The following is a 144,179-nucleotide window of genomic DNA, read 5'->3' as shown; positions in this document are numbered from 1 at the left end:
TTTGAAGCGTATTTACATTTTTTTAAAATCATTGAAAAATTGATGTTTTAGTCACCTTTTAGAAGTGATTGTTTATTTTGTATTAAATCGCTACAATTAACATATTTTAAATTTTTCCCAAATCATTCTATCCTTGTTTTATAGTTTAAGGGAATCAAATACACTCTAAAATTATTTTCCTTAAAATTACACGGAAAATAAAACTTTCTGTAAGAAAAAATTAAAATAATAATATTTCAACAATAATCATAAAATCTCAAAATGTTTTCATCTCAAAAAATCCGTTCCCCAAATTGGCTTCCAGGAAAAATATAAAAGTGTGAGGATGTTCAAAAATAAAAATTAGACAAATCAAAAACTGAAATTGACGAAAGCGAGAATTAAAAAGAATCATCTTCCAAAACATGTTTAAATCGATTTTAGATGACGAAAAATGATATTTAGATCAAAATCAAAAATTTGGGTATTACAGGGTTAAATCCGCTTTCGTACTAGATACTACTGATTGAAAAAAAAAGACTGACTACATCCCGGGCAGCATGCAAATCTGTTGTTCGGCATGTTCTGGGACCGGATAGGTTTGCTTCTGGCACTGACTACCAAACCGAAACAATGCGGTTATAATAATAATTTGCTACAATTTAACATTATTCCTATTAAACCGTACCAGCTGGAAACGGCATCTACCCAGCTCGCATGACCTAGAACGGACGGACAGTGTTGTGGAAAAGGTGGCCAGGCCATTTCCAGTGTCTCATTCTAGGCAGGCAACATGCAGGATCCTTGTGTGGACTTTGTCGGTAGTAGGGACGTGAAACTTTTTCCACGACTCCCACAGGCGGCGCGTCGCTTTCCCTCAGCGTGTCGTCTGATCTGTTTGGGTCAGACCGAGCAAATCGAAAAGGAAGCAAATCCGAACATCAGCTGTGCGAGCATGGTTGTCTCGAACGCTGGCAGACGGTCCCCACCACTTCAGATTCGGAGGATGCTCTGGCCGGGAAGCGAAGCAGAACAAGAACAGACATACCTACCGATCCCGGTACGAGAGGAAAGTGTGGGTAAAATAGTTTTAAATGGAGTAGGGTCATGGGACAAATGAATGCTTGTTGCAGCTAATCGAGAAAGTGCTTTATCTAGATTGGAACGTGAATTAAAAATTGGTTTGCTTTAATTAGAAATCTGGTTGGAGGGTTTGTTCGGGTGCAAAAGAGATAGTTAAACTAGATTGGAATTTTCTAATAGTGTGAAATCAAAAGCCATTCATAACACGATTTGGAAATTAGAGCTTATTGTTTTAACAGGGCAAAAAGTAAGAGCAAAGAAGTTTGATTTGACTGATGATAGGTACTGCATTGTTGGGGCCCAACCGACACAATATTACCCTGTACATGACTACCGGTGTTCATTCGTTACTCGTTTTACTGTCATTCCGACATTTGCGCCCGTGACGGCTACGAATGAAAGCACAACTACCTACCATATCCAGAAAACAGACAGGCTGACAGACAGCGAACCGGTGTGTAAATTAAAATGGCTACTGGCAGTTGAAAAAATTAGTCTGTCTTGTGCTATTATTGAACGGTGGCAGGTCAAACAAGAAGCCGCGACAAAAGAGTGTGTCTGTAGATACCAAGCACTTATGAGCCGAGGTGCAGCAAATAAGCATGATAGGTACGGTAGTCCTAGGGATGGTCTGCCATAGTGGTTCTCGGTGGTTTTTCTTTTGGCGTTTCACTGTTAAAGCGTTCTTGTTACTTGAGTTTTGTCCATATAATTATAATCAGAGAAGTTCAAAATAAGTGATTGTTCATGGTTTGAATGAATACTGTAATCTAGTGTTTTTTTTTTTTGGATAAATGAAGAACATAGGGTCCAATAGCCGCAGTTGCATAGGCTGCGGAAGCTCTCAGTTAAAAACGATGGAAGTGTTCAGCTCATAGAACAAGCTGAGAAGCAAGCTTAGTTCTAGTCCCCACTAACGTTACGTCAGGATGAAGGACATTATGAAGAATCTGATAACGAGCAACGGATACGTACCACGTACAGGATCTGATAGGTGAATTTACGGCTACATGAAAGGTGAAAAAGATGTTAGCCAATAGTGGTTGCGACTGTGATGGAATGTAACTTTGGAATGGCTTTTTCAGTCTCGACAAAGTTCAAATTCTGTTCTTTAATCTTGTCCAACGTTTCGGTCGCATATAGGACCTTCATCAGGGACTCAATTATCACAGATTCTTCGTCTAATGTGTTCTGTTAAACAAGGGTTGTCCAGCGGATTGAATTTTCCCTCACAGCAGTTAACCGAAAACCAACCGTTAACTACTTTGAGGGAAAAGTCAATCCGCTGGACAACCTTTGTTTAACAGATCACACTTGACGAAGAATCTGTGATAATTGAGTCCCTGATGATGATCCTATATGCGGCCGAAACGTTGGACAAGATTAAACATCAGTACATATTTGAATTTTGTCGAGACTGAAAAAGAGATGTTCGCCGGCAAACCGAGATCAAATCACCATTTTTTCATCCGAATAAGTTGTTTAAATTCGATCAAATTGACCCATCCTTTTGGATTACGATACTGTTGTTGATAAATATTTTGGTATTTATGTGTTAACTATATGGTTTTGGTAACTCTGAATAAGCATGCCCGCTGCAACTGTCTGGAATCTGAATTATGTCTATCGGGTAGCTCTAGATGAGATCAAGCCTAACTTTACCAAACACCGTATCTAATAAAATCCACGAACGGAGAAATCGAAGGAAAAGTTCGCTGTTCCCATAGAAACTCATGCATTGAGCATTTCAGAAACGTTGGAAATCCGGATATTTTTTTCTCAAATTATCCCAAAAGATGAGTGATGCAAGTAGTCCATAACGAAATTCAGCGCCACATGTGACAATCTCTTTTTTGTTTACATATGTTACAGACGGTAAAGTTAAGCTTGAGTTCGGTTTTCAATTTTAATTATGTTATTATTAAGTTTATAATTTATTATGTTTATAAGCATTCATAAATGTAATGTTTTTTTTAGAAAGAAATAACGTATTTTAATTGATTATTTATAAAGTGTTTAAACATGTTTCACGTGTTATCAGAGTACAGCCCGCAGCTTGCGAACCCCTGGCCCACTCCGCCGAGTAGTTATCCAACCGGAATGGTTTTGTGGTCGCACAGTCAATGAGCGGCGAGCGTAAGTGAGTAAGTGGCCCCGAAACCGACAGTCGTGAGCCTAAACTGAAGCATACGTCGCCGCCATCATCGACGTCGTTATCAACGTCGTCATCGACCACTTGTCCGGGGTTTTCACTTCTGCTTCTTATTACCTCTGCCTGCCTACTACAAGTTGGTACACTTAGCGTTGACTTGTTAAAATGTAAGAGGGGAAAATTGAAAGATAAAAGCTAAGCTAAACGGTTTGCTTCTACATGTCGTTATTGACATGTCATTTAGTCGGGCTGATTGGCGTTTACCACATTGGTATTAATTGCCAGAGTCATGACTTTTAGTCATGCTTCGTCTATTTTTCCCCTTTTTTTCTTATTCAACTGTGGTATGAATAGAGAAACTAACCTTATCCTCAATATTGCAGTATGACACATGAATGCCTATCAAAAAGAAAATCAAACCAGAATACATAATTAATAATGGCATAATAATATTAGAACAAATTAATACAAAACCTCAAAACACTTCACTTCAGGAAAGCTTTCATCATACATTCCTAATCTTTTTATGGCTCGACGTTCGCATTGGAACTTGACCTGCCTCTCAACTTAGCGTTCTTCAAGCACGTCCACAGTTATTAGTTGAAGCGCTTTCTTTGGCTGCCATTGTGCGGCACGCACAATGATGCACTATGCTCAGAGAAGTCGAGAAAAGTTACCGATCGGAACGGAAATCGAACCCGCCGTCTCCGGATTGGTCATCGGAACTCTTATTTACAAGGCGAACTGCAGACATCTTCATCGATATTGAGTTGTCCAAAAAAGTCTCACGAAACCTACTGCAAGCCTATCCACATACGTGAGAACAAAAGATGTTTTAATACAAAGTTCTTACAGATACAGGGGATACTCAAAATGACTGGGACAGGTAAAATTTTCACTTTTCATAAAATGTTCAACTCGCTGTAACATTTCGAAAAGGGCATCAAATATTCTCAAATTTTTACTATAAGTTCATCAACTAGTTATGTATCAGTGGTCGAAATTTGGAAAAGATCGGGCTATTCTACACGAAGTTATAAAGGTTCTAGAAAAACGTATAATTATTCGATAGCCAACTTTGAGCCGTTATATCTCCGGATTCAATGAACCGAATGCAATGAAATTTTGATCATTTATGACTTATATAATGAGCTATTAAAAACATTTGACTAAACTTAAAAATTTTTACACTTCATCATCGTTTCAAAATTCTAGATAGTTATTATACTGCCCATAACTGCATATTTGTAACATTTGCAGTTTTTGTCAATATTAAGTTAACACCAGGGCTTATCTCCAAATCATCAGTACTTTCATCAATCCAAATGATCTTTACAAGTTTGTTCCACAAAATGTGAAAAAATACCAAGTCGTTTTGTCTCATTAACAAATATTAACGAATGTAACCGCATAACAGTCACACTGGGAATACAAACTGGCCTCATAGCGTACAACCAATCTTATTTTGCTCTAATATTTTTTTGATCTATTCGCTCAGCATACAAGAAGAGCTGTAGAAGATTTTATTGCGGAGAAATTAACTTTGATTTTTTTGCCAAATTTTTGAAGTTTAGATCCTTTTCCATACTAGTGCAAGTTGCAAACTTCGAGCTCAATTTTCTCCAATGCCTACTTTTGTCGAATGTGACTGTTATGCAGTTATGGGCAGTATGGTTCATTTAAATTCCCTCTAATTGACTTGAATATATTGATGTTTCAAAGGAAAGGAACCAAATAGCCGGCATTAAATTGAAAAAGTAATGGGACGCATATGAAAAATAGATAAATTTACTAAAAAAACATAGAAAAAATGAAATCGCTATAACTTTTTTTCTTATTAATAATTTCAAATTAAGTCAACTGTTTTTCAAAGTTCATTATATTTGTCATAAATGATCAAAATTTCATTGCATTCGGTTCGTTGAATCCGGAGATATAACAGCTCAAAGTTGGATATCGGATAGTTATACCTTTTTCTAGAATCTCTATAACTTCGTGTAGAATGGCCCAATCTTTTCCAAAGTTTGACAACTGATACACAACTAGTTGATGAACTTACAAGAAAAATTTGAGAATACTTGATGCCCTTTTCGAAAAGTTACAGCGAGTTGAACATTTTTTGAAAAGTGAAAATTTTACCTGTCCCAGTTATTTTGAGTATCCCTTGTAGATTAATACGGGAAATCTGAACACAAACCACTACCACACAGGGATTTGGATTGGTCAATTAAGAGTTGGATTGTGGTTTAATAGGTTGCTTTCATGGCGAAATATGATAATTTTATACTATTTACCTGATTTACTTGAATAGTACCGTAAACCGCGGTCAAATTGATCAGCGGGGTAAAATTGATCATTCGGGTACTACTTTGTAATTCCATACTAGGAACTCTTAAGCGTTGTAATGATCTTAAACTTTTTACGTCATCGGGTTCGTAAATGTCTAGAAATGAGTGTAGACTTTTATTTTTTTAGAAAAAAAGTTAGTTTTGTCTTATTTTTTTAGGAATTTGCAATGTGTTTCTCAGTGCGCTGAAATCATTGCTACTAAATAATCGATTGCTAATAAGACTTCCCGTAATTTCTCTGTTTTAACATTTTTGTGGAGCCTTGGTTGGGAAGTTATGTAGCTAATAAGAACATGAAATAGATTAAATAAAAAGCTCATTTTAATATGAAATAGTTATTTATTGTGATGAAAACCACTTATTCCAAATGAAATTGCCTACCTTTGAGCGTTTAAGGGGAATTTTCAAAATTTAATTTTACATTTAAAGTATTAAATTCACCAGTTGTAAGATTTTTAACGCGTTATTCGGTTTAAGAAGAGCAAAGTTAAGCGGAGAAGCAAAAGTTCCTTTCCAACCAATGTTTAACTGCATACTGATCAATTTCGTCCCAAAGTGGCATTTCCAATTTCTTGATTTTTGGAGTTATTTAACTTGAAGTTTAAATTTGTTGAACAAAATTTTGTCACATGGTTCACTGGAGATCCACTAGGTACTGGTTTGACAGAAATTATTTTGGCAATATTTGAATTGCCACTGATGTTATCCGCAAAAGTTGTTTTAAAGTGATCAATTTGACCCCGGATTACGGTACTGAAATTGACTATTCATGGTACATAAGAATAAATAAAGAATTATAGGCCGTTACAGAATAGATTACAATAATGGAAGCAAATATGCAGGACCTTATCGACTGAAAGTGATATGCTTTGGAAAGTCTAGGGCATTCAGTTCAATTTATTTGGTGAAACAAGTCAAATACATTATTTCGCAACGTCGGCCAACGCCAACCCAACTGTTTTGAGAAAATCAGAGTGAATCCTCGAGAACCGACATTATCCTTTCTGCAGGCACCAAAATGTTCGATTCGGTTATCCAGCACAGCCTACTATGGGTTCCATAAAAACCTGCGGTCAAAAAAGATTCACCCTCGCACCAAATGTACCTTGTACAAAACGCAGATAAGACCGGTGGTTCTCTACGAGCACGAGACCTGGACTGGATATAGTCACGAAAAAGGCATGCAAGCTCTCAAAGTAGTCGAGCGTTGGGTGCTTAGGATTATCTATGGAGGTGTGCAGGAGAACGGTGTATGGCCGTCTATGGCGAACATCCTGAATAAAAAATACAGTAGAAAAACCGAACGTTGTATTGTAACATTACTATTTAGAACCATATTTTACAATAGATACCACAGTAAAAATAAAAATATAAAAACAATAAGATGTAATGTAGACACCATACAGCAAGCCATACAGTGAATTGTAAATAAGATTTTCACAATATACTATACAGGTTGTTAAGTATCGTAACAATACAAATAAATATATTTCTCCATATATATTATTGCAAAACCATATATTTTATTGTAACTGAATTGTTCTAAATACTGATACGTGGGTTTTAATATACCGTACAAAATACATGTATGGTTTCAAACAACAAAATATACCGTAAATATATTGTTTATAATTGTAATTTCACTACTTAAATGTATAGCCAGTATCCAATGGTTTTGGAATAGTGCTCTTTTGTTATGTTGTGTTGTTTTACATTACATAAATCATATTGTTATATTATCTTGCCATTTTCCTCCTGTTAATGGCATCTTAGGCTTACTAGCCTTATTAGAATGCGCTTTGGGAAATCTCCAGAGCGTTTTGGATAACCCTTCATATATAGTATCGTCCACGTCTAAGTCTAAGTAGTCTCTGTTTGCATTAACAATTGAAGCTTAGGCTCCCATGCCCCACCAGCCAGATAACCGGGTTTTGCAAACTAAACATTATTAGTGGCAACACTTTGAGCGGCATGATGGAACTATGCCGTCATTGCCATATTGAGGTTTCAGTTTGACTTAAGTTTGAAATACTTAACAACTCCTGAGAAAACTGTCAAGTTCTATTCAAATATAAGTTAGGGTAAAAAGCGAACCCGCAGACAAACCTATATTAGAAGTCATTTCAGTGTTCAGTCCAGTCCATATGTTAAAGATGGCTCTACGTCAAAGATAAATTTTGTCAATCGCATTTGATTCGGTTGTGGTCAAAGGCAAGTTCGCATGAGAGAAGAGGATAAAACTCCCCTAAATGCAAAGAAAGAATAGTGTTGAACTCATCCACGGTAATCTGACCTGCGTCTTTCCGGGTTGACCTACAATCGTATTCCTCTCATCGCACTCTACATACCTAGCCCGCCATATCTCTTGGATCTGCAGTCCTTAAGACATATTTTTTAACACTTATTTAAACATGATGAACATTGATGTTTTAACCTATTCATTTTTTTCTCTTTACTTTCCTTTGCATAAAAAAAGTCACGAACATCAACAAAACAAAGCACGGAAAAAATATAAAACAGAACAAATAATTAAAAACGCATGGAAAAATAATGTTTCGGAAAAGTGAATGGCTCAAACGTAAGAAAGACAGTATACATAATATATTGTTACATAAAAATCGAATGTAAATGTATAGTAGCTACAATGTGCAAAGCTTTTAGCGAACCATTTCATTGCAATAGGGGAGACTGGGGAGACTTGATCCCTTTTTCTTAATTTACCTGAAACTTTAAGAAAAAACACAAAACTAGATCCGATTTCCGTACAAAATGGCAGGTAAACATGTATTGCAAATTAATACACAGCAGAAGGCCTTTAAATTATTGTTAAAGTTTTCAAAACTGTGTTTTTATGGAGGCATGTCTTATGATGTATTTTTCAAAAATGGGTGACACTTGATCCCCTTTCAGCACATGGTTTATTCAAAGGGAAAATCATTCCAGAGTCTTCCTATTCATTTTCTTTTCGAGTTTTCTTGTATTTTCGATGAATATGGAGTGTTTGAAATTGTAAGTTTTCCTTAAATTTTTAAGGATATGCCGTATTTTCAAAATGGGGAGACTTGATCCCCCTTTTTTTGGTTTGTACTAAAGTTATAATTATCTGACAAATTTTATCGTTGAATAGACTAGAATTCCAAGTAAATAGAAGCTTCCGAATAGAATTTTATTTTTCACATGTATAATGTGTATGTAATCGTCGAGGGATCAAGTCTCCCCATGTCACTGTTGTGTATACTAAGCTGAATTAATTTAAATATGTTAACAACAGCCTTGTTTGGATAAATAAGTTTGAAAGTATTTTATTTAAACTATGTACTGTGAAATTTTGACACGAATTGGTTCAATTTTCACAAAGTTATTGAGATTTTTCGGGATCGCCTAAAAGATTTCTGAAGGACTGAAAACAAATCATCAGCCGTTAAAAAATAATGCAATGTACAATTGAAATCACTTGTAGCCAAAACATAGTCGTTCGTCAAGGATTAGTTTTGGAAAAACTATGCTAGAAGAAAAATGTTTTTGATTCCGAGCAAATATGGGGGGAACAAGTCTCCCCAGGGATCAAGTCTCCTCAGTCTCCCCTACACTTTATTGCAACTGGTACACTGTATGGAATGGTTTTCACCATACACCCTATGGTTAGTTTTTATCCGGGATACCATACGGAAGGTAGCAAAACTTGCAAGGATACGATGAATAGGGCATGTTGTGAAAATGCTGGACAACAGCCCCGCCAAGCTGATGTTCGCAAGATATTCGGATGGACAGGAAAACTTGGAGGCAACGTGCAAAGTGAGCGTAGCGAGCGTAGAATAATCGTGCAAATGTGGGACGCAGCCGAGGATGGAGGACTGCAGTCGCGAACTGAGTGTTGTGACGAAGAATTGAAGATTCAGTTTTGATAAAATTGTAATATGATGCTAAATAAGACTCTAGGTTTCAGTTTTTTCCACAAAGAGCAGAAACTTCGTCATTGAGGATCGCAGTAGACCGTGGCGCCGGACGGACACATTTTTTCACGCGTGACGTTTTTACTTCAGCTAGTGAATAGTATTTTTGGTAATTCGGAGGTTCGCGATTAATGTATTTGCAATTTTCCATACTCTCAAGTGTATGCTTTGGTGTGATTCGGTCGACTCGCTCCATTTCCATGTCTCGTATTGACTAACGAAGAAAGAAGAGAAGGACGTTCCGCGTACCGTGTGTGTCGGGACTCACAAACTGAAGACGATGCGGGTCAAGAAGGAAAATTGACAAAAGTTGATGGTCGAGGAGAGCTGAAGGGGAACGACATGGAAGGGAGCCAGTGGGCGAACATCCGACGGCTCCTCGTGATGCTGAACCCTGCCGGAGAATTGATTCTGATGCATTTCTTCCCGGTGACTGGAAAGGACAAGCGATGACGACGAAGCTATTTTAAATTGGTGAGATTGTTCCTTTTGTATACCTATACTATTATTTTTTTCATTTGTCGAGTTTTTTCATTGAAATTGATGCTTTTTTGCGATTATGGGAGGAGGGTAACTGGAAGGGCATTAAACATGTTGTTGGCTGGAGGAGGGAGTCGTGGTCACCATGCCCAAATCACGGAGAGATCAAACAAATAAATGGCGTGGTTCGATGAGGAATACAATGTAATTTTAGAGAAGAAGAACGATTGGTAATGCTGCCGCATGGAACCCAAAAAAGTGTGCCGATATTCTGGCTTTTCGACCCACGTTATTGAATTCATAAGCATTTGGGCGAGTTAAGACTCTTGCATAGGCGCCAACTTAGGGGGGGCAAGCATAGGTTTGCCCCCAATAATTGACGATTTCTTTAATTTCCCATACAAAAAATCAGACAAAACAGGCCTTGCCCCCCCAATAATTTGATCAAGTTGGCCAGTCTGGACTCTTGCAAACCTCAGAGTCGAGTTTCAGTAGTAAAACAATGCGAAAATCACGATGTGAATAGAACGAGACAAATATTCCTACCGTTTTTGTTGTGAACAAACTTGGGAGCGATCTTTGTCATTATATCTGCTAAGGAAAAAACAAAGCATTGTTACCGTGCCTTCTTTGTTGCCTGTTTTTCGCTTGCGATATCATATTCTGCGTACACTGGCAGACTGACGTGTTGCCATTGCGAAGCAACGGTTAACGCTTGAATTTCAGCAATTCGGTTCGCTACGAACTTCTTTCAAATTCATGGAAGTGCTTTCATCCACTGAAGAACGATTGTTGAGTCGGACCAAAAACAGCTTACAGCAACCTTCATGTCACTTTAAGATATAGCAATATGGTTTCTTCGACAAAGTTGTTTAGAATTAAGGGGTTATACAGGGGGTGGCCAAAATGTTTGGGATAGGCAAATTTTTTTCTCCCATAAAAAAAAAAATCAACATGCTGTAACTTTTCGTAGAGTGCATCAAAAAATATCAAATTTTGACTGTTTATCAACCTGTTACATGTGCATCATTGGTACAAATTTAGGCTCTACTGAATAATTTTTCGCGAAGTTAGAACCGTTCGGGTAAAACATTATTTTTTAGACAACTCATTTTTGAGTTGCCATATCTCGGAAACAAGTGAACCGAATTGAATGAATTTTTTAACGTTTATCAACAATATATTGATACTTAATTCTACGTTATAAAATGTAATATTTTCTCACGGCGAATTAAGTTATACCGGGTTGAAATTTTTACCCATATAGAGGGAAAATAAGTCAAATTTACAATATCACACAAAAATTACTAAATGTGTTCTTCCTTTAATCTAAATAGGCTCTAATACAACTGATTAAAGATAACTTGAGAACAGAAGTGAAAAATCTTTGAACATCAACACTAAAATTTATTAACATTGATGTAAAAAAATTACATTTTTTTCGAGAAAAATCCAAAAAGTGTCAATCCATGATAACTTTTTTCCACGTTCAAAAAGTATCTATGTTTTGAAAGTTTGTGAAGCATTTGTATATTGTTAGTGTACGTTCAAAATTCCATTCAATTCGGTTCATTGGTTTCCGAGATATGACAGCTCAAAAATAAGTTGTCTAAAAAATAATGTTTTACCCGAACGGTCCTAACTTTGCGAAAGATTAGATTATTCAACCGAGCCCAAATTTGTACCAACGATGCACATATAAAAGGTTAACAAACAGTCAAAATTTGAGATTTTTTGATGCACTCTATGAAAAGTTATAGCATGTTGAACTTTTTTGTGAGAGAAAAAAAGTTGCCTATCCCAAACATTTTGGCCATCCCCTGTATATGTTGCGGTGCGCAAAAATAAGGTAAAGTTTGAACTTTTGTGAAAGGCATGTAATTATATTTTGAAAGCACAAACCCAAAATAAACCCGTTACTAGAGGACTTTGTGGTGTCCTTGACAGATCAGAATAATAAAAAATGTTTTTAGTTTTCAAACGGGGACGATTTTTTTTTTTCGAAAAAAAAAATTTCTTTTCATGCAAACAATTGTTATTGTTTCTGATACGGCTCTCTTTGCCCTCGATAAAACTTACCGGAACCCGGACACCGGGACACTGGTCAAAACCTCTGACCAGCGGCAGCCAGCGGGGTGGGCTCGAAAGATCGGATGATGCTGGCTTTCAGGCGGGTGAGGACGGTTGCCCTGCAACGGTGGTCTCCGTACTCCCGTTCACGGCAAACAGACAATATCGGCCAGGGGTGGCCGTCGAAGAAGCCCGGACACGTGGGCCGACGGTGTGAACTGGTGGCGGCGAGGGCTGGCGGCGGCGAGGGCTGGCGGCGAGTGGCCGACGAGGGAGCTCGGTGACGCAGATTGACGGTGGGCAGCGAGGAGGAGCAAGTGGGTCGACGATTGGGACCGGCGGCGATGCAGGCCAGGGATGTCAGTCGACGGTGGAGGGCGGCGGTTCGAACTGACGCGGCGACAACCGGCGGCGAGTGGCCAACGAAGAAGCTCGGCGATGGAGATCGACTGTGGGTGACGTGGCGAGTCTGCCAGGGAGGCGGGTTACGAGGATAGTGACGGGGTATGGGCTTGCCCGTAGACATCGACGACTATGAACATCACTGTGGTCAACAATTCGCTGGCATTGAGCGATTTAACGATGGAGACAACCTCGGGTATCGGGATTGTGGTAACAGATGTCACTACGCTAGATGGACCAGCCCCAAATAACACCGCTTGTTACATAACAGTTAAAAAGACACTTCTACAACTTATACAGAAGTATTTTTCTTGTTTATTTGACTTGAAATTGAACACCTATATCATCAAAACAGCGCAAAAAATGGCGGCTTATAAAACATCTTACAAGTTCTATAAGATGTATTCGAATACTCTTATAGTACTGAAAATGACGTCCTCAGTACGTGAAATTGGAAACTTGTGTAGTTATTAGTTGTAATAAAATAATTTGGCAGTATTAAAACTAGCAAAATCCATTCATAATACAATCATGTTTGTTAGTTGAAACTAAGTATATTTCATGTACTGTAACTTGGAGAATACACTTATATTACATACCATATGCAGATGTTGAGATTACGCTCATTTTAAGTGATATAACTAACTTTCATAACCAATTATGAAGAAAAACAAATGTCAAGCAAAAAACTGTCAGAAAAAAATAAACAGATTGTTTTTATTGATATGCATTTTTTTCAACCTGAAACATATTTTTTATCGCTGACCTCGATGGCTTTTGAAAACTCATCAGATAATTAATTCAGAAATGGGTGTTACTCAGTAATGACAGTGATTTTTTGCATGCGGTTAAAAATTTATCGTGAAACCACCGTTTTTACTCACCCATAAATTCAGCGCCTGTGATTTGAATTGATAACGCCACATATATCAACCAAATAATACCTCTTTGTGAGGATGGATTGTAAACCTTCCTGAAAAAGCAATATGGCAGCTGATCTGAAATAGTTACAGTACCGTTCAAAGTGTTATAAACTGTTCTAATCACAATTTTAATTTAATGTGCTACCCAAGTTGAGAAGATTATTATTAATATTGCCTCCAATAAAATTCCATTATTCCATTATTAGCATTAAGTTTGCAAATCCTGTTTTAACGCAATAGTTGCGTCCGCCTTAAATCAAAATCGTGTTAATGTTTGTGAACGGTACTGTAACGTTAATAATTTTACTGAAGGATTTATCTATGTCGTTATACTTTGATTAGAAATTAAGTTGAAATAACGTTCAAAATGCGTTATGACAGCAATCCATCGAAAAATTGTAGTTGTGCGTTACATGTACATTTATAATATGTCTAAAAAACATTTCTACAACATACGCACATAAAAGTGCGAACTTTTGATTTAGGACCATCATTACAACATTCAAATAACTATACTATAACTTATTCTTTGGTGAGGGTAGATCTGTCAAATGTCAAAGTATTATTGCCAAGAATTGTGTTGTTTACTTTTTTGTCAAAAATCTCGTCGTTTTTTAATAGTTTTTGTGGGCTTTCTAGTACATGTTACATGATCGGTGACGATTTTCCTGAAGAATGCTTTCGGAATAATCAGAGAATACTTCACAAATGAATGCAAAGTAAGATAATGGTAAGTAAATTGGCTAGCAGCATATGGACGCCCAGAATGGAGATAGAGCAGCTGGATGCTGACGAATTTACGGAATTCGATGGATGTAGATGTGCACTACAGGGTGGTGTCACTGCTAGTTCTGCATTTGGTGTCATTTAAAGGGAAAACAATATCAATATTTATCACACTCGAAGCCAAATAGTTTGCTGTAGTGCGATGGTTTCATGATGATGCGGATGAATAGCACTGTCTTTCTGGTCTTTTGGAACAGAGAGCTGAGCGTACCGAAAGTTGTGTTTGTTGAATGTCAGAAGAGAAACTTGGTGTTCTGTGTTTTGATGTTCTAATAATGTTATATTATAGTATATTTATCACATGTTATAACATGATGAAACTGATGAGCGAAGAACATTTATTTTGTATTGTTTGTAAATCATAAACACAATTAGAGCTTAAAAATAACACAAGATGTATTCTAAAACTCACATATGACATTTAAAAAACATCTTTAGTAGCTTTGATTTTAAAAGATGTTTTCTGTGTTACTTGGGAGGCGAAAGATTTTCGCTTCCTGCTTCGGGAACGGATTTCTCCATCCCTGTCGATCCGAGATGAATCATGGAGTGATGACGTCTCGAACAGTGCTTGCCGCTGAACTTTGAGCGACAGTTGCGAGCAAAATGGTCACTGCGAAAGCAATTGCTGCAAAGCTTTTTCTCCGTCCTGCAGACCTTGAGTCCGTCGGGAAGTACCGATGAGGTGCCGATGATCTCCACCGGTCCAGTCGCGTTCGGGATCTGCCGTTCAACAAGCCGTAATGAGATAGCCTACAGTGCCAGTCAGCAGTTAGGTGATCCAAGTCGCCATCAAAGTTAGATGTTTCTTATTTTTTTATCACTTACATTCCTTGTGCATAAGGGTCATTTTTGACCCCAACAGTCAGCGAGCTGTTGCCAACGTGATGTATTAAGAAAGTCAATACTAAAGTTTATAAAATGTGCGCGCAAAATCTAAACCAAAATTATAAGAACAGCTGGGATCCTACAATACAAAGTCACTGTAAGCATCTTCCATTATGCTAGTTTGTTTGACCTTTTAAATGGTAATTTCGAATGACTTATATTCTGGAGTTTCGGATTGTGTTTTGAGGGTGAATCGCGTTAGTCGGACCTACCCCAAGCGAGCAAACCGGGAAGGCTTCATCAGGCATCATCTTCACATCACACTTTTCGGTGTGTTTGCTATTTTAATTTCAGTTTGGGGTTTGTTTGGTCGAAGCCGGTTCGCGACAGAAGAAAAGCAGGTAACCGTACAGTCTGGTTGAGTTGGATTTGGTAAGTTGTGAGTGATTACCTGCCTTCCTCTGACGCAAACTTCAGTGACATTTTTGCCCACGGACATCACAGTTTGGCAGCAAACGTAAACGTGTCGTTGCACAGTGGAAGGGTTTAGACTGGGCGCTCATTTCTATTAGGTTCTCGAGCATTTCTTTTATTTGGTCATGTCAAATCTTTGTATGAAGTAGTGTATTTCGCTCGTACCTCGTGAAGTACGGCAGCCGTGAAGTGATAAGTCGACCAGTCAGCTTCCTCCCGTAGAACGGGTATACCCTAGTCTCCCCTTCAGGAAGGTCTCTAAGCCGGACAAGCTTACATCTGTTAGATGGTCTCCTCACGGAGTGGCGCTTAAGGCGAAACTGGAAGCATTTTCTCATTTTTTTTTGGTTTTTGATTTTTTATGTAATAACGAAGCAATATTTTTAAGGTGAAGATATGACGAAGCCACAGCCCGAATTTTCAAGAGCACAAATCTGAAGAACCACGTGTCGGTTTGTGCTGAAAAGTTGATCGTTTGGTAACCCGCTGGTGGTGACCAATCGATCAACTTTTCAGAGCAAACCGTCCAATGGTTCTTCAGATTTGTGCTTTTGAAAATTTACGCTGTGGCTTCGTTATATATTCACCTTTAAATCGGTTATTGTGCACATGTAGAGTAAGGATCAGGGTATCTTCTGATTTTTTTACGCGGTAGAAAATGTTTTTCGTTTTTGCAGAAACCATTTTTTAGTGATTTTTTGTTCAAAAATGGTTTCTGCAAAAACGAAAAACATTTTCTACCGCGTAAAAAAATCAGAAGATACCCTGATCCTTACTCTACATGTGCACGAAATCCGATTTTGAAAATATTGCTTCGTTATTTAATAAAAAAAATCAAGAACCATAAAATGAGGAAATGCTTCTAGTTTCGCCTTAAGCCATCTCACTGAAACCGGAAGTTGATAGGTAGGGTCGTTATAACAGTTATAACAGAAGAACAGCAGGTAACCGTACAATCTGGTTGAATTGGATTTGTGGTAAGATGTAAGTGATTACCTGCCTTCTTCAGACGCAAACTTCAGTGACATTTTTGGTCACAGACATCACAGTCTTTACTTCGTCTAGAATTTCAGTTCGTGAAATTTTATCGTATTGTATCAATGGGATTCGTTCAAACTGAGCTATCCTTGGCTAAATTGCCGTTACACACTTTCATGCGGCCTTTGAGATCCAGGTCGATGAAAACGGTACAATCGAAAATTGAGTTCCTCTGTTTCTCGCACGCAGGGTACATCGGGAAGGATTTCGATGAAACTTCGGTTGCAGCGTTTTAGAGCTCAATCTTGGCTGGCTCGGTTTCTTCTGGGATGAGGTGACTAAACTGTTCTGCGGGCGATTAATCGAAATGTTCTCGAATATACGGACGCATTTCGGCAAAAAATAAAAATACCATATCGAGCATTCGTCGCGGTGGATTCCTCCCAAGCGGTGAGCGACGCATCGTCTCTAATTAAAGTCGCCCCCGCATGGCCCTTTGAAACATACATCCTGATATGGATAGATATTAGAAGAAATACGTTTAAAAATATATTGTCGTTTGTTTTAATTTCAAAATGCCATCGATATGAACCAGTCTCGTTGAAACCCATAACCTGCAAACTATTGCTAATTGACCTTATCTGTTCTGGTGAAGGCCTGTTGAATGCACTCTCCAGCCCAATTAACCAGTTGAAAGTGTCAAAAAGGAAACGTGTAAGTCATTACAATTACACGGTATAGTGCCAGCAGGATAACCCCCGACCGACAAGCTCTAACTCAATTGAGAGCCCTGTCTGCTGCACGAGCTAACAAATCGTATACAACCGTGTTCGTTCTTCCAGTCACCCCAGTCCCGCTCTGCACTAACCGGTCTCCAGGCAAAATGGTTCGCTGCTTTCCGAACTGAATTGTGCACTCGTTTCGCTGATGTTTCTGACTGTGAGAACATTTCTTTCTATATTTCTGTGTGTCATCTCGTTTGCTCTGCTGCCGCATTAACTAACTCTTCTTGTGCCGAGTGCAGCACTCGTTCGCTTCTTGTGCTGTGTATTCTTGTATAGCATTTCATAATTTGAAAATGACACTTTTTTCATCACCAGCGCCGCCGCCGACAGAGAAGCATCCCATCATCATCGTCGTCATCCTGGCATGAAACATATCTCGCAAACATCTCTGGCTGGGGGAGGGAATGGGATCGAAAGGCAACGCGACAGCGAGAAACACGAATAAGCAGCATAAAAGCAGAAGCAACAACAGTTGACAGTGAAACGACTCAAGCCGCATATCATCAGCTCATAATTCGTGACATGAGTTAAAATTTTTTAAATTAATACGACGTGCAACAGCGTACACAGACAGGCAACCGTGACAGCTCCCCGTGAGGTAGGTAAACGACTGCAGCTTTACGGTTACGGTTCGGAGCAACCCATCATCAGGAAAGGTAGCAGCGCAGAATGAGAGGAACCAAGCCAGCAGCAACAACAACAACAACAGCAATATCCCAACGAAGATAGACGGACAGGCAGTGAGAGCCGAAGCAGCTGTTGATGCCACATTTCATTTACCAAAACATGTTTATTTTCAATTAATGGGAAAATAGAACCGATTTTTATTCAAGGGATGGAACATAATCCGTCCTGAGTAGGTATCCATCTCGTTTTGCGAGATTTCATTGTTATTCACAGTAGAATATCACGAACAAAATTATATGTGATTGTAGTTTTGTAGACTGTAGTATCTTTTTTTGACACGTGTCTCACATTTTAAATTTTGAAATGAATTCCAATAAAACAAACATGATTTCACAAAAAAAAAGTAAGTCTATGGGGTTGTTACGGAAAAAATACTCCAATGTTGTAGGGCCTCAGCATCTGGTTATCTTATTTTATTTCAGCATAACTTCTATACTACATATTGTTACATTGTTAAAGATTTACAACTGAAATGTCTATCTCAAATTTTTTTCTTATTTATCTATTACGCTCCCATTCTTATTTGATGCAATTCATTTTGTTTATTCAGTAACACAATGCTGAAAGTTTCTTATGTAACCACCCAAGTATCATTTTAAGTTTTGTTCGGCTCTATAAGACATCTTCATGACCAGTTTTATAAAACTTGCAATAAAACTACTTTATACATTAAAACCTCTTGATAACCTCTTTAAGAGAAGTTATTTTCAAGGATGTTCTAGGGTATCCAAGAACTTCCGCGAGTACAGGCCTTAAAATCTATAAGCGAAATTAATGGATTATTGTTACATTACTGATGCGTTGCCTCACCCTATATGTCCATGGTGCATGGTTCTGTAGAAAACTACTTTCCAAAGATGTTCTAGTTCTTCCAAGAATTTCCTCGAGAGTTTGATATCTACAAGCGTAATCGGATATTTTTGGTGTAACATCCTTCAAGTATATGAACCAAGGTTAAGCGAACAACTACTTTCCAAAGATGTTCTAGGTCATCCTTAATTTGATTGCATTGGTTTTGATCGGTAACGCTCACCGAGAAAAGCCAATACCAAGGTATTATGCTGAAACTGTCTGATTTTTTTTTGTTTTATTTATGTGTATTTTAACATAACGCTAATTCTACACTTCGTCTGGAATTAATTCCAGTACCCGAGCAGACGAGAATAGCAACAGCATAATAAAATGTGTTATTTTGGAAAAATAACTGAGTAGCGGAAAGAGTTATTTTCATGTTATTTACATAACATAACATTGTTCACCGGCTGTTCGGGTTCGTTTGGAAGTTGACCATCAATGTTAACTTCTTTTCCCGATCAGCCTAGATAGCTGTGTAGTGTCGGTAGCGGTTGTCTCAATTGGCTAAGAATAACACTACGGACCGCCTGATCCAGTGGTAAGAGTCCACTAAACAGGTGACCCCTAATTCATGGTGTTATGCGGCTTTATGCTTACCGTGCCAAGGAATGAATGGTTAGGGGGGTCTAATAAAAACCTAACCACAAACGGAGCCTGTGGAGAATTAGGGCGTCCTCCACAGTATTACGCCCTTACTGCGCTAACCGGAGCAATAGTGCAGTGGACCTTGCGTTTCTCCGAGATAATCAGTTGCCCTTCTTAAGTCTCAAATTTGGGGCTAAATAAGGGCGGGGTTATTCAAATGTTGTTAATTACCTTACATTACTGCCTATATGGGTTCGCTTAATGCGTTTTCGCCATTGGCGTTTTTCAATTGACCACGATTTGGTTCGTCGTTGATGTTTCCTTTTTGTGCTGTGATTGTGAAGTGCGTTATCCTGTCTAGTTTGGGTAGTGGCTACGGCAAGGAAACCTCAGATCAATTTTCAGCGTAAAAAGCGTATGTAGCCCAAGTGGATCTACTTCAAAAAGTTCATTTTCGTAGGGCAACTTCTGTTTAGGTTACCTTGTGAACCCAGCTTTGCTTTTTTCATTATACCGTCAAGGCGCCATTCACCGTGGGGGCTCCATTCACCGTGTGCTTTCGAACATTTTTTCATTATTTCCATATTATGATTGAATGATATGACAATTTCCCTTCAATTTCACCAATACAACACTAATGTATTGTTACCATGTCAAAACGCTCATTAGAAACATTTAAAAGTATCATTTTGACACTAAAGTGTGTTTACATGAAGCGGGTTTCTGCTCGTTCACTGCATTCATAGTGAAAAAACGAAAACTGCGCTAAGGTGATTTAAGCGATAAACTAAATGTAGTAACGTTTTTATTCCACCAAGAAGCAATTAAATTCACATATCAGGTATGTATTTTGCATTACCGAAGTAAGTTTAACAAGAAAGTACGATTACTCGTACTTTTTAAATGAAACAAAAAGGCACGGTAAATGGGTACCTTAAAAATCAATGGTCTCCATTCACCGTGCCCCATATTGTCCCATATACCTAGAAAAAATCGAAAATTTTAACATTCATTTTTCTAATAAAATCTTGCAAGTTATTACTTGAAATGAATTTAAACGAAGAAAATTCCCTTGGCTGGGTTGTTTTGATCATTGTTAAACAAAGTAGAATAAAATTTCTCATACACGGTGAATGGGTCCCTACTACCACGGTGAATGGTGACCTACCACGGAATTAGGCGACCCTACTACCCTTTACTAATTGAACTATATCATCAAATTTTGTGAAAAATTTTCTACTTCTGTGGATGTTGCTTTAATTTTAACCTATAATGAAGGCAATTAAAAGCGGCACCAACAATGTTTATAAGACTGGTGTCAAATGACAGCCCTTATTTGCCCCGAATCCTCTTAGATCCACGGTGAATGGTGCCTTGACGGTAGGTGAACTGTCGTGCCTCGAGCATGCTCTATTTTAGAATAACGTAAACAGTATGTTTCAACCTTTCCTTATGGATGCCTTCAAGCAAGCTCTTGTTTTCAGCATCTTTTCGCTGATATTTGGCATCTGAAGTAGCTCAAACATTGATTTGAGATGCTTCAGTTTGATGGAATACTTAGGTAGTACAGTTCATGGTTAACTTAACATAGAATTGCACCTAACCCAACTCTGCATGAGCAGAATTTGTCATGAGTTGACTGATTGGCATGTGTCAGATGAGGACTCTCCATTTGACCTTTTTGCACTTTGGAGTGTTCCTTCGCAAACTTTGCGTATTCAGGCGTCCCTGCTCAACAAACTAGGGAACCTGTAATAATTGATTGCGATCACATTTTATGGATAACTCGCTTCCATTGCTACTCCAAGAGAGTTTCATTATGGTTTTGTTATTACAACGCCCTTCATTGTGGTATACCATAGCTACTGCTTTGAAAGAAGCTTGTCCTCTGCGGTCTGTGCGGACCGCAAGAGGTATTCCTGAATGGAACTCGGACCTGTTCAAGTTCTAAATATCTTCGGATAAACCAGTCTTTTGTATAGCTACGAATCTTTAGCTTCTACCCCGAGGATTGTAGCTATAGAATCGATTTAGTGAGCACTAAAAAGCTCTGCTTACTTCAAATCTCCTGGAGCAAATAGGGCTTTATCCTATTTTTCTCCAGAGGGATTTGAGTTTTTCAAACATGTTTTGAACTCTTGTAGTTTTCTATTTGGTATTTTCATGGCATGAAATTACTCTGTAGTTTTATCCCGAAAGGGTGCGTGCGTTGTAAAAAGAAGGAATAAGTTCCAGATTTATCTGGTTACGTCGTTCTTTCTGAAATGCTCGGAACGCATTGTCGATTATCACATCTGTGATGTTCGTCTGGCTGACATGCCTGTTCATGTGAACTCACATGTCTCCCAATTTGGGATGTCCACAGTGACTCTTTTACATAAAGTTGTATACGTTTTCAAGAAAGCAGTCGCTCAAACGTAGTTTTTGCTTGGGTGATTTCTTGAATATTGAGGATGCTTTTGATGTCGTGCCTTTCTATGTCATATTGAAAGTCGCATGACGTCGCAAGCTACCTCCAATGAGCTATAGGCTCTTTGTACGCTTATGCGTTTTACAGTGTCCTTTTCAGGGCACTGATTAACCCCGTTGTGGTATGAGCTATGAGCGTTGCGCTTATGCGTTCATTCCCTCTTCTAGGGCACCCCTTCCTATTTCATCACCTTTCCCTTTCCCAATTCCCATCCCTTGTCCCATTCTCCCTCAGGTAAATGATGAAATAGGCTCATATGTATGGCGATGGCACAAATGTCCCAAATGGAGGATAACGTGCCTCTGGAGCCGGCCTTCTGATACCTGATAATAAAATGTGTTATTTTGGAAAAATAACTGAGTAGCGGAAAGAGTTATTTTCATGTTATTTACATAACATATCCTGTTATAAACTTGTCTGTCATAAGCGGCAAAATAACAAATATTATAACAAAAAACCCTAATTAATCCACCTAGCGGTGATGGTGCCTTTCTCGTGCTTTAAAATATCTTTTCAACAAATTTCGAGCAACATGTTGATGACATTGACATAAATACAAAATGAAAACTGCTTGCTAAATCTACTCTATATGGATACATTTTATATTAGCATAACATCCAATATTCAGAAAATATAAGACAACGATCCAAAACTCAAACCAAACAAGTTTCATGAAGCCGCAAAATTTTGAAACGTCATTTTAGATTTTCCGGTCATCATTTTATGACTCCGGATATCTACCCCAACTAAACTAACCGCCATCTTGAACATTGAGACACCATCCTGGATGTTCTGGTAGGTATTCATACTTGGACTCTGCACCTAAAATTACATAAAATAGTCGCCGTATTGAATTTTGGCATGTCGTTTATGATTTTCTGGTTACCAGTTTTGGACGAAGACCGGCATTCTTCTTCTTGGGTTTTCTGATTACAAATTTTGAATTCTGGACATATTTTCATACAAAATATGCCCATAATGCAAGAATTAAAAATCCTGTAAAATAGGCACTAACTTGAATACAGGGCCATTATATTGGACTTTTGACCCCTATCTTGGATACTCTGGTAGACTCCGAACATATTTCCCATACCAAATACACTTATTTTACATAGTTTTAGAGCTCAAAATTCCATAAAACAGCCACCATCTTCTGTTGACGCGATCAAATTCTTATTTTTCCATCTTGCTAAATTTACACCTTAGGAATCTGAAATGCTACGATTTGATGAGATCGCTTTAGTTTTGTCTATATTTTGATCTCATATATGTGAACTTAGACCTATTCGTCACTGTTGTTCATACCTAATGTTTATCAGGTCATTAAACAAAGCCACGATTTAATTTTTCACATGAATGTTGGTTCTGCAACACAACAGCTAGTCTCTAATGTAATCTAAGGCTATTTTCTTGCTAACCGTTCATTAGATTATCAAAAAATCTGCGATCTGATGTGTCCTATGTATGGGTTTGGTTCATTTTTATATTTGGTAATTTCCGATGGGATAGCCGGATCTGATTCCATGAGTCATGGACCATGACACTACCGGTTGTCCCAATTATGGTCTGAAAATATTTTATTGCTATTTATTCAGCTTTACCTAATCACCGCGATTTGATATATCGCATGAATGGGTTTGCTTCACTTTTACTTCTAACCACTTTCGAAGCCACAGCTGAACCCGCAACACTACCGGGAATCTAATGTGGTCTGACCCTATTTTTCCATCAGGTTGTCGATAAGTCGTGATCAGTCTTGTTAGAGATCACAGTCATTTGGATCTTTTCGTCGATATTGGGCCTCCTTTGTCTCCGACATTCGCAACACAAGCAATCAAACTACTGTTTGAAACAAAAATGTCAAACGAATGCACTTCACCACGATAGCGGCTTCGGGAGACGGTTCGGCTTTTGTTATTCCTGTCTTCTTCCATAATAAGAGCTATGTTGCCCATCTGCACAGTTAGAAAAAATCACCGACTTCGGTAATGTTTTACCGAAATCTCAACCGTTAAGTTTGTTTTACAGGAAAAATTCGGTAAAGGTAGCAACTTCTACCGAAGTTCGTTAGTGTTTGACAGATAAACGATAACATTTTACCGAAATTTGTTATTTTTTTACAAAATTTCGTTAAAAATCCATTACCGAACGCTCAGCGGTTGAGATTTCGGTAAAAATTACTGAACGCGATTAGCTGTGTGTGTGTCGTATTCAATGCAACATGCAATAATAAACTAATATTAACATTCATAATCGGAATAGGCTGATAATCTATGCGTAAAGCTAAAATTAGACACATGTCATCGTGTCAGATGACATTGATTTGACCCTTTCTTATGTTTATTGATCTTCGTTCTACTGCTCGTGTTGTGTGTAGGTAAGAGGTAACGATAGCGCACGAATGTAACAAAGCCAACTGACACCCGACTGCGGCAACGAAATGAAGGTAGTAAAAAGTGTCGAATGTTTACAAGACTGGTCGTGATTTGATGTATCGTATCCATGGGTTTGGTTAAATTTTACATTTTACTACCCGGATCTGATTCCGGGTAACTATCGGCTGAACCAAATATGGTCTATCATTATTGTCTTGTTAACTGCTCATCGGTTAACCAAAAACGCTGCAAATTGAAGGTGTCACATGCAGGGTTTGACAATTTCGACGGGACTCTCGGAACCAATTCCGGAACACTACCAGTTGTCTTTAGTGTGACGTAAGGCTATTTTATAGCTAACTGTTCATCAGGCTATCACAAAAGACACGATTTGATGTGTCACATGCCTGGATTTGGTTTACTTTTACATTTAGCCTCTTCCGGCCACTCAAAACCAATTCCGAAACACTTGCTGGTCGTTCATTGGGTAAAAAGCCGCTATTTGATGTGACGCATGTATGGGTTTGTTTCTTTTTCAGATTTAACCACTTCGGCGGGAACCCCGGAAGGGGTTCCGGAACACTACTGGTTCAGATATGGTCTGAGATGGTTTTCCTGCTCATTGTCCATCAGGTCATCGAAAATGCCGTGGTTTGATGTGTCGCATGTATGGGTTTGGTTCAATTTTATATTTGGCCACTTCCAGCGGGACGCCTAGAACCGGTTCCGGAACACTACCGGTTCAGATATGGTCTGAAATGGTTTTCCTGCTCATTTTCCATCAGGTCATCGAAAATGCCGTGGTTTGATGTGTCGCATGCATTGGTTTGGTTCAATTGTATATTTGGCCACTTCCAGCGGGACGCCCAGAACCGGTTCCGGAACACTACCGGTTCAGATATGGTCTGAAATGGTTTTCCTGCTCATTGTCCATCAGGTCATCGAAAATGCCGTGGTTTGATGTGTCGCATGTATGGGTTTGGTTCAATTTTATATTTGGCCACTTCCAGCGGGACGCCTAGAACCGGTTCCGGAACACTACCTGTTCAGATATGGTCTGAGATGATTTTCCTGCTCATTATCCATCAGGTCATCGAAAATGCCGCGGTTTGATGTGCCGCATGCATGGGTTTGGTTCAATTGTATATTTGGCCACTTTCAGCCGGACGACTAGAACCGGTTCCGGAACACTACCGGTTCAGATATGGTCTGAAATGGTTTTCCTGCTCATTTTCCATCAGGTCATCGAAAATGCCGTGGTTTGATGTGTCGCATGCATTGGTTTGGTTCAATTGTATATTTGGCCACTTCCAGCGGGACGCCCAGAACCGGTTCGGGAACACTACCGGTTCAGATATGGTCTTAGACTATTTTTCTGCTTACTGCTCATCAGGTTATCGAAAATGCCGTGGTTTGATGGGTCGCATGCATGGGTTTGTTTCATTTTCATATCTGGCCCCTTCCTGGGGTACCGATCCGGAACACCTAAATGGCCATAACTCCGGAACGGCTGGACCGATCCGAACCATTTTTAATAGGAAACAATGGGACCAGATTCCGCGTCGAATGAACCGTCGGTCGTTAAAATCGGTTGATGTTTACTATCTAAAAATGAGGTGACCTTTTTTGTACACATACACACACACACACACATACATACACACACACACACACACACACACACACACACACACATACATACACACAGACATCATCTCAACTCGTCGAGCTGAGTCGATTGGTATATAACACTTGACCCCTCCGGGGGCTCTATCAAATTTTCGTTTTTGGAGTGAACATATAGCCTTTCGGTACACCTTGGTGTACGAGAAAGGCAAAAATGTTCCTGGAAGACCTGTTTAATAACATGTTTTGTTAGTTTCAATAACAACTTAATAACAACGAATTTTGAAAATATTTTAATAACAAATTTTGATATGAATACGTTATTGATAACAATCTGAAAACAAAATTTGCTTTTTTTTCTGTTGCGGATAGGAACTCTTCCAAAGTCCCATATGCATTCAATGGGATACGCAACAAAAGGATCTATTGTTAAATTCATAATTGGGACGCTTTTTTGTCGCAAGCGATTTCTTATCGAAAACAGAGAGAAACAATAGTTCTCGTTTATTTTCAAAACAGCTTACGATGAAAAACTACCGTCGTTTTGAAACCCTTTATTAGGTGGTTTATTGTTTTTAAGATTAATTTACATTATTACCTCTTTGATTGACACATTTATCCTAGTTAATCTAAGTGGGCTCGATGCAGTGAAATCAATAAAAATAAAATGTCTAAAAATAATCAATGGAGTTCTTGATGACTTATTTTTTTTACATTTTTGTCGAAAATGTTGTTCGTCGTTGAATTCCACCAGTTGATCCAGAATGTTTTATAAAATGGCTAACACTCTATTACACTCTCTGTTTTCGTATTCATACCTAACTGAAACTGGGACAAAAAAACAGGTATACTTTTCAAAGTGCTTATAAAACAAAAGGCTGATAAGTTGGCTCTGTAACGTAATGTCAGTAAGAAGATGAACTGATGACAAAATAATATTTTCTCTTACAGTTCCTCACGGAATGCTGTGAACAACGAAAATCTCGAATGGTGTAGTTTTGATTGCAAAGCTAGTTATGTTGTAATATTAATGATCAAATATTTGTACTAGTCTCAATGACACAATAATAACTGAACTTGTGCTACAACAAAACAAGTTATTGAAATGTAATTTAAAGAAAATATACCAAGAGCACGATCATAACAAAATAAGATTGCCCAACAGAACATGTTATGGAAGGTGATGACTTAATAAGTTAATAATAACAAATCGAGATATAAAAACAGGTTTGGTGATTCCGTTGTTATTATTTTGATATTTTCCTCTGCTCGGGTACGGTCCGTGATCTTTTCGTTAAAAAAACTCAGATTAATCCATCTAGTGGTGATAGAGCCTTTCTCGTCGAATTATTCAAGATTTTTCCGTCGCCATAAGCCGAAGTGGTTCTAAATCCTGAGGATACTCTAGAACGGAACAAATCTCATTTTCTTCTTTTGTCACAGTGCTCGTTGACTTATCAATGGGAGGTGGAGTTGATAAATAATAAAATGTATTTGATGAAAAAATACCCAAACAATTACGCAAAACCGCTTAAGTCTTCGAGTTTGATTTGAAATTTTCTGAAGACTTTAATTTCACCTTAAAATTCAAAAACTTATTGGTTTATTTATTTGTGCCCTTCCTCAAAATGTTGAATTCCGATCAAAATTTCCAAGGGGGGCCCCTCTTGACTTAAGAGAAAATCGAAATTTGTGTCAGCCTTATTCAGAAAAGCAAGAATTTTATCAAAGCTATAATCGAAGTTGGAAATTTATCCATATTCCGATGTTAGGTATTATGTTAAAGGTGTAAGCTGAGCTGAAAAAATCGAACCTCTAAGTTGACTGCTTGACCACCTTCACTAGCACTGGATACCGATCATTATAAAGACATTTCGGCAATTTTTTTTCTGCACACTTTAGCCTTTTTTTAATTATCATTGGTTATAAGATTCATGTAAAATTTGACAAAAAAAAACAAGCAAGTGAAATTTCATATAATAAAACTTATTCAATCTAAAATGACAAGATCGCTTAAATTTTTATCAAGATTATGTTTTTTTTCGCATATTTATCGCTTGCATCGATTTTGTTCACCTTCGTAATTTCAGCGATGTATCCAATCCAGATTCTGCAACACTGCCGGTACATAATCTTAGGTGTTGTCAAAGACTATTTTCTTGCTGCCCGTTTATCTGGTTATCGAACATTTTTGATGATTTGATGTTTCGCATGCATGGGTTTGGTTCACCTTTTTAACAGGCCACTTTCGGCAGGACACCTGGAAACGGTTCCGGAATACAACCGGTTCAGATATATTATTTGTGGATTGATTGGTAATTATCGGTGACAAATATCGGAAACAGCTTGTTTAGCGTTACTATTTCCCTGCTTACCGTTCATCTGGTTATCGATAAAGCCGCTATTTGGTGTGTCGCATGCACATGTTTGGTTCAGTTTTTAATTGGCCACTTCCGTTGGAACACCTGGAATCGGTTCCGGGCCACAACCGGTTCAGATATGGTCTGAAACTATTTTCCTGCTTACCGTTCATCTGGTTATCGAAAAAACGCTATTTGATGTGTCGCATGCATGAGTATGGTTCACTTTTTTAATTGGCCACTTCCGTCGGGACACCTGGAATTGGTTCCAAACCACAACCGATTCAGATATGATCTGAAAATATTTTCCTGCTTACCGTTCATTTGGTTATCGAAAAAGCAGCTATTTGATGTGTCGCATGCATGGGTTATGTTCACTTTTTTAATTGGACAATTTCGGTGGGACACCTGGAACCGGTTCCGGAACTTAACCGGTTCAGATATAGATTGAGACTATTTTCCTACTTCCCGTTCATCAGATAATCGAAAATGCCGTGGTTTGATGGGTCGCATGCATGGGTTTGTTGCATTTTTATATCTGGCCACTTCCTGGGATACCGGTCTGGAACACCTAAACGGCCATAACTCCGGAACGGTTGGACTGATTTGAACCAATTTCAATAGGAAACAATTGGGAAATATACCCCGTCGAATGAACCATCGGTCGTTGAAATCGGTTGATATTTACTATCTAAAAATGAGGTGACCTTTTTGTGCACATACACACACACACACACACATACATACATACACACAGACATCATCTCAACTCGTCGAGCTGAGTCGATTGGTATATAACACTTGACTCCTCCGGGGGCTTTATCAAATTTTCGTTTTTGGAGTGAACATCCCAAGTAACCAAGGTGTTGAAGCCTTATTGCATGCTAATATAGGGTGTATTTAAAGCAATCATTACTTTACATGCAAACTTAAGATTGAAGTGGACATGGGCAATTATAGAATCAAATTACGATTGTACTGGTATAATCTTAAATCAGTCACATAATTGCCAATCTCCCTAATAAAGGAAAAAAAAATATATTATTGCCATTTCCACTTTAAATCAACCTTAAGTGTTCATGTAAAGTAATGATTGCTCTAAATACACCCTATATCAGCATGCAATAAAGCTTTAGCACCGTGGTTACTTGGGATATAGTCTTTCGGTACACTTTGGTGTACGAGAAAGGCAAAAATACATAAATAACGCTATATTTCTCAAATAAACTCCGACATTCTTGTGTCTTTTGCAGTATATTCGTTCATACTCAATTCAAAGAATGTTGTGGCTTTCATTTTGGAAGCTATTCCAAATTGGGGTACAATGCAGGCCTAAAAACAATCGCTGGTTCTCAATACTAGTGAGTGTACTAATGTACTGCATAAAGCAACTGGGTCTTAACACAATAGATCAATTAATGGTCGCAGTAGTTGTGTACCCCTACAAGGAAAAATACTCAATTCAATGCTTGTTACACTGTTGAAGAATCCCCTTTGCAACCACCCTCTTCCCGCATATCGGGCGAATCCTGGAAAATCCCTAGAGGGACCTTTATAGAATTCTGTTGGAATCTCGGCAGGAATTCTAGCAGGAATCCTGGGAGCAATCCATGAAATAATGCTAACGTAATCACGGAAATAATCTCAAGAGGAGTCCCTGATTGAATCATGGAGGAATCTTCCAAAAGATACCCGGAAGAAATATTTAGAAAAAAAGGAGGAATCCAGGAGGAGGAGAGGAATCCATGAAGAAATCCCTGAAAGAATCCTGAAAGAAATCCTGGATAAATCATTAACAGAATCCCAAATTCCCTGAAAAAGTCTTGTAAGAAATCCCAGGAAGAATGTTGGCGGAAATCCGGTGAAAATCAATGAATGAGTCGTGGGATAAATCACCGGAAGAAAACTTGAAAGAAGACTAGGGAAATCCTAGAAGAAATCTTTAACTAAATCTTAGGAGGAATAACTGAAATATTCCCGGAAGGAATCCCAAGAGAAATCTGTAAAGGAATCCCAGGTAAAATCAATAGAAGAATCCCGGAATGTCTTAGTGAAGGAATCCTAGTAGGAAAAAACTGAATGGATTCATAATGGAAATCCGAAAGACATTATTGAATCAATCCCGGAAGTAACTCAGGAAGAATTCTGTAGAAATCCCGCCAGAAATCCATAAGAGGATCGAAGAAATCCTGGGAGGAATTTATTAACAAATCCGGTAAGCATTCCCTATAGTAATCTCGGGAGTAAACCAAGAATTCCTGAGAATAATCCGCGAATAAATCCCAGGAGAAATTCCGGGAGGAAACAATGTAGAAATCAAGGGAGAAATCCCTGATGCAATAATAATAAATAATCTCACAAAAAGTCACGAGAGAATTTCCTGACGGAATACCGGCAGAAAACGCAATAGACAGCCCGGTGGAGATCAATTATGGAATTTCGGGACAAGTTCCTGAAAGAATCTTAAGAGGAATATCCGAAGGATTTCCTACAGGAATTCGGAAGAAATTCCTGACACTATCAAGGAGGAATCCCCAATGAAACCCCTAAATAAATCTCGGAAGGAATGCCTGAAAGAATATTGTAAGTAGTCCCGAAAAAAAAAATCCGGGTGAAATCATTGAAGAAATGTTGGGATTCCCCCGGGAGAAATCTGCAAAGGAATCTCGAAAAGTATTTTCGATCACTCGAGGAACTCCAGAATCCCGAAGTCAGTCTCGGGGGCAATTGCTGCAGGAATCTCGGGAAACATGATAGTATAAATCCTTGAAAGGCCCATTAACGAGTAAAAATCCCACGAGGAATTCTTGAAGGAAACTCAGAAAAAAATTGAAAAAAAACCTACGAGAGAATTTATGAATGAATTCTGTGAGAAACCAATGGAGGAAGCCCGGGAGAAATAAGAAGAATGGCTGTGAAAATATTGGAAGGAACTCCTGAAAGAATACCGAGAAAAATGTCTAGATGAATCTCTTGAAGAATGTTAAAAGGGATCACAGGGAGAATCCTGAGAGGGAAAAATTCTAAGTGAAATCTTCTGATGAATCCCTACAGGGTTCATGATAACACTGAGTGGGTCATACTATACGCTCGCGATAGCACCCTCCACCTGGGGCCCCCCCCCCCATCGTGCTCTCTGCGCTCCATGCCTCCTTGTGCCAACCAGATAATATTTTCCTCCCCTGTTTGGGAAATTAAGCCACTGCGTTCAATGAGCTGAACTTTTGTGACATGTCCCGTTTTGATATTCGAATCTAGCTAGCTAATTACCAAGTGTCAAGTAATCAGCTACTGCCACGATGTGTCGTCTCCCAGTCAGCTGCAATGGAATTTCTAAACCCCAATGCCTTCACAGGTTCTGCAGACCAGATCTCATTGGGTTGAAAGTAACCACTATTTATAAATCTTTGCCTGCGCGTGTATAAAACAGCACAACTGCAAAACAGATGTTTTAAGGTTTCACGTTATTACAGAAACAACAGATACCTACCACTCTGAATCTGGCCAATATTTTTCAAGTGATACCTGCTCGGGCAGTGTTTAGTTACTAGGCCAGTGTATGTACGTTATGAGGAACTCGGCATCGGAACTTTGTTCGTTAGCGATCAATGCATGGCTTGTACATAGAGCTCTCTTGAGCTCTAAGAGCTTTTTGATTTTATAAGCATCTGGAGTTATAAATCGTTTTGACTGCTTGCAATTTTTGACATCCATCCAATTGGATATCACCTATCAGCTCAGCCCAAAATGTCAGGTCCATTTTTATTGTACAGTTTGATATTCCGCAGAATGGTTCTGGGCCAGCAAACTGTAAATTGGAACTACTTTTAGGACGCTCGTCTGCCATTTCATTCCCTTCAATACCACAGTGACTTGGAACCCAGCATAAGTTTACTGAGTTCAATTGGCACAACCTGCGCAGTGAAAGTATGCATTCCCAGACAAATTTTGAATTGCATTTGTATTTTCTCTCAATGCAGATATTTGTGCATTTCAAAATAGCAAGAACCACCAGATTATTAATAAGCACCACCTTTACAGGGTTGTTATCCGGCATTCTCACAACATGCACTTCTACCTTATCCGTCCAGCTGGAGGTTCATCCACGTCACCAAGAATCGTCCTCGCGTCGTTCAAAAACTCTTAGGTAGTGCTTGCAAGCACGAAAGTCCTCCTAGAGCATGGTCCTAGTATCGTGTCCGTAGTGGACCACATGCCTTAGGGGCTGTCCATAAACCACGTGGTCATTTTTTGAGACTTTTCAAACCCCCTCCCCCCCCCCCCCCCCGCGTGGTCATTAGTCCATACATTTTTTTTTTATTTGTCCATACAAAATGATCATTGGCCGAACCCCCCCCCCCCCCCTCATGACCACGTGGTTTATGGATAGCCCCTTATAATCGTTTTTTTTTACATGGTACATGGTGCAGACACAGACAAATAGACGTCTCACTCTACTTACTTCTCATCGTTTCACTTTTTGACGGTTGATTCAAATACATAATATGTAGTTCGCAAATCGCTCGCTCACAGCAATGATGCAAAAAACGCAAGTATTATGATTTCTTGCCCAATTTGATGCTGTTTGAGCAAAAGTTTGGACAACTGTGTTAAAGTTGCAAGAAAAAATAATACGTAATACACAGTTGCCCAAACTTTTGCTCAAACAGCATTCAATTAGTCAAGAAATCATGATACCCACGTTGTTTGCACCATTTCATTGCAGAAATGGAGAATTTATAATCTCACCATACATAAATCCAGCTCACTACTTCCAATCTGATACTTCACCGATAACGATTTCGTGACGATGATTTCAATCGCAATTTGTTCCAAGTGATACGTCTGTTTGTCTTTGGTGCAGAGTTAATTTTTTTTACCGAAATTTCTTTTGAAGCCCATAGTGACACGAATTCCATTGGTTCCTTCGTATGGCTCACTTTTACCAATTCTTCGTATTTCATGGCTCACGTTATTGCTGTTTTGATAGCGCTCCAGCGTAAGAGGAGGGGGATACGCTATTGTTCAGTAGTGACTTTGGATGTAAGGAACGTGTTCAATGGCACCAGTTGAGCGGCTATTGCAGATGTGCTCCTGCCTCTGGGGATACCCGGTACCTGTACAAAATTCTCGAAAGGTACTTCCAGGACCGAGTACTATTTTATGACACCAGAGATGGCCCGGAAGTGCTTTCACATAACCTCCAGGAGTCCCGCAGATGAGGGTCGTCGAAAAGAACTGAGAAGGGTTCTCTGCGATGGAGGTGGCTGTGCGCTGCGGGGAGAAAATTCTGGTAGCGTTGCAAGTCGTGGTATCGGTATACTGGTTTGAATTCGAACCCGCGGTTGGAAAGGGGTTCCCGGCAAGGTGGAAAGCCCATGTCGCGCATCCTTCTGTGTGCTGGCAAGAAGGTTAAATCGCTGTGCACGCGGTATCAGTTCTTGATACTTGGCTGTGCATTTGGAAGCAGGCATGTTGTCGACCCTGCCTACCTTTCGAAAACAAAGGTAGTGGTCAGGGCCACTTGGAAAACTGGCTTAAAGCCAGCATGCTGCCTTGGTGGACTCCCCAAAGCGAGTCATTGATGTTTGTTGCTGCAGGCAACGCAGCTAACCTTACGAGAGCGAGGGGCACAGGTTCCTCTCTGATGCAATGCTTTCATGGTGGTTCCGGAGAGAATAATGGTTTGGCGACCATGGGGATGTTGTTTAGTGGGTTAAGAAAAGATTAGTTCTGGTTTCTACTTTTGCTGAAGAAGATGGTCTTTAACCCACAGAACCTGGACCACTCTGTCCAGATTATCTGCCCATGATTTAGAAGAAAAAAAATGGTAATGTTGAATAGTAATCAGGAAAGTCTATCACAGTCCATCGAAGTCGCAGTCCCCGTAGAGATTCGAATGAACCGGATAGTTCACCCGAAATCTTATGCAGTTTTATACACCGTCCATCGTTGTTTTTATCAGTCTGGTAAGCTTATCGGGAAAGCTGTTCTCGTCCATGATTTTCCATAGCTGTGTGTGGTCGATATTGTCGCACGCCGCCTTGGAGTTGATGAACAGGTGATGCGTTGGGATCTCTATTTTCTTGGCCTGTGGTGCCTTAGTTCTCCACGCCATTCAGGAACTGCTTCCTCTTTTCAATCTGACGATTGCCAGTGCCATACCGCTTACTAGTCTGGCAACGTCGCTTCGAGATCATGCGCGTATGCTGCTAAGACGACATTCATTTCATTTATTTGGTTAACATCAAATTCATGATAATACTGAATCAACAATTTGCCGCCATAATACTCGATTTTCAGCTGCAGCTCTCCAACGTCGGTCACGTCCAACACTCGCCAGATCACGCTCCACCTGGTCCGCCCATCGTGCTCTCTGCGCTCCACGCCTTTTTGTACCAACCGGATGGTTAGCAAACACCAACTTTGCAGGGTTGTTGTCCGGCATTCTTGCAACATGCCCTGCCCATCGTATCCTTCCGGCTTTGGCAACTTTCTGGATGCTGGGTTCGCCGTAAAGTGCAGCGAGCTCGTGGTTCATCCTTCTCCGCCACACACCGTTCTCCTGCACGCCGCCGAAGATCGTCCTTAGCACCCGTCGCTCGAAAACTCCGAGTGCTTGCAGGTCCTCCTCGAGCATCGTCCATGTCTCGTGTCCGTAGAGAACCACCGGTCTTATTAACGTCTTGTACATGGTACATTTGGTGCGGCGGTGAATCTTTTTAGACCGCAGTTTCTTCTGGAGCCCATAGTAGGCACGACTTTCTCTGATGATACGTCTTCGTATTTCAGGCGCTTGAGCCTAGCTATTTAGCACTGTAGTTGGAGGAAATGCCAATGCAGAACCCGTAGCTTCCGGGAAGGTAAGCCCAGCTCCCTGGGTTAGTGGGTTGGTGTCAGGCCCTGCGAGCCAGCCGTAAAAAAGACTAGCACCGGAAAATCAACAAGAGAAGAATGCGAACCGATACCAATGGCGACGACCACAGCGACGAAAAGGGACTTGCGATTGGAAGCTCGGTAGGGTTTGGGACCATTTGGGCAGGAGCACCTATTTTGGGCACTTGCTGCTCTAACTCAGTCAATTTCAAACCGATTGACTTGATTTTTTGTACTTGTCTAGATGCTGTGCGTATCTGATCGTGTCTCGAAAATCAAGTCAATCGGTTTGAAATTGACTGAGTTATAGCAGCAAGTGCCCAAAATAGGTGCTCCTGCCCAAATGGTCCCAGACCCTACGTGGAACTGCTAAGGCGACATCCTGTTGGTTTTACCGAGGCGGTCGCCGGTACAGGACATAAATCATTTCATTTGCTGTGGTGATCTCCAGCGGCAGCGAGAAGGGAGATTGAATTGGAAAGAGGTGGTCATGTATGTATTTGGAGACGACGAAATCCATGAGTCGCTCTATCCATATACAGTAGTATATACAACGCCGTTCATTCTCTTACTAACACTTGAGCTACCTTTCTTGTTCTGTGGGGACTTCAATGCGGCTCACGATGTCTGGGGCAGCAAAAAATCAAACTACAGAGGTGGGCTACTGTTGGAGTGTTGACTGTAGACAATGATCTCCTTGTGCTGAACGATGGGTCTCCGACTCATTACCATAATGCAACGGGTTCCTTTACTGCTATTGATGTCTCTTTTGCCTCCAACTCGCTGGCATCTAAACTGGCACTGTGAAAATCACTTCCCCATCCACATTTAAAAACCAAGAATCCACACACCAAACCCGTTATGAGAAAACATTGGCTTTATAAAGATGCTAACTGGGAAACATTTGAGCAGCTTGTGTCTCAGAAAATTCCAGCCCGAACAAACCCCGATAGCATCACTAGGGGCATATTTGAAGCGGCATTATAATGAAGCGGCCCAGAACCAAATGCGTACAGGGGAGGAAAAACCAAATTTGGTGGAATCAAAAAGTTGCAGAAGTGATAAAAAAGCGAAGAAAAGCCCTGAGGAGACTACGTAAAATGCGCGACGATGATCCAGCAAAAGAAGAAGCGAAGCTGCAATTCAACATCGCAAAAAGTGAAGCTAGAAGAGAAGTAGAAGAGGCCAAAGCCAAATCCTGGGATGACTTCCAGCAGATATTTACGAGCAACTCATCAACATCGGAGCTGTGGCAAAACTTTAACCGCTTAAGCGGTAAAAAGCGATCCAAGGAACTCGGCCTTATCATCGATGGGAAGCACTGCACTAATCCAGCAACAATTTCAGACCGATTTGCTGAAATATTCGCTGCAAACTCTGCAACAGCCAGTTATCCAGAATAATTTCTAAGGAAAAAAACAGCGATGTGAAGGAACTACAATTGAAATGGATGATAACGAAGACTCTCCGATCAACGACGATTTTACCATCCAGGAACTATTCCGCGTCTTAGACAGTACAAAAGGAACATCAGTGGGACCTGATGAAATAGGCTACCCTATGTTAAAGCACCTCCCTTTTCACTGCAAAGTGAATCTATTAGGAGCATTTAACCGAATATGGTGCAGCGGCGAAATTCCTGATAGCTGGAAGGAAAGGGTTGTCATACCAATTCCTAAACCAGGCGGAAATGCGAACTGTATCGATAATTTTAGACCAATATCTCTTACGAGTTGCATCTCCAAGACATTTGAAAAGATGGTCAACCATCGGCTTTTTTCCCACCAAGAAGATCAAGGTAATCTACATTATAGGCAATTTGCATTTCGAAGAGGGAAGGGCACCAGTAATCTTTTCGTTGAGAGAGATGACATTATAACGGAGGCTGCCAGGAAAGGTAAACATTGTGAAATAGTGACACTCGATCTTTAAAAAGCATACGACAGGGTTTGGCATTGGAATCTCATCAAGTCAGTGGTAAAACATAAAATGGGAAGTAGAATGAACAGATTTATAACCAACTTTTTGGAACACCGCACGTTCAGAGTGAGCTTTGCAGGACACACATCGAAAACAACCTTCCAAGTGAACGGTGTCCCACAAGGATCTGTATTATCGGTGAGCCTTTTCCTTATTGCCATGAATTCCCTCTTTTCGATAACCCCAAAAAATGTGCAAATATTCCTGTACGCGGATGACATCACCATCATTGCCACCAGAAAACGAGTAGGTTTTCTGCGTCGAAGGCTTCAAAAAGCTGTGACAGCGGTAGAAAAGTGGGCCAACAGCATTGGTTTTCAGATGTCTCCCACTAAATCAAACACTATGCATTGCTGTAAATTGCCACGTCACAAGAACTGGCACTTAGAAGGAGGAAAATTAAACTGTACAAAGAAGAGATCCCCAGGGTGAAATCAGCGAGAATATAGGGCGTCATGTTCGACAGAAAATGTAAATTCAACCTTCATACAAAGCAGACCAAAGAGGACTGCAGAAGCCGACTTAACCTCCTGAAGGCAATATCAAGGAAAGCAGACAGAAAAACCCTCATCAATAGGCTACAAAAACTTCTCTATGGCATCGAAATACTCAGAAAAGAAAATGTTACAGCTCTGACTCCGATCTACAACGAAATAATAAGGATAGCATCAGGAGCGCTACGGACCAGTCCGATTTTACGTAGAGTCTGGGTGCTTACCCGTCCACCTACAAGTAGCAATTTCGTTGATTAAAAAAGGCTGCTCCATACTTGAAAAGACATCTGGAAATACCAACGGACTGTGGTTGAAAGAAAAATCTATTTTTCAACACCTTACTGGTAAATCTCTTCCACTACTGCGCAACAAAGTATCAGCGCATGACAGGCCATGGTACAAAAAAGTGCCAAACATAGACTGGACAGTCAAATCCAAAATAAGAGCCGGGCAGATGCCCCAGGTAGCAGTTAGTACTTTCCAAGAACATGTGCAACGAAACTACCATCAGCACCACCTATGGTACACAGACGGTTCATTAGCAGATGGAAAGGTTGGCTTCGGCATAATTGGTCCAAATGTAAGGAAAGAAAGCAGTCTTCCATATCAATGCTCAGTGTTTTCGGCAGAAGCGGCTAGAACAGCATATGCAACTCATCTTGTTGAAGGTCCGTCAGTTATATTCAGCGATTCTGCCAGTTGTCTGATGGCTCTGGAAGTTGGAAAATCAAGACATCCATATATACAGGCGATAGAAAGAGAAGCGGAAGCAAAGGAAGTCACATACTGTTGGATCCCGGGCCACTCGGGAATTTCTGGAAATGAGGAAGCTGATCGGGCAGCAAACCAAGGAAGACAACAGGAAAGAGTTACCAAGGCCGTTCCAGCAGCAGACATAGTTAGATGGAGCAAAACGGAAATATGGAAGATACACCAGCAAACGTGGGACTCGGCGGACAGAAGAACGACAAGAATTGTTAAAACGACGGTTACAAAATAGGACGATTTGCCCAACAGGAGAGATCAAATCGTATTAACGCGCTTGCGATTAGGACATACGTGGAAATCGAAACACCATCTGTTTGAGAAAAAAACCAGCGAAAGTATGTGAGCCCTGCAGGAGAGTGAAAAACATTCACCATATTTTAGTTAGTTGTCCACAATTCACTACTTAAAGACAGGAAGTTGATCTCTCTGATAAATTAAAGGAAATTTTGAAAAATTGTAACCCACTAGCTCGGGGGAAGGGGATCTTAGGGTCGTATATTGACTTTTCAACCACATACATACACTAGAATCACAGTTTTTGTTCTTAATAGGAGTTGATGGAACCGGAAGTAACTATCCAAAGATGTTGAAGGGGTGGAGAAATGGTGAAATCAAAACACTGTAATCTATAAAGCAGACGATGTGATCACTCAAAGGCGAGGTGTGATGATTCTTTTCTGAATCCGGGGACGGGCATGCAAAAAGGGTGAAAATGGTTATATTCAGGGCAGTTTTTCCTCCTAAATCAACTATCTCTGTGGTTATTCTATTTACTGAATAAAAAATGTTTATTCATGTGACGTCACACAAGGGTACTTAACTGGGATTTTCTGTTGAGCCGATCCAGATCTTGAGCGGAGTCGATGGTCTTTCAAGCACGACCGAGCGGATCGCAGCAGGGCATTGGCGGCCTTGACGTTGGTGAGGACAGTACCCGTAGGTACTGAAGCTTCCTCCTGGCCACGGGGTGTGGTAACGTGTATGACATCCCTCCGCAGGACGGTGGGGGGGGGGGGGTGCTTGATGTTTGGCGGTGGCCCCGGCTTGGCGACCGTGTTTTACTGGTATCTGCTCGGTGTGACCTTACCGACGATCGGAGAGATATCGGAATATCCAAGGGGTTGGCTTCCAGAGGGCTGGTGGTTTCTGGTGGACCCGTGGCTTCCAAACAGTGTCCGGGAAGCGAGCATAATGATCGTCGTATAGCAATGGCGGAAACAACTCTCCACATGGCCACAAGTGATGGAGACGACGGCCATTGAGAATGTAGACTTTGGAGCCTATGCTACACTTCAGCTTCCACGAGGCACGCCACCGGGGATTTACTGGCAAGAAACTCGAAAAGGAGAACAAAAGAAAAAGGTCCCATGCGTGGACCTTTTCGCATTGGATTAATACCCGGTGATCGTCACAAACCTAACCTCACTATACACTTTTTCCGCTTCTTATTAACTTTTACCTTTTTCTTCGTGTTTAACTGTCGTATTCGTGGGTCTTCCTTTGTTTCGTTAAATCGGTTGTTTTGTTACTTTACAAATAGCTACAATTTTAACATATATAAGATTTTTGGAACTACTAACACATAAGCAATAGCACAAACCACACTAACAATTGTTTTAATCATAACATTTTCGTTCCACTAATACTTTTACTAACATTTTTCTAGCATAATAGTTCTTTATGACAAACAAGAACTAGGACCTATTTAAAAGAATAAAACGACACTAAATTATAACAATTTTCACACACAAAAGAGGCAACACAAACTAACCTCAAACTACTTTAGTGACCGCGCGCACTACGAACCGTTTGAGGATCACTATTACAAAGAGGCTGTTCCATCGAACGGCTCTGCTTTTATAAGGAATGCCTTTTTTCATTATTTTTTTTTAGATAGACATTTCTGCTTTGATTTTCACACCCTATTCTTCATTTCTCCCTAGCTCCATCTGTGGACCAGTATCGCGTAACAGGGCTGGGATTTATTTGCCTACTCAAACTACTCTAAACGTACTTCTGTCAAAACTAGGTACAAGTGGAAGTGGAACAAGCTCACACACTCGCAGTCAAGAACGAATGAGTGCCGTTATTCCATCATTGAATTCATTTTTTTATGTTTCAGGGTCGTATTCAGGAGGGGGTAGGAATTATTTAGGACTTGGGGTGGAGCCATCAAGTAAAACTGGAACCGAACGGTTACAAAATGATAAATAATCTGAAGCAAAAGTAATTAGTTATCTAAGGAAAATAGGAATGTATAAATTAATATGAAATCAATCACCATTGCTATAATGTAACAGCATAAATATGTAACAGGGAACAAGGAATAAAGTATCAGAGACGAATGCCTCAGAGGCAGTCTCTCTAAAAAAAATCTCTATTTTTAAAAATAATTTAAGTACCTTAGGTATTTAGGTGCAGGGTGAACCCAAAACCCATTTATTGTTTTTTTAGGTAACACGATTAAGCCAGGCTGCCAGGCAGATTTCAGAGGATCTTTAGAAATGTTATTACACTCAAATGAAATATTCAAGCTTTTATCGGTTAAGATCAGCTGTAAACTAATAGTACTAATTGTAGTTTCTTGGATTATGCTATCTCGATTTTTGTGTGTGTTGTGGTATCTATGCTCACGCCAACCCAGAAGTACATAACAAAATGATAAATAATTATAATGGCCATTGTTGCAAATAACAGACGTTGATACAATTTTGTTGTGAGGATTTTTCTATGTGATTCAAAACGAAATTGATTATTATTTCAGTAACAAAATTATAAGCCAGCGAATTTAATCTTGCAAGGTTGGTTATAATTTTGATAAAATTTTATTCCACTTTGTTATATTTTTGATTACATTGGAGGACGTTTTGTTAGATTTTTTTGTTCTTTTAACTCCAAAGATACATGTGGTCGGAAGTAGTTTGCACAGGCAGTGAGCAATCCACCAATACTAAGCTGAAACATATATTAAAATACCAGTATACATACAAGGAAAAAAATTGACCAAATTTAAAGCAATCCTCTAACATCGAGTTTTCATTAGTGAGAAACAGATAGGTATTTCCTGAGTTTACTTATCATTTGAACTGAGTGACGAATTTTCATTAAAATCATTTTAGGTGCTACGTTTTTTTTTGTCTGTGGTTTAACGTTTGCAATAACCTTTTAACAGGTCTACATATTAAATCTTCATCAATTCGAATAGCATATTTTAAAAACTTCTTCAAGTTCATACTTGTTACAAAGGATAAAAGGTTTCGAAGATTTGAACATGAAAGCAGTAATACTTCTATACTATTAGTATAGGATGACTATGTGTATTCATACGGCTTTGTACTGCGATTGCCCCAGCAGCGTAAGGAAACAATTAAAACGTAGCCACTCCCATAAATCATCCTTATTAGCTCTGCTTTTAACGATAACTCAAACAATCGATCCAAACTCGACTCTAATGACATACAACTTGATTTCCATCGAATAACAATGAGCGAACTGCGCCTCTATCCGCAGTTTATCACTCAACCCGTTTGAAATCCCCGGGCTCAACTGGCCGTGCCGACGGATCACCTTCTTATCTGGCTGCTTCGCTCGAAAAAAAAAGTTATAATTTACAACTTAATTGAGTCATAAATCTGTTCGGGTCTGATTTTTCCGCTTGATTCCCACCATGCATCGGGTTTTATATGCGACTGGCTGTTTCTTCACGTGCAAAAGGCCAGGTGACGTATATACGATGTAGCTCTTTATCGATGTGGTTTAATTTAAGGTTAGATAAATGCTCGAATTTGTTACCCGCGTAATCAGGCCTGGCCCAGCACCGAGGCAGAAGTATCGACAACGAACACGTTGGGTTGCCGGGGTTTTGTTATTATTGTTGCCTTTTATTACAGTCCATAAATTATCGTTCCGCTGAAGGAAAAAAAATGATAAATTTCAACAGAATCGGGTGCGTGGCGAAGAGTGAAAAATGTCGACCGACCGGTGGAATTGCTGCCCGAGTGCAGATAAACAACAAATATTTGTCATATCTAACTGATTCAATATTTTTTTCAAAAAGTGTGAAAACTCAACTAGGGGAGCGTGAAACCATTGGGCCAGAAGAATCAGATATGATCCCATCGATAAAACAGAGCATGACAAACGTATTCGAGACCAGCGAGGTTGCGACAGCAGTGGCGAAACACTCTGGCTTCAAAAGGATATACGGGAAAAGGTACGAATGATCAAGGTGGTTTTTATTATTTCAAATTTCGCACGATTGGCAAAAAAAAAATTCTGCGGTGGATGATGGAATGATTTCCAAAACTTATCAACAAAAATCTAAGATTTCAATAGTAAAAACAGCCAGAAAAAAACTGTTTTTTTTTTATTACTACAGACACTCAAACGTCTACTTGTTTAATAAAACTTATTATTTTGCCATTGTTAATCATGTTTTTATCCAGCGCTGTTCGGTCAAAGTTCCAAACAAAGACTGACCACCGGTAGAAACCCCGGCAGCCCAGGGTAGGCATATAACGCCGAAAACAAGCGATCTTTTTATGAAACTGAAATCCTTCCATTAGCACTTCAAAATAAGTGCCTTTCCTTAAATTATTGCCTAAAGGCTATCGGACGTAATTGCGAACGCTGAAAATCAGCTGCCTCAATTATAATGACAGGGAACGAAAGTGCACGTCGATCGGACAGCTTAGGGCCGCAAGGGGCACGAAATGAATTGTGTAGGAAAAGTGCACGACAGAGCAGAGAGAGAAAAAAAATCGCTGGAGGTAAGCAAATCTGCCGACGTTGTTTGTTTCCTCCTTTTTTCCACCTCGTATACTCGGCGGATATGGCAGGGAGGAAGGTCCGATTCCATTTTTCATTATTAAACCGAATGAACATGTTGGGTTTCAAAGCGAGTGGTGTAAGTTGACAGGCTAATAATAATATTATAAACTGTGCCTTTGAGTATCGAGTGGCAGGATCTCGGCCGGCCAACCACGTAGAATTTGTGTGTGTGCGAGGTTAAACGAGCCGGCAAAGGTTTTGCATTGACACAATAGAGGCCCTTGAATTTTCGGTTTGAAGGGTAGTTTGGTACCCATTCGTTAAAAAAATACCAGCCCTGACATGACAGACTGGGAAAACAGCAAACTGAAACGTGGTGAGCAGGACTAGTTTGAGGTTTTAATTTGACAAGGAGCGGTTGAAGAAGTGACGTGTGTCTCACGCAAAGGGACGAGCTCAATGAATCGCAAAAAGTGTTGTTTTCTTTCACTCATCCGTCCCCTAATTGGAATTCAGGTTTCATAAATCGTTTGACTGATTAAATATTATTTTTCCATTTTGGAACCATGGGAATGCAAACCTGTCTGCTCGGGATGGCTAAGCAGCAATTGATTTATATGTATATTTTTTGATGCTTACATTCTAATGGGCGTTAAGTCTTGAACTCTTCATAGATATGAACAAAAATAGATGCAAAAGTAATACTATGAACTTTGAATCTAAATTTGGACATCATTAACATTACACAATAGTCCAGCTATACAACAATATGTAGATGTATGTAGTTCCATCTAATAAATACATAAATTTAAATGATTTTTCCTTAATGTATTGATTTAAACAGGAATTGCATTGATAGCTACACTTGTTAAGATCAACCCAAATCCCTTTTCAGTAAAAAAAAAACCCAAATTAATCCACCTAGTGGTGATAGCGCCTTTCTCGTCGAATATGTTCTCATGATCCTTCCGTAGACGTAAGCCGATGTGTTCGTGAATCCTGAGAATACTTTATTTTGAAAAGCAAGAATTTTATCTAAGCCATCATGGAATTGTGAATTTTTTGGATGGCACATATTCCGATGTTATGTTCAACGTGTAGGCATTGTGTAAAAATATCTGACTTCGTCAAAGTTTTATCTGCACAATTTAGGCTATATTCAATTATAATTATAATTATCATAGGTTTACAAGATTGATATAAAATTTGAAATCAAATTTAAATGCAAGCATATGAAATTTCAACCATACTAAATCCCATACAAATTTCAACCATATTACAGAGTGCGAGTAATTTTAGATGCAAAAGGTGATTGAAAAAAAAACTGTTTTCTGAGTTAATGCGATTTAATTTTAATTTTCCCGTACAACGTTGGTCCATACTATTGTATATTTACACCCTAGGAGTCTGAAATGGCATAGTCGACGGTGTCGACTAGGATTGCACCTAGACCACAGAAAACAGACACCAGACAAGAACAAGTTTCATTCAGAAGGTTGTGTAAGGATTTGAGAAACACAAATTAAAAGCGAACAAGATCAAGTAAACGGTGACCAAAGCCATATCAAGAGCGATTCGTTTTCTTATACATTTATCCACTTCTAGCGGGAATCGGTTCTGTTGTCCGAAATATGGTCTGAAACTATTTTCTTGCTAATTGTGCTTATCATGTTATCGAAAGAGCCGCGATTTGGGTTTGGGTTTGGTTCGCCAAATATAAAATGGATACTTTCAGCGGGAAACTCGGAATCGATTCCTGAATAATACCGATTCCGGAGAGATAGATTCTAATGCGGACTGCGCGTATTTTCATGCTAACCGTTCATTAGGCTATCGAAAAAGCCACGATTTGATATTTTGCATGCATGGGTTTGATTCACTTTTATACTTGGTCACTTCCGGCAGGACACCTGGAACCGGTTTCGGTTCACTACCGGTTCAGATATGTTCTGAGAATATTTTCCTGTTAACCATCCATCAGGTTATCGAAAATGCCGCGGTTTGATGTGTCGCATGCAAGGGTTTGTAGCATTTTCATAATTGGCCTTTTCCCCGGGTACCGGTCCAAAACACCTAAATGGCCATAACTCCGGAACAGCTGAACCGATCTGAACCATTTTCAATAAGAAACAATGAGACCAGATTCCGCGTCGAATGAACCGAGCTGAGTTGATTTTTATATGTAACTCGACCCTCCGGGCCTACTACCAAAAAGTCATTTTTGGAGTGAACATATAGCCTTTCCAGTACACTTGGGCCGAATTTGTGCTCAAAATTGCGATATCTCCACTGGTTTCCGAGATATTTGAAAAATATCATATTTTGGTATCCAACCCAAAAACTACTAAAAAGCTAGTTTTTTTTTTAAATATCTCAGAGACCAGTAGGGATATCACAATTTTGAGCACAAATTTGGCCCAATTGGATTCTAGAATCGCCGATTTAGTCTATAAAAATTAAGTTTGAAAATTAAATTTGAAATGTTTTTTAAAAGTTTGTCCTAGCAAAAAAATCTGAACCCTTTGCGCCACCCCTAAATATAAACCGAAATCACTCATTTTTGTACAGCTCACTTATTTCGACAAGTAGCTCACTTTCCACTTGGGAAATCATGTATCGGAGAGATTTTTTGAAATTAGCCCCACCCTAGTGGGACACCCTTAACCGGTTCCGGAAAATTTACATGGTTCATTTTTACATTTGACCAATTCCGGCGGGACACCTGAAACCGGTTGTGCAACACTACCGGTGGTCTCTAACGTAATCTGAGCTGATTTTCTTGATTGAAAACCATTCATCAGCTTATCGAAAAAAAAAACCGCGATTTGCGCATGCATGAAGTTCGGTTCCCTTCTACATTTGACCACATCCGGAGGGACACCGGGAACCGATTCCGGGACACTACTAGTTTTCCCAAGCATGATATTTTTTCTTGGTAACCGTTCATCAGTATACATTAAAACCCATTTGATGAGTCGCGAATATTTTTTTGGTTCTCTTTTACATTCGGCCACTTTCAGCGAGACACCTCAAACCGATTTCGGCACACTATCAGTAGTTTCTAATGTGGGCTTAGCTTATTTTCTTGCTGATCGTACAAGTTATCTTAAAGGCCACGATTTGATGTGTCGCATGTATGACTTAGGCCCCTTCCGACCACTTCAGATATGATCTGAGGCTATTTTCCTGCTTATCATTCCACAGGTTATAGAAAAAGCGGCGATTTGATGTGTCGCATGCATGGGTTTGATTCACTTTTATATTTGACCACTTCCGGCGGGACACCCGGAACCGGTTCCGCAACACCACCGGCTCAGATATAGTCTGCGACTATTTTCCCATTTTCCGTTCATCAGGTTATAGAAAAAGCTGCGATTTAATGTGTCGCATGCATGGATTTGGATCACTTTTATATTTGGACACTTCCGGCGATACCCGGAACCGGTTCCGGAATACTACCGGATCAGATATGGTCTGAGACTATTTTCCTGTCTACCGTTTATCAAGTTATACAAAAAGCTGCAATTTGATGTGTCGCATGCATGGGTTTAGTTAACTTTTATATTTGGCTACTTCCGGCGGGACACCCGGAACCGGTTCCGGAATACTACCGGTTCACATATAGTCTGCGACTATTTTCCTGCTTACTGTTCATCAGATAATCGAAAATGCCGTGGTTTGATGGGTCACATGCATGGGTTTGTTGCAATTTCATACCTGGCCCCTTCCTGGGGTACCGGTCCGGAACACCTAAATGGCCATAACTCCGGAACAGCTGGACCGATTCAAACCATTTTCAATAGGAAACAATGGGACAATATTCCGCGTCGATTGAAACCAAAAGCGTTGAAATCGGATGATATTTACTATCCAAAAGTGAGGTGAGTCCGCTCTATAGACACCTAGACAGGACACCCAGGTAGTGTAGAGTCTGGAACCGCCTCTTAAAGGAAAAGTAGAATGCAGGGCTACTCGTATGTGGCAACCCCATTCTCATCTAATGGGTTTGACAGGATCCAATATCAATCGTGTATCCACATTGACAATACATTGGATACACAAATGTATGTATACAAGATATTGGATTCTAAAACATGGCGGTGGCGCACCCAGATGCAGGACTACACCCAAGACCCACTAAACACATTCCCAATGCCGTCAAATCCTTGTCTCTCAGCGACCACCAAGAAGGCATTGCTACTGCACATCGCACGTCGCACCCTCAAGGTGCGTTGCCATGCAGCAACGAACATCGACGTCACGCTCTCCAAGGTGGCATAGCGTATTGGCAAGTTGCTTGTTTCCGGGTGGCCTTACAACTCCCATTGTCTTCGGAATACTGACAGGGTTGACAACACGCCTGATTCCAACTGCACAGCAAGTATCAAGAACTTATAACGCGTGCACAGCGATTTGATCTTCCCCCGAGTAAGACCCTGTCAACTAGAGCACAAAAGGGCTTGACGACATGGGACCTTTCTCTGCCCCGATCTTGCCGGTGATTCCTTTTTAACCGCGGGCTCGAATCCAACCTAGTAGATTGCTGCCTCTGGGGCTTCTGAGACTACAGTCCCGAGGCCTGACGGAGCCCCTCGTTGATGCACGGCTCGGGCGTGGTGGATATCCTTTCTCGTGCAACTCGTGGACTAATAAACAAACAAATCAAGCAGGAGCTAGTGGTAGTGGCGAGGTGAACCCCTTCGAAGTGGGTAGGAGAAGCGAGGAGGCAGGCGCGGTAAGTTGCGCACGGGGGGGCTCCGATTCATTCCCTGGCTAGCCTGCCGATGGATATATTGGACGGAGCGTGGTTGATGAGGGCTATCAACCAAAAGCGAGCAGGGCAGTCCGCGATTGAGGTCGCTGAGCAACAGCTTGACAAGATCATTGAATTTACGTCCACGAAGTCCAACATAAGTAAGGACCAGAAAACGGCCCTGTTGTGACTTCGTAAGTCGATGGACGATGTCAAGCAGGAACACGTGTGACTCGTGAAGACTGCTGCAGCAGCAAAACCGGCGAAAGCAAAAGATACGAAGTGTACCCAGACCAAGGGCTTCGCTTTCGCTGGTAGCGCATAAGGTGTGGCGGATGCAATTGCTAATAATAAGTACTCGCAAAAGCGGGTGATGTAACCGTCAGGTGAGGAGCTGCCTGCCGATGCCCGCCAGGCTAGGCGGATACTTATCCCGACGGTCGGTAGTAATGCCGGCAAGTCGGGACCCAGTCACGCGTCCCGGAAAGCTGGGAAGAGTGGGCTTGAAAAGACTGATCCGTGCCGGATAAAAGTGGGTTGCGACCGTTGTTTGGCCCTCAGCATACACAGAGTAGGGCAAACCAAGGGGAAAAGAAAAGAAGACGCGGACACCGTCTTCAGCCAGAAGCTGCACAGACTGAATATGAAACTTAACACTAGACAAAGGACACACGGAGCATGCACCAGTGGAAACGGAGAAGAAACTATTGTCACGAAAAGTTTCATCGCCCGGAGCGGGAATCGAACCCTCACCCCACAGCATGGTGCGATTAGAAGCATGGTGACCCTAACCGCACGGCTACGAGGCTCCATCCCCCTTGGACGAAAACCGTGCGGAAGAGGAAGAAGAAAAATCGCAACTCGAGGAGATCAGGGACGCCAAACAAAGAAGCCGTAGAAAAGCGGGTGCTAAGCTTGTGAAAGGTGACGTGGTTCTGGGGGCCGACGTGCGCAGTATTAGACGTACCCGTACAGGTCAAATTATCTTAGAGCTCAAGCGCGACAAGGAACGCAAGGGCGCCACCCACAAGAGCCTAGCAGAAGAGGTCCTAAGCAAAGGGGTAGAAGTGAGGGCTCTTACAGCAGCAGGCGCTCTACAAGTGATGAACCTTGACGATGTCACTGAAGCGGTAGAGCTCGTCATGGCACTGTAACAACAGTGAGAGGTACAGGTGGCCACCGCAGCCATTCGGCTACGGAAGAAACCGGCAGGGACATGGGTAGCCTTAGTTCAACTACCCGTGGCAGAGGTAAATAGGTTCATTTAAATACGAAAGATCTAAGCAGGTTGGTCAGTATGCCAATTGACCTTTCATGAGTCCCCGGAGATCTACTTCAGGTGTCTAGAACCAGGACACAAGTCATGGGACAGCAAGGACCCATTTTTTCTGAACCATAGGGGGATAATCTGATCAACGGACACCCTAACAGGAAGGTTCATGTAGTAGTGTAGGGTTAAGGCCGTCTTCTACAACAAAAGTAAAAGCCAGGACTACTCTTTCCTCGACCCACAACATTCCTATGGTCGCTACACCCTACGTCTTTCCGAAACCACCAAGAAGGCATTACTTCAGAGAGGGGCTAGTTCACATCCCACCCTCAAGGTTATCTGCTTAGCCTGCAGCAACGAACATCGATGACTCGCTTTGGAGAGTCCATCACGGTAGCATGTTGGCGCTTAGCCAGTTTCCCGAGTGGTCGTCACCACTCCATTTGTCCTCATAAAGCGGTCAACCAACGCCCGCGCCCAACTGCTTTGAAGACATCAAGAACTGATGCCTACGTGCAACCAGATCTGACCTGCTGAAGGCAGGGGTATCACTACCCTTCAGGCCCCATCAGCTTCACTAGAAGATTGCTGACAGAAGGGCTTTCATCTGCCTTTACACCACGGCAGCAACGCTACCAGGAAGTTCTCTTTGCGGCCACTTAATCGCTATAAGGCTCGATTTCGACCGCAGGGCACCAGTATAACCTACGAATCCGACTCCGATCCCCAGGACCACCTCGTGTATCGCGTCTGAACTAGCCATTATCCTTGCACCACCTTCGCTGTAGATGTGAGACGATGTGGGTGACCCGTTGAAATGACATTCTAGCCAAACTCATCCCTACACATCCTCTGGACAAGATTGTCCGGAGTTATGTCCTTCCTGCATGTGAGAAGCATGCGGTCTCGCATTGTGCGACAATGCGGGCACACGATCAAAACATGTTCCGCCGTTTCCACAAAACCAGCACAAACCGGACATTCGGGAAAACCCGCATGACCGAAACGACGTAGATTAGTATGGGACACTCTTGTATGGAAAAAATTAATCCTCGCTCCAGTCGACTTTTAAGATCCTATTTAGGTCCCATATGAACTGTACAAAATTTCAGCGCAATCGGTGAAACTATAATTTAGCGCAAGCGGTTCAAAGTTTGCATAAGATTTACTATGGGAAAACTTACACTTTCAAAAAAAAAAAAATCCCAGAGGTCGCCCTTTGTCTCCTTAATTCAAATCGATCAACGTTTCTTGTAGAAAAATCATTTATGAAACTTTCATTCGACGTATTCACTATTATACCCTATTTTAAATGTTTTAAAGAGATGAACATTATTTTATGACTACGCCTTAAATAATCTATGTTCCTGAACTCGATTCCTAAAACTCTTTTACTGCACACTTTCAAGTTCTTCAAGAAGATCCCTTCTGAAAGCGGATATTGAAGATGATGACTTAAGATTAGGAGATAAACGATTCCAATAATAAATGCCTCTCACAAACAAGTATTGACCGTAGTATTAAGATGGGGTATTATTAGGGCTCATAGTTCTCGTATTTCTCATAAACTGAAGTTTATTTTAAAGATAGTATGGCATCTTATTGTTAATAATTGTAACAATTTGCAAACATGATCTATAATTAACAAAATTTGAAAACTGGCAACCTAGTAAAACATTTTGCAAATGGGAAACGTGAGAGTACCTTGAAAGATTAAAAACATATTTAACACAGGCATTAAGTTCCCGATCAGCCCAGATAACTGTGTAGTGTCGGTAGCGGTTGTCTCAATTGGCTAAGAATAACACTACGGATCCGCCTGGAAGAAGCGGAGTGCGAGTAAATGGAACTGCTGTGCCGTTCACAGGAAACACGTAAGTTCTACCAGAAGCTCAACGCATCCCGCAAAGGCTACGTGCCGCAAGCCGAAATCTGCAGGGATAAGGACGGGAGCCTCCTCACGGACAAACGTGAGGTGATAGAAAGGTGGAAGCAGCACTTCGACGAGCACCTGAATGGCGAAGAGAATGTAGGCACGGAGGACCAAGGCAGCGGAGGAAATGACTATGTTGGTGCAGCAGAGGACGGGAACGAACCAGCTCCCACGCTGAGGGAAGTTAAGGATGCCATCCACCAGCTCAAACACAACAAAGCGGCCGGTAAGGACGGTATCGCAGCAGAACTCATCAAGATGGGCCCGGAAAAGTTGGCCACCTGTCTGCACCAGTTAGTAGTCAAGATCTGGGAAACCGAACAGCTACCGGAGGAGTGGAAGGAAGGGATAATCTGTCCCATCCATAAGAAAGGCGACAAGTTAATGTTTGAGAACTTTCGAGCGATCACCATTTTGAATGCCGCCTACAAAGTGCTATCCCAGATTATCTTCCGTCGTCTGTCACCTAAAGTAAATGAGTTCGTGGGAAGTTACCAAGCCAGTTTCATCGACGGCCGGTCGACAACGGACCAGATCTTCACCGTACGGCAAATCCTCCAGAAATGCCGTGAATACCAGGTCCCAACGCATCACCTGTTCATCGACTTCAAAGCGGCATATGACAGTATCGACCGCACAGAGCTATGGAAAATTATGGACGAGAACAGCTTTCCCGGGGAGCTGACAAGACTGATAAGAGCAACGATGGATGGTGTGCAGAACAGCGTAAGGATTTCGGGTGAACTATCCAGTTCATTCGAATCTCGACGGGGACTACGACAAGGGGATGGACTTTCCTGCCTACTATTCAACATCGCCCTGGAAGGTGTTATGCGACGAGCCGGGCTCAACAGCCGGGATACGATCTTCACGAAACCCAGCCAATTTGTCTGTTTTGCGGATGACATGGATATTATTGCTAGAACATTTGGAACGGTGGCACAACAGTACACCCGCCTGAAACGTGAAGCAGCAAAGGTCGGACTGGTGGTGCATGCGGCTAAGACAAAGTACATGCTAGCAGGTGGGACTGAGCGAGACAGGACAAGCCTTGGCAGCAATGTTACGATAGACGGGGATACTTTCGAGGTGGTAGAAGAATTCGTCTACCTCGGTTCCTTGCTAACGGCTGACAATAACGTGAGCCGTGAAATACGAAGGCGCATCATCAGTGTAGGTCGTGCCTACTATGGGCTCCAGAAGAAACTGCGGTCAAAAAAGATTCACCCCTGCACCAAATGTACCATGTACAAGACGCTAATAAGACCGGTGGTTCTCTACGGACACGACACATGGACGATGCTCGAGGGGGACCTGCAAGCACTCGGAGTTTTCGAGCGACGGGTGCTAAGGACGATCTTCGGCGGCGTACAGGAGAACGGTGTGTGGCGGAGAAGGATGAACCACGAGCTCGCTGCACTTTACGGCGAACCCAGCATCCAGAAAGTGCCACCGAAGCCGGAAGGATACGGTGGGCAGGGCATGTTGAGAGAATGCCGAACAACAACCCTGCAAAGTTGGTGTTTGCTAACCATCCGGTTGGTACAAGAAGGCGTGGAGCGCAGAGAGCACGATGGGCGGACCAGGTGGAGCGTGATCTGGCGAGTGTTGGGCGTGACCGACGTTGGAGAGCTGCAGCTAGAAATCGAGTATTATGGCGGCAAATTGTTGATTCAGTATTATCATGAATTTGATGTTAACTAAATAAATGAATAAATGAATGAACACTACGGATCGCCTGATCTAGTGGTAAGAGTCCACTAAACAGGTGACCCCTAATTCATGGTGTTATGCGGCTTTATGCTTACCGTGCCAAGGAATGAATGGTTAGGGGGGTCTAAAAAAACCTAACTACAAACGGAGCCTGTGGAGTACTAGGGCGCCCTCCACAGTATTCTGCCCTTACTGCGCTAACCGGAGCAATGGTGCAGTTGATCTTGTGTTTCTACGAGATAATCTGCTATCCTTCTTAAGAATCAACTGCGAGGCTCAATAAAGGTGGGATTATTAGTATGTTGTTTATTAGCTTTAATTATAACCTATATGGCTCTTCGCATTATGCGTTCTGCACAGTATCCTCTGTGTATGTTCGTCTCTGGCGTTCTTCAATCGATACCGAATTGATTTTTATCACTGCTCTTTTTTCTTGTGTTGTGATGGTAAGAGTTTGTTCGTGCCTAGTTTGGGTAGTGGCTATGGTTATGACAGCTCAGATCAATCTTCAGCATGTAAGAACAGCTTTGGTCCAAGAACCTTACTTTCGTAGGGAAGGTTTCATTTATATATCTTAGCTGAGAATCCGACTGTGGAACTTTGAATCATTTGATATTTAACTATTTAAACACTTGATTAAGTGAAACTGACCTAAGAAGCCTAAATCTTCAGGATGTTCTGTTGTTCTGAACCCGTTGTGGCAAGTAGCTATAGCCTTACCACAGAGAAACAGACGTAACACTTAGAACAAATTTGATTTGAAAACATCGTCACAAAAACGTAATCGCCCAATGCTAAACGTACTGTGTTTGGCCGGGCCGCCACTAGATGGCGGTAGTGAGCAAACGTCAAACAGGAGCAAAAACGATACCAGCGCCGCGAGCGGTAGATCGACCTACTACTGAATACTTGAATCAACCGTTAAAAATGTGATCGATGGGAAGCAATGAGAGTGTGACGTCTGTTTCTCTGTGGCCTTACTTCACGCTTTATGCGTTTTTTTACAGTGCCCTTATCAGGGCGCTGTTCGAACCCGTTGTGGTACGCTTATGCACACTAAGATGAGCTCGGCAAACGTCGGCACCGCCGTGTCTCAGTAAATATTTATACTGAATCTCGGTAAAAAATAACACTTGTTAGCTGAATTTCGGCAAAACATCTTCTGAACCTCAGCAAACAAAAAACACGATTGCTGAGATCTCGTTGGAAAACGAGTTTGCTGAGCGCTCGGCGGTGCCAATCTCGGTAAAAAGCAAAACAAATTGCCGAGATTCAGCGAAAAAAATTAAGTGTGTGGGATTTTTTCGACCCTATTCCCTTACCTTCCCTGTCCCTATACCATCCCTTATCCCTCCCTTCCCTCTACCTCAGGTAAATGATGAATAGGCTCGTATTCATGACGATGGCACAAATTTCCCAAATGGAGGAGAACGTGCCTCTTGAGCCGACCTACTGATACCTGATACCATTCGGAGTCTATTAAGAGAAGCAGCTGATGCATTACTATACACAAAATCCCCGTAAATAAAATGTGGCAAAAAAATGATTTTCAGTTGAAGTTCGTATTATTCCAAGTATTGTTGTATTGCGAAGTGGTTTGAATGCCGAAAGTATGTCGCCCTCCGAAGTTGACAGTCTACCGCCGTTTATTGCGATCGACCGAAGGGTTATCAATCGAGACTTGATTCAAAATCACTTGATATGATTTTTAATTATTATTCGGTAAAGCGAATGGGACTCAATCATTACAAAGGAACAACATCAACTGTACAGAGTGCAGCTGTTAATTGAAATTGCTCACGTAGTGCCCTAGTGGACCAAAGAGTTGCAAACTAGGTTATCGCGCCACTTGGGCGGTGGCTTCTATATTCGTCTGTTTGCCACTATAACTCAGTCAATTTTGAACCAATTGCCTTGAAATGTTGTACACGGGTAGATACTATACCTATCTCACCACATTCCAAAAGTTGTGTCAATTGGTTTAAATTTGACTGAGTTATAGTGGAAAACAGACGAATATAGAAGCCACCGCCCAAGTGGCGCGATTCCCTAGGTAAACTATGCATCACAGGAAATATGAATAGTATCAACGTTTCTCCAATTTATGGTAGATCCTCAAATTTTGATTCACTGATCTGATGTATTCGTTATCTCCCTGCTCAAGAGTACTGCTAAAATTCGTGTTTGTGATATAATTTGGGCAGAAGCTTAACTTCTAACATAAATGCTCTTCTTAAGCGTACTTCAGTTTACCCCACCCATGTACCAGCAGTGTCTATCATTTTACCTCAATGTGACAACCGATTTAGAGTTTTTTTTTGTCATCATCATTGTCACTCTCCACGTCGGACACATTGGTGGATGGATGGATAGGACGAGACCTTCGTCGTTTCTTGTGACATTTCTCAATTCTTCATTCTCTATTTTTGCCGTGTTCCACAAAGCGACTTTGATTGATCGGTTAGTTACGTGCGGGATGTGTGATCAATTTCTGCTGATTAAATTTTCATTCTCTTTCAATCTCTCATTTTCTCCCGGTGTCAAGCCGACCAACCGACCGACAGTCAGTGCCATGCACCCGGTTTTTCCTGACTTGCCATTTTTTTTTGCTCCTTACTCTGCCGCTGTGAGCTGCTGCTTCAGTTATTTGTGCACTGTCACTCGTCGTCGTTGTCATTCTCCAACTTTGAAAAGGAGTTCATTTCCATATCCATTTATATTGTATCAGCCGGCAACTGTTGGTCGGAACGACAGCGACAAGGACCAGAAGGAGAAACCGAAGTCAGCCTAGAGAACAGCAGCTCGGTACATGAGACAGAGGAAAACCATGGAGGCACATGGATGGACTGTTTGATTGACATGATTCATGATGATGACATCGTTCATTCATGAGAGCTAGATTTTTCTACCAGATATGTGCGAGCGAACGGGTGTCTCCATCGGAACACAACAACGACGACGACGACCCGGGATCCGAGCCGTCTCTCCGTCTGTCGGGAGACGGAACCAAACTGTACGATGCAGCAGTGCCACATATTGTGAGAAAACGTGCGAGTGGTGGTTTTTCTCTGACACCCCTCACTCTGTCACGTCATCCAAGATCTTTGCCTTCCATCACTCAAGTGACGATGGGTTCGAGGTTGGCCTGGCGTTCGACCTGGTGCTGGTGAACCGTCGCATCACATCACATCCAACCCAGTCATCACCGGAGTGACAATTGCTTCATTTTCCAACGAGGAGATGATGACAAAGTCTGTCAGTGTCACATTAATCAAAGTTCATTTATCATGGATGGCACAACAATGCTGCCTTACCATGAAGGGATGGCACATGGAGAGAAGTTTGTATTTCGATGTGGCTGTGGTCAATGAGAATTATCTGAACAATTATGCACTACCAATGTTGTGTTACGTTTTAATCTTGTATTCCCATAATTGCTTGACTAGGGAAATTATCTGCTATGTAAACTATTGAAAATTGCACATTTTCTTAAGCCGTAATTTCATATAACCGATGCGGTAAGCGCACGGGTGTTCAGCTTGACACTGTTGAAGATGACGGGCTCGATTCCCGGTCGGTCAACACGCAAAAACGGCTACGCTCAAAAATGTGTTCGGCCTGCACATTTTTAGTAAACATCCATGCCGCACATGACTGTGTTCAAAACACACATGTTTTTAAAATTGCTCGTACGCTCATATGAGCATGTATTTTGCAATAATTTCGACATGGCAACCTCACTGGGTTTATAAACCACCTTCAAATACCGAAAAATATTGATATTTTGCAAAAATGTGAGCGTGCGAGCAATTTAAAAAAATGTGTGTTTCCAACTCAGTCCCTGTGCGGCATGGGCTCTACTCAAAAATGAGAGCTTTTATTTTAGAGAGAAGGAACTTTCCGTAAAGGAAAATTCAAGCATAACTTCGCAATCAAACTGGCACCATACAAAAGCGATGTACAGTACATATCTTGCATGACGCATCTGTAACCAACCCGGTGTATATGTATTTTTGTCAAAATTCATTGTGAAAATGATATGGAATGAGTAGATTTTTTGTTTCTTACCTGTTGCATGCTATATCCCTGGTGATGTACAGCACGAAAAAACTTATGAAAAGTCTTTTTATATAAAAACTATTTTAGTGAAATGGTTGTCAATATTGACCATGAATTTACTCAGATCAGTGAAAAAGTTAGATACGACGTCGTTTTGAAAAATTATGCTTGAATTCCTTAGCTATCTAGAACATAGAGTATCTTCGTGCCTGCCATACGATATACTTATGCAAAATGGACAATGACAGAGTTAACTACTGTGGAAGTTTCGGAATTCGGAATGTATAGAAAGTTTGTGTCTTCGGCAAAAGTGTTCAATACATCAAGGATTATTTGGTAATGAAAATTATTTTAAAGTTTTTCTGCAAAATGGCGCTAATTAGTTCGTATATGCCCAGCATCCTAGATTACCGAGTGGCAAGCGTCCTCAAATAAGTACGCTTCTTTTGAAGTGAATATCTTGAGAATAACACAATATAATTACATTCTGTTCACAATACCAATACTTCCAATTTGGTGGATAATTTACTTCAGAATTGACTCACCCGGATACCTCCAGGAATTCCTCCCGAAATTTCTGAAGGAACTCCTACCAGGATTCTTCCAGAAATTAATACAGGGATTCTTTCAGTAATTCCTCCCGAGGTTCCTCTACGATTTCATCTGGGAAATCCACTTAAAAGCCCTCCGGAAATGACTCCCAAAACTACTTCAGGAATTCCACCAGGGATTCAACTAGGAATTCGTAAAAGGATTCTTCCACAAATGCTTTCCGAGATTCCTCCCAGAATTTCTTCAGGAATTTGTCTCCGAATTGCTCCCGGGTTTTCTCCAGAATTTCCTCTCGGGTTTCCTGCATGAGTTTTTCTAGAAAATCAACTTGAAATTCCTCCTGGGATTTCTTCAGGAATTCCTCGGGGGGTTGCTTCAGGAATTCCTCCTGGGATTTCTTCACGAATTCTTACCGGTATTTCTCAACGAATTTCTCCAAGAATTCTTCCTGGCATTCCTCCAGCAATTCCTCTCGGGATTCTTTCAGGGATTTCTCCCAGGATTCTCCAGAAATTTCTCCCGGGATTCCTCTAGGAGTTGCTCTCGAGATTCCCCTAGGAATTTCTTCCAGGATTCCTCAATTCGGTCAATGACCATTTTGTATGGACAAATAAAAAAAAATGTATGGACTAATGACCACGTGGGGTGGGGGGTGGTTTTGAAAAGTCCCAAAAAATGACCACGTGGTTTATGGACAGCCCCATATGCTTTCCAAGGTGCAGACAACTGTAAGGGGCCGTCCATAGATGAAGTGGCATTTTAGGGTGGTGGGGAGAGTCTCTGATTATGCTACGAGCTATGTATTAGTAAAAAAAAATGCTACGCCATTTATGGATGGCCCCTAACCAAGCGATCTGTCAATTCGGTTAGCCAAACGAGATTTACGGAACGATAGCGACTGTGGGTTGTGTGACGTCATTTTCTATTAGTACACACTAAATTCACTATAAAACGCTCTAAAATTGCGTAATTCAACTATTTCTCCCCAAGTCTGTAGATTCTATAGTGTCTATATTCGGTAGGTCCATGTCCTGCCAAATAACAGCTGTAGACACCATCTCTATATATAATAAGCATCCCGCACCAGCGTCTCCCAATAGGAGAGTTCGTATCAAATGGCTCATCAACTGAACATTTTTGACCTACCCAACAACTAAGACACCATTTTTCTAAGAAATCAGGATCCTGAGATATTATGAGATAAAAAATTTGCATGCTATCTAGCACTGCCTAGTGGTGCAATATCGAATCAAACGGTCCATATCTATAAGTTCTTGACCAACCAAACAACTTTGCCGAAGACATCAACTATATAAGTAATCAGGATCCTGAGATATATGAGATTTAAATTTTAATAGTGTTACGTCTGTTTGTCTCTGATTCCTCTTGGGTTTATTCAAATATTACGAAACGCAAAATTTGACAACTTAAGGGCTCCTCTCTTCTCCGTGCAACAACTTTTGTATGGAAAATTTTGAATGAAACGTAACACAGCGCTAGACCACCTCCCACTCATTTGCGTTACGTAATATTTGAATGACCCCTTTTGACCCGCTGGACATATATGTCTACTCGTCTACAGCAGTGCGATTTACCCTATTGTTTCGGTACGTCTTGTCCTTGTCCGCTTGTTTAGGTACGTTATATCCTGTAGATCGGGGGCATTTTTCAATGCTCACTAGCACCACCTAGCGGAAACTTCCCGAACTAAATTGTTCATCACTAGATAGGCCTTGACTTTCCTAACATCTTTGCTGAAAACATCACCCTTTCAAAAAGTAAGGATCACGAGATACGCGAGAATATATGTTGGGGTCCAATGGAACCCAGGGTCCCAAAACGGACCTTCATTTAAGGTATCCTCTTGAGGGTTAAAGGCAGATTTTGGTCCAATATACGGATGCTTAAATGCTTGTCCATCAGGATCAGGCTATCGAAAATGGAAACGAAAATATGACTGGAATTTTTTTAGCTTCTAACAGAGGTAATTTATGCAGTTTTGGATGTGCTGGTCAATATTTTTTTTCTTTTTTTGCTTGAGTGCCCAATACATTATGCTTTTGAAATGCTACACAACAGCTGGGAATTTTTATTATTATCATAAAAATTGATACGAAGGTTCTCAGAATTTGATGAAATTTTTTTCATAGGTAGGTTTCATATACCGTGGTTACACACACAGTTAAGGATCACACACGTTTACGGAACAATTCAATGTTTTTTTTAAGTAAATTGAAAAAAATCAGGGTCGCCTAATTTTCCAGAAAACTCCAGTGGAAAACTAACATTTTCCACAGACACCACCTACATTGAAAAATCGTAACTCAAGAACGAAGCATCGTAGACACAATTTATGTGGAATCATAAGCAAATTTTCTCAAAAAAAAAACAAAAGAAAAATTGTTTTCCACAAATTTTTCCACTGTTGAGGATAATCGGTTGGAAACGTCGGAAAAACTATATTTGAAGTCTGGAAAAATTCCCAAAATAAATATTTTTGAAAAGAAATTTTGAAAGCTATATTCTGTAATATTTTCACGATGCGGTTTTTCTGCGTTCCTGAGTTATGACCAATTTTGTGGAAATTGTCCAGATGTGCTATATGAGCCGTTTGTTTAAAAAATCATAGTTTCACTGGCGTATAGCAGCACAGATTTCAGGTTCGAGTTGAAAATTCGGATTTCGGTTCGTCGAGTAATCTGTTAGTTTTTTCATACATTCCTTCATGGATGGAGCTTCGGTGTTGGCACGGATAATGCGTCGAACCCTTGGCGGATCATGCTGAGGTGTTGGTGGTGTGGCCGACACTTAACCCTTAAAAGCCCTAGACGAACCACTTTTTTCAACCGACTACTACTCAAAGACTATACAATCAAAAAATTGGAAAACAATTTTAAATTAAATGCGGTTAGTTGGTCTTGCAATATCTGAGTGTGGCATCCCTCTGACCCCTCCCATCTTTCTGGGTATTGTGAAATGCCTTGCCACGGGGGTATTTTTCGGCAATTTTATTGAATCTCACACATATTTTCGTTCTGAAATTTGTATTGTAAAATGTATTTGGCCATAAAATGATCGCTCTGTGCTATGGGCATGCCACCGCTACGGAACCCGTTCCGGACGTTCGGTTTTCCAGACATAATCTTCGGAGGAACCTGCTACATACTGTATACTTGGTTTCGCATTCACAATCCTTTATTGCGGCTTCAAATATTGAATTTAGAGGTATGATGTCTCTTTGTTCTATATACTTAACTCTTTATTTTGGAATTTTCACCTTGATGATGTTACGTTTGTAAATTGTTGTTAATCCACCTAAAAGTGCGATAGGAATCCACTTTTCTCAAAATTGAAGATAGAGTATTGGTGTCTTCTACAAAGTTGTAGAAAAAAGTATTATTGAAAATTTGGCCGAACAAACTATAATCTTATTTGCTCAACTTTATGAGTTATGTGTCATTGTTTGTGGACGACCCCTTGTAATAGGTTTTCTGATAAAACTTTTTCTATGGATTTTTAATATTTTTCGAGTGTTCTACAAAAATGTTCTTTGTGGTGGAATACATCTCCTTCTGCATTTTTCTTCATACTGGAATAACGCTCCAAATGGAACAGCGCCTGCATGTCAACTTGGGGTGAAATCCCAAAAAGACTCTCTGGAGGAGTTTTTGGTGAAATTCTCTTTATTTTAGATAAATTCCGGGAATGATTATAATACTCCTCCAGAATTACTGTAATCTGTCATGCAATTACAGCTGAGACTACGAGGATTCCTACATTTTTTGTTTCTTAGTATTTACCCAGTAATTCATGCCGGGAATCCACTTGAGATTCCTTCAGGAATTTTTTGTTAGGATTACTAATGGAATGCTTCTGGTATTCATTCAGGAGTTTCTAAAAGAATCCACCAGGAAGTCTTATTGGAATTCCTCAGCTAATTGCTGTTGGTAATCTATCAGGAATTCTTGGTGAGCTCCTAATAGTAATAACTAAAAAAATCTCAGCTGATATTGTTTGAGAAATTCCAGCAAAAATTCCTGAAAAAGAAAGTAGGAACATCTGAAGGAACCCTAGCAAGAATTTCAGGCGATATTGCAAGAGAAATTCCTAAAGGTATCCTTGACAAATCTTTGGAGAAATCACAAATGAAATTCCACAAATGAGCCCTTGGAGGAATAATACGCAGCATATGTGAAGGAATCTTTGAAGAATCCTCTAGGGCAATCCCAGCAAGAATTGTGAGAGAAATCCCATCATTAATTTGTGGAGGAATTCCAAGAGGATTTCTCAAAACACTTTTCCTTCGATTCCCCCAAAAGTTTCTCTTTGCATTTTTCTGTGCATATCATCAAGAACTTCTTCAGGACCTCTTTTGCGAAAAAAAAAATCTAGATTGCCCAGCCCACAGGAATTTCTACAGAAGTACCTTTTGGATTGTTTACAGGTTTTTTTTTATTCAAAACTTTCCTCTACAAGTTTTACTTCAAAATTCCCCAAAAATGCCTGCTATGTTTATTCCACGATTTTTTCAAGTTGTTTTCTAGTAATACCTCGTGGAATTTGTCCAAGATTTCTTCTGGAATTACCTCTAGACATTCTTGTTGGGATTCATTGAATTATTATTGATAGGATTCATCCAGCAACCACTACTATAACTTCTCTATGAGTTTCTCCAGAAATTCACTCGGATATTTTTTTCTCATAAATCTTTTCAGATTTTCTCTTGCGCTTCTTCAGGAATTCCTCTTCGTTTTTTTTATTGGAAATCCTCTTCAGATTCCTTTGAGAAATTATGTTGAAATTGCTTCAGATATCTCGAGGAATTCGTGGTGGGAAACCTCTTGAAAGTCTTGCTGGGATTCCTCAAGCATTTTATGATGGAAATTATTTAGCAATTCCTGGAGGATTCTTAAGAGCAATTACTGCAAATATTCCATCTGAAATCCCAGCAAAAATGCTTGGAGAAATTCTAGTAGGAGTTCCTGAAGGAATCCCAGCAAGAATTCATAAAGATATTCCGAGAGAATGTGGGTAAACTTTAGAATATTTTTTTAAGAAATTTCCAGCAATCTCATCAGGTATTCCTGGAAGGATTCTAAGAATATTTTTCAGAAGGCTTTTCCAGCAATTTTTGTAGGGATGACTGCTGGGGTTCCTCTGAAGATCCCTCTAAGGATCCCTTCAGGATTTCTTCAGCCAGAGTACCCTGGCTTCCTCCCATTACTAACAGATATCATTAAAAAGTTTTTACTCTGTATGTTGTATACAGTCAGGTTTTTTTTACGCGGTTTTCATTTACGCGGCCGCGTAAGTGAAAACTCCATACAAAAAAATTTCATCATCTTATTTTTGCATGGTTCATCGAGAAATGGTGAGACTTTTTTTACGCGGTTTTTTTTTTTTAAATTTTAACTGAGTTTTTTTACGCGGTACGCATTGCCGTCCTACGCATAATTGTCCCATGTTATATGGAAAACCGATAAACATGGAACAGTTATGCGTAGAACGGTAGCGTATCCCCCGCGTAAAAAAACCTGACTGTACTATTAAGCACAAAAAAGATCATCGGCTCCGTAAACAGTTATACGCGATTGAGCCCCAAATAAATGAACTAGATACAAAAAAATGTGACATCCAAAGCTTTTTGAAAATGTAGAACATGCACACGTGTTCCATATACATATTATATAAACCATACTGTCATTAACTGGAGCAAAAGCTAGTATTTATGAAGAAGACGCGTGGTATTTAGTAAATCTATCAAAAACAGCTTTTAAAAGCAACTCGTCAATAAACTGTTCGCTGAAGAATCGATGACTTCTTTCCTTGGACTGCGGTAACACATGGGTTCTTCTACTTAAAACCTGACTGTATACAACATACAGAGTAAAAACTTTTTAATGATATCTGTTAGTAATGGGAGGAAGGCAGGGTGCTCGTGGTTGCTCGAGGTCAGGTCACATTTTGAGGGATGGACAGGGTAAATATTGCACCAAAGGATTCACTTCAGCTCATTCGGAGCTGAATCACATCTTGCTAGCGTATTCGGTGCCTTGTGGTGTTAGTACCAACTTGTTGCGGGGCATGGTCTTCCGGATGGTTAGGATCCGCTTGGTAACTCAAAGAGGACAAAACAGAGAGAAAAAAAAAACTGGAGAAGAAAACACAAGCGAATTAAACTTTTATACCAGCAGAGCGAAGAACTTCGAAAATACATCCCATGTATGTGACATCGCGGGTCCCCAACACATCTCTCACGAGAACAAAGGGTTGTCTACCTCGGGTCTCAAGGGTATCCAATAGTAGCGCTCTGGAGGCGTCATTATCCGGACATTACCAAACTACGAGGTCGATGTCATCATAACCGGAACCGCACTTAGTACAAACATTGCTCAACGCGAGGTTAATCCTGTGTAAATGCGCGGTGAAGGTTGCTTGAGATCACAACAAATATACTGTCCCCTCTCGAAACATCCACCCAACCACCCACTCAAGATAAACAAATCAGGTGGTGCACATTGCTCCATAAGTTGGACAAAATGCACAAAAAATACTTCTAACAGTTTGATCAAATACAACTAGGAAGCACATAGTGGATACATTTGAATTTTTGAACACTCATTTTTGACTTTACCAGCTAATCGACATAATTTGTTATAAAAAAACGTATTTGGATTTATATGTAATTACCTTTCTGGCCAGTATTAGAAGGATTAGGGGCATAATGGACACCCTAAGCAAATGAGTATGTTTGGCCTGTATAACAGACACAAACTTGACATATTATCAGTTGGCCTACAACTTTAACTTGTTTCCTACGTATTTCAATCATTCACAGCTGGTAGAATGGCATTATTGAGAAGAAATATGGAATTGAAAACCGTGTGTTTTTTGGGGCTGGCAGGAAAGGTACGGGGCGAAGTGGACACCCATCGGGGCATAATGGACACCCCTGCATATTTTATGCTGTATCTTTGAGAATATCGACCAGTTAATTAATTTGCCTACGGAGATCAATACCACAGACATAATACTCCATCTTAGACGAGTTTCCATAACTTCAAAGCTAATTAAAAAAATATTAGGCTAAAATAATCAGATTGATTTTTTTCAAACTCTCTAAAACGCCTAACAGTATACAATGTGAGTACATCCATTCATAATTGCCAGAGTTCATTTCGCCCCGAATCGACTACATGATTGAAATTGCTATTTTTAGTAAGTTCTGATCAAAAATATAATACTTCATCCACTGTTAAATCTGCGTATACATGTAGATAAGCTAACAACTCACTTGTTTGTATGGTGGACACACTCAAACACTCGTAATGCCTTATTTGCTGCTGCTTCGAAATTATAAGAAATCTACCATATGAAAAACATACTTCAATTTCAATGATATTTTGGTTATTTCGGAGCAAAACAAATGGTAGTTTTGAAAAATAGAACAATGACTTGTTCCTTTACACTTATGCATTAAGCGTTTTACACAAAAGTCAACGGTTTCGGCAAAAACAGGGGTGTCCATTTCGCCCCGGGTGTCCATTATGCCCCTAATCCCCCTACTTACGTTCATCACACTATGCGTTGTTTATTTACGCTTTGATTTGACTGCTCTATCTTCTCTCCTCTCGCGACTCTACTCTCTTACCGCAGGCAACTACCGTGATACGGAATGACGGTAGCCAATGTAAAACAAATCGTAAACAGCAATAAAAATCTGATTCATCTTTATATCGCGCTTGAATGCATTTCAAGAACGAAATTTTATTTATTTTTTAATAGATATGCAAATAGACTATCCTTTTTCACGAAAAATGTAGACAGCGGTTTGACTAATTTCACGCCGCGCTGTACAACAGCACTCAGTGTAACGGTAGGCTTTCCAGTACTAGCGGACCGCGTTCGAAGATGCATCGGATTTGAAACCACAAAAATGAAAATTTGGTGATTTTTCCACGTGAAACAGACGAAAAAGGAGACAATTTTAAGTAATCGATCAAGTTTCTAGAGTGCTGGGGAATTTGGTAGTGCATTAAAAAGTGATTTTAAGAATAGGTGTGTCGTGCCCGTCGGTGAAAAAAAGTGAGGTGCCAGCTACATAATTGCACGAAATTGTAAATTTATTGTAACGACTGGATAAAAAATGCTTCGCAACGTATATAAAATTGAGTTACCTGCCATGAGTGAGTAGTAATCTCGGTAGGGTTTGAGCAGGTAAGATAGCATAATTTAATGATTTTTTGCATCAATATCCGATCTCATCGAGCACTGGGGTGGGGGGAGAGAGAGGTTGGGAGGCAAGTGACGGCCATGCTGGCTGCCATTTTTGTACTCCAGCAACTATGTCCTTAACGCGAGGTTAATCCTGTGTAAATGCGCTTCTAGCGAGTAATGGTTGGACATAAGTGAATGTCACATTATTTAACGACAATCATTGATAATATTAAATAAGAAATCCGTAAATAAGAAAACATATGAGAAATTTATTTTGAAGAATACGCCATTGTTAATACATAACCAAACACCTGAAGCATACAAACTTCTGTGAAGAGGTGACTACTGCGGCATTGAGTATACACATTTAACCATTTTCTAATCAGATGAATGTATCAATCTAACACTTGTTTCTAAAGATCTATATTGTATTAGTTGAATTTATCATCCATAGCAACTGTTGGGATGCTTATGACCCAAAATGAAATCCGTAATACGTCATTCAGAATAGTTAATTTAGAATAGTTGATTCGAAAACCACCTTAGTAACATCAAATATATTGCCCTAGATTCGTTTGAAATCAGTTGTAGAACACTTTACAATTACTCACATATTATTCTTTATAATATTTTTGACCTTACAAATGAATGTTTCAATGGTAGCGAAATTAAGAAAAAGCTATGCCGTTCAATTTTTAATGTCTAGTGTCCAGTTAAAGTCGTATTTTCATTAGTGGTAATCCTTATAGTACATATACCTTTATTTACAACACACATTTTAAGCGAGTTTGAAAATTATAAATAAATTTTTATACGGTTTGGTGATTTCTCAAAGTAGTATGTGAAGACGAATTCCTTAACACCCCATGAGTTCTTCACACCCCATTTTACGGTAATTATTTTTTTCCCACTAAAATACGGTCCATTGACCAATGAGACATTGCTGCCGTAAATAGCTAGATGGAGTCCCTTGGTATTTTATTGAATTTCAAAACGGGAAATGCCAGAGGTCGTTTTGCTCCACCTCGAGGTGCGTTGTGCCCCCAAAAGTTTTTCAGCACCTAAAAAGTAACACTTTTTATACAATAACCTTATTTTAGTCAACTCAATGAAAACTATACGAAATGCCAATGAAAGACTTGCGTGCCGGACGTAACGGACTTGAGACACATTTGTAATTATTACAAAATGATAAAGGACATCAGTGGTACGTGGTAAGCTTTCAATAAATACATTTACTTTTAAAATCTGGAATAACGATGGCAAATAAATTCAATTTGATTGTGTATTCAAACTAAACACTCTGTGTTTTATCATTTATACATGTAGTTTTTATTAGAAACTGCAACCGCCACATATATGGTGAATCTTTTTTTGTGCCGGTCACTGTACATCCTCTATAAAAACGACTGGCTTTTGTAATATTGGGGAACCTATTCAGCAAGGTGTCCGCCGGGATCAATAAATCATTTATATTTGATTGATGACCGGTGGGTGGTATTTTTATATGCTGTCATGAAAGCTTAGCTTAGTTATTGTGTATTTGTTCTAAGTAGCCATAGCAGCAAACCCACATTAGTTGGAGAACGATTCACAATGGTTCTTTGTTCCCATGCTCCTCCAATCATTTTGATGAGTGTTGATCAGACAGGACACATGCTACAATTTTGACACAATTCGATCAGTATCAGAAGCCCAACTCGTTCCCATCTCCCAAGTGCAGGCGCACCTTCCTCGACTAGCCATACGAACAACATCACGGCATTTACGCTTGATCGCAGATTGGACGCCCCACTGAGAAGCGAAGTGTGAGGAGGAAAACGAGCGCTCACTTTTGACGGCCTGTCACGATTTCAACATGCAATTTGAGCAAAATAGAAGCTGACACGTAAAGCCGCTGAAATCCGTCGCCATGCGCTTGAAAAGTAGGAGAGGAAACTGACATTATCTTGATATGAGATCTCTCAAAAGAACCACGTTAAAGAGTAACAAATGACAAGTGTCAAACTGTTTGAATGAAATACAGCTATACATTATTAATAAACAACTTGTGAGAGGCTCTAAAAGGCTTACCTCCTCAAAGCATCAACGAGTGAGTTGGATCTGCGGGTCCTCCAGAGAATCCGACACGATTTTTAGTCTCCTCATCTCTCCCGGAACTCTTCTAAATTATGCCTGCCGAATAACTCCTTCCAACGATGCACTAGCAACATGTTTCGTCATTTACGGACGCCAAAGAACCACCAGCAAAAAGCATGTATTTCAACTTCCTGCGCGCCTCTCCCACTGCGGCTGGTTGAGCATTCGTCAAAGAGCCGGGCCGTCATAAAATGAGTGAGCACAACAATATTTCTATAGCACTTTGGCTCCTCGGCCGCCATGGATGGCGACTGCGGCGGCAGCACGGTATGGCCCTGTCAGGCTCGTAGGGTAAAGTCACGCACACACGCCGCGTCTCGAGGGGAATTCAGTGCCGACTGCGGAGATCGACACGTCAAGATAATTCTACCTCCATTTAAATATGAGAAGTAATAATACAAATGTTAAAGAATAATAATGAATACATTAAAAATGTTGAATTATGACTGATGGTACTCTGAGTTGGAAACCATTTAGCCGAGAGTCGTGATTTATCGATAACCATTTGTTCTTTACTTAGTTCTAAATTTTCAACAAGTTATACATGTCGTTCATATCTGCAGTCTTTCGTTTGTAATTAGGGTTTCAACATTAATTTCAAGCTTCTTGCAAAAGGTATGTTATACTAGGCAATAAACAAGGAACGCTCTACATTCAATGCACAATATTTTAAAAAGGGCTTGAATTTAGTGCCTGGTAGATACTGACCCTCTTTCAGTCCATGACTCCTCGGATCCGTGTATGTACTTGGAGATCTACGAACGGTAACTCACAAGGGAAGTGAATGCATCATAGCGACTATCCAAGTAACCATTAGCACTATATTTCGCCTTTTCGGGCTCACAGGGCTATTACTCGGCCAATATAGAGTACGTCGGTTCTTATCAGCACTTATCAGCACTGTGAAGGCGAACAATAGTGCCTAGTAATTACATTGGAAGGTTCCCAAGTAACCAAGGTGCTGAAGCCTTATTGCATGCAGATATACGGTTTATTTAGAGCAATCATTACTTTGCCTGAACACTTAAGGTTGATATAAAATGGAAATGGCAATAATGCGACTGATTTAAGATTATACCAGTATAATCGTCATTTGATTCTATGATTGCCCATTTCCACTTTAAATCAACCTTAAGTTTGCATGTAAAGTAATGATTGCTCTAAATATACCCTTTATAAGCATGTAATAAGGCTTCAACACCGTGGTTACTTGGGTTGATGCAGCAGAAAAGAATACATTCAGGAGCTGTACGAAATGTGAGTGAATAAATCAATTGAAATGATTGACGCAGTTCCCTAATGAAGAGTTAAGTAGAGCTGTATATTAGCATTAACGATTAAGAATTAAGAAAAAAAAAATAACAAAACCTAAAACACAGCAGTCATGAAACACACATTCGTATTTGAATACCTTTTCTACTATTAATAAAAATTGTTTGATAGTATTGTTCTCAGATCTGTCATTAATGACCCTTCACGCTTGGCTTTATCTGAAATACCCATAACCTGATTATGCTAATCATAACAGACCAGAGAAGCACAAACCATTAACAGCATCGCCGTTCCCATCAACATTGTCGTCATCACCGTGAAGAAGCAGCCAGTTGACAGCCCATGGAAAAGCATACTTTCACGTCACCACGAGGGGTTAATCAATTATTATGATTGATGAGATAACATAAAGGCAGGGAAATTGCTTTTATAATTAGCAGGATTTTTGCCTTCCTCCTTGGACGGCGTTGCCATCAGCCCGATTATGGTCTCATATCTACCCTTCTTGACAAAGTGAGAATTTTCTCCGCAGCTTCTTTTGACAAACAAACGACTCTAACCATAAGGGCACCATCCCTCCACAAAACGCTGAAATCCATCAACGGCAACAAGAAAGCCGAACAACGCGCCTCCGTTGGCGAAGACGATGACGAATTAAACAAAAAGATGAAGAAGTAAGTGTTATGGATGGTACCCGTCATGATTAAGTGAAATTTTATATACCCACCGAGTTGACAGCGAATATCGCTACCCTTCCTTGCGTGACAGCCGACAACCCTCGATTGGCAGAAGTCGGAGCAGGGGATACAGAAGGGGAACTTTGACAGTGAAAAACGACAGGAAAATGAGTTAACGTTGAAGCCTTGGCCTCGATCTATCGCCTCGAGGAGACAAGCCGATGGGAAGGGTAGCAGAATCGATTGTTAAAATGTCAACCGATATTATTTTCGGTCTATCAACAGTGAAATGTCTTTGTTTTCCCTCCATGATGAATGATGTCGATGCTGAACAAGGGAACACCAGTGCTGGGTCTCTGGCTGAAGGAACAGGAAAGAGGATTTTCAAAGTGGCCAAATCAAAACAATGTCATTTTTTGTTTGACAGCTTTCAGCTAGATCGTTTATGATGAATTACTTCCATACACTCTTCAATATTTCACAAGAAGATGATTGATGACTGCCATGTTTGTTCGGCGTATATTTTACTAGATGCGATCAGCTGAACTCGACGGTGGGACGCGTTTTAAAATTAACTTTTTTATTAGATGATGTCTTTTAGAATTCTGTACATAAGCTGCTAACACTTAAAAATAATATTGTTACTACTTGTACATTGCAAAATGTATAACTACTCTTCAATTTTATGATGATTGGCACCATGATTGATTTTTTCAAAGATGGGGTGCAATTTCGACTGGTCTAGTCAATAGCGAAGTCGCAACTGTAAAGTGTACGGTCATCTATTTTATAGGAGTGACCAAGCTTATTTTTATTATGTGCAAAGACCTAAATATTCCCACGCCTTCCGATATTCAAAGTCAATTCAATTGAAACAAAAATGCATTTTCACCCCACATTCCCAACAGCTGCCCGGGGGATTTTAGATTCAATTTTCATCGTAGGGTCTACCTACCTCACGCGCGGCATATTGGAAGCAACGAAAATCGCACCATTCGTTACTGACCTAGTTTTTATAACCCATCATCGTCCGGTGTTGGCCGGGTGCGATCGTGTTGCACCGCGTTAGGTCCGGTCGGTGTGATGCAATTTCAATTACGCTTGGGACAACGATGGGTAATAAACCCGAAAGAATGATATAGAACCGCGACATCATATTGATCGCGCTGGAACAAAGATTGTTTATTTTTGTTTCGAAATCAAGGCGCCGAATTGGCCGGGTAAGGTTCTGAACTCAGGTGAACCTTAGCTGGAATGTTCTGAAATTGAGACACCGTATTGGCGGCATACGGCGCCGGACTTGTTTTGCACTCGATTTGTTTTGACTTCGAGTAAACTGAAAGAAAAGAATGTGGGGGTATAATTTCAACCAACATCCGCGGCCGGGGGCCGGCTAGGGTTCACTGTGCCCAAGTAAGGTACACTTCAATAACAAAGCGGGTGCTTTGTTTTGGAGAATTTGGTGCCAAATTCCAAAGACGATGAGGATAATGATGGTGACGATGATGATGATGGGGAGAATGATAATGACGTCGATGGTTGGTTCAATTCTTTCACACACCCAAGCCTTGTATACGCTCAAGTGAGGCGGGGCTAGATTCTCAGTAGGTTTTGTGCGAACACGCCCAAGTCAGGCGTGGTTAGGAGATTTAAGTTTTTCGTTGGTATTAATATTCTCGGTAAGGCTTGGGATACGCCCAAGATAGAAGAGTCGTGATGTTTTCAAGAAGAGAAGGATTTTAATCACGATGAGGACAAGTAGGATAGGTAGAGGTCTAGGTTTTGGACTTATTGGTATTTTCATTTGGTAGGGTTTTGGATACGCCCAAGTTGGTTCGGGCATTGTTAGGAATTATCATGACATCTTCGGCAAGACGAGAATGATCGTAGGAATTTTAGACACGCCCAAGCTGGTTCGGGTATTGCTAGGAAATTTAGGCTATAAATACGGAGGCTTTGGCTTCAGTCGGGGCCAGTAGTCGGAGAGTTCGGTGACAACGTTAACGCAGGCAGCACATCGGATAAGTCTTGAGCTCCCATGTGGGACACCTCTAGATACTGTCCAAATAAAGGCTGTAGGTAGGACGTAGTAGTCGGGTCAAGAAGAAGCTAGAAGTGTCTCTAGTAGTTCGATGAAGAAATACTGAAAATGTTAAGGTAATATAAGAACAAGTGAATCGTTGTAATATAAGTGATGGTTTGTGATACTTCAATATAGTTTATTAAAACTGTGTCGGACTGTAATGAAATGAAAGATATCACATTCCGTGTAGTGTTTAATGCAGCCCCTGGACGGTACAGGGCGCTTCATATGTTCACACTACGCACGGTACGTGATGCCACTAGAATCCCAAAATACCGTGATTTCGGGTGAAATTGATCGACATCAGTCTCATTTTATTTGCAAAAAACGCTTCAATTTTTATTTTCAACATATCTTTATTGGAGATATCGATTCTTGGAATGATTAATCCAAAAAACATTTGCACTATTTTTTAGCATTTTCGGTTCTTGAGATATTCTGGCAGCCCATGCCCTAACATTGGGAACTACTGATCTTTGCTACACAAACTACATTGTAATGAATGCTCTCCCCGAGGTGCAGAATCCGAGAAATATCTTTGCTTCATCGTCACACTCTCGGTTCTTGAGAAATAAGCTTGACCCTTGACCACAAGTTGGGAACCACTGAACTTAGCAAAACTGCTAAATTATTGAATTTAACTGAATAACTCAAATTAAAGTAACTTATCACAGGTTCAAAACTTGGTAATTTCGATCTTTACAAAGTGCAGTTCATGAATCCCGTAAATGCACTGCTCCGAAATGGCGCTCCCCCAATATGCGCTTCCTTAATTTACGCTCCCCCCGTTTTGAGCGTGAATTGGGGTTTTAGTGTACAAGATGTTGACAGGAGGTGAATTTTGAAAGACAATCTTTCATGGAGCTTAATTATGCGTTCAAATAAAGGCGAAAGTTGGAGAGTTATCCAGGATCCCCATGGTAGTGATCACCTGCCGATCGTTGCTTCTATTTCCAATCAATGGCTCACATCAACTTCCACCTATCGACATTGCCTACGACATCACGAAACACATTGATTAGGGGAAGTACGCGGAAGCAATCATCGACGGTGTGCAATCGGTAGAAGTCCTTCCAGCGCCGGAAGAATACAAGTTTCTATCAGAACTGATCATCATCAGTAGCACGCTTCGGGCACAACTTTGGCCAGTGCCAGGTCCATCGGTTCGTAGGAAACACCCCAATCCGTGGTGGTATAACCAGTGTACGGAAATCCACGGCGTTCAAAGAATTTCGGAAACACGGTTCGATCGAAAACTTTAAGCGGTTCGCGTCCCTTGAAAGCAAGTTTAAGCCGAAGAGTTTATCGCGCGAGACATCGATAAAAAATCTTTGGAACGTCGGGAAAAGAATGCGTAACGCATTGTCGGTTAACGAGGATCTAGACAGCTATCCTCGGTGGATTCTTAAGTTCGCAAAAAAGTTTGTCCAGATTCCGTACCCCTGGAGCGAATAATTCGTGACGTTTAGGAGGATAGGGACGACATGGATAGGCCGATTTCGATGGTTGAATTTTGACTTGCTCTTCCTTCATGTAATAGTTCCGCTCCAGGAGTGGATCGAATTGAGTTCAACTTGCTCAAAACCCTCCCCGACGTCGCTAAGAGGCGCCTGTTGAACTTGTTCAATCAGTTCCTGGAAAACAACATCGTTTCGGATGATTGGGGGCAAGTGAGAGTAATAGATATTCAAAATCCCGCGATGTTGTCTTGCCTACGGAAGTTGTTGGAGAAGATGATTTTCTTTCGACTGGACAAATGGGTTGAATCGAATGGCATGTCGTCACAACTCAATTAGGTTTTCGCAAAGGCAAAGGTACGAACGGCTGTCTTGCGCTGCTTGTTTCAGAAAATCTGCTTGCCTTTGCTGAAAAGTTCAATGTTTTTGGATATGAAGGAGGCGTTTGATTCAGTTTGCATCGATGTTCTTTCCGACAAACTACACGAAAGTGGACTTTCACCAACTTTGAACAACTTTTCGTATAATTAGGTGTTTGCAAGCCCGTGCACAAGGGGGGGGGGGGGGTGTAGGTGTTAACCAGCCCCCCCCCCCAACGCTCCATACACTAGGCGCCCTTCCGCCTTTTGCCGAAATTGTGAAAAACCCCTCCCTTGGCGCCACTTCTGTGCACGGCCCTGGCTGTTTGAGAAGCAGATGAGTTTCTTTACAATTTTTATGTCAGAGATCTGCAAGGACCACTACAGGATACTTTGGACAACTTGTCTACTTGGGCTTTAAAGCTGGGTATCGAATTCTTTCCGGAGAAAACTGAGATGGTTGTCTTTTCTAAAAGACACAAACCAGCTAAGTTTCCGCTCCATCTGTGCACATTGTGTATCTGATACAGAAGTGCCAAAGGGGAATTATTTGTATGCAAACTATAACCGGAACATGGTGGGGAGCGCACCCAGAAGATCTGATCAGGCTGTACCAAACAACCATTTTGTCGGTTTTAGAATACGATAGCTTCTGTTTTCAATCTGCGGCGAAAACACATTTGCTGAAGCTTCACCGTCACTGACACGCGTAATGTCGTCAGCAAAGCCAACGATCTACAACACCCAGTGCCGGATTTGGGCATCGGGGGGCCCGGGGCAAACCCTATAAAATGGGCCCCCAAAAGCAAAATTTTGAAGATTTTTCAACTTCTTGTTTTCAATGTTGTGTATTCGTATTTTTATATTTTTAATGTTTTTTTGCAATTCAGGAAAAAACTAAGACAACTATTTTGTTCATTCAAGTTATTATTTTATAATTTATTTTGCATTATTATCAATGATATAGTATTATTGTAGGATCGGGCCGAATATTTCTTACTACCGATGTCCTATAAAAAGTGTACTTTAAACACTGCAGTTCTCAAAAATGACGACATATTATTTAAATGAAGGAAAAAATAGGAACATTCATTTTAATATTTTTGCTAAAACATCAAGATACTGCATTCAATTTTACAGCGTAAATGTCATCTTATTCAGATAGGTATTACATATATTTTAAACATTCATTCGAATTCATACAATTTATGAAAATTCTAGAACTGAGCGTTAATTATAACACCTAGCAATGTGGAGAAATTTTCATTAGGATTGCAATATTCTACGAGTACGAGATTCAGATTGAACAAAGTTAGTACGTTAGAGAGCAGCTTTGACAATGAATTCTAAAAAAAACAAAATGACAGTGAAACAGATTTGTAAAACCACTTTTCTGAGATGTTTCTGGAAACTAGATTTTCAAAACTAACCCGAATTTTCCAGGAAAATTTCCAGAAATCATTATCTTCTATTTTCCTTGATAACATCTGTCCTCAATGAACTTTTGCAGATGAATATTAAGTAGTTTGTTTTCAGAATATGATCGTATAATCAACAGACTGATGTACAAGTATTGTTTAAGTTACTCCGAAAAACTTAACCTTTTAACGCAATTAGTTTAGTGTTTAGAGACACTTTTGTGCAGTAATTTTAACATAAATAAGTTTTTTTCTGATCTCAATAAATTGTTGAATACTGTGAAATCTCTCTAGAGCTGAATTTGCTTCAATCAAGCAGCTTTAAAATAGTAATTCTGGGAAATACACACATATTCTAAACAATTGAATTGTTAAGCAATTAAAATATTGTTCTTCAGTTTAATCGAAAGATCAAAATTTCATTGCTTCAAAACATAAATTGACAAAACAGTTTTATGACTTTAGAATTGCAGCACATACAAAAAAAAAAGAAATTCCACAAAAACTTTGAATCCAATCTGCAAATAGTTCCAATGCTTCAAAATTATGGATTTCGATTTCAGATTATAAACAATCTGGAAGGGTATCCAATTATAACAACTCTAGGACTTACAATAAATATGATCGTCTTTGATGTGCATTTTTATGGATTTGTTGAACAAAATATATAGTGCTTATGGATTCTTGGGAGGCCCCCCTAATCGGGGGGCCCGGGGCACTTGCCCCCTTTGCCCCCCCTTAAATCCGGGCCTGACAACACCACCTCAAAACCTCATCGTACATGACATTCCATAACATCGGACCCAGGATGGAACCTTGCGGGACTCCTTAGGTTATGTAAAAGCACTTACGACCCACCTCTGTGTCGTAAACTAGCACTCGATTCTGGAAGTAGCTTCGAGAATCTTGTACAGGTACACGGTTATTCCCAGATGCAGGAGCGCATCGACAAAAGCCGGCTAACTGGTGCTATTAAACGCGTTCCTTACATCCAAAGTCAGTACCGTACAGTAGCGAATTTTCCTTCTCTTATGCTGGAGCGCTATCTCGGAGGTTTATGTAACCAACAGGATACAATCTACGGTCGACCTGCCCTTCCGGAAGCCAAACTGGCCTCTCGAGAGATTATTTACACCATCTTCTCTCTCTTCTTCTTTCAGTCCTGGGCACCCACGGTGGCGCAAAGGGCCGAATTAAATGATTTCCACCCTGGGCGATTGTAAGCCATCGCCTTGACCTGTGGCCAGATCAAATTTCTGTCGACTTGCTTGATTTCGTTATTGAGGCTGCGCCGCCATGAGCCTCTGGGTCTGCCTCTGCTGCGACGTCTTGCTGGGTTCCAGTCTAACGCATGTTTGCAGATTTCGTTTCCGCCCCTGCGTAGAGTGTGGGCGACCCACCTCCACTTTCGCTCCCGAATTTCTGTCGCTATCGGCTCGATAGAGCTCCACATTGGAGATCCGATTGTGAGGCCACCATGCACGAATTATATACCGCAGGCATCTATTGATGAAGACCTGCAGCCGTTGAGTGTTCTCCACTGATGCACACCAGGTTTCATTGGCGTACAGCAGCACAGATTTCACGTTCGAGTTGAAAATTCGGATTTTGGTGCATCGACTAATCTGGTTGCTTTTCCATACATTTCTTAAACTCGCAGAAGCGGTCCTCGCCTTCTTGATCCGTGCAACTATGTCGATCTTGGTGCCACCATCGGCCGCCATTTGGCTACCAAGACATTGGAAGCTTTCAACATTCTCCACTGATTGCCCAGCTACCGTAAAGCTGGAAGGGTTGACCGTGTTTACATCCAACGATTTGGTCTTGTTGACGTTGATGGTAAGACCTGCCGCTGAGGAGCGATTGGCAAGATCATCGAGCCTGCTCTGCATATCAGAGCGCCGTTCAGCTAGGAGAGCAACGTCATCAGCCAGTTCGAAGTCATTTAGGTGCTCCATAGTAACGTGTTGCCACAGCAATCCACGATTTGGTTCACGGTCAATCGCACCTACCAGGATCTCGTTGATTACGACGAGGAACAGTAGCGGTGATAGTATACATCTTTGCCTCACTCCAGCAACGACCCGGATGGGATCGGACAAAACACCGTTTTGCAGTACTCTGCACGAAAATGCTCTGTACTGTGCTTCAATGAGGCCGATGATTTTCTTAAGGACACCCTGGCACCTGAGGGCTTCCCACATGTTACCGTGATTGAGACGGTCGAAAGCTTTTTCATAATCAATGAACACCAGGTAGATAGACTCTTGGAACTCATTGATTTGCTCCAGAATGATACGGAGCGTTACAATATGGTCCACACAGGATCGTCCGGCACGGAATCCTGCTTGCTGCCGTCGGAGAGTTGCGTCAATCTTCTCTTGTATCCGGTTAAGGATCACTTTGCAAAGGACTTTGAGAACGATACACAGTAACATGATGCCCCGCCAATTATCGCATACAGTCAGGTCACCCTTTTTGGGTACCTTTACTGAGACGCCTTGCATCCAGTCGGCCGGAAATGTCGCGGTTTCCCATAATGTTAAAGAATAATTGATGCAGTATGCAGTAGTTGTGCGGATACTACGGAGTCAGCTTTGAGCATCTCAGCTGATATGTGATCGACCCCTGGGGCTCTGTTCGATTTCATGCTACGGATGGCTGTTTTTATCTCCTGCACTGATGGAGCTTCTGTGTTGACACGGGTAATGCGTCGAACCCTTGGTGGATCATGCTGAGGTGTTGATGGCGTGACCGACACTTGAAAAAGGTTTCCAAAGTGCTCGAACCAGCGTTTCAACTGGTCAGCTGGGTCGGTCAGTAACTGTCCAGACGTGTCTTTAACGGGCATCGTAGTATTCATCTTTACACCATCGATGTGCCTCAAAATTTTATTGAGGATGATCTTTTCGCGCACCTTCCTTGTCATGTCGATCAAGCATATTGGTCTATATGCCAACGGGTCTCCGGGTGGTTTCCCCGCCTTTGGCAATAGAATCAGACTCTGCCTGTTCCAATCTTCTGGGAAAACTTCCTCGTTCAGGCATTTCTGCATAACAGACCTGAACATCTCGGAAGCCTCTGCAATAGCTACTTTTAAGGCCAGATTTGGAACTCCGTCCGGACCTGCGGCCTTTCCTACGCTAAGGGAATTTGCTATCCCCGCAAGTTCCACATTGGTGACCCTCTCCTCATCGTCATCCCTAGTCCTCGGCGGTCTTACGAAAGAAGACCAAGGACTAAGCGCATGACGTGACAAAAGCCTCTCGATGATCCCTTCCAACATCCCTTAAGACTCTCTTCAGAGGTGCTCACTCTCCCTCAGGGTCGGCTTTTGACGAGGAACGCTGATCAAGAAAGCAAAACGCACGGTCTCCTACTCTACACTATTATTTATTAGGGCACTCTACTTACAATTGTGTATGTGTGGGTGGGGGGACTACGTTGGCCGGCCGGCGGTGTATCGATCGGGGAAATCAAGCAACGGTGGGTGGGAAACGGGCTGGTGGCTGATGGCTTCGGCGAAGGGCCGTGTGTGGGGGACTCGACCACGTGGAAGGACAATCGGTGGATCGTTCCTCAACAGGGTCTCTCAATCACGAGCAACCAGGGGTGAGCTCTATGTCACCGGACTCACAAGCTCGGGAGGTTTGTAGGCCGAGGGATGTGAGGGGACAGAGGGCCGACCGGTCACTCCTTCGGTTGACTTGCCCGGGCTCTACCTAGGCGGGACGGGAACGCGTGTTCCAGAAGGCTGATGCTCAGCGATTCTCTAGATGGCGGGAGATTGTACAAATAATCCAAATGGATTTCACAAAATAATCCGAATGGGTCCTGTCCGCGAAATGTAGGATGAGGGTTATTGGAATCTGCTACCGGCTCCAGACACGGTATCCATACCTGATTCTCCTTCTAGTTAACAATCTTTCTAGTTAACACTCTTTCCACTTCTTGAACTCCTCGTCCACTATAGATTTCTATCAAAACTTTGCTTCATGCTGAAGACTGCGAGGTTACCACTTTGGCGGTTGGCGTGGAAAAGAACCTCAAGATGGCTTCGGACCGGTAGCAGACCTATTCTTCCCAAAATGTCCTTTTATTTCCCTTTCTTGATTCCGTTTTTCCCGTTTTTCCCTTTTTCCATCATTTCGCGATCCTGGTTCGTGTGGGTAGAGGGAGTATGCCAAGTGTGTGTATTTTTACAATGGGTGTTCAATTTGACCGTTTGAATCTGGAGTTTCGTTGATACCTTTTAGCTTTTTCTACTTAGTCTAGGTTTACAATTTTAATTTTCTTCAAAGGCAGATTATTCTTTCGGTATTTCCTCAATCAAATTAATCCAATTCAGTAATCTGATTCTAATAATAGTATTAATAATTTGGCCCTATTGGATTTCGTGACTGATCTCAATTCTGACTCATGATAGCAGTATGGAAGAGTTCCACTGCTTCTATGTATTGAGCACATGTTTGGGTAGCGCTCGTTTTCTCTATCAGCTAGAGCCTCTCTCATAGGGTAAAGGACCTTAACTGTTACACATCTCTGGAGATTGCTCTAGCCAACACACCTCTCGTCTTGGCCATCACGATCCTGTAGGTATCACCTCACGGATCCGAACTGACATTCTCGCAGAGACCCTCGAAGCAGGCCTTTTTGCTTGCTCTTATCTCGGTCTTCAGCGCGACTTTTGCAGCGGCGAATACCATCCGTCGTTTGTTTCGTTCTTTCTCAGATCGGGCTCACTGCATCTGCCACCTAGCTCGTAGGCAGGCGCGGCGTAGGTCCGCAATCACTTGAGTCCACCAGTAAGCCGGTGGACTTCCATTTCTAGGGTGGACCCTTCTAGGCATGGTCGCATCGCACGCACGCGAGAGCACCGCTACCAGCTCGTCGCCGTATAAACCAAGTAGGTATGTTGCGCAGGCTCTGTATGTCCCTGGTGTTTAGGACCCATGACGGCCATGAGTGAGTGAATGAAGAAATTAGAAATTAAGTCGTAACGTAATACAACACAATTATTATTGTTTCAGTGCTTATATTATTGGTAGTTTTTTATCACATCTGAATGATTTTTCTTTGCTGATGTCATGTTTCATACATCTGTATCAATCATTCGTTTTGCTCCTGTTTTTCGCTATTATTATATTTCAATTTGAACCTGACAAAGAGATTCGAACCCGCTATTTCCGGTTTTGTAACTAGTCCAAGTACAAACTTAGAACGACCATTTATGTTTCTCCCATATCGAAATAAATGGAAGTAAAATGAAAACGATTTATCATAACACATGTTTCATTCCGTTCGGAGCTAAAACATCGCCCGTAGCTAGGTATGTAAAACGAAATTCCACCATTTTTGCATGCTGGCCAAATTCTTTACCCAATCAATCATTCTCGTTGACACTTCTGTCACCCGGGAGCCGTCTGTCATGTTTGTTGGACCAGGTTTTCCGGTAAACGACAGCGATGACACATTTTTCCTGAGCCTTTTCACACCAACTGCCAACCACCAACTCCAACCAACAACCGACGCAACTCTACGTGTGAAAAGTGAAAGCAACCGACGATTAACATAGACAGATAATTATCTCATAACGCTCCCGCTGACGTCCGTTGACTTGGCAGGGATACGAGATCATAAATAACGCCCCCGTTCACAAAATGAAAAATAGAAGGTTCTGTTTTGATTTATTTTTCGCAATTTCATATTCGTTCTTTGCACTCGGTGCTGGTGCTTTGGAACGCCTTGCCTAGAGTGCTGGAAAAAGGGATCAGCTGGGGATGATGGCAGAAAATGCACCTTATGAGATTTCTTTATTATGTTGTTACAGTGTTGTTTTACCGACAGAATTTATTAATGGCATATCCGCTTGTTTTTTCCTATTCTCTTGTATAGCTTCGAATGACAACCATCGGATATTGAAATGCATGATTCTGTTGTTTTTCGAATTTTTGACGCTTGATAATCGCGCCGATTTCATGCGACTACAAGATAATGATCCGAGTCAATCTGTAGGATGACGTCCGAAAATTATCTCACATCTACCAGCACGAGCCCTATCTGGGAGCAAATATCCCATTTCACCAAGCATTCCCCCTATTTTCTTTCCACAACTGTAGCCAGTAAAGATCTTTCGCGTTGAATCTGGAAGGGAAAACTTCACACCCGCCTTCCGTTCTTTCCACACTTTGTCATGTTGGGTTGCTTTGCGCAAAGATATGCGAGAAAGATTGCTGGATAATTTATATTATTAGCATGAATTATTGTGAAATGTTGCTAGTATGGGTGATTTATGTTGGAATCATACTGCATAGTTATGGCGGGAGGGCAAAGTACTTGGAACATTCTAAATCATTCCTTCGATGGAGACAGGATAAGTTGAGCAATAGGGGAGTATCTTCAATATTCACAGTATTACATACAAACTGCATCAGGAACTTGGAAAATATGTTATAAGTATTTGAATATTGAATAAAGTATTGTCAGGATAATAATGAGTGAGAAATACGAATAGACCAGAAAGGAAAGAAAGAAGCAAAAAGTTTACATGACTGAAAATGTATACCTTATTTCTAATGGCTAAACATAATATTAAAAATAACATAATATAGAGTTCATCATTTACATACGAAGCGTGATCACATCATGTGATTGTGAATTTATCGTTAAGATCATTGATGTTGATTGCCTCCATTGAAATAAAGGACTAACATTGTTCTTTCTCGTATATCTGATACTTGAACATTGTACAGTACTTATATATTATACACTATGTACAAACGATTGAGAAAATTCCCATAGTACAAGATTCTCAACGCAGCCTGGAATCGAATCCACCGTGTCCAGATTGGCAAACCAAGCCTTGCTCATACGGCTTACTTGTTATAGGCCCCTACATGTATCCCGGGTAATGCAAACTCGCTCAAGTTGATTGAAGTTGAGTTTTATTACCGAGATTCAATCTCTCATTGAACGTGAAATATGACGGCATGTACTTTTCAACACATTCAAAAACCAACCCAACATAACTTCATCAAAGCGTAAAAGAACATGACAAGAAACTAAACTCAGCTCGTCACCCTTCCAGTCTCACGGGCGGATCCAATGGCTGTAGATTCTCCCTATTTATCGTGTCGGTTTTGCTGACAAACGCTGCGGAATCAACACTCCGGCGACCGAAAAGTGTGCTGCTCCTTGCGAGACACTTTATATACCGAGGGGGAATTTCTGCAGTAGTTTATGGCTACAAGACGGCACCGTTCAGCTCTACACAGACCATATCGGAAATGGGATGCCTGTCATAAAAAGCGATGTGTGACACATTATTACCTTCCGTTTGCTGTACAAGCGATGGCTATTATGCCCTGAGGAGTGGAAGTGTCACATTTCTGGGGGAAAATAGAAATTTCAGAACCAAATCAGTGCACAGTGATGTGCTGATGTGTGCAGCATACATACGACACGAAACGACAGGTCGCCTAGTGATAATAATTATTCTCTTCAACATACTTTATCGCTCACTTGTGAGAATAGAACCCCAAGCAGCACCTGCAACATCTTCCAAAATTCAACAGTTTGCGTTGGGGCACAATTAAGATGCATTAGAGCACAAACAACTTCACAACGTCCATGCATTTCATTTAACATCTTTAGATAGATAAGACTGAGTCCACGATAACAACCCACAAATTTCACTTCATTGCTGCTTCTCTTCAACCTCGGGAATGTCCTTCTCTCACCAAATCACCCTCGATCTGATCAACCCCTTTTTGTCCGCGGTGCTCAACGACTTGTTCTTGTACCATCCATGCGAACACAATCCATCGTCCATCGTATCCTGGGTCTTCAAATTTGTGCTCGCTCGAGATGTGGCTTTGTCATATGTTCACCTTAGCTGGAAGTTCTTAGTTGCAGGGAATTTTGGTATTTTGGTATAATAAAACCCCAATTAACGCTCAAAACGAAGGGAGCGTAAATTGGGGGAGCGTAACTTGGGTGGAGCGCTATTTGGGTATTAGTGCGTAAATCGGGGGAGTACTTTTTTTTATAATTCGTTTGTGATGATCGAAATCACAAAGTTCCTAACCAGTGAAAAGGTTATAAGTTATTTAGTTACAATCAATAATTTAGCAGTTTTGTTAAGTTCAGTGTTTTCCAATCTATGGTCACGGGCCACGAGAATATCTCAAGAACTGAAAGTTCTAGGATATAGAGCAAATCTTTTACTAGTTCATCATCACAAAGATCAGTACCGTCGATGGGGGTGACAATGGGTCTGGGGGGTGAGATTGGGTCAAAACAGAGAAACATAAAATTTGAAATAGCTCAATAACTATCGATAATTTATATTGAAAACTTTATATTATTTCAAAGGGGAGATGTCTTTACACGTCATGATGCAGAATAAGATGTTTTGCAATAATCGTTTCTTGTTAAATTTGTGGCTAAACTTATATGATGAAACTACTAGTAAATCACTCTGAAAAAATTTCTCCTTCGTAATGGTTAATACAAGTACCTAACCATAAATTTTCTTATAAGTGGTTAGCTGTAGGTATTACCTGGTTGATGTAATAAAAAAAGCGGGCTGTCATTGCTCTTTTTATTTAAAAACTTAATATTTTCGACCCTATGTCTAAATATTAAGAATGGGGGTGAGATTGGGTCAAGCAAGTTATCGAGTGGACATAACCTTAACTAAAAATTCAACTTGTTATCCAGTCCCCATTTGACGTTAGAGTGGTGCCATGTTTACCGTATTTTCACTAAAGCACGCTTTCTTTCAAAAATATGTCGAGAAGCGTCAAACGAGTGTGTTAATACGTTTAGTGCCTAAAATCATTTATAACAATACACCCATGCGTGTGGACAGCTCCTCTAATCATCAGCTAATCTTTAGTGTACTGCAATATCGGAAGCTCACAAAATAGACTTAACATAATATTTGAACGACCCTCTATCTTGAGATGGAGTGATTTGCTTTAGCAATATAGAGGCCAATGATCATGTACATAAGAGTTTATAACGGAGAGTTTGGTTAGACATTTCTTATGCAGTATACAAAAACTAGCATGTTTTTTTTACAATCAATCTTTCATTCTTTCTTCGCCCCTCCCTCATTGTAATTTCTCCTCCTCTCATGGAGGTTGAAACTCTTAATCAGGATGATTATGATGGCTAAAAATGATGATACAGTATACAAACGTTATTTTATCAAATTTCGACCATTTTTTCCGTTGTATTAGCCCTTTTAGGTGGATTAATCATCTTTTAAAATTACCTAAGCTTTTATTTGTCATGATAACATTGTGTTTTAAGTAGGTTTACTATATATGATCAATAAAATTAATTTATATTCTTAGATAGGTGATTTCGAATACTTTGACCCATTCTCACCCCCTCTAAGGGGTGAGATTGGGTCAATTTTCAATCATATGTAGTTTACTAAGCAATTCATATAACGTAATACTTTCTCACTAAACTATCATTACCACATAGGAGAGTATACATACCAAATAAAAAGTTACTCCGACTTCAATTGCATTTGTTATTTGGGTAATTCTCGCTGAGACCGGCCCACTATTTACACCTTGTCTTCAAAAATGTTTAAGGTGCCGATTTTCTGAAAGCCCTCACCTAAAAAGTAAGAAAAATGCATTTGGTTACTCAAATTGATGGACCCCCCGTTAGTTAGAGCCACAACAATTTTTGCTGACCCCTCGATTTTGATCAAATGGTGACTCACTTAAACCATTATAACTCGGAAGTTTCTCCAACAACCACCTCAAAACGAATTGTTGTTGAAAAGAGGAAAGATAGAGCTACTATTTACAATAATAAAAAGTTGGGTCGGCCATATTGATTTTGGCCGCCATCTTGGATTTGTATACCAAAGCATTGTTATCAGCATGAGGGCAACCACCGATTTTCAAAATTCTTGCATTAATTGAAAGCTGGGACATTTATGCATAAAATATCAAAAAATTAGAGATGTCTTTTTCTTCTTTCAAAAGTAATCTGCCGTTTTGCAAACCATGCCACTTTTGCGCACTGGGCCCGGTGCATAAATGCACCGTTATTTCGCAGTGTTTACGAACACGAATTTAAATTTTGAACCCACTAATGGAAAGCTGAAGGTTTAAGCTTTTCAAAACACTAAAAAAGTTATAAAAACAATGCCCGCATCATTGAGAAACAGTCAAAAACGGAAACGAGCCTCCGATTTGGCCAAATTTTGCGACACGCGCCTTTGTGTATACATGCAGGCGTAATCTCGGATGCTGTTGCATGTCGTTGCCGGTGCGCATGGAAATGTATGGAGAAAACGTGACTTAATTTACAAAACTGCAGATAACTTTTGAAAGAAGAAAAAGACATCTCTAATTTTTTGATATGTTATGTATAAATGTCCCAGCTTTCAATTGATGCAAAAATTTTGAAAATCGGTGGTTGCCCTCATGGCGAAAAAAATGCTTTGGTATAAAAATCCAAGATGGAGGCCAAAATCAATATGGCCGACCCAACTTTTTATTATTGTAAATAGTAGCTCTATTTTTCCTCTTTTCAACAACAATTCGTTTTGAGGTGGTTGTTGGAGAAACTTTCGAGTTATAACGGTTTAAGTGAGTCACCATTTGACCAAAATCGAGGGGTCAGCAAAAATTGTTGTGGCTCTAACTAACGGGGGGTCCATCAATTTGAGTAACCAAATGCATTTTTCTTACTTTTTAGGTGAGGGCTTTCAGAAAATCGGCACCTTAAACATTTTTGAAGACAAGGTGTAAATAGTGGGCCGGTCTCAGCGAGAATTACCCATTTAACAAACAATCTTTGAGTATCGTTTTTTGACCCATTCTCACCCCTAACGACGGTACCTCTTATATAGATATGTTGGAAAAATCAGGGGTTTCCAATCTATGGTCACGGCCGTCACGGGCCACGTGAATATCTCAAGAACCGATAGTGCTAGGATGAAAAGCAAATGTTTTGCGGATTGATCAACTATAGGATCAGTATCTCTGATATCGTCGGTTTCCTGCAATAGGGGCACAACTCAAAATTTGTCATTTTTGAGATTTTGAAGGCAAATGATGAGAAACTATGTAAATTTTCATCTCACAAAGACTCGTTCCGAAATTCGTTGAGAAACGCGAGATTTTCTCATTTTCATCAATTTTCCGCAATAAGGGCACAACTCAAAATCAGTCAACTTTTTCAATAGTCGTTGAAAAATAGTCATCGCAAATTCATGAAACAGATAGTTCTTCAGTCCCTTTCAATGATACAACAATCAAAATTAGTTTATTTTGGTTAAATGATGAGAGAAATAAGTGACTTTTAGAAGGTGCTCCAAGATTCCCAATTTTCAAACGCTCATTCTGAAAAATCACATATTTTGAGTTGTGCCCCTATAGGACAGATCGGTGAAGTACTAGATTTGTAGTAATGAGCTGAATTTTAGTATGGTGAGAAGGTCAATTCTCCGTTTCTGCAATGAAATGGTCCGAAAAGCGTGGGTATTATGATTCCTTGCCTAATTTGATGCTGTTTGAGCAAAACTTTGGGCAACATTGTTGTTGTTTTCTCCATTTCTTGCAACATAAACAACATAGTTATCCGAAGTTTTGCTCAAACAGCATCAAATTTGGCAAGGAATCATAATACCCACGCTTTTTGCACCATTTCTTTGCAGAAACGGAGAATTGACCTTCTCACCATACTAAAATTCAGCTCATTACTACAAATCTAGTACTACACCGAACGTGCCCCATTGCAGGAAACCGACGATATAAGCATGTTGAAAAATCAGTGTTTTCCAACCTGTGGTCACGGGCCACGTGTATATCTCAAGATTCGAAAGCGATAGGAGGAAGAGCATTTTTTACGCGATATTTCCTAAACCTGATCTTATCTCTGATCTCATCTTGCATCTCTCATCTTTCATCCCATATCTCTTATCTCGTCTCATCTCTCATCTCATCTCTAATCTCATCTCTCATCTCATCTCTCATCTCATCTCTCATCTCATCTCTCATCTCTCATCTCATCTCTCACCTCATCTCCCATCTTATCTCTCATCTCATCTCTTATCTCATCTCTCATTTCATCTCTCATCTCATTTCTCATCTCATCACTCATCTCTCATCTCATTTCTCATCTCATCTCTCATCTCATCTCTCACCTCATCTCTCATCTCTCATCTAATATCTCATATCTCATCCCTCATCTCTCATCTTTCATCTCTCATCTTTCATCTCATCTTTCATCTCTCATCTCATATCTCATCTCATCTCTCATCTCATGTCATCCTTCCCTAACCTTCTACCCAACCTACTACTCTAATCCTCTACACTACCCTCAACCCTAACCCTCTACCCAACCCTCTACCCTACCTCTACCCTACCCTCTACTCTTACTCTCTACCCTACCTTTTATCCTACCCTCTACCCTACCTTCTATCCTACCCGCTACCCTACCATCTACCCTAACCCTCTACCCAACCCTCTACCCTACCTTCTACCCTAACCCTCTACCCTATCCCTCTATGTACCATATGTATCACATGTTACTAGTTCCCGAATACCTAAAACCCCAATTCACGAATAAGGAGCGTAAATTGGGGGAGCCCTATTTGGGAATTAATGCGTAAATCGGGGGCGCAAATTGAGTTTGGCGCAATAAAAGTGAGCGTAAAATGGGGTTTTAGTGTATATATTTTGAAATTGCTCTGAAATTCATTGAAGTTCACCGATCTGGGTGGATTAGACTAGGAAACGTAACTTTTTATAGCACAAATAATGACTACAACGAATGCTGATTTCAAACAATGAGTTTCATAGAATTTTGAACAAATTTTAATGTTTCAAAGAAACTGCACAATGCCCACTGGTACTTGAAGAATATAAGTAAATATGGTTTATGATGAATCATTGTTTAGTGTAGCAAGTGTATGTAGACATAAAATTGTGTACTTTATGAAAGCTTGGATGTCCTAAATCACGGGTTCCCAACCGGTGGTCAGCGGCCCTCTGGGGGCCGTGAAGCCAGTCCAAGGGGGCCGCGATGTTATCAAAAAAAAAAAATGTTAAATTTTTATCCTATTTTGTGCAAATGATACCATTTTTTTATTTTGTATACCGTCACCCCCAAAAGCCACAATTTGAGGAACAAATTTCCAGTATAAAACGCCTTCAGAAGAAAAAAAAATTCGGCTGCGCCACTATTTTTCAGCTACGACTCAAGTTTAATGTTCATGGCCAAACATTTCAATAGGTCCTATCTGCATTTGAAAGGCTCTTTTTGTTCACTTTCTCTTTCAATTATTGCAATGTAATGTGAAATCAGAAGACGATTGTTTTGACCATTGTTCAATGCAAGGAGACAATAAACAGCTGAGATATTAACGAAAGAGAGGGAAGCCAAAGAGAGCCTCTTAAGGCATGTTTGGCCTGCATTGTTTACGAAATGTGAGTTGAATAAAAAGAAACGTAGATTTCGGGTAAAATTGATCACTTTCCGCAGTATTTTGCGTCTAATTTTTGAATGTTTGTCGATATGGTTAAATGCAATGCTTTAAAACAAGTACGACCATGGTTTTCATCAGTCAACGAGGTAGAAACTTTTACAGCAAATCATTTTATTATAATAAATATCATTTTTAATAAAAAAACAAAAATTTTACTTTCGGGGTGAAATGGATCAGTCAGTGAAATGTCTTTGTAAATGCTGAAAATATTTTTTCCATCTAAATTAACCACCCTAGAATGCGAAAAGCTATGCAAAACTGTTACAAATTTAAGTTTAAAGTTTAATAAATCGAAAGAAAAAGCCTAGGAGTATGCAATTTTCTCACTAATTATGTGTATCAATATTGTACTTCCGAAAAAGTGCAATTTTATGCATAAATTACAATATTTATAGAACTTTTGATGATGAAATCGGGTTTAGCGAACACTTGACAGCTACAAACATTCATTCGAATATTCATTACATGTGTGATAAAACTACGGTAACAAAAGTTTGGAAGTGTCTATGAAAATCGCCTAACACGCAGTTTCGGAAAATATTGACTTTAATACCGAAATACGTAACTAATTGGCTGTAAAACATGTAAACTCATCATTCAATAACCCTCGAGCAAGGTGATGGCCATTTTCCACAAATTGTTTAAAGTTTAAAGCGTTACTTTTAACAAATAAAAATGGACCTCTCGTCGATCAATTTCACCCCACTGATCAATTTCACCCGAAATCACGGTAGCAATAATCGTCGAAAATCCCTCCCACAGTAGATTTCTGGCTACGTTATTGGACCCAAAAAAATCGGATTCGTTCATTTAATTCTTTTTTTTTTCTATTTTTTTATTGGGCCCCAGATGTTTTGACAATTCTTAGAGGGGGTCGCCACCTGAAAAAGGTTTGGAACCCCTGTCCCAAATTATCACAAATCTATCACAAACTTTTACGAAATAAGAGGTTCGTGGATCCTGTTTAACGTTACTATTTAAAACTATATTACCTCATGTTACAGTGGTTGTTTTTATCAACTAAGCTCCATAACAGTTAATATGGCCCATTATATCCCAAAAACGTATAACAACGCTTATTGTTCCTCGAACTACTTTGTTAACCTTCACGTACCCGACTTGCTGGCATTTCGTCAATTTTCATCCAATTTTTTTGAAGTCGCCCTCAATCGATCATAAATTGGTGCAAGTTTATAACACCCAAGTGGTCATGCATTATCCGGAACCATTCCGGAGATATTCCGGATTGTACTGGTCAGGGAGGGTGCCGAAATGGCTAAAAATGATTATTTCGTGTGTTATTTTCCTTGAACCATCGAATTTCAGCGGAATTTTTATTGCGAACAATAAAACACAACTGCGATAACCAGATTTGAATAAGTTGACCCATCCTGATCACCGTGACATGTTCCGCTTCCGTTTGGGGACACTTCTGGTTTTCATCCAAAACATGTCGTGTGACATGTCAAACTTCATGATTGCGAATGACTAATTCAGAAACGTTACCCTTTAGTCTGTATCAACTAATATGGCCACCCCGGAACATCTAGCATAAGTTCCACGGGGGTGAAATCGGGGACATATCAGGTTTACAATCAAAACATACCGTGCGACGTATCAAACTTCATGACTTCAAGAGAATGGGGCAGAAAAAAAATTACTGTTGTAGTTGATGTGGCCGCTCCGGAACACCTGAAACAGGTTCCGCGGAGGCCTCTCAAGCACAATAACACACGAAATTATCACTTTTAGCCATTTGGCAAAACAGACACTTCACCCACCCCCTGACCCCAATACAATCCGGAATATCTCCGGAATGGTTCCGGATATTACATGACCACTTGAGTCTAATAAACTAGCACCAATTTATGATCGATTAAGGGCAACTTCAAAAAAATCAGATGAAAATAATGAAATGCCAGCATTTTCAAAATGATTTGTCGGGGGTCGGGTATGTGAAGGTTAAATGCAGTGGATGTACCACTACTTAACGTCCTGGCAAAAGCTATCACAAGTGTAGTCCTGAAGCTATGGTCTCCAAAGTAGTTTGGAAGATCTGGAATATTTCAAAACTATCTTGGAATGACTCATGAAATGCCTGGGGGATTACAGTTGGATGTTTCATGTTGCAATTCAAGTGTAGTTACTGTTACTGTCAAGAACTAAACTTCAGGAAAGTTTGGACGACCCTTAATGTTCATAATAATATATAATAGACTTCAGGTTGGTCCAGTAACTGCGATTGATAACACAGCGTAACAAAAATTAACTTTTTGTCTGTCTCAAGAGCAAACTTATGTGTCTCCGAAGGATTTTAGGCCGCTGAATCCGAATCCGGGCTCAGATTTGCTCTAACACGTCACAATTTAAAGCTATACCTCAATTTATAGGGCAAAATATGCGATTTTGGGTTTTTTTTTTTGACTGCAAGCCATTGAGCAAGGAAATATTTTTTTAAGCAATCAAAAGGTTAATTGGTCAATTAACATCAAAATTAACGACTCATGCAAAATATTTCGTCTTACCAAATCGAATTTGATAGTTTTGGGCGATTTATGTTAGGTACGATATTTCCCATACAAGTCATCCTCCAAAAGTTGCATGCAAGTTTTCATACTAACATAAAATGCTTAAATCTATCAAATTTGATTAGGTAAAACGAAATATTTTGCTTGAGTCGTTAATTTAGATGTTAATTGACCAATTAACCTTTTGGTTGCTTAAAAAAATACTTCCTTGCTTAATAGCTTGCAGTCAAAAAAGCCTAAAATCGCATATTTTGCCCTATAAATTGAGGTATAGCTCAAAATTGTGACGTGTTGGAGCAAATCTGAGCCCAGATTCGGATTCAGCGTCCCAAAATCCTTCGGAGACACATAAGTTTGCTCTTGAGACAAAAAAATGTTGCGCTGTGTAACAGTATATCAGATATGGCTGCTGTTACGAGTGTGGACGTGAACTAGTTTGGCTGAAATAATGTCTCTAAATAACATTTGAGATTTCAAGAGCTTCACGGATACTAGCAGATTATGCACTGCTATTATTCATGGCAAGAAATATGAAGTTATTCTTGTAGATTTGAAGGGCTTCATTATAGGACAGTTTAGACGACCCTGAATGTCCCAAAGGATTATAATAATATCAAGTAGACTTTAAATTGGTCCAGTAAGCGCAGTTGATTATACAACGTTAATCAGTATAACAGATTTGGCTACTGTTACGAGTGTAGATCTGAAGTTTGAACTACAAGGTAGTTTGGCTGACCTGGAGTTATAGGGATTCTATATCTATTATCTATAATCAACATTGTATATTTTAAGAGCTTCACGGATCCCAGTAGATTATGTAATGCTATAATTCATGGCGAAAGGACATAACAATATTCTTGTAGATTTGAGGACTTTACTACAGGAGTGTTTAGAACACCTGGAACGTCCCAGAATATAAAACACCTTTTTTATATTCTTGACGAAGGTTACATGAATACATATGAACATAAAAAATATCCAAATTCAGCTTTAAGAACAATTGGTTTATCAATTGGTTCGTTTCTCCAAACTTTATGGTGTTCAGGGTGTTCTAGGTCGTCAGTGGAGTCTCAAATACAAATATTCTTATTTTTTTTATTCAATGGCGGACTCATTCTCAACAATTTTGCCGAAGGCAGTATTCTGTTTTATTGAGTTGGGCCCTCCGGCTCCAAAGGGTTCGAAGATAAGAGACGTTATTTTTTCTTGTTTATTATTTTTATATTTTTGATTGAGAGGGGGCAAGCCTGATTAGAAACGGAAGAAAGCGATACCTCACTCTTTGGCGAGCGTTCGTGTGAGACAGTCGCAACTTTTCGTTCGTCCGGTTTGTCTCCAGATATTCCCAGTTCGGTAGCTAATTTCCAAAGCGCTAGTTTTCCGAGTGATCAAGTGTTTAAGTGGTTATCCCTAGTGGGACGAGTGCGGTTGGCTAGGCCACTATTTTTGCCGCAAAAGTTCAGTTAGTTTGAGAAAATTTCACGTTTTTATTGTATCACGTGGCGGATTGACCGATTATCGAGCACACAGGCACCAAAATTATCTCTATCAATTATCATTATCAGTCCTATCTTTGGATAGTATCAACTGATACTATCAGTAGGGGCACTGATAGAGATACTATCAATTTTTTTAAACTGATGGATAGAAGATAAAATAATTATCTCTATCAGCTGATAGAAGGTTACTGATACTATCAGCATTTTTACTATCAAGGATAGACGTGGTCTATCTCTATCATCTATCTTTAGAAAAAAGATACTATCAGAAAAATTCTATCATTATCTCTATCTATCCTATCATTGATAGCAAATCCGGAACATAAATCTTCCGCATAGTGGGAAAAATTGAATAAAAAAATATTAATTTGAAATGAAATATTTGTTATAATCAACAATATTTATCTTCCGGATACCAAAAAACGAGTTCCGCCGCCATTTTGAAATCCAAGATGGCGGCCATCGGATTTCAAAAACTGTTGTAAACCCATGCAATATGGGTATTTTCGGAACGGGCTCGAAGAGTAGAAGCCAAAAATCGATGTCCGCCGCCATTTTGAAAACAAAGATGGCGGCCATCGGATTTCAAAAACTGTTGTAAACCCATGCAATATGGGTATTTTCGGAACGGGCTCGAAGAGTAGAAGCCAAAAATCGATATCCGCCGCCATTTTGAAATCAAAGATGGCGGTCATCGGATTTCAAAAACTGTTGTAAACCCATGCAATATGGGTATTTTTGGAACGGGCTCGAAGAGTAGATGTCGAAAATTGGTGTCCGCCGCCATTTTGAAATCCAAGATGGCGGCCATCGGATTTCAAAAACTGTTGTAAACCCATGCAATATGGGTATTTTCGGAACGGGCTCGAAGAGTAGAAGCCAAAAATCGATGTCCGCCGCCATTTTGAAATCAAAGATGGCGGTCATCGGATTTCAAAAACTGTTGTAAACCCATGCAATATGGGTATTTTTGGAACGGGCTCGAAGAGTAGATGTCGAAAATTGGTGTCCGCCGCCATTTTGAAATCCAAGATGGCGGCCATCGGATTTCAAAAACTGTTGTAAACCCATGCAATATGGGTATTTTCGGAACGGGCTCGAAGAGTAGAAGCCAAAAATCGATGTCCGCCGCCATTTTGAAAACAAAGATGGCGGCCATCGGATTTCAAAAACTGTTGTAAACCCATGCAATATGGGTATTTTTGGAACGGGCTCGAAGAGTAGATGTCGAAAATTGGTGTCCGCCGCCATTTTGAAATCCAAGATGGCGGCCATCGGATTTCAAAAACTGTTGTAAACCCATGCAATATAGGTATTTTCGGAACGGGCTCAATGAGCAGATGTCGAAAATTGGTGTCCGCCGCCATTTTGAAATCCAAGATGGCGGCCATCAGATTTCAAAAACTGTTGTAAACCCATGCAATATGGGTATTTTTGGAACGGGCTCGAAGAGTAGAAGCCAAAAATCGATGTCCGCCGCCATTTTGAAATCAAAGATGGCGGTCATCGGATTTCAAAAACTGTTGTAAACCCATGCAATATGGGTATTTTTGGAACGGGCTCGAAGAGTAGATGTCGAAAATTGGTGTCCGCCGCCATTTTGAAATCCAAGATGGCGGCCATCGGATTTCAAAAACTGTTGTAAACCCATGCAATATGGGTATTTTCGGAACGGGCTCGAAGAGTAGAAGCCAAAAATCGATGTCCGCCGCCATTTTGAAAACAAAGATGGCGGCCATCGGATTTCAAAAACTGTTGTAAACCCATGCAATATGGGTATTTTCAGAACGGGCTCGAAGAGTAGAAGCCAAAAATCGATGTCCGCCGCCATTTTGAAATCAAAGATGGCGGTCATCGGATTTCAAAAACTGTTGTAAACCCATGCAATATGGGTATTTTTGGAACGGGCTCGAAGAGTAGATGTCGAAAATTGGTGTCCGCCGCCATTTTGAAATCCAAGATGGCGGCCATCGGATTTCAAAAACTGTTGTAAACCCATGCAATATGGGTATTTTCGGAACGGGCTCGAAGAGTAGAAGCCAAAAATCGATGTCTGCCGCCATTTTGAAATCAAAGATGGCGGCCATCGGATTTCAAAAACTGTTGTAAACCCATGCAATATGGGTATTTTTGGAACGGGCTCGAAGAGTAGATGTCGAAAATTGGTGTCCGCCGCCATTTTGAAATCCAAGATGGCGGCCATCGGATTTCAAAAACTGTTGTAAACCCATGCAATATGGGTATTTTCGGAACGGGCTCGAAGAGTAGAAGCCAAAAATCGATGTCTGCCGCCATTTTGAAATCAAAGATGGCGGCCATCGGATTTCAAAAACTGTTGTAAACCCATGCAATATGGGTATTTATGGAACGGGCTCGAAGAGTAGATGTCGAAAATTGGTGTCCGCCGCCATTTTGAAATCCAAGATGGCGGCCATCGGATTTCAAAAACTGTTGTAAACCCATGCAATATAGGTATTTTCGGAACGGGCTCAATGAGTAGATGTCGAAAATTGGTGTCCGCCGCCATTTTGAAATCCAAGATGGCGGCCATCAGATTTCAAAAACTGTTGTAAACCCATGCAATATGGGTATTTTCGGAACGGGCTCGAAGAGTAGAAGCCAAAAATCGATGTCCGCCGCCATTTTGAAATCAAAGATGGCGGTCATCGGATTTCAAAAACTGTTGTAAACCCATGCAATATGGGTATTTTTGGAACGGGCTCGAAGAGTAGATGTCGAAAATTGGTGTCCGCCGCCATTTTGAAATCCAAGATGGCGGCCATCGGATTTCAAAAACTGTTGTAAACCCATGCAATATGGGTATTTTCGGAACGGGCTCGAAGAGTAGAAGCCAAAAATCGATGTCCGCCGCCATTTTGAAATCAAAGATGGCGGCCATCGGATTTCAAAAACTGTTGTAAACCCATGCAATATGGGTATTTTTGGAACGGGCTCAAAGAGTAGATGTCGAAAATTGGTGTCCGCCGCCATTTTGAAACCAAAGATGGCGGCTATCGGATTTCAAAAACTGTTGTAAACCCATGCAATATGGGTATTTTTGGAACGGGCTCGAAGAGTAGATGTCGAAAATTGGTGTCCGCCGCCATTTTGAAATCCAAGATGGCGGCCATCAGATTTCAAAAACTGTTGTAAACCCATGCAATATGGGTATTTTCGGAACGGGCTCGAAGAGTAGAAGCCAAAAATCGATGTCCGCCGCCATTTTGAAATCAAAGATGGCGGCCATCGGATTTCAAAAACTGTTGTAAACCCATGCAATATGGGTATTTTTGGAACGGGCTCGAAGAGTAGATGTCAAAAATTGGTGTCCGTCGCCATTTTGAAATCCAAGATGGCGGCCATCGGATTTCAAAAACTGTTGTAAACCCATGCAATATGGGCATTTTCGGAACGGGCTCGAAAAGTAGAAGCCAAAAATCGATGTCCGCCGCCATTTTGAAACCCAAGATGGCGGCTATCGGATTTCAAAAACTGTTGTAAACCCATGCAATATGGGTATTTTTGGAACGGGCTCGAAGAGTAGATGTCGAAAATTGGTGTCCGCCGCCATTTTGAAATCCAAGATGGCGGCCATCAGATTTCAAAAACTGTTGTAAACCCATGCAATATGGGTATTTTCGGAACGGGCTCGAAGAGTAGAAGCCAAAAATCGATGTCCGCCGCCATTTTGAAATCAAAGATGGCGGCCATCGGATTTCAAAAACTGTTGTAAACCCATGCAATATAGGTATTTTTGGAACGGGCTCGAAGAGTAGATGTCGAAAATTGGTGTCCGCCGCCATTTTGAAATCCAAGATGGCGGCCATCGGATTTCAAAAACTGTTGTAAACCAATGCAATATGGGTATTTTCGGAATGGGCTCGAAGAGTAGATATCGAAAATCGATGTACGCTGCCATTTTGAAATCCATGATGGCGGCCATTGGATTTCAAAAACAAACAATATGGGTATTTTTGGAACGGGCTCAAAGAGTAGACGCCAAAGATAGATGTCCGCCACCATTTTGAAATCAAAGATGGTGGCCATTGGATTTCAAAAACTGTTGTAAACCCATGCAATATGGGTATTTTTGGAACGGGCTCGAAGAGTAGATGTCGAAAATCGGTGTACGCCGCCATTTAGAAATACACGATGGCGGCCATCGGATTTTGAAAACCGATAGACACCCATGAAATATGGGTATTTTCGGAACGGGCTCGAAGAGTAGAAGTTAAAAATCGATGTTTGGCGCCATTTTGAAATCAAAGATGGCGGCCATCGGATCTTGAAAGTCGATTGAAACCCATAAAGTATGGGTACTTTCGGAACGGGTTCGATGAGCAGACGTCGGAAATCGAAATCCGCCGCCATTTTGAAATCCAAGAAAGGGAATTTTGCCGTGAGGTGGTTTATTCATCACTACCTGGAGAACCTGAAAAATTCGAATTTGAGTTCTTTTTAATATTCCTTTTCAAGCGCTCTTTTTATTGTTGTCGAAGAGTTAAAAACGAAACAGCCTAACTTTTGCAATTCGAGTACGTCAACAAAAAATGGAGTTTCTGGCACGAAATTTCTGTTGAGTGAAAATAGATATTTTTTTTCAAATGGAAGCAAACGGAAGCAACATCAATAACATCTATTGGCTAGACGCACGCAACCCTTAAGTTAGGTGGAAATAACTTTGATAAATAAAATTGAGTACAGCGGGGATTCGTTGGTGGGGTTACGACTGCACCCCGATTAGCGAATCGTATTCATTGGTTGAGGCAACTGACCAAAATGTTCTAGACACACGCAAGGGACGAGAATTACGTCACGATATACCCACATACTTGCACAAACCTTCTGTATATAGGAGCTTCGGTGCGTCGGCGGTCAGACGTAAAACTTGATTTTGACATAGACAGTGCTTTTCAGTTGGGTTTTGCCCCAACCACCGAACAACCAACGAGCAGCACTGTGCTCTTATTTTTCCGCGTAAATGGAAAATCCCAAATTCCTAAATTTGAGTACATTTAAACTAACTTTTAAGTTTTTTTTATCTCCTCTCTCATTAACTCTCTATATTGAGCATGAGCATGAGATGACCGTACAATTCGTAGTTGCTACTGTTGTCAAAGTTCGAAAAGCAAAACAACCCAACTTTGATAGTTCGGTGCGGGAAGCCACAATTGAATAAAAAGAACAGTGCCAAAGACGGCTCATATTTACTTGATTTATTTTTACTAGCCGTCTTAGACAGTACCCAAGTTTAAGTATATTGAACTGGCAGTTGGGTAAAACAAAACTTAGGCGGTAAGTACATTTATCATACGGGATCAAATATTAATAACCTATCCCAGCATCATTTCCAGAAACTTCTAAAATGCCTAATTTCCTCTCAAATCCCCAACTTCTCCTAAAATCCCTAACTACTCGTAAAATGCCCAACTTGCTGCTTAGATTTTCTAGAGGCATCATTTTCCTCGAAGAACCTCATGAGTTCTTAGTTCCCTTTATTCTCCCCAAGGATCGGTATATTCACCTCACTCCATTCATATTCACTCCTCTTTGCTGAAGCGAATCGAGAAATATGCAGCAAACGGATCGTCGTGATCAAACACACAACCCCATCACCAGTGGGAAGCGATGAGCCAGCTGCTTGACATGAATATTCGTTGCCATTCGTCGCAGTTTGGATCGCAAGCGAATGAATGAATGGCGAATAGTGAAGAATACTGGTGAGCGATCGAAGCAGCTATTATCATAAGTAGAAGAGAATTTCTGCATGTAATGCATACATTTTTACTGTATTGTTGCTGAAATGCTAGATTAGCAAAGAAAATAATTCGAAAACATCAAAAATTCGTATGCACAATATCAATCGCATCACTCACGAATCGCATTCGCTTGCGATGCGAATGTGGACGAATGAGTAATTTCCAAGTGTGGCTTCCCACCGTTCGCCGGAATTTGCTGTCGTCGCTGACAAGCATACACACGAACTAAAGCGATAACCGTTCGCTGCTGACTGTCTTCGAATGTGGAAGAAGATGAAAAGTGGAAATGAGGAACCCTGATTTTCCCCAATATCTCCCAAATTCTCCTAAAATGTCCAACTTCTCCTAAAATCCCCAACATCTAAAAAAATACAAAACTTGCTGCTTAGATTTTACAAAGGCATCATTTTCCTCGAAGAACCTATTGAGTCCTAAGTTTCCTTTATTCTCCCCAATATCTCCTGAAAACCCCAATGTCCCTTAAAAATCCCCAAATTGTCCTAAAACTCCTAACTTCTGCTCAAATCCTCAACCTTTCCTAAAATGCCCAACTTCTCCTAACATCCCCAGCATCTAAAAAATACCCAACTTGCTGCTTAGATTTTCCAGAGGCATCATTTTCCTCGAAGACCCAAATGAGTCCTAAGTTTCCTTTATCCTCCCCAATACACAGCGCAACATTTTTTTGTCTCAAGAGCAAACTTATGTGTCTCCGGAGGATTTTGGGCCGCTGAATCCGAATCCGGGCTCAGATTTGCTCCAACACGTCACAATTTTGAGCTATACCTCAATTTATAGGACAAAATATGCGATTTTGGGCTTTTTTGACTGCAAGCCACTAAGCAAGGAAATATTTTTTTTAAGCAACCAAAAGGTTAATTGATCAATTAACATCTAAATTAACGACTCATGCAAAATATTTCGTTTTACCTAATCAAATTTGATAGATTTAAGCATTTTATGTTAGTATGAAAACTTGCATGCAACTTTTGGAGGATGACTTGTATGGGAAATATCGTACCTAACATAAATCGCTTAAAACTATCAAATTCAATTTGGTAAAACGAAATATTTTGCATGAGTCGTTAATTTAGATGTTAATTGACCAATTAACCTTTTGATTGCTTAAAAAAAATATTTCCTTGCTTAATGGCTTGCAGTCAAAAAAGCCCAAAATCGCATATTTTGCTCTATAAATTGAGGTATAGCTCAAAATTGTGACGTGTTAGAGCTAATCTGAGCTCGGATTCGGATTCAGCGGCCCAAAATCCTTCGGAGACACATAAGTTTGCTCTTGAGACAGACAAAACGTTAATTTTTGTTACGCTGTGATATCTCCTAAAAATCCCCAACGTTCCTTAAAAATCCCCGACGTTCCTTAAAAATCCCTTCGTGGTCGTGCGGCTAAGGTCACCAAGCCTTTAGTCGCATCGTGCTAAGGAGCGCGGGTTCGATTCCCGCCGCAGCTGTCAGGAAAAGTTTTCGGCTGTGCCACTGGGCGTTGCATGCTAGTCCGTTGTCTAGTGTCGTGCTTCCTTCAAAGAGCAAATAGCTCACTGGAAGCATTAAACGTGCTGTGTCTTTTTTAACATTTTCAACATCTAAAAAAATACCCAACTTGCTGCTTAGATTTCCCAGAGGCATTATTTTCCTCAAAGTAGTTGTTTTACTCTCCCCAATATCTCCTAAAACCCCAACATTCATTAACCCTCGAGCAGTCGCGTCTTTGACTACCTGCAGCGACGCCGCGCTCACGCTGTGTACCACATGCTTGCATTTTTCATGGTGCGTGTACTCAGTACACGACGCGACCGCTCCCGGGTTAAAAATCCCCAACGTTTCTTAAAAATCCCCAACTTCTCCTTAGATGACCAACTTCTTCAAAAATTTCCAAATTGCTGCTCAGATTTCCCAAAGGCATAATTTTCCTCGAAGACCCTAAAGAGTCCTATGTTTCCTTTATCTTCCTCAATATCTCCTTAAAACCCCTACGTTCCTTAAAAAATCCCCAAATTCTCCTTAAATGCCCAACTTCCTCTCAAACCCCCAACTTCTCCTAAAATCCCCAACTTCATAAAAAATGCCCAACTTGCTGCTTAGATTTTCCAGAGGCATCATTTTTCTTGAAGAACCGAAAGATTTCATTTCTCTACCCAATATCTCCTTAAAACTCCAACGTTCCTTGACATCCCCAACGTTCCATAATATCCCAAACTTCTCCTAAAATGCCCAACTTCTCCTAAAATCGCCAACATCTAAAAAAATACCCAACTTGCTGCTTGGATTTTCCAGAGGCATCATTTTCCTCGAAGAACTTTATGAGTTCAAAGTTTCCTTTATTCTCCCCAATATCTCCTAAAAACTCTAACGTTCTTTAAAAATCCCCAACTTCGCCTAAAATGCTCAACTTGCAGCTTAGATTTCCCAGAGGCATCATTTTCCTCGAAGACTCAAATGAGTCCTAAGTTTTCTTTATTCTCCCCAATATCTCCTAAAAACCCCAACATTCCTTAAAAATCCCCGACGTACCTTCAAAATCCCCAGCTTCTCCTAAAATGCCCAACTTCTTTTCAAATCCTCAACCTTTCCTAAAATGCCCAACTTCTCCTAACATCCCCAACGTCTAAAAAAAATTGCTAAACTTGCTGCTTAGATTTCCCAGAAGCATCATTTTCCTCGAAGAACTTCATGATTCCTAAGTTTTCTTTATTTTCCGCAATATCTCCCAAAACTCCCAAAGTTCCTTAAAAATCCCGAATTTCTCCTAAAATCCCCAACTTCTAAAATAATACCCAACTTGCTGCTTAGATTTTCCAGAGGCATCATTTTTTTTTCGAAGAACCTCATGAATTCAAAATTTCGTTTATCCTCCCCAATATCGCCTAAGAATCCCCAACGTTCCTTTAAAAGCTGAAAAACAGTCTCCTCCTAGTGGGGGTGTTATGCCCAGGCGCAAAATTTTCGAGCAGACGAGTTGAAGTTCACCGTGCGGCAACTTTCATTCACTTGCCTGCATATTCATATTCAGCTGCTCGATACTCGTTTGTCAACTGAATGAAAGTCAATGAATATTTGTAAACATCTTACAAAGTGTTAAATTGCTGATAAAATATTAACGTTTCCATTACATTTAACGGTGCTTTACACAGATCTTTTCCCATTTCATTGTTGTGGAGTGTTTTTGGAAGGAATCGTAGTCACAAACGTAGGTAATTGTGAAGATGTTCCTCGATCGGCTTCATATTCAATGACTATGAATTGACTGACTATGTGAAGAGGGAGAGCGAAAATGAATTTGATTGTTTTACGAGCCATACAAAAAATTTTGGGTTGTCATACAAAAAATCTTACAAGGAGGAGAGGGGGTGTTGAAAAATCGTAAAAATTCCCTTACGTAATTAATGGACAGCCCCTAGGATGATGACCATTGTTTTGGTATGAAGTTTATGCAATTTGGAGTGTTATTTTCAAAATCATTTTTTGGGTAATCTACAGAAGATAGAGTTTTGCTGTCAAAGAAACATTTTCAGAGAACAAGTTTGTGCATGTTTTGTAGAAGAACTTTTTTAACAGAAGTTATTTATTCATTTAAATTTTTTTTAAATACTTAAAAAATGACTGATTTTTAGGACACTTTTTGCAAACTTTTTGAAATTTGAACCTTTAAAGTAGTTTTACCAAATCCCCGTCAAAGAAGCTAAGAAAGATAAGTTCATTAGCTTTCGTTTCGAGCATTACGTACGACCTTTAATTCCTGAGACATTTGATTTCAAAAATGAGCTAACTTTAAAAAATTAAAATTTTAATGACTCACTTAGCAGTGATTTCCGACCCTATGTTCTTTGGGCATTTTTTCATAACTTTTGAAGACCTAAATGCCCTAAAATTTTGTAAAGTCCGGAACCAATCACCCTGTATGAAATCCGATGGCCGCCATCTCGGATTTCAAAATGGCGGAGTCCATAGATTTTCGACTTCTACTCTTCAAGCCCGTTCCGAAAATACCCATATTGTATGGGTTTACAACATGTTTTTTTGAAATCCGATGGCCGCCATCTTGGATTTCAAAATGGCGGCAGACATCAATTTTTGGCTTCTACTCTTGGGGCCCGTTTCGAAAATACCTATTATTGCATGGGTTAACAACAATTTTTGAAATCCGATAGCCGCCATATTGGATTTCAAAATGGCGGCGGACATCGATCTTCGACATCTACTCTTCGAGCCCGTTCCGAAAATACCCATATTGCATGGCTTTACAACATTTTTTAAACCGATGGCCGCCATCTTTGATTTCAAAATGGCTGCGTGCATCGATTTTCGACTTCTACTCTTCGAGCCCGTTCCAAAAATACCTATATTGCATGGGTTTACAACAGTTTTTGAAATCCGATGGCCGCCATCTTGGATTACAAAATGACGGCGGACATCGATTTTCGACTTCTACTCATCGAGCCCGTTCCAAAAATACCCATATTGCATGGGTTTACAACAGTTTTTGAAATCCGATGGCCGCCATCTTGGATTTCAAAATGGTGGCGAACACCAATTTTCGACATCTACTCTTCGAGCCCGTTCCAAAAATACCCATATTGCATGGGTTTACAACAGTTTTTGAAATCCGATGGCCGCCATCTTTGATTTCAAAATGGCGGCGGACATCGATTTTTGGCTTCTACTCTTCGAGCCCGTTCCGAAAATACCCATATTGCATGGGTTTACAACAGTTTTTGAAATCCGATGGCCGCCATCTTTGATTTCAAAATGGCGACGGACATCGATTTTTGGCTTCTACTCTTCGAGCCCGTTCCAAAAATACCCATATTGCATGGGTTTACAACAGTTTTTGAAATCCGATGGCCGCCATCTTTGATTTCAAAATGGCGGCGGACATCGATTTTTGGCTTCTACTCTTCGAGCCCGTTCCGAAAATACCCATATTGCATGGGTTTACAACATTTTTTGAAATCCGATGGCCGCCATCTTGGATTTCAAAATGGCGGCGGGCATCGATTTTCGACTTCTACTCTTCAAGCCCGTTCCAAAAATACCTAAATTGCATGGGTTTACAACATTTTTTGAAATCCGATGGCCGCCATCTTGGATTTCAAAATGGTGGCGAACACCAATTTCGACATCTACTCTTCGAGCCCGTTCCAAAAATACCCATATTGCATAAGTTTACAACATTTTTTGAAATCCGATGGCCGCCATCTTGGATTTCAAAATGGCAGCGGACATCGATTTTCGTTTTCTACTCTTCGAGCCCGTTCCGAAAATACCTATATTGCATGGGTTTATAACATTTTTTGAAATCCGATGGCCGCCATCTTGGATTTCAAAATGGCGGCGGACATCGATTTTCGACTTCTACTCTTCGAGCCCGTTCCAAAAAAACCCATATTGCATGGGTTTACAACATTTTTTGAAATCCGATGGCCGCCATCTTGGATTTCAAAATGGCGGCGGACATCGATTTTTGGCTTCTACTCTTCGAGCCCGTTCCAAAAATACCCATATTGCATGGGTTTACAACAGTTTTTGAAATCCGATGGCCGCCATCTTTGATTTCAAAATGGCGGCGGACATCGATTTTCGACATCAACTCTTCGAGCCCGTTCCGAAAATACCCATATTGCATGGCTTTACAACATTTTTTAAACCGATGGCCGCCATCTTTGATTTCAAAATGGCGGCGTGCATCGATTTTCGACTTCTACTCTTCGAGCCCGTTCCAAAAATACCTACGTTGCATGGGTTTACAACAGTTATTGAAATCCGATGGCCGCCATCTTGGATTTCAAAATGGTGGCGAACACCAATTTCGACATCTACTCTTCGAGCCCGTTCCAAAAATACCCATATTGCATGGGTTTACAACAGTTTTTGAAATCCGATGGCCGCCATCTTTGATTTCAAAATGGCGGCGGACATCGATTTTCGACATCTACTCTTCGAGCCCGTTCCGAAAATACCCATATTGCATGGGTTTACAACATTTTTTGAAATCCGATGGCCGCCATCTTTGATTTCAAAATGGCGGCGGACATCGATTTTCGTTTTCTACTCTTCGAGCCCGTTCCGAAAATACCTATATTGCATGGGTTTACCACATTTTTTGAAATCCGATGGCCGCCATCTTGGATTTCAAAATGGCGGCGAACACCAATTTTCGACATCTACTCTTCGAGCCCGTTCCAAAAATACCCATATTGCATGGGTTTACAACAGTTTTTGAAACCCGATGGCCGCCATCTTGGATTTCAAAATGGCGGCGGACATCGATTTTCGACTTCTACTCATCGAGCCCGCTCCGAAAATACCTATATTGCATGGGTTTACAACATTTTTTGAAATCCGATGGCCGCCATCTTTGATTTCAAAATGGCGGCGGACATCGATTTTCGACATCTACTCTTCGAGCCCGTTCCGAAAATACCCATATTGCATGGGTTTACAAAATTTTTTGAAATCCGATGGCCGCCATCTTGGATTTCAAAATGGTGGCGGACATCGATTTTCGGCTTCTACTCTTCGAGCCCGTTCCGAAAATACTCATATTGCATGGGTTTACAACATTTTTTGAAATCCGATGGCCGCCATCTTGGATTTCAAAATGGCGGCGGACATTGATTTTCGTTTTCTACTCTTCGAGCCCGTTCCGAAAATACCCATATTGCATAAGTTTACAACATTTTTTGAAATCCGATGGCCGCCATCTTGGATTTCAAAATGGTGGCGAACACCAATTTTCGACATCTACTCTTCGAGCCCGTTCCAAAAATACCCATATTGCATGGGTTTACAACATTTTTTGAAATCCGATGGCCGCCATCTTGGATTTCAAAATGGCGGCGGGCATCGATTTTCGACTTCTACTCATCGAGCCCGTTCCAAAAATACCTATATTGCATGGGTTTACAACATTTTTTGAAATCCGATGGCCGCCATCTTTGATTTCAAAATGGCGGCGGATATCGATTTTCGACGTCTACTCTTCGAGCCCGTTCCGAAAATACCCATATTGCATGGGTTTACAACATTTTTTGAAATCCGATGGCCGCCATCTTGGATTTCAAAATGGCGGCGGACATCGATTTTCGTTTTCTACTCTTTGAGCCCGTTCCGAAAATACCCATATTGCATGGGTTTACAACATTTTTTGAAATCCGATGGCCGCCATCTTGGATTTCAAAATGGCGGCGGACATCGATTTTCGACTTCTACTCTTCGAGCCCGTTCCAAAAAAACCCATATTGCATGGGTTTACAACAGTTTTTGAAATCCGATGGCCGCCATCTTGGATTTCAAAATGGCGGCGGACATCGATTTTCGACTTCTACTCTTCGAGCCCGTTCCGAAAATACCCATATTGCATGGGTTTCATAATGTCTATTCAGAACTTAATATATTATGACGGCTTATGATGCGTCTTGCTCATTGTCCAACAATTTTCATTCTATCAGTCTATCAATTGATAGAGATAGAACTTCTATCTCTATCAATTGATAGAAGTTTTACTGATAGTATCTCTATCACTATTTTTACTGATAGAGATACTATCTCTATTTTTTCTATCCCTGATAGAACCCGTTCTATCAGTGATACTATCACTGATAGTAAAGAACTGATAGTATCAGTAGCTCAAATTGATAGTATCAGTGGTCTATCAGATAATTGATAGTATCACCTTCTATCAGATAATTTCGGTGCCTGCGAGCACAGCAGTGCAGCGCCCCCCGCATACCACGCCGCTCGCGCGGCCGTGATCGGGTTCTTCCAGTGAGTACCCAAGCTCATCGTCGTCGACAGCAGCAGCCCACCGAGAGAAGAGCAGAGAGCGTGACGGGCGCTCAGCAGCAGCTCGCCTCTTCCCAGTGCGGGCGATCCGATCGCTGTCGTCGTCGAGCCTGTGGCTATACAGAGTGCACAAAGATAAGTACATAAAGTTACCCTTCGTTGTTCCCCCTCTCCACTGACTCTTTGATTAGATTTAATTTGGTATATAAGCATTTTTTTCTCACTTTTCCTGTAGCGTTATTTTTGTCCCTTGTTTTTCGATTATTCCTCGTCCCCGTGATAGTGTTAATTTTTGAGTGCCCCGTGGTGGTAGTTAGCTACCACAATGGGCGATGATGAAGATGGCGGGGGTACGTCGTACCGCATTAACGAAGCTACATTATTGGCATCGGATTGCTCGAGCCAACATGGCGATGTAAATGCTAATCCCTTTGTCTCCCTTCACCCTGACGCTTCTGCAATGGACACCAACAGTAAATCTGTTTCGACGTCCCCCCGCCTCAAGGCCTACCCTCCCGACTTTGGCGGGCCATATGTTGTTTTCTTCCGACCCAAAGGCAAACGTTTGAACACCGTTCAGATTAGCAAGGACTTGACAAAGCGGTTTTCTTCTGTTATCGCCATTGACATGGTTGGTACAGGAAAGCTTCGGGTTTCGGTTGGTGACCGAAAGCAGGCTAATGAGATTGTGGCCTATGAGCTCTTCACACTTGAATATTTCGTTTACATTCCAAGCCATCAGGTCGAGATCTCGGGGAAGGTCGCCGAGGGATCTTTGACCTGCGAAACGATCATGCAAGGCTGTGGTCGCTTCAAGAACCCTTCTCTTCCTCCTGTCCAGATACTGGACTGCCGGCAACTGCATTCGGTCTGCCAGGAGGGCGAGAAAAAGGTCTACACACCATCGGATGAGTTTTGTGTGACCTTCTCCGGATCAGCATTACCAGACCTGCTGGTGATTGGCAAACTTCGGCTACCTGTGCGGCTGTATGTACCAAAGGTTATGAACTGCACCAATTGCAAGCAGCTGGGCCACACTGCCCAGTACTGCGGCAACAAACCTCGCTGTGCAACATGCGGGGAGAGACATGTGGACGGTGCGTGTAAAACGCCGCCCAAGTGTGTTTATTGTGGCAGTGACCGTCCACATGATCTCAATGTCTGCCCGAAGTACATACAGCAAAAACAACATCAAAAACGGTCGTTGCAGCAGCGTTCAAGGCGAAGCTACGCCGAGATGCTGAAGAAAGCTGCTCCGGTCGTTGAATCACGCAACATCTACTCGTCTTTGTCTCTCGATGATCAGGGCTCTGACTCTGAGGTTGGAGACGGGGTTCCCTTTGTTTTCAAGGGTGAAACGAGGAAACGGATGAGGCTCCAGAGACCCACCAAAAAACCTCGGAATCTGCCTAGCAGTGACCCCCAACCCACCGTGACAAATTCTAGGAGTGTTAAGAAAGGCACCAAACGTTCACCTCCTGGATTCAAAATCCAAGATGAACGGGACTTTCCTTCGCTCCCAGGAACATCAAAAATCCCAGATGTTCCAATTTTTTCGACTTCTCAGCCAGAGGGACAGCATTCAGAGAACCAGGAACAACCCCTTGGTGCTCCGATGTTTACGCTGTCTGGCATCGTAGACATCATTCTGAACTTCTTCAATGCTCCCGACTCAGTGAAGAACATTATTAAAGGACTTCTTCCTTGTGTGTCCCCTCTTTTGAAGCAGCTGGCTTCTAAAATGCCTCTTCTTGCGACAATCGTATCTTTCGATGGCTAATTTAACCACCGAGGTCGAAGATATGATTTCTGTGCTACACTGGAACTGTCGTAGTATAGTACCGAAATTAAACGTTTTTAAATTTTTACTTAGCAATTTACAATGCGATGTTTTTGCGCTCTCCGAAACATGGCTGACACCTGATGTGACCCTACCTTTTACCGATTTCAATATCATCCGCCTTGATCGATCCGACTCGTATGGAGGGGTGCTTTTAGGGATCAAAAAGCAGCACTCATTTTATAGAGTCGATATACACCCGATGACAGGCATTGAAGCCGTCGCATGTGCAGTGACTATCCGGGGGAGAAGCCTAAGTTTCGCCTCCATTTATCTTCCACCGAGAACTGCGATATCTCGCAGAGATCTCGCTCACATCTGCTCGGTTATGCCTGAGCCACGGCTGCTGATGGGAGATTTTAACTCCCATGGTACAGGCTGGGGGGAACTGTACGATGATAGCCGTTCATCTTTGATATATGACCTCTGCGACGACTTCAACATGACAATTTTGAACACTGGGGAAGTTACGCGAGTGGCACCTCCAGCTAAAGATGGCAGTCCTAGAGACAGCCGATTAGACCTCTCAATCTGTTCGAGCTCACTATCGCTGGAGTGCACATGGAGGGTTATCCAGGATCCCCATGGTAGTGATCATCTGCCGATCGTTGTTTCTATTTCCAATGGCCCACAGCAGCCTCCATCTATTGACATCACCTATGACCTCACGAAACACATTGACTGGGGGAAGTACGCGGAAGCAATCATCGACGGTGTGCAATCTGTAGAAGTCCTTCCACCGCGGGAAGAGTATCAGTTTCTCTCAGAACTGATCATCGGTAGCGCGCTTCAGGCACAACGTCGGCCAGTACCAGGTCCGTCGGTTCGTAGGAAACCCCCCAATCCATGGTGGGACAGTGAGTGTACAGAAATCTATCGCGAGAAATCCACGGCGTTTAAAGAGTTTCGTAAACGCGGTACGGTCGAAAACTTTGAGCGGTACGCTTCCCTTGAACGCAAGTTTAAGAACTTGATCAAGGCGAAGAAAAGCGGTTATTGGCGTCGCTTCGTCGAGGGCTTGTCGCGCGAGACTTCGATGAAAACTCTTTGGAACGTCGGGAGAAGAATGCGTAACGCGTCGTCGGTTAACGAGGATAGGGAAAGCTCTCCCCGGTGGATTCTCAAGTTCGCAAAAAAAGTTTGTCCAGATTCCGTACCCGTGGAGCGAATAATTCGTAACGTTTCCGAAGATAGGGATGACATGGATAGACCGTTTTCGATGGTGGAATTTTCACTTGCTCTCCTTTCATGTAACAATTCTGCTCCAGGGATGGATCGCATCAAGTTCAACTTGCTTAGAAACCTCCCCGACGTCGCTAAGAGGCACTTGTTGAACTTGTTCAATCAGTTCCTGGATAACAACATCGTTCCGGATGATTGGAGGCAAGTGAGAGTGATAGCTATTCAAAAACCAGGGAAGCCCGCGTCGGATCATAACTCGTACCGTCCAATCGCGATGTTGTCTTGCCTACGGAAGTTGTTGGAGAAGATGATTCTCTTTCGACTGGACAAATGGGTTGAATCGAAGGGCATGTTGTCAGATACTCAATTTGGTTTCCGCAGAGGCAAAGGAACGAACGACTGTCTTGCGTTACTTTCTTCAGAAATTCAGCTTGCCTTTGCTCAAAAACAGCAAATGGGCTCAGTGTTTTTGGATATTAAGGGGGCTTTTGATTCAGTTTGTGTCGATGTTCTTTCCGACAAACTCCACGAAAGTGGCCTTTCACCAATTTTAAACAACTTTTTGTATAATTTGCTGTTTGAGAAGCAGATGAGATTTGCTCATGGTGACTTGACAGTTTCACGAATTAGTTACATGGGTCTCCCCCAGGGTTCATGTCTAAGCCCCCTTCTTTACAATTTTTATGTCAGAGACATAGATGATTGTCTCATGAAAAATTGCACGTTAAGACAGCTTGCGGATGACTGTGTTGTTTCTGTGACGGGATCAATAGCAGTTGATCTGCAAGGACCATTACAGGATACTTTGGACAATTTGTCCACTTGGGCTCTCAAGCTGGGTATCGAGTTCTCTCCGGAGAAAACTGAGATGGTTGTCTTTTCTAAGAAACACAAACCGGCTAAGTTTCCGCTCGTTCTGATGGGTAAGACAATCACTCATAGCATGTCTTCTCAATATCTTGGTCTCTGGTTCGACTCTAAATGCACCTGGGGGAAGCACATTGTGTATCTGATACAAAAATGCCAAAAGCGAATCAATTTTATGCGAACTATTACCGGAACATGGTGGGGAGCACACCCGTAAGATCTGATCAGGCTGTACCAAACAACCATTCTGTCGGTTTTAGAATACGGTAGCTTCTGTTTTCAATCCGCGGCGAAAACACACTTACTGAAGATTCAACGGGTTCAGTACCGTTGCCTTCGGATCGCGTTAGGTTGCATGAACTCAACTCACACTATGAGCTTAGAGGTACTTGGTGGTGTACAGCCTCTGACAGACCGCTTTGCGGAGTTATCGTTCCGGTTCCTCATCCGATGCGAGGTTGTAAATCCATTGGTCATAGAAAATTTCGAAAAGCTGCTCGAGCAGAACCCTCAAACTCGTTTTATGAGTGTGTACTACTGGTACATGACGTTGGAGGTAAGCCCATCTCCGGTTAACACCAATCGTGATAACTTCTCAGACTTCGACAGTTCCTCTGTGGATTTTGATCTGTCCATGAAGGATGAGATCACCGGAATACCAGAATCTTTTCGTTCCGTGTGTATTCCACAAATTTTTGCAAGTAAGTTCGGGCATGTTAGCGGGGACAGACAGTTCTTCACAGATGGTTCGAAAACCGATGATTCGACTGGTTTCGGTGTCTACAACGAATTTCATAGCGCCACCTTCATGCTTCAAAAGCCATGCTCGGTATACATTGCTGAGCTAGCGGCTATATACTACACCTTAGAGTACATTCGCACTCTCCCACCTGAGCACTACTTCATTTTTACCGACAGTCTAAGTTCTCTAGAGGCTGTTCGGTCAATGAAACTGATGAAGCACTCAGCGTACTTCCTGAATGGAATTCGCCAAGTCTTGAGTGCTTTGTCCAAACGCTCATACACCATCACCATAGCTTGGGTCCCTTCACATTGCTCAATTCCGGGCAATGAGAAAGCGGACTCTCTGGCTAAGGTGGGCGCTAGCGAAGGCGATATTTACGAGCGTCAAATTGCCTTCGACGAATTTTTTGCATTAGCCCGTCAGGAGACCTTGATCAGCTGGCAACACAAATGGAGAGATGGAGAGATGGGTAGATGGTTGCACTCCATCATTCCGCAGGTATCGAAGAAGCCATGGTTCAAAGGGTTGGATTTAGGCCGCGATTTCATTCGTGTAATGTGTCGGCTGATGTCCAACCACTATTTGTTAAACGCACATACCTTTCGTATTGGGCTCTCGGAAAGCAATCTCTGTGTCTGCGGCGTGGCTTACCAGGATATCGAACATGTCGTGTGGGGATGCGATGAGCATCGTGAAGTCAGATCTGAGCTGTATGAAACTCTCCGGGTCCGAGGAAAACAACAGAAACCCGTTAGAGAAGTGTTGGCAGGCCTTGATTTGGAGTACATGGATCTTATTTACCAGTTTTTGAAACGTGTTGATGTCAGAATTTGATCTCGTACGTTCCTTGTTTTCGTTGCCCGAAATTTGGTTTTGTTGTTCGCTCCCTGTCTTTCGTTGCCCCCCTTTCCGTTTGTCCTCTTCTTGTCGTTGTCTTCCGATAAAGCCCTTTCTGTTTAGTCCCGTTACAGATCAGGACAGTCGGTCCCATCAAGGTTTTTAGTATAAGATAGCAAGTAATTTAGTATAAGTCCCTTAATTTCCTCCTTTCCAACTTTATATATTTGTTATCCATAACCTCGAAACAGCCGCGAGTACTTCGGCTCCCAAAACTAACCTAGTATTAAGTCAGTATAAATTAAAAAAAAAAACAACATGTAAAATCAACATAAAAAAAAATGTAAAGATGATTTCGGCTCTGTTATGCCCAAGTGGCGCCCGAGCCTTCCAAATAAACGAATAAGTAAAAAAAAAAAAAGCGATACCTAAATTAATAGTTTTTATCATGGGACGAACATAGAGGAATAGAATGAAGAAGAGTACTCATACCCTATAAGAAACAATCCATAATTATTCCCCAGAGCAAATCATCCGGCCCCTTAATTTTGACACTTATATTCTTATTCCCATTCATCAAATCTCAAAGACCGAACAAATCATAAGAATGTGGGCAATTACTTTGCCTTATTTAACAAATTACTCTGCCACATATGTGGCGATGTTTTATATCGCTAGCATAAATTACTTCGCTATACTCGTAGGCGAAACCGTCAGGAATAAGAACAACAAGAGGAAAGACGCCGACCGCAATTCATCGACTTCGTACTCGGTGAGCCATGGAAAGCGGAAAATCAGCAATAGTGGCAACAGGGAATATATGCACAAGACGGAAGCGCCAGATATTTATTCCGAAAGGAAGAATTGAAAGACAGTGGAGCAATTTCGGAGGGAGAACGGGCTAAAGAAAAAATATGACCGTGTGTACACTTTGGCTCGCACCTACTTTAGCCTGGGTGGTTCAGGGCTTGCACTACCAAGGGAAAACATTAAACTTGGAAGCTTTTCGGAACAAATATATTGCCCATAAATCTCGACTAAAACAGAGCTCGGGGTGTGCAGTGAAAGCCAGAGAACGAACGAGAGATGGTTGAAAAAGTATGGCTTTTCGTGGAGCAGCGTGGATTGACGAGGAACGTCCATAGATGCGCTACTAAATGGTTTAGATTCGTAGTGCGCTACGTTAGCTGTGGAAAATCTGAAACGGCTAAGGTGAGGCAGAAGGCAACTCCTTCTATGATTCTAGCTCAGCCACACTCGGTAAGGACAAGGAAACGAGACCGCACCAAACTCGGAGAACTTCGACTCGGCGCTCTCTGACGACAAAAAGGAGTCGACGATACGGATGGTGCGGTTGTAATATATGGCCGAAGTGAACATAACATTGTTGAAGGAGGGTAAAATATCATAAATAACATTGATGGTTCTATTTCCACAGCTAGAAAACATTAAAAAGAAATTTATTGACTGTATATGGCGAAAGACTTATAATGTATACTTTATTGCTGTTGTGTATCGGAGGAAACCGAAACAGTTAGTGCGGCGGAAGGGCGGAAGCGTTGGATAAGAATGATGCGTTTATCCACGATGCTTCCCCCTCTTTGTCGAGGCCTTTCCGGTTCAGCGTAATTGCTTCGGCGGTTTTCGAAGAAGCCGCCGCAGGACATTACAACAGGAGATTGTTGAAGAATGATCAATAGTTTTTATACAGTTTCAAAACAGGAGAAAACGGTAATAGTAACAAATTGTAAAATAAGAATTATTATAGGGTTATAGCCTGTGCGTAACAAACATCTAATCTGATGACTTTCGAATCTAGAATAAGCGAAACAGTCCTTTTCAAACCAATTTTTTTTTAACAATTTCATTAATTCCAGATTTGCTTGAATATTCAAGGGCCACTACATAAGACCGAAAATTGGGTTAAGTACTGTTCCCTTTAATTCCACTAAGAATTTGCATCCATTGACAGATACCTATTTCGATCTCAACTGTAAGACCGTTTTCAGTGTCTTGTACTTGACTCGATTGAAGTTGCTGTGATTTTGAAAATTTACACACATTAAGGAACCATTGCATTGACTTGAAATGAGGCAACCTCATGAACCGATTATTTACTGGGTGCTCCCAAGGGCAAGAATGGGATCATTCATTTGCAATCAGTTACACTCACTTGCTGTTAACTCGCTTCAGAAACATCGTAGCAGAAATCAATGTATGGAACACATTTTCATTTTTGTTTTACCTAAAACTTTGTAGAACAATGTACTAGCGTAACATCAATAACACAACGTAACAAAAATTTACTTTTGTTCTGTCTCAAGAGTAAACTAATGTGTTTCCGAAGGATTTTGGGCCGCTGAATCCGAATCCGGGCTCAGATTTGCTCTAACACGTCACAATTTTGAGCTATACCTCAATTTATAGGGCAAAATATGCGATTTTGGACTTTTTTAACTGCAAGCCATTAAGCAAGGAAATAGGTTAATTGGTCAATTAACATCTAAATTAACGACTCATGCAAAATATTTCGTTTTACCAAATCGAATTTGATAGTTTTAAGCGATTTATGTTAGGTACGATATTTCCCATACAAGTCACCCTCCAAAAGTTGCATGCAAGTTTTCATACTAACATAAAATGCTTAAATCTCTCAAATTTGATTTGGTAAAACGAAATATTTTGCATGAGTCGTTAATTTAGATGTTAATTGACCAATTAACCTATTTCCTTGCTTAATGGCTTGCAGTTAAAAAAGTCCAAAATCGCATATTTTGCCCTATAAATTGAGGTATAGCTCAAAATTGTGACGTGTTAGAGCAAATCTGAGCCCGGATTCGGATTCAGCGGCCCAAAATCCTTCGGAGACACATTAGTTTGCTCTTGAGACAAAAAAAATGTTGCGCTGTGTAATTAAGTCAACAGAAACCAGCAAACGCAACTGAATGTAATTTACAGCTCGTTCACGACTTTGGTATGCATGTGCGACCCTAATGTCATTCGGCAAACTTTCAGATAAAACTACAAGGTTTAATTCATCCATACATTGTTTCTTTGATAGCATGCTTCTGAACTGAGATATTAGCAAGTTAATGTAATTCTTTGCAAATGAATGATCCCATCCCAGACCAAGGGTGTTTCAGTTGGTCATTCCTTCTACGTTAGTCAAATCAATCTAACACCTCAAATTTCATGATTAATAAAAACGTTTAGGAAAACAGTCCTTCTAGGCTTCCTTGACCTCTCGAGATCAACCTGACTTCAGCGAATGTGTTCCGTATACCTCAAAAGAAGTGGTCGTCCTCACAATTGTCAAATTTAACCGGGAGTCAGCAGTCCCGTGAAGGCTCGCATGATCCATGAATTCAGTCTTGCTACACCGGAATTGTCAAAAAGTGGTGAAGTAGACATTTCCACAACGTTGTCAAATCACTTCATACCAAGCTTCATACTTCATGATATTTTTAACAGACAATGGAAAAAGTCATCCTGGCCATTCCTGGAGTGGCCGTTATGTCAATATCAGTGGTGGGCGTTGTAGCGAGGAGACTCCGGAGTAGGGCAGTCCAGATTTAGATATGTTAAAAAAAAAACCCAAGCTTTCATATGTTCATAACAATGCAATCCTTAATTCAAAACAAGAGTCCTGTTAAATTTCGCCAATGTCAGCCATTTCGGTGTGTATTTCATGGTGGCCCAAAGGCAAAGTAGGTTTCTATTGGAATTACTATGTAGAATTTTGAAAAGAGGTGCTCCGTACCAGCTTTTGTGCAAGTCATAAGGTCAAATTGAATTCTTCATATCTCAATGATGAGTGTTGTCGACAATTGGAAAATAGTAGTTTACGCAACAAGGTGCAGTATGAAGATTTTACAGCACGAGTCGTACATTTATCCAACGAGGCTTGCCGAGTTGGATAATTACGACGAGTACTGCAAAATCGAGTTCTGCACCGAGTTGCGAACAACGTTTTTTGCAATTTCATAAATTACCGCTTGAGGATAGTTTTCAACAAAACTTTTTGATCAAACTGCACACTGATGTCACACTGATAGCCATGTTTAAAAAGGTCTGATCATAACAGGTTATACTGTGCAATTGTAACAATTTTTCAAAACTGTGTCGAGAAAGCATCTAGAAGTTCATCAAAACTGAAAACAGTGCTGTAATGGTTCATTACGCAACGCAAATCAGTGCTGTAATGAACCATGTAATGGTTTGTCCTGGACAAAAAATCAATGCAATAATAAAACTGTTTTAAAGATATCCTAAGTATTATTCTTAAAACATTAAAATTCAGTAAGTATTTTTTTTTTCTATCTGTCTATTTCATGAATAGAAAATAAAAGTTAATTGAGGAACCACGCATCTCAGCCAGCTTCTTCTTGACACATAAATACCGTGTTGAAAACTCGCCGCTGTTTGTGCCCCATATTTCATATTCCCATGGTCATGGCACTAAATTATGTGATGCGATTTTTGTTCCTCTTGTTAGATCAACCGAAAAATTTAGTTGTAACATGACATTTTCATCTGTCGACTAATTTAATTCGACAAATGATTTATGTACCCAGATAGATGGTTTAATTTATCGCCCCTTCGTGTCGGCTATATTTATGTTGGATTTACGAGAAAAGAATATACTGTGTCGGAGGACGGATGGCCGCGCGCTGCTGGGATTGGGAAATATAGACAACCATGCTGCCTCCGTCGAGTCAACCAGATGAGAACGTGACTTTTGAGTAGGTAACTGGTATCCGACTGTGGTATCCGACACGAAAAATCCTCCATCGCATCCATTTGGAACGAGACGGACGAGAATTTCGAAAACTATCAAACGTAAAAGGTTTGACTTTGAAGTTCAGCTCATAAATAAATTACTCGGTATCATTGAGATTGTACGAGAGGTAGTAGAGCGAGAAAAATACGGAAAATTTATGGCTAGTCTAAATCAACCTTTCCACTGAACGCTGAAATCGAAAGCACTCCACGCCAGCCAGTCAGCGCGCCAGCCGCATCGCTTTTTGTCTATAAATAATAAATTCTCTCCCTCCGCAAGTCATAACATTATACGATCGCGTTTCGTTTTCCCATATTTCATGCGACGATAATCGATTACACTTTAGCGTATTTTTCGCCATCATTAGGGAAAATTTATAGGAATGCTTTCACGCTTCGATTTGCGATTGGAGGCAACGAATCAAAATCAGCACTTCTGCTTGAATGAATATGGGGGCGTGCGCTATGAATCAGGCCACCTGTTCAAGTTTACCGATGGATCTTTCAAGAATCAGGAAAACAGGAAAATCGATTGATTATGATTGTGGTCATATATCGTGAGAATGACAAAAATCGAATCGACGGAAAGTATCATGCGGTCGCGGAATTTATCCATTTCATTAGATCCAGTTAATTTGTTTGCTTCGCGGATTGCATGGTAAAACCTAAACCAAACAGCAGTTTCTAAAATTAGGCATATCACGAAGGCGTTGAGATCTGTAGCTGGAAACAGAGTATAATGGCGGCAAATGATTAACTAAATGTATCATGAATATGATGTTGAACTAAATAGGATATATTAGTTCCCTTATTAAGCATGTGGCTCCCATTTTCATCCTACGAAAAAACAAACAATTGAAGCACTGTTTGTTTTGTTTCCTATTTTTGTATTTTTTGATAGAAGTGAGCACGCATGAAACTAAAAAGAACGGAATCAATCAGTGCCGTAATCGCTTGTTTTCGATTAGGATGAATATGGGAGCGTGAGATTACTGATGGCACTCGTACCCTAAATGAAATTAATTCTGATAAGAAGTCACAGTGCACTGCAGTGAGAGCCTAAGCAAGCTTGAGTTATCCTCGTGCGCGTTTACTCTACACTGAAAGGCGACTTGCTGTTGAATTTACTATTCTGCAGGGTCAATTTAAATACATAACGCCACTAAATTTAGGCAGACTGAGTTTCGTTTTATCTCAACAGATTGTAGTTTTTGATAAGTTTTAAGCAATTTTGTTGATAAAATGCGAAAAGTGCTGAGCACCACTGCTCTACACCGTAAGAGAAGGGAAAATTGCTATTGTGCAGTAGTGACCCTCGACGTAAGACATACTTGTACAAAAAAGCTCCTATTGGGTAGCAATTGCCAAAGCTATCCTACAGTGTATCAAACAATTGTCCGTACAGCAAATTTTTGTCAAAATAATTTTTCATTTTAATGTTTATAACATTTTTATACGTCAATCAAAAACGCTGAAATTTTGACCAATCATGAATTATATATTAATGTTCCATTGGTGAAATTTTGAGCGAGATCAAATAAGTTTTCTGGAAGTTGTAGAACTTTTAGTGAAACTTATAAGATTTTTGAACACTTTTGTAAAACATTATATCTCAATACGTACCCAATGAAACTTTTACAATTTTATTTTTGTCACAGCCTAAACCTAAGGCTTTCATATGCACCTTTGTTTGAATTTTTATATTTACTACAAAATATATGAAAAATTTGCTTATGTAGTTGACGATATTTAAAAAATACCATATTTTGCACATATATGTCTGCCAAACGTTTTCCACCAATAACAGTGCATTAACTGAACGAAAACTGCATAGGACCTACTCTTCATATGTAGTTTATAGGTCCTGTATAAAAATATTACATTAAGAGAGTTTAAAAAAGTTGAAAACACTTGGCACTTTTATTGATCAAAATATGATAAATTTCCAAATAATACTCTGATCGCATACAGATTTTTCATATTTTTTGTAGTGAATATAAATAATAAATCGAAGCTGCATATAAAAGCCTTAGGTATAAACTGTAACACAAAAAAAATGAAAAATTTTTATCGACTACATTTTGAGATATAATGTTTTAAGAATGTGTTTAAAAATCTTATAAGTATTACTAAAAGTTCTATAGCTTTCAGAAAACTTATTCGATCTCGCTCAAAATTTTACCAATGGAGCTTCAATATATGATTTATGATTGGTCAAAATTTCAGCGTTTTTGATTGACGTATAAACATGTTATAAACATTTGAATAAAAAAATATTTTGACCAAAAAAATTGCTGGACGGATAATTGTTTGATACACTGTATGTCTGGAAACACCAGAATACCGGTAAAAAATAATTCAGTATCGACACAGAGGTTGCTTGGAAAAAATCTTCGTATAACCTCACGAGTTCGTGGATCAGATGTTATAGAATGTCATGTAGGACAAGGTACTTACCTTACCGATTAGGCTAAGGCCGGGGTGACCTGTGCTGTACATAGTAGCCGCCTCCATTCCCCTCGGTCCATGGCTGTTTGTCTCCAATATCGCACTCAGCGTAGGGTCCGCAGATCGTCCTCCACTTGGTCAACCCACCTAGCTCGCTGCGCTCCACGTCTTCTTGTACCGGTCGGATGGCTCTCGAGAACCATTTTAGTCGGGTTGCTATCCGACATTCTGATGACGTGACCCGACCACCGTAGCCTTCCGATTTTCACGGTATGGACGATGGTTGGTTCTCTCAGCAGCTGATGCAGCTCGTGGTTCATTCGCCTTCTCCAAGTCCCGGCTTCCATCTGCACTCCGCCGTAGATGACACGCAACACCTTCCGTTCGAAAACTCCAAGGGCGCGTTGGTCCTCTGCACGTAGGGTCCATGTTTCTTGCCCATAGAGGACGACCGGTCTAATCAGCGTTTTGTAGATGGTTAACTTCGTGTTACGGCGAACTTTATTCGATCGTAGAGTTCTGCGGAGTCAAAGTAAGTACGATTTCCTGCCACAATGCGCCTCTGAATTTCTCTGCTGGTGTCGTTGTCGGCGGTCACCAGTGAGCCCAAGTACACGAATTCTTCAACCGCCTCGATTTCATCACCGTCGATAAAAATTCGGGGTGGCGAGCGCGGTGATTCCTCCCTGGAGCCCTTTGCCATCATATACTTTGTCTTCGACACATTAATAACTAATCCGATTCGCCTGGCTTCACTCTTTAGTCGGATCCCAAGTAGCACCTGCAACTAAAATGGAAATGATCATCGTTGCAAACATGTTGCAACTGAGTTTTCATGAAACAAACAAAATTAAAACCTATTAAAATCCTGTTGTTAATGCCAAACTGAGGTGTAACAGTTTTATAACAACTAGCAAAATGAAAACAAACGTCATCATTAGTCGGAACTTGCGAAACCAATTTGTAACTGAAGTATAATCTGATTGTTTCAATGAATCTTAGTTACAACCGTTTACAAACCAAATCAACCAAAACATTGATTCTGATTGTTATAAACATGTTGCACCTGGAACTTATTTAGAACATAACGAACAATTTTGACAGGAGAGGTAGAAGTTCCGAAATGTGCGGCAAAATGATTTTGTGATCACGAAAAATATAAAATGCACTATAAAAAACCAAAATATTTCAAAAATAACGAAATCATGTACAAATAAAATGTAACCTTTTCTTCATAAATTTATCGACATATTCTAAATTTTATAAAATTAAAGTGGTGAAATAGAAAAAAATCTGATTGGAAGTATAATATTGACCCAATAAAAAAAAATCTGCCTCATTTTCGCAGTACTGAACGACTGGTACCTACCACTGGGAAGATTTGAATATATGTGGTTTTGAGAAATCTAACGTAACGTACAAAAATATTAGGAGTTTACCACGAAAAAATTTACAATGGGTTTACATTTTTTACAAAAAAAAACGTGAAACTTTCGGTACGTAATAAATGGACAGCCTCTTGTCGACGTTATTTATGTCCTACACGGAAAATTCAAACTACCTCATTTTGGGTCGATTCTACTCTAAAATGAGTACATATATCAAATTGACTAGTTACCCAAAATTAGGTTGTTTTTCTCCTCTCCCCCATAGATGTTGTCGTAAATAAACAGAGGTCCGTCTATCTAATGAGGGTCCTTGAGGCCAATAAGCCAATTTTGGGTAAATGTGGATTTACCCAAATTTGGGGGTGAATAAAGGGGTTCTTGGGTTGAAATTACCTACTCTTGAGTATATTTTTAGTTGGAGGTAAAGGCAATTTACCTTGCGTGAGTTTAATCAATTCATTCAAATTTTGACTTATTGGGCCGAACTATAGGATTGCGTCAAAAGAATCCAATTTTTAATAGTTTGGCGATTCCGTGTACCACGTGCAGCATTGTTGTACATTAGACCTGTTCACTTTTTTTGACCTACCCGTGTCACATCAAATTATCAATCCACATGCAAAAACAAGGCTTCAGTCCAAAATTGAGCCAAATTGATAAAGGTTTAGAGGTGTATCAAATCGATTTTGTGTTTTTTCGAGCATTTTCACGAAAATGTACTTCAATATCCAGAAAATTGCACCAAAAAGGTACCGAAAATACCGTTAAAATATGGTTAGAACAATACTCTACAACTTTGCCGAAGACACTACGGTGTTTAAATTGCGTATTTCAAAGTTATTCAACAATTTTCGTTAAAAAATCACCAGAAAATACAATATTTTTACGATTTTTCGTGTAAAAGTCATGTAATTTTACATAGTTTTAGGTGACTAATTTTATGAGCTACTGCTCCTATGTGTTACGAACATTTCGTCCACACTTCATTTTAGTGTAGAAATTCGTTTTCATTGACTAATTATCAAAAGTTTGTCACGTTGCTACTAAAAATTGTACAGAGTTGCCAGCATAAAATAAAACAAAGTTACCCATGATTTAAACGTCATTACACTTCTTTGTCTCATCTGCATCAGTTTAAATTTGGTGCAGTTGGTTAAGCATGAGATTGTGGATTCGAAGATTCAAGGTTCGAGTCCTGGAATAGCATTTTTTTGCGTCTCGATCCTGCTTTAAGTTGATGAAACTACGCACTGCATCTCATTGCAATTTGGCATCATAGCATTGTTTCGGAACCGTAGAGTGCATAGTAAGAATGAAGTTTCCCTTCATCTTGTAGTTGTGCTGATTTGTGGGTAGATAGATAACAAGTAAGCTCCACCCACAGTTGTCTGTAAAATGTTGCCTCCAGAAGCAGTTCCATCATCGTATTGAATTGTTTTAGCTAAATTGATCACTATCAAACAGATGCTCAATATTTCGCCCAGCTGATATCGTCGACACGATTTATTGTCAACAAGTATAAACTAAATATCTAGCTAGTCCTGGAATGGGCTTATTTGGCAGGTCCCGATCATTATTCTTTGGGAGATTGCGTGTAAGTCATGGCAGATTCATCATCCTAACTGCTACAAAGAAAGAAAAAAAAAGTTTATCATGTATTTGAGCTTGAACCTGGGACCTTCTGATCCGCAAGCTCGAGCCTTACCATCTGCACCATTTCTGATACTTAAATCAAAAGACATTAGAATACGATGGCATGACGTCTTAATCATGGGTAACTTTGTTTTAATTCGTGCTGGTAACTCTGTGCGATTTTTAGTATCAACGTGACAATCTTTTGATAATTAGTCAATGAAAACGAAGTCCTACACAAAAACGATGTATGGACGAAATGTTCGTCACACAAAGGAGTAATCGCTAATTAATTTAGTCACTTAAAACAATGTAAAATTACATGACTTTAATATGTAAAATCGTAAAAATATCGTGTTTTTTCGTGATTTTTTAACTAAAATTGTTGAATAACTTCGAAATACGCAATTTAAACACCGTAGTGTCTTCGGCAAAGTTGTAGAGTATTGTTCTAGCTAGGTTCTAGGTAGACTGAGGCGCGTTGAGAATACGGAGCTAAAATGCGCAACTTACCGATAAATCTGGAACGGCACACAAATTGACCTTTGGTTGACAAATTGGTCAGCCTTATTTGCGGTATATTTATGCACACAATTTATTAATCACATGAACGAAACTGTTGATGCATAATAACTGGCAGTGACGAATGTGGTGACTAGCTGACTAGTTGTCGAGTCCGTCACCATTTTTTAAGTCGACTATAAGTTGTATCTTGGTTATAATTCGATTGCGTATTAAATCCGTTTATTTCACGAATGGATGTTTTATATTGGCTCCACCTCTTGCGCTTTTTTGGTTGCAATTTAGTCGTTAATAAAACGATTGGTTCTAATGGCATAACTTTCAATATAGTTGTATACAAATTACTGGAACTTATTAATGTCCGAGTGTGTTGCTTGGGATGTATGTTTCCGTCATCGTTTCAAATTTCCGAGCAATAATATCAATATCATCAGCGAAACCAAGCAGCTGAACGGACTTCGTGAAAATCGGTCCACTCGTGTTTATCCCCGCTGCGAGATTTGAAGGGACTCGAGAGTGTCCCTAATAGTCGAACTACGCACATCACTCGATCCATCGTCGCCTTGATCAATAGTATCAGTTTATCCGGGAATCCGTATTCGTGCATAATCTGCCATTGCTGTTCTCGATCGATTGTATCATACGCAAATTTGAAATCGATGAACAAGTGATGTGGAGACACGTTGTATTCGCGGCATTTCTGCAACACTTGGCGGATGGCGAACATCTGGTCCGTTGTAGCACGTTCACCCATAAATCCAGCCTGATATTGCCCCACGAACTCTCTTGCAATCGGTGATAGACGGCGGCATAAAATTTGAGAGAGTATCTTGTAGGCAGCGCTCAGTAGTGTGATCTCGCGATAGTTCCCGCAATCCAACTTGTCGCCCTTTTTGTAGATGAGACACACGATACCTTCCATCCATTCCTCCGGTAATACTTCTTCCTCCCAAATCTTGGTAATGACCCAGTGTAGTGCTCTCACCAGTGCTTCTCCACCGTATTTTAGAAGCTCGCTTGCTAGTTGATCTGCTCCAGCGGCTTTGTTGTTTTTCAACCGGCCAACCTCCTCCTCAATCTCTTAGAGGTCAGGCGCCGGAAGTCTTTCGTCCTGTGCACATACTCCTAGATCTGTTACCACGCCACCTTCGGACTTGCAACGTCGCCATTAAGGTGCTCATCGTAATGCTTCCGCCACCTCTCGACCACCTCACGCTCGCTCGTGAGAATATTCCCGTGATTATCTCGGCACATGTCGGCTTGTGGCACAAAGCCTCTGCGCGAGCGGTTCAGCTTCTCGTAGAACTTTAGTGTGTCCTTAGCGCGGTACAGCTCTTCCATCGCTTCGCGATCTCGTTCTTCCTGCTGGCGCTTCTTCATCCGGAAGACTGAGTTCTGCCTGTTCCGCGCCTGTCTGTAACGTGCCTCATTCGATCTCGTACGGTGTTGCAGCACTCTCACCCATGCTGCATTCTTCTCGTTTTTCAACTGTTCACATTCGCCGTCGTACCAGTCGTTTCTGTGATTCGGAGTCGCGAAGCCTAGTGCTGTAGCCGAGGTACTATCTATGGCGGATCGGATGTCCCTCCAGCCATCTTCAAGTGTAGCTGCGCCAAGCGGTTCTATAACATTTACCCGAAAACCATTTACCCGAAAGACATTTACCCGAAAACCATTTACCCGAATGTAACATATACCCGAATGCCAAATACCCGAATGCGACATTTACCCGAACGCGACATTTACCCGAATGTGACACTTACCCGAATGCGACACTTACCCGAATGCGACATTTACCCGAATAGTTTATTACTATGCACAAATTATGATTTTGTGAATGAAGTTCACTTATTTTGTTCAATTTAAAAAGTGCATGTATTATTTTGTATGGTGATCAGAAAAGCATTTTGAATATCAAGTTCCTCAAGATCCCATTTTATCAAATTTTCCCTGAAATGATCCGCGATAGGAATTCACAAGGCATATGCTTGAATAAAACTCATAACTGCAGCTCACGATAGATAAGTATAATAGTTCCCTAAAGGATATAGGTAGAAAGATGGATTCACGGGTCTCCTATGGAGTTAGTAGTTCGTCCGCAACAAACTAAATAACATTTCCACTCCAACTCGAAAAAGTAGCCTCTTATGAAAAGAATGAATACATTCTATGGAGAAATTAGCAGTTTAGTCAGTACCAGCCGACCAACTCATCAACAGTTCACGGGTGGACAATGTAAATTCGAAAGAACAGCCTATTTTAAAAAGAAGGGAAATCTTAGAAGAAGTGGATAATGCTTGCGGTATGGCTGCCAGTTTGTGACCGTGTATATAAGTATCTAATTTTGCATTTTTTGGGCGACCTCCTGATTCATTAGGATTGACGTTCGGGCTAATTGGATGGAGCCGTAAAAGAACAGAATATGAACAAAAATCCTTTGATTAAAATAGCATTGTGACAGCCAGTTAGTTCTGTACCAGAGTGTTTTATGATCACTCAGTCTGATGATTATTAGGTCTAACCAAAGCCTGCTGTATGATACCGGGCCATAACATATTTATTATTGACAAATCATCAAGAACACATTTTTTTTATTTTTCGGCTAAGTGTCGCATTCGGGTAAATGTCGTATTCGGGTAAATGTCGCATTCGGGTAAATGTCGCATTCGGGTATTTGTCGCATTCGGGTATTTGTCGCATTCGGGTATTTGTCGCGTTCGGGTAAATGACGTTCGGGTAAATGTCATTCGGGTAAATGTCTTTCGGGTAAATGGTTTTCGGGTAAATGTTATAGAACCGCGCCAAGCTGCTCTTCCGTTGGTAGGGCCACTGCTAACTGCTGCGCGTAGTCTTGAGCGCGTAGTCTTGAGCCACGTTATGAAGTTGCTCGATGTTGAGCCGCGGCGTTCGACTTCGACGTGTGGTGATAGGGTAAGGGAGGTATTTTGGACCGCTTTAGGAAGTGGATGAACAATTTGGCGAAAAAAGAAGGTTCCCACTTCTAAATATGGATAATTTCAGTAGGCATTACGTAGAGCAACATGTTTTCTGTCGAAAAAGGCCCAACAGAACTCAAAATTGATGTAGTAAATACAAGAAATATCAAAACTCCTGAAGGATCTCGGGCTTCTATTTTGGACCGCCTGACTTTATTTTAGACCACCAAGTGCACATATTTTGGCCCACCAAATTAAACTTCAATTGATTGATGAAATGAAAGCCATCTCAGCAAAAATTTAAACATAGTCGAAACTACGTGAAGTTTACATTTTTTTTTATTCATTTTTTGAGGCAGGAAACGTTTAAAAATTACGTAACGTTAAAAAAAGATGAAATTTTGTTGATATTGCCAGTTTTTACGCATTGTAGTATGATGTTTCATAAAAAAAATGTTACGCAAAACGTGTATTTATTAACTATTGCATGACGTCAGTCATCATGCATGAATTACGTAACGCTTCAAAAAAAGTGTGGAAGTCTAGTGATTGTTCTAAATATATGGGCATTCCACACATATTGTAATGAGTGGGAATAAAGTAATAAAGTAATTTCAATGGTACGTAATTTGTCAAACATACATTAGATAACACATCGTCTCAGTCATCAACTAATTGCCGAGAAGGACAACTTTTCTAAACTGGATGACTGAACACCTGAAAACTTCAACTTGTCGAAAAGTTGTTAGGGCACAAATCAAATCGAAACGAAATAACTTGGCGAGAAGTTGTTAGAACAAATCGAACCCACAACAATCTCATTGTGAAATAAACGTATAACAACCCAGATCACGGGAAGTCCCACACACTTAAAACAGAATGCCGAGATCGGCTGTGCAAATCTCGGTTAAAGTTCATCTGCTGAAATCTCGGCTAAACGCTTGACGTTTAATGTTTATTGCCAGCGGTACCCATGGGTGCTGCTATGAGTAAATTTGACTTTTTGCTGATATCTCAGCTAAATTGCGATTGCCGAGCGCTCGGCTGTGCGAATCTCGGCAAAAGAATGTAAATTAGCCGAGCTTAACTGAGTGTGCAACTTATTCTAATTATTTATTTTCAGAGTACATTAAGTACATTGGTATGAATGTTTTCTCCCTTTAGAAGGAACTGGGGAGATGGATCTGACAGGTGGTCCAAAATATGTCCACATCTGATTATGTTGAACGTATTTTGGCCATACCTCAAACCACCATTTTAGTAAATATTATCGCTCCACCGAGGTTGAGAACAGTTTATTTTGAGTTCTTACATGGCCCTAACTACATTCACATGAAATAAATATTTATTTGTAAAGTTTAACACCTCTTCGAAGCCGACTATAAATTTGTCACCTTCTTTATTTTTGGTGCTTTTCCGTGCGTTTCATTGGAAGTGAAAACATTTTCTCTATTTTTGATACTGAACAGCATATTTAACTGACATCCAAAATAAAGGTCATCACACAGTTGAATACTTTTCGTGTTCCAATAAAAATTTACCAAGATTTAGTAGAGATTGTGTGATAAATGTCATAAAACTCCCTAGGTGGGCCAAAATACCTGCCCGGTCCAAAATACCTCCACTACCCTAACTGTCGAAAGTTTTGAGCGCAATCATACAGCGACTAAGTAGTGATCCGAATCTATATTCCAACTGCGGTATGTGCGGACATTGGTTATATTCGAGAAGAATTTACCGTCGATTAGTACGTGGTCGATTTGGTTTTCTGTTTGGTGGTCGGGTGATCTCCAGGTGGCTTTGTGGATATCTTTGCGGGGGAAGAAGGTGCTTCAGACTACCATACCACGGGAGGCTGCAAAGTTTACGCATCGCTGGCCGTTATCATTCGATACGGCGTGCAGGCTGTTTCGCCCGATTACCGGTCTGTAAGTTTCCTCCCTTCCTACCTGCGCGTCCATGTCGCTGACAACAATTTTCACGTCACGCGGCGAGCAACCATCATATGTTTGCTCTAACTGCGCGTAGAACGCTTTTTTCTCGCCATCGGGTCTCCCTTCGTGTGGGCAGTGGACGTTGATGATGCTGTAGTTGAAGAAACGGCCCTTAACTTTCAACATGCACATCCTTGTGTTGATCGGCTGCCACCCGATCACACGTTGTCGCATCTTGCCCAACACTATAAATCCTGCTCCCAGTTCATTGGTGGTGCCACAGCTTTGGTAGAAGATAGCCGCTCGATGACCGCTTTTTTACACTTTCTGTCCAGTCCAACAAAGTTCCTGCAATGCCACAATGTCGAAGTTGCGGGGATGTAGTTCAGCGTAGATCATCCTGTCACATCCTGCGAAACCTAGTGACTTGCAGTTCTGTGTTCCAAGTTTCCAGTCGTAGTTCTTATTTCGTCGCGTGGATCTTTGCCGATTGTATTGAGTCGTATTTTCTCCTATGTTATTCGCAATGTGGATTTTTACGGGTGGCTTATTGGGCCTACGCCAACACTCCTGTCTCGCCGGAGGGCCATCGTGCCAGTTCTGTTTAACGTTCCAACCAACACTGGGACGACCACGCTGATGGGGCTACCACCTTGGATTTAGCTGGGCGTGGTGCAGCGTTTCTTACTCAGCCGCTGGATGCCAGAACAGACGCTATTTGAGCCGCACCTCCTTAGTGAACAGACGCTCGGATCGTACCTCCTCAATCTAGCTGAAGTCAGAAGGACAACAGTGCCCAGGCTGCACTACCAGCTGAGCACACAACTCTTAGCTGGCGGTCTTTGTCATCGCTTGACCCGTGGAAGCATGAGGTAGGAACTTGCGAGGACCAGAGCTATGTTGGACGCTCTTCTTATCGACTCACCGCACAGTGATGCGAGAGCGGCGAAAAGTCAAAAAATCAACTTTCAGATATGGGTCCTGTATTATTTTTGTACTATTTCTATATGTTTCGAGAGCTTATTACCAAAGTTTCAATAAGATTGGACCGAAATTGATTTTTTTACAGCATTACAAAGTATGTGTTGAAAAGTGTTGCATTTTTAGTTTCTTTGTAAAATGTATGGGGAAACGAAAAAAAGTTCAACTAAGTTTTCAAATATGAGGACGCAGTTGGACACATTTCACGCTATGCTTATTTTGAAGATTTTCATGTCGTCTTTCAGAAAATCAATGGGTCATCTTGCGCAAACTTGCGCAACATATGTTTTAAGTCCCTTGAACATAGAGTATGATACAATATTTAGTACAAAATAATACCGTTCGTGCCTGGACTTGGTATGCATATCATTGTAGTCAGGATAAAAGCATCTGTTAAAATGGATTCTTTTTATTTCTTTTGTAGTTGAGATTGGCGATGCTAAAACGATTTCATTGCATTTTTGTGTTATTCACTTGAGCCGTCCAAGCTCACACGTCCTAGAGTTTAACGGAGCCGTACATGCAGTTCGAATGAAGGCAGCGTTCAGTCGTTGTCTCTATTAGTATACTAGGGTCAATATGACCCAAATTTGAATATAAAATAGGCATACCTTATTTATTTATGCACGGAGACTTATTATTCTGGGGCAACATAAAATGGCATCAACATTTTCGATAAAGTATAAACCGTACGAGCTGAACAAAATATTTATAAATAATACACTAGGGTCATATATAAACGGGGAAAATCAAACCCTTACAGCCCAGTGACATTTTAACCAAACAACACCATTTTATATATCATTCGATTGAAAATTTTGTTAAGAACTCGATGTTGAAGTAAAAAAATATTTGTGGTACAATGATCACCGGGAATCGACTACAAAGCATATCATGTTGACCATAACACTTACAGCATCTTCAACCATTTAGGTCTATAGGAAACCTGGTTTTAAGTAAAGTTAAAAATATGTTTACACTATAGGGTATTCTGCTGGCTGAAACAGATCATCGATAGCGGAAGCTATGCTAGAAAATTTTCGGACGTTTCGGGGTGCTCCAAGGAACTTGTGGCGGACGTTTCGGGGTGCTCCAAGAAACATGTATGTAGTAACGTCAAAACATAGCGTGTAACAGCTCTTTCGTGTGATGTTTTATGAATATTCTTCGGGTTGTGCCTGAACGGATGGGCTATAGCAGAAAAGGTCGAAGTACAGAACGTTTAAAGACAAAAGGTCGAAAGTCTATGGACAAAAGTTCGAATGGACAGAAGGTCGAATGAACAAAAGGTCGAATGGACAAATTGACAAATGGACGAATAGACAACAGGTCGAATGAATAAAAAAAATAGTAAAATATGCTCTCAGGGGGTTGTAAGACAAAAGGTAAAAAAATCAAAAGGTCGAAGGTCGAAGGTCAAAAGGTTGAAAGATCGAAATAAATGAAATAACTAGGATCGAAAGGACAGAAGGACGAATGGACTAAAGGTCAAATGGACAAAAGAATGGACAAAAGATCGAATGGACAAAAGGTCGAATGGACAAAAGGTCGAATGGATAAAAGGTCGAATGGCCAAAAGGCCGAAACAAAAAAAAATAGTACAGAAAGTTGAAAGGACAGAAGGACGAATGTATAATTGACAACATAAAGAAGACAAACAATGCCGATGCGACCATATTTTTTCCTGTTTTATGCTCTCACTGCAACTTGACCAACATCTCTTCAACTTAGAGTTCTTTTAGCACTTCCACAATTATTAAATGCAGGGTTTCTTTTGCTTTCCATTGTATTGTATTTGTATTTTGCATAATAGGCATAATACCACACCACGGACAAACAGACGTAACACTCTTAAAATTCCCATCATACACGGAATTAACGGTTTATCTAAAAAAATGATAGTTGGCCATCCGCCCATCCGTGGCGCTCGCATCGTTTTTTGGTTGAGCTTGACGTTTACCCACTACCGCCACCTAGTTGATGGTTGGCCAAACTCAGTCCTTTTAGAATTGGGCGAACATGTTTCCGTGACTATGTTTTGATTCGAAAAATGTTCTCTGTTTGTCTGTGACCACCACCAGGAAGTCAACATTTTTTTCTGATCGTAATCGAACCTCTAATCTGGGCTTATTATAATAGTTGGTGTTTACCTGGTATAAGTGTTTTGAAGAACTTATACCTCTTTTGAACGATGACTGTTCTCTCGAGTAACTTGTTTTTACAGTTATTGGCGTGATTACTAATACTTTTTTTCAAATAGTATTCTACATTCTTCTGAATAATATTCTTTCTAGTAATGCTAGAAAATAATTAGCGTACTTACGAATAAAACATTTGTTTCTTATATTTTTAATCTTGAGAAATTCGTCATTCTGTCAAGCTATATTTTCCCAGAGATTATTTTAATTGGTCTGTCAATATTTCCAAAGATGAGCAGTTCCTCCACATTATACTTTATTACTATATCTGATTTCGTTTTGTTTGTTGATATATCAGCCAGAGATTTATCCTTCTTTAATTCATAGCCTGTTCTACGACATTCGTTGTCATAGTAATGGTTAGAATTTTAAATGGTAATATTCCAATCAAATCTTCTATCTTTAATCCACAGGCTACCTTTCAAGTTTGACTTTTGAGTAGAGTCATGTTTTCTAGATAGCCATCTAGAAAAGGTGCTGAAATGACTACTAATGTACATATTTTTAAAATTCATGAAGAATGGTGTGTCGCAAGATGGAGTTCGAAAACAACCAATAAATGTCCTCTTCCCCGACGGAACCAGGATTCCGGAATGGTCTTGAAAGTGGCCAATCTAGCTCAAGATTCCAGAAATGACTTCTAATGGAACGTGTTTGCAAAATCATGAAAAATGGTGTGTCGCAAGATGGGTTTTAAAAACATCAAAATATTGTCCTCTTCCCCAAGGGAACCAGGATTCCGGAACGGTCCTGAAAGTGGCCAATCTCGCCCAAAAGTCCGGAAATGACTTCTACTGGACCTATTTTTCAAAATAATGAAAAATGGCGTGTCGCAAGATGGGTTCTAAATATATCCAAAAATTGTCCTGTTCCCCGGGGGAACCAGGACTCCGGAATAGTCCTAAAAGTGGCCAATGTGACTCATGGGATGTCAAAATGTCTTTTTGGTAACTAATTCTAATAAATAACAAAGTTTGGTAAGCTGTGAACGTATATAATTCATGTTAAGACTTTTCGCCACCTTTTGTATGGAGCCGCATCACTGTGCACCGTTTCGCAGCCCATGTAGGACAAGGTGTTGAGGTTGAATTTCCCAGTAGACTAGCAGCTTTGATGACGTTTTTTCCTGGAGGTATATGGAGAATCCATAATGAGGTGGAGTTGACTGTTGCTCACTCGACCACAGTTGCGGAGGGGTGGATAAGTAAATTGTAATTGGCTCACCATTCTGTGGCAGTTAGTGAGAATAACCGGAGATCAAGTGCTTGGCTGGGCCGCCCGATTGAATTTCGTATGGGATTTTATATGAAAAAAAAACTTACTTTTCTGCATTTTCATTATAGAAGGATTAAAATTATTTTGAAAATATGTATGTAACCGATAACGTAAATGTATAGCCTAGGATGTCTTGAAAAACTTTGTCGAATACCCAAAAGCGATCCGAGTTTCGTGACAAAAGTTATAACCTACTGATTAACAAATTACAAAAAGAATAACTTTTTCCACGTGCCTCGGATCGCTTTGCAGACTTCAACAAAGTTTTTTGGCATATTTTGGACTATACTTTAGCATAATCTGTTATATGGTTTAGCGCAAAATTTGAGCAACTTGAAAAATGCAACAAAAGTATGTTTTCCGTGTAAAATCGCATACAAATCTCGCTGTGAAAATTGAAGGCTTAAGCTCATTCCCAAATTTTGCACAGTTGTTTGGAACCCATAATGGCTATGGCATAATCAAATATAAATTTTTCCATACAACGTTGACCTACCTCCTCTCCTCCTCTTCTTGGCGTAACGTCCTCACTGGGACAAAGCCTGCTTCTCAGCTTAGTGTTCTATGAGCACTTCCACAGTTATTAACTGAGAGCTTCCTCTGCCAATGACCATTTTGCATGCGTATATCGTGTGGCAGGCACGAAGATACTCTATGCCCAAGGAAGTCAAGGAAATTTCCTTTACGAAAAGATCCTGGACCGACCGGGAATCGAACCCGTCACCCTCAGCATGGTCATGCTGAATACCCGTGCGTTTACCGCCTCGGCTATATGGGTCCTACGTTGACCTACCCTAAATCGGTATTTCATTGTACCAAGTGCATCCCTGGATGAAGGTCAACCAACTTCTGTGATGATCAAAACGTTACCAAACAACTAAGGTGGGCTAATTTTGCAAAATCTTTCCGGGACGTGACTTCCCAAGTAATAAGTGATTCTAGAATCCCATTCGACCAAATTTGATCTTGGAATTGCGATATCTCTGCTGGTTTTCGAGATATTTGCAGAAAATGTCCTACCCAAACCAACAAAATGCTAAAAAAGGATTTTTTTAATATCTCGAAAACCAACAGAGATATCGCAATTTCGATGTCCTACATTTTCTTTTTGTTATGAAATTGGTAATTTTGTCGCTTATTATAGACAATGTACTAACTTAATATGTTATGTTAGTAACATGAACATTACTGATTGCATTTCTCATTCATTTTGCTAATATAGCGAAATTTATTACGACGTTGTTATTCTCTTCTGATCGGGATAGGACTCCTAACTGTACGTAATTTTAAACTTTCGATCGCAGATGTCAGCGTGATATAACTGAAACTGATTGCAACGAACGAGAAATCAACAAGACTGCAGCGCCTGTGTCACTTCCCATTCACTATCGTTTAATATGTCTGTTTTCATTAATAAATAAATATAATAAATGGATGGAGTGAAACATTTGTTTTGCGCCCTCCTGTGGAGTAATTTTTCATCTCTTTGCCTGAGCAAGATCGGGAATCGTTGCAAGACACGTTGGGCGAATGGCATAATACGGGAGAAAATAGGCGCATATATCTTTAGCTGGCGACACCAATTACATAGGTTTAATATTATGATATCCATAAAATGTGTCATCTTTTTTTTTCTCCTCCTTCTATCGAGTTCTCACCCGGTGGTGGTGCACCGTTTGTGGCGCAGCGGGTGGCACGTGACAATTACGACAGAAAACATACACGTCGAATACAGGCGCGTTCGAGCACGTCATAAACAGAGAGATTCCAGGGAGTTATCCGGTCCGCCTTCGAACACGATAAACGGCATGTGGGTCCCCCGGGTTGGCAAATCAGGAGATATTGGTTCGGCAAGTTCCGTTCCACCGGAGACCGAATAAACCAAGCATACAAGCTCAATTTTGCGTGGTGTGTAGTATTTATGATGTATGCTGCATGCGATTAACGTAGGACTCAACATCGACACCAAAATTCGTGGGTTGATGTAGGGGTGTATAGGAAGATGCAGCTCATCGTAAGGTTGGTATGCACAAGCATGTATCGTTGGAGATTGCTATCTTGTTATTTCTTTCAAGAAATGCATACCATTTAACATTGTGAATATAAATTGTAAAAAGAACTTTATACTGCCTATATTTAAAAATGAGTTTGAATTACCTTAGAGGCCACTAAACTCATGAACGGATGAATTGATCAGCTTGATTTTTGCATAGTTGAAATCGTCTTCAGCGCGGCTGTGTGCACTGTACTGTGACAAGCATGTTGCGAGAAATCTAGACAACAACCCTGCAATGTTGGTGTTTCCAAATCATCCGGTTAGCATAAGAAGTGTGTTGTGCCTAACCAACGTTGAAAAGCTGCGCATCTACAAACCGAGTATTATGGAGGCAAATTGTTGACTCAGTGTTATCACGAACTTGATGTTGAACTTAATAAATGTAAGTTCAACTTCGTAAAACTCGTTGTACGACTGGTGCTGAAAAAGTCATTTTTTCGCAACTCGTGAAATACACATTAAACAACAATTACCAAAACTCCAAACCTTTTATTTGGAGTTCAGCTGCATACCCACCTCTATTCGAGCTCAACGGTGGAAGCATCATGAGTTTGCCTGTTATAGACGACCAAACACGGGTTGCACACTGATGAAGGCATCATGATTCAGGATTATTGACTGTAAATAATAAACTTTATGAATATCATCATTTCCATTTACCATACACAATCGAAAGCGTTTATGGCACAGAGATTACTATTAATTTCATCTCGTTCTTTCCACCTTGGGCCGTAACGTGTTCGGTTATGGTAAATAGCCATCCGCCAGAGTGAGAAGACAGCTGTATAGGTAACCCAGAAGGTGAATATGAGAAAGCTGATTTTAATGGATAAGCAAATTAAGGAAATGCCAGGTCGTAAATCATTTTGCGTCGAGCCATTTATAAAACCGTGTGTCGCATCGCAGATTGGAACCACAGCAAAGTGGTGCGGCTTACTCGAGAAGATTAGCCAAGCCTACGACCGTTCTGACATGTTCGCAACAATCTCGAGAGTTCGGCTCCCTTGCAGTCTCGATTCCCGTCATCATATTCCTCGTCAACAACATCCTTCTCGGTGTTCGGTGGGGAAAGTATCGAGAAAGACACCCGCTGGGATGCATCATGCCATCGTTTAAAATGACTTTTGATGAAATCAATTTAATTAGGAAGCCAAGGGGTTCGCTTCCCTCCGAGCGAGACGATGTCATGAATAATTTGTGTAATTGGATATCGGTCCCAGGAGAGTTTGTTTTCGATAATGGATTTAAATTGCCAATATCCGATCCGGCACGTTGTTGGCGGCTGCACGCTAATGGAGTCACCCGGTGTGCTTTATCGATTTCCTTCTCTACTTCACCAGGAATTTGTACCTGCCGGCTGCGTGGATAGAGATAAATGGGCGATATTTCAGGCTCACAAGAGAAAAGTGATAATTAACGGAACATTATTTATATTCGGAAAATTTATTGACACTTCCCGATTAGCAGGACGCACGGGGATTACTATCAGGTCATAAATTTGACGACTTTATACTGGGGTTATTCGCTGCGTTTGAGCAAATCGTTGATGTTATTCAACGATAACGATTTGGTTTTGAAGAAGCTCCGAGCAAAACAACTATCTTATTACGCCAAATTAAACTTTACGTCAGAATGGAAGATCAATTTGATAATAATAATTACATATTCAGTTTTCCATTCGTGCATATCAGTATCTAAAGACCATTCAAATGTTTTTATATGGTAGACTTAATTTAGATAACTCAGCTATTGAAAAGATTATTGGATACTGTGTTCAAAAGGGAACTTTGCTTCAGTGGAGACGCTTGGTCAGTCAAATGAATGATTTTTTATGAATAACTTTCGTTGAATCGACGAATAAATATCAACCGAATATTCCTTCTTTATAAGGCCGGAGCTGATGTGATGTGACATCCTGTAACATTCAGCATTGCAAAACATAGAGCAATGTTTTACTGAATAAAATCGGCACCGACATTTAAAAGGGCATTACTGGTTTTGAAACTTACACTTTCTTCTAATCGCGTTGACATCCTCCAGGCTAATGAATTACTGTCAGAAACAGGGCATCCATAAATGACGCAGCATTTTTGGTCGATTTTTGACACCCCTTCCCTTCATAGTAAAATCAGAAACTCCCTCTTCCTCTAAAATGCTACGCCATTCATGGAAGGTCCCAAACAGGAGGATTGTATCTTTCGATTTGTTCTGTTGAATTACATGACAGGTATGAAATACTATCCATAGATTTACCCTAAAACCAATTATGCCCTTTTGAAATGCTGGAGCCGAAATTTACGACACCACTGTAGTATAGCTTACCTGAAGGACACCCACTAAACCGTAACGCAAGTCAATCACACTCTCTTTAACTAACAGCCACCATACCGACAATATCTACATTGTTTTTATAGAATGATGAAATCTGTAACTTAGGCACTCTAGAAGTGGTTCCTTGGCCTGTGTGGGGTTGAATAATCAACCCGCAAAAACCTACAGATCTCTTGCATACTCTAACTATGCTCCAAGAAGCATGGATATACAAAGAACACGTCTTGTCGCAGGACATACAGGAGATCCAGCATGCCTGAATCTGTACAAATATCACCAAAGTACCCATGGCTTGACAGAAATTGTCTCACATGAAATTTCACCTCGTTGTGGGTCCTGCACATTCGATTAGACACGATCGGTATGAGCCAGTGTGTTTATTTGAACCCTTGCTGGAGGAATCGCACTCTCTCTATCATCTCAACATTGCCAATGTTCTGATGATCCGTGTCGTGCCTCTTCTGCTTCTTGGCTTAAAAAATTCCTCGTGTTCTGGAACCGAAAAAGCTCCCAGTATGAAGTTTAGGGTTCAAGGTTGTTCATACATATAAAAAATGATACTGTGTTCAGCTCTCCATCTCTTCACAATATAAGCTCTTGAACCTTGTAGTTCCTGTCTCGGAGTAACAGACGTCGGAGCACGAGAGGTGAAGCGATCCTTTGGTATCCTTGGCTCAATTACACTGACTCGCAAATTTTCACGCTGCTTGAAACAACATAAGTATAAACAAAGAACTAAATATATCTAGATTGAGTTTAAATAAGGGCGAAAGTAACATGAGAGAGTTCTCTTCATCGACTCTCTCTTTTGCAAATTAAAGTAACAAGAGGCAAATTCAATCGAACTTTTTTACACTTAGACGCTAGATTGCATCGCAACCTGGCGATTTATGACCATAAAGTGCAACCATACTTGCATCTTGTCACTTTAATTTGAAGAAGAGAGAGTCGATGAAGAGAACTCTCTCATGTTACTTTCGCCCTTATTTAAACTCAATCTAGATATATTTACATTCTATTAATTTGAATTCCCTCTAAAGAAATTCAGCATTTTTTTTGTGTCCATTACTGCCTTCTCTTGAAAACAAGAAATGCAGCATGCAAGAATTCTTCAACAAAAATATGTCCTGAGCAGCGCAATGCAAATTGCACGTTACAAAGCAAATCCGCAACATTCAGTATCAGCCTCAGAATGATCCCGGTGACGAGGATTTTGATATACGTCAGTAAATTTTGGTTAGAAGCCAAGTATGAGAACCAAATGCTGCGGAAACTTGCAGATCCTGTTTTAGATATTCCTGCGACACAGTTCAGAGAGATTTTGAGAGCTTGATACTTTGATCATTTGATCTCATCACTAAGATCATTTGGTCATCTTCATACGTATTGCGTAACATGCAAAATGATTTATATAATACTAAGGGTGTTAACAACGCGCGCTGGTAGCCCTGAAAACTTTAATACTTTATTGATCGAAGACACCCCCCAATCGGATTCTGCGCGCACCGGTTGACATTATAGATAGTAGAGTAAACATAGATCCGCGGACACCGCTGACTAAAATGTTTCAAGCGTGTAAGTAGTAATTTTCAAACGTGCGACGATTGAATATGACGTCATGCGCTCCATTGACGTTGTCCAAATCGTGACGTCATGATCGTTAGGATACAGATTTTGACAGTTTGTTAGGATACAACGGATACATCATCACGGATCTATGTTAACTTTACTATCTATACTGCCGCAATTCTGCAAAGTGACGTAAGCGCCATTCAAAATGTCGATATTTTTTGGTATATTATTTACAATATCTGGTGTAAAAATAACACTGTGGTATGCCTGCTGTATTAGAATGCAAGATCTAGTCGTAATCTATCATCTATGGAAAGAAACTTAGAAGATGAGCAAAAGTTTTCTGCATAATTACCAAAAAATGGGCCAAAACTATCAATGTCGCTTACGTCACTTTGCAGAATTTCGGCAGTATAGTTGACATTAGCCTCGCGTAGTCCTATGCGTACTAAAAGTCATGGTGGCAGGATGACGAGATAGAGAACTAGATGACGAGATAAAGAACTGATAATTCAAGTCTCCTACGCAGCAGCAACTGTATAAGATAGATTTGCTTCCATTTATAATTGCATTCATAAATTTTATCTAGACTCGTTCTCCAGTTAGTTATTGTATCGAATTTAAATTGGTTTCTTTGCTCTGCCGAGGTATTTACAAGATTCTGTGGAAAGCACACCAGTTACCCTAGGATAAATGGAACGGTTCATCTAAACGTCTAGATTGGTGCAAGAAATGCATCCATTGACTGAAAGTTCTTAATATCTCCACACAAATCCAAGAACAATACAGCAGAAGGTCGCACACGTAAGCAGCCACATTGTTTCTGGAACATGGACATCTGAATTGAGAAACGGCTTTTGCGGCGATATGTCATCTAACAATTTTACGATGGCATAAGTTTCCATGGGGGGTACGGTAAAGGCTGCGTATGCTGCGCAATACAGATCTCATTGTGATCCACTAGCATCTGCCCAGCAACTCTTATCCCTACCTGTTCGTGGTACCGGCCGGAAACTATGAGCAACCTTTGGGAAGATCGGGTAACCAACCCCGGCGGAACTTTGGTCGTTGGCTGACAGGGAAGAGGGGGGGGGTTTGCTTCTGCAATACCTGAGCGTCTGTTCTCCAGGAGGAGCGGCTCACAACAGCGTCTTATCCCCACGTTAGGGGCGGCTGATCAACGTCCGAGTACCAGGAAAGGACTCTAAGCTCAACTGTGCACTATGGTCCTCCGGAAAGTAGGGGGTTGGTGTCAGTCCCTACGGAGCCAGCCGTAGAAACCCATTGTAAAGCAAAACCAGCAACATAATAATACGAACCGAGACCAACGGCAATGACCCTAGTGAACAAAAACGACTTGCGATTGGAAACTTGGTACGTCGAACTGCCGATCTCTCAACTTCATTGGGAGTACCCGCATACTCGCCGATCTACTGAAGGACCGCGGGTTCGGCATCATAGCGCTGCAGGAGGTGTGTTGGACAGGATCCATGGTGCGAACGTTTAGAGGTAATCATACCATCTACCAGAGCTGCGGCAACACACGCGAGCTGGGAACAGCTTTCATCGTTATGGGTGATATGCACAGGCGCGTGATCGATTGGTAGCCGATCGACGAAAGAATGTGCGTGTAGGTTTAGGATCAAGGGCTGATTCTTCAACTTCAGCATAATAAACGTGTACAGCCCACACTCCGGAAGCACTGATGATGACAAAGACGCATTTTCCGCGCAGCTCGAACGCGAATACGATCGCTGCCCAAGCCACGACGTTAAGATCATCATAAGAGCTTTGAACGCTCAGGTAGGCCAGGAGGAGAAATTCAGACCAACGACTGGAAAGTTCAGCGCCCACCAGCAGACGAACGAAATTGACCTACGACTCATTGATTTCGCCGCCTCCAAAAACATGGCCATACGTAGCACCTTTTTCCAACACAGCCTCCTTTATCGTTACACCTGGAGATCACCACAGCAGACAAAATCCCAAATCGACCACGTTCTGATTGACGGACGGCACTTCTCCGACATTATCGACATCGTGGCGCCAACATCGACTCCGACCACTATCTGGTGATGGTCAAACTGCGCTCAAAACTTTCCGTTATCAACAATGTACGGTAGGTACCGACGACCGCCACGGTACAACCTTGAGCGACTAAAACAACCGGATGTTGCCTCAGCATACGCGCAGAATCTCGAGGCCGCGTTGCCAGACGAGGGCGAGCTCTTGAGGACTGCTGGAGTACAGTGAAAGCAGCCATCAACGACGCAGCTGAGAGCACCATCGGATACGTGGAACGGAATCGACGGAACGAATGGTTCGATGAAGAGTGCAGAACGGTTTTGGAGGAGAAGCGGAAGCAGCAGAGCCGCCTCTTTCGGGAGAAAAAGCACTGCCTGGAAGAAGCGGAGTGCAAAGAAATGGAACTGCTGTGCCGTTCTCAAAAAACACGGAAGTTCTACCAGAAGCTCAACGCATCCCGCAACGGCTACGTGCCGCGAGCCGAAATGTCCAGGGATAAGGACGAAGGTCGTTTGATGGACTGCCGTGAGGTGATCGAATGATGGAAGCAGCACTTCGATCAGCATCTGAATGGCGTGGAAAACGTAGGCACGGGAGACCTCGGCAATTTAGGAAAGTGCAGCGGAGGACGGAAATGAACCAACTCCCTCGTCGAGGGAAGTTCAGGATGCCATTCATCAGCTCAAAACTAACAAAGTAGTAAGGATAGTATTGCAGCTGAACTCATCAAGATGGGCCCAGAAAGGTTGGCCACCTGTTTACACCGGCTGATAGTCAGGATCTGGGAAACCGAACAGCTATCGGTAATCTGCCCCGTTCAAAAGAAAGGCGACCATTTGAAATGTGAGAACTTCAGGGCGATCACTATTTTGAATGCTGCCTACAAAGTGCTATCCCAGATCATCTTCCGTCGTCTGTCACCTTAAACAAATGAGTTCATGGGAAGTTATCAAGCTGACTTCATCGACAACGGACCAGATCTTCACCGTACGGCAAATCCTCCAGAAATGCCGTGAATACCGGGTCCCAACACATCACCTGTTCATCGACTTCAAAGCGGCAGACGACAGTATCGACCGCGCTGAGCTATGGAAAATCATGGACGAAAACGGCTTTCCTGGGAAGCTTACTGGACTGATGTGAATTTCTTGATTTTGCTCTGGCTGACCAAGCCATGTGGGAAATTATTCTGTTGAAAATGCTTTGACATCCATGTACAAAACCGAACATGTGCTCGATGAACAAAATTGAGACTTGAATTATGAAAAGAACTTCACGTACTCCGGTGAGACTCGTACTCACGACTTCCAATTCACTAGGCGGGCGCTTCTATTCCTTCAAGCTAAAGAGTCACTTGAATATCTCTGTCGCCAGTAGACCTAGAACTGAACTCGATTCCACAGTCGCACATGGTTAACTTCTTTTCACAATCCAAACCTCCCCCCGGTAAAAAAAAATTTGAGAGTGTCAAATAAAACAGGTATAGTATTCAGCATTGAAAACCCCTCCCATAGAAAATTTCTGGCTACGTTTCAAGTATTCTTGATGTAAAAATATATTTAGCAAGCTAGGTAGTGTTTTTTTTTTTTCAATATTCAACCGCACCGTAGTACAAGCTTCATCATTGCTCGCAGCTATTAATTATGAAAAGATACCATCATTCTGCGTTGGTCATTTGAGCAATCAATCATGTTCTGAAATATCATAATCAATTAATATTTAATCTCAGAAAATCAGCCTCTCGACGTGTAGGCACCAATTGTACTCTCCCTAGTTTCTCTTCAAACGACCCCCCATTTGGCTGGCTGCGGCTCAGCTGGCGGCCTCATCAGTCAGCCCCTGCAAGCCATCATCTCACACCGAGAGCCATGACACGGACAGGGCACACCGCACCGTAGTCATTCAGGCCTGGCCACTCCAGTGAGCGAGTCAACAGCAATCACTTCAACGATTCGTTAACGTCGAAACAAGCTCTTTCGTGAATAGATGAAGCTTTTTTTTTGTTTGACTTTGTTTATTGCATACCTTTCTGACCTCACGTTCTTTTTAATTCATTTTTCATTTTCCACAGCTTGGCAGGTCTCCGGCACTTCTGAGCGCCCACATGGCATCCACCGCTTCATCAAAGGCCAACCTCACGCTGATGACCGGTCACCTAGACCCGCATGGCATGGCACAAAGTATATTGCCTTTTCCCTCCCAAACGGCACTTCTCGACTCGATGATGTGATCCGTAGTTCCATGATGCCAAAAAGGCTCGGCACGGTACAAGGCACCGAACAACAACAGTTTGACAGCTCGCGTTTCATTAATTTAGATATTATTAATGCTCGCTAATAAAGTATGATCGTTAACAAAGAGGCTTTCAGTCATTTATTATGCTTATGAAATATTGCTCTGAGCATGATTGATTGCGCACCTATACCCTGGTGATAAATCACTCGCTGAAAATGGAATGGCGATGGCGGAGCGTAGCTTTTGCAGTGCTGGATTTAGCTTCTTTCTAGTGCGGTTCCGATCCGCTGTGGTGTTGGGACTGGACGCTATAACAAAGTGGTCACATTGAAATTATTCACATTTGTAATTCGTTCAAGAACAGAATATATAAAGCGACTTGGAATTCAATGTGTTCCATTACAAAACTATGACTACAATGCCTACAATATCATTATACTAAGGTATATAACTAACTATTATTCTATAAAATTTTACTCAGACAATTGACAAACAATTTCATTTGCTGGATTATAATGTAGTTTTGGCCATACATTCAAAACTTTTTTTGCTTGAACAAATCGCATTGGGTGGATAGCCCACTGCTATCGGGCTTAGTACCGTGCTACAATGAATGGAGACCTTATCATCATCATCAACATTCAAAACTTTTTATTAAATGCTTAAATCTTTAAAATTTAATTTGGTAAACGAAATATTGTGCATGAGTCGTTAATTTAGATGTTAATTAACCAATTAACAATTTGATTGCTTAAAAAATATTTCCATACTTAATGGCTTGCAGTCAAAAAAGCCCAAAATCACATATTTTGCCCTATAAATTGAGGTATATCTCAAAATTGTGACGTGCTGGAGCAAATCTGAGCCCGGATTCGGATTCGGTGGCCCAAAATCAGTCAGAGACACATAAGTTTGCTCTTGAGACAAAAAAAAATGTTGCGCTGTGTAATGGTTCGCCTCACTTTAGCTTGGGTATAACTTTTTTCACAGATGTTGGATCACTTTGCAGTTTTCAACAAAGTTGTTTGGCATATAATCATCTATAATAATACCAAAGGGTTTGATTATTGAACGCTTACAGCGCCACCTAGCGGCAAAATACGAAAAATTAAAATTTCTGCATACATTTGGCTAAATTTTCCCATACAAACTTCAAGCGTTTTAAGCGCCCCCATAGGCTTAATCGATTTTGCTCAAATTTTGAACGTAGCTTCTGGAAGTCTAAAACAACTGATTCGGGAGGTAAGACTTGGCATTTTTTTTATTTTTTTGTTTTTCATATAAGTGTGGGCCACCTTACTGACCACCCTAAGGCACATCAGCCTGTGGGTACTCTCGAGTCGCTTCACGTTTCGGTTGACCACTAGCGCACTAGACCATACAGCGGCACCATACCGTAGTATGGAGACCGCTGCTGTTGCGAACAACTTACGCTTACTCGAGAATATTGCCGAGCTATTTGACATCATCTTTGACAATGCCATTATCGCCATGCTTGCCCTTTTGCAGGCACATTCCACGTGGCTGCCGAATTTCAGCTTATCGTCGATCATGACCCCCAATTGCTTCAGTGAGCGGTTAGAGTTGATCGTGCACCTGTCTGTGGTGACTATTGCCTGTTGTTCAGACTTGCGGTTGTTTACCACCACCACCTCCGTTTTGTGGTGCGCGAGTGCCAACTGTCTCGACCTCATCTAGCCGTCTACTATGCCAATTGCGTGCGTTGCAGTCAGTTCCACTTCCTTCATCGACTCTCCGTATACCACGAGGGTAATATCATCGGCCAAGCCGATCAGCTTACGCCCGGTGGAAGTTTGAGCCTCAATACGCCATCATACCGGTACCTTTCCATAGTACCGGGTCCAGGATCGCCATAGTGCCGAGCCGGTGATATTGTAGCTACTCTCGCCTTCCTCGGTGTCATAGATTGCCACCCTATTCTGGAAGTAGCTCTCCAGTATCCGGCATAAACTAACCGGGACTCCTAGGTGTATGACGCACACGATGGCAGCCCAGCTGACGCTGTTTAATGCATTCTTAAGGACAGACTTGTTAGAATCCCAAAATGACCGCCACAATGGCCGACTTTGGCACCTACTCACGATTTTGAGGGCACAAATCTCTTCGTAAACAAAACCAGCGCACTTGATCTTCTCATTTTAGGCCTGTTGCGAATGAGCAAGAACAGAATAATGAAATGCACTGTTGTGTGAAGCTTGCTTCTTGAGATTTGTGCGTTTGAAGTTCTGAGTCACTGTTGAAGCGGGATTTCAAGACGTTTGTCCTTAACGTCCAG

Source organism: Aedes albopictus, chromosome 2 (genome assembly GCF_035046485.1).
Source record: "Aedes albopictus strain Foshan chromosome 2, AalbF5, whole genome shotgun sequence".
NCBI lineage: Eukaryota > Metazoa > Arthropoda > Insecta > Diptera > Culicidae > Aedes > Aedes albopictus.
This window is presented reverse-complemented; position numbering follows the sequence as displayed.